Below are 144,179 nucleotides of genomic sequence, written 5' to 3'. Positions count from 1 at the left end.
CCAGTTGGCAAGGCCTCAGCGTGTAATACTTGGGTTTCGGTTGTAATTGCAAATCCTGTGTGAAACTTGCCTGCATCATCAGCATACCTTGATCCATCCGTCCACAACTCCAGATCTGCGCCTGGAATCTCTGTGATAGACATGTTTTGAAGTTCTGATGTGTCTTGTTGCAACGTGTGCAAGCAGTCATGGGGTGGTGCTTCCCATTCATCAGGGTCAGGTTCTCCTTCCCCCCTTGGGACCTGTGGCAGAAGAGTGGCAGGGTTGATGGTGGTACACTTTTTGAAAGAGACATAGGCGGGGAGTAACAGCGAACATTGAAGTCTGAGGTGTCTCTGGTGAGAAAGATGACAAGGCAAGGTGAGAGAGAGAACTGCAGCAAGGTCATGAGGGGCCTGTATGATCATGTCATGTCCCAATGTGATGTCTGCAACTTTGTCTAAGAGCTTCTGGGCTGCATGGGCCGCTCGCAGGCAGGTAGGTGATGTTCTGGCGACTGGATCCAGTCTGCAAGAGTAGTATCCAAGGGGACGTTGTTTACCACCATGGTCCTGAGCAAGGACACCAGACGCATGGCCATCTGAAATGGTTTGACATAGTCTGGAAGACCCAAGGCAGGGGCACTGGCAATGGCTTTTTTAAGGAGGTGGAAACACTGTTGATACTGTTCATACATGAAGGGGTTTGGCACATCTTCTTCATTAGGGCCAGTCTTCAAAGCATCGTAGAGGGGCTGCATGAGCCGGGAAGCATCTGGGATCCACTGTCTGCAGTAGGTGATTAACCCTAGAAAGGACTGCAATTGATTAACAGTAGATGGATAGGGGACAGCCAAGATGGCTCGTTTTCTTTCTTCAGTCAGGTGTCTCACCCCTTGAGATATACAATGACCAAGGAAAATCAATCAAGTTAGGGAAAATGGGGGCAGGCTTAGGGCCTTGCGTGTCACCATGCGTTCCACCTTGGGCTTGGGCGGAAACAGGGCCTTGGTAATAAGAACCGGAAGGGGTGAGTACCGGATATAGAGGGGCAACAGGCGAGGTCTGAGGTGTGACCTCATGGGGCGGGACTTTGGATACGCCCTCGTCAAGGTGCGGCTTGTGGGCGCCACAATTATAACATATGTCTCGCCAATCAGGATTCTGCACGCCACACTTAAAACAGGTCCACCCTCGGTGACCAGAACCAGCACCATTATAGGGCGGTGGCTCTGATTTCTTAACAATAGGGTCCATTGTGGGGGTAAGGTCAGTCTGGGGAGTTTCAGGAAGGGATTTATCAACATCTTTCACATAACCATATAATTCTTCACATCCTGCATCTCCTCCCATGCCCTTCGCTTCCTCAAAACCTTCCGACTGTAATGCCCGTGCCACCCGGAGGTGGGCTTGTGCCGTCTCCAGGAGGCCTTTGTCCTCCAACATGCCTCGCGACTCTTCGGTCATCTTTCTCCATATACTCGGCTGAAGCCTCCCAGTGGTCGGCAATTCAGCGAGTTTATACAGCTTCTGGGCATCCTTCACATATTTCTTGCCTTCCCTGACCCGAACTAAATCCACTGCCGTCTGTGCACTGTCTGGCAGTGTGTGCTTCCTTTTAAACAATCTCAGCATGTTAACAGCCTGGTGATATTACTTATCCGTGTAGCTACTCACCGGATATGTGACTCCACAATCACCACTCGGAACCACCAAGACCAGGTTACAGGCTCCGAGTGTTAGGTCCCCAACCACAGATTGTTGTCACTGGGTAATATCTACATATACATACACGTCTACCTCAGACAGCACCTGCTCTGTTTCCTTTCTCGGACTAGCAGCCTTGTGCCTAGGCTAGATGCTGCGTTTGTTTACTTTCTATAAAGAGTTAATTCGAGTCAGCTTCTAGCAAAACATATGTCTGCAAGTTTCACTTTCTCTTTCCTTTGAATCTGCAAAGAAATCTTCTGATTAAGTGAACCACAAGCGACTGAGCAACTGGTGATGAGCCGGTGAACAGTTAAAGTTCAGACCACGGCACACAGACCAATACCGTTGTATCACCTCAACGTGGAACACCGATCCAGATGGACCCCCAAGTCAGACAACAACTCACTGACGATCACTGGCAAATGACACATATAAATATGCATACACTCACCGTGACTCTGATGAGGGTGATCAAGCCTCGGGTCAGTGAATTGCAGTCCAACACCAAGGGTCTGGCACGGGTCGATGATCCTCAATGGTCCTCTGGCCATGGCCCCATGCTTGGGCGCCAATTGACGGGGTTGTGACTCCCGCCAAGGACAGGGGTGACTTTAATAGTGGTCAGTCACTTGCTCCAAATCATTCAGGCAGGTGCGCGCACACTAAGAAAGACTCTGACGCAAAATTCAGCTTCAATCTCAGTCCCTGCAGTGTTAGCCCTTGGGATCATCACACGGCACTGAGGTTTATTATAGAGAAAATAATAGTTTACACACAGTACAAAGAAAGGGCGTGTTTATAGCAGATAGTAAGCATATCTATCTTGTATCCGACTATGTTGTCCCTCGCTGTATTCTGAAATTTTCTCTTCGTGATCACAGCAGCTCCTTTGTTATGCCTCACATCTTGTTACTATTGTATCAGCTCTCAGGCATACTTGGCAGGATACAGGCACCATCTTAAATTGCATAAGCATTGCTCGTCCGTTTAAAGGAAAATATAATTTCTCAATATAAAAGTATAAAAACATAGAACTACCCTCACAATACTTCATGAGAAAATACAGTAAGTTAGAGCTGGGGAGCCAAAGGCTTGCGTCATCTTCAGCTCTCCGAACAACTCCTTTGGGGCCAGTTTATAGAGCAAAAGAGGCGGAATTTCAGCGCTGAATCCGCGCCGAAAATTCAGCCCATAAAATTGCCAATTTAGAGTTTAATGGAAATTCCGCTCTGCAGTTTACACAGCGGAATTTCCGTGCGGAAAGGTTCCTCGGCGGATCCGATTTCTGCCAAAACAATGGACATGTTCGTTCGGAATCCTATAGAAATCCATAGGGCTTTGATTTTCCTCTGTGGAAAAACAATGTCTGTGTCCCCCTCCCACATTTCCATGCGGAAATTTCACTTGCATTATGCGCGTAATGCAGACAGAATACACAAGAATTCTGCGAGAGCTGATTCCGGGCTGAACACTTTTCTTGCTGATTCTGCCGCTTTTGCTCCGTCTGAACTAGCCCTTAAGTAGTTTGCTTACATTTACACAGACATCCCCCTTCTTGTCTAAAGGCCCTATTCCACAGAACGATTATCGTTCATAAACTCGCTCCAACGACCGCTCGTTAACGATAATCGCTTCGTGGAATCGGTGTAAACGAGCGAACGACAAAAGCGAAATTGTTATACTGTCGTTCAAAATTGTTTTTCAGCATGTCGAAAAAAAGTAGTTGGTCTTTGAAAGATAATTCGCTAATCGGTTCGTAAAATTAGAAATCTTTCAGTCGTTCGTAAAAAGGCACAACTATCCGTAATTTACATATCCGTTTTAGAGAACATGTACATTCCATTAGATCAGGGTCCGGCTCCCCTAGAGTAATCTCGCATGTAAGAGAGCTACATAATGGTGACACTTCTTGCCTTAAATTTATAGGTCTCGAGATGGTACCGCCCAATAAGAATGGAGGTGATCGGCATATAGCATTGCTCAGGACCGAGACCTCCTGGATTATACGGACGGGAGCCATGGGACCTGCAGGTCTTAATGACAGATTGGAAATGAGCTCCTTTTTGTAGTTTGTCCTTTAGATTTTATTATTGTTTTGTGTATATATTATTGGTATACATTGTTTACACATTTTGTATTTTTGTACACTTGTTTTATATTGCAATTATGACGTCTCAGACGCACAGCTTGTAGTGAGCTACTTAAGCTGCGCCCGATGACGTAATCACTGTGAGCCAGTCGAAGCGCGGTAGCGCGAAACGATCGTCGCTCCTTCCCAGTGGAATGCACTTGTTTGTTGCTCTGTATATGCCCTGAAATAAAGCATCATTTTAAGGATCCGGTGAGTGCCACTGCATATTTTCTACGTGTGTTCATCTACTTCTCGGATCTCAGTAGAGCACCACCATAATAGTGACTGTTGCCCGGACCTGGCTAAGGGTCTAGCTAGCCGTGTGTTTGCATGTCTGAGTGCCCACTCTCCACTTCTTATATTTTACATTGGATTTGTTGTTTCTTCGAGCGAGAGCACCAGACTAGCGGCTTTTTACCCTTTACATACCTGTCATGGACACTAATATGTCGGGACCGGATGATACAGGATCACTAGATGCGGGCAGATCAGATGCTAGTGCATTCTTTATGTCTTGCAATATAAAGGACGAACTACAACTCCTAAGTACTAAGGCATTGGAGTTACGGGTTACATCTTTGGCAGATAAAGAAGTCCGCTTGTTTTGGACGATTAACTCATTACACTCGTACAATGAGTGCCAAAGGGTCCCAAGAGGATTGCGTCAATTTAAAGAACCTGCACAGTATGGAGATGACGCCGATTTCCTAAGACTATGGAAAACAGCCCATATGGAACATTCGCTAAATCTCATGCGGATTGTACTCCAACGGAGTCAAGTGGACTATGAGAATACTACCGTGGAATTATGTAGAGCTAAGAAAGAGCTCAAAAGTAGATTCTCCGAAGAACAAAATAAAAACTTTTGGTCTAAATTGGATAAAAAACTTATTGTGACCCAAGCCGAGATAAAGGAGAAAAAACGTGACAAATTTTTGAAGGATAAGATGGACTACGAGAACGACAAAGTTTTCAACTGGAGCAATAAATCCTTCAAAAATAAAAAACAACAATGGAACCGCAGGAAACAGAAAAAGAGGAGCCAAGACTTCTGGACCACGGATTCCGACTCCAGCCTTTCGGACGAAGCGTCAAGAGGTCCAATAGGAAACAGACCAGCTGTAACCCCTAGATCGGATGCGGCCCCTTTAGGAGGAGCACACGAAGGGGGAGAAGGAAGAAGAGCCCCAAGATGGAATCAGGGGCAGAAAAGGAAACAAGTATCGTGGCATTAGAGGACTCTTCCATTACCCAAGGTACATCATCTGTTATTAACCTCACTGATGTACCCCTGACTAATGACTGTGTGTCCCTACTCTCTAAGGGTCTGAATTTTTGTTTGGTTGAGAAATTTGATCCAGTTAAATTTGAGGTAGACCTATTTAAAGCTGTACGTAAAATGAGTCTAAAAAAATTCTTTGCTAAAAAACCTGTGAATATTGTGTCTAGATTACCGGGGGAAATACCAGCGCAAGTAGGTCCTCTTGGATTCAGTTCCTTGATGGACGTCCCGGTGGACATAGTAGAAGGTACTTTGTTATTGTCTAGCATTACAGATGGAGAGGTTGTTCCACCACTAGTGGAGCCGGACAGTGACTTTGTAGGGGGTCGGAAATCTACCTTCTGCCCCCCCATTCAACCAGGGGGTACGTTAGATTTATTTTCTACCATGGTAACTAAAGATGTTAAATCTCTTATTTATCCTACTGATAATCCTAACCTGACAGCAGGTGAATCTAGAGCACTGTCCTGGCTCCGCAACCGCACTGATTTGATCTGCAAGAGGGCAGACAAAGGAGGTAATATTGTTGTCATGCACATGGACTATTACCTCCATGAGGCTAATAGATTACTCCATGATTCCTCTGTCTACTTGCAGCTTAAAGAAGCCCCCACCACTAAATTTCTTGGCCAACTACAAACCTTGTTGAGAACCCAAGTAGAAAGGGGAGCTATCTCTAAACGTACGGCAGAAAAACTGTTACCTGAATTCCCCAAAGAGCCATCCTGGTACTTCCTCCCTAAAGTCCACAAATCACTTACCCACCCTCCCGGGCGTCCTATTGTGGCAGGGATAGGATCTGTTACCGAAAGTCTGTCGAAGTACCTGGATTGGCTCCTACGTCCCACCCTGCAGAGTATCCCCACGTACCTTAAAGATTCAGGTGATTTCTTGAGGGCTTTACGAGGTATTACATGGCAAGAAGGTTATGCCATGGCCTCCATTGATGTGGAGAGCCTGTATACCCGCATCCCTCAGGATGCGGGTGTGCAGGCAATCCAGGAGGTCCTGGCAGGATTAGGGAAACCGGAGTCCTGCATTAACTTTATTGGGGAATCCCTAGAATTTGTATTGAGCCATAATGCTTTTAAATTTAATAACACATGGTTTAAACAGATATCGGGGGTGGCAATGGGGACACCAGTGGCATGTTCAGTAGCCAATTTATTTCTGGCTATTTTTGAAAAACGTTACATATTTTCCATGACTAACCCTTTCATCCAATATGTTGTTACTTTTCTTAGATTCATGGACGATGTATTTATTATTTGGTCCGGTACTAGAGAACAGTTTTCCCTTTTTGTTGACTATCTCAACTCAGGTAACAAAATGAACATGGCCTTTACTTCTGTATATGGAGGAGATACCTTGGATTTTCTTGATGTGAGGGTAGAAATCAAAGATGGTAGTATCACCACATCAGGCTTTCGTAAAGCCACAGCTACTAACTCTCTTCTTCATTTTGATAGCTACCACCCCCCTCACATCAAGAGATCCATACCATATAGCCAGTTCTTGAGATTGAGACGTCTGAATAGTGGTGAGGATAGCTTTGATAGACAAGCAGCGGAGCTTTCTAAACGCTTCATAGCTAGAAAATACCCCCAGACTATAGTACAAGAAGGTTGGGATAGAGCTAAGACCAGAACACAACACAACCTCCTGGATACCTGCGATGGGAAAGTGAAGGAGGATTCCAATCGCTTTGTATTTACCTTTACACATACTCCGATGGATAGGATTATCCAGCAGGTTATTAGACGCCATTGGCATCTTATTGAAAATGATCTAGATTTAGCAGAGACAGCCAAACGGCAGCCCCTCTTCTCCTATAGACGCACGCACACAATAGGAGATAGACTCAGACACAATAGACAAAAGAAGGAAGGTACATGGCTCCATAATAATCACCTCTACGGTAATTATAAATGTGGTCATTGTTCACACTGCTCTTTCAATGCTTGTCTCAAATATGTATGTCTCGGAGGAGTAGAATGGGAAATCAAACAATTCTTGACATGTAAATCTAAATACGTGGTTTATGCCTTGCTATGTGTATGTGGAGCCTTCTACATAGGCAAAACTATCCGTAATTTACATATCCGTTTTAGAGAACATGTACATTCCATTAGATCAGGGTCCGGCTCCCCTAGAGTAATCTCGCATGTAAGAGAGCTACATAATGGTGACACTTCTTGCCTTAAATTTATAGGTCTCGAGATGGTACCGCCCAATAAGAATGGAGGTGATCGGCATATAGCATTGCTCAGGACCGAGACCTCCTGGATTATACGGACGGGAGCCATGGGACCTGCAGGTCTTAATGACAGATTGGAAATGAGCTCCTTTTTGTAGTTTGTCCTTTAGATTTTATTATTGTTTTGTGTATATATTATTGGTATACATTGTTTACACATTTTGTATTTTTGTACACTTGTTTTATATTGCAATTATGACGTCTCAGACGCACAGCTTGTAATGAGCTACTTAAGCTGCGCCCGATGACGTAATCACTGTGAGCCAGTCGAAGCGCGGTAGCGCGAAACGATCGTCGCTCCTTCCCAGTGGAATGCACTTGTTTGTTGCTCTGTATATGCCCTGAAATAAAGCATCATTTTAAGGATCCGGTGAGTGCCACTGCATATTTTCTACGTGTGTTCATCTACTTCTCGGATCTCAGTAGAGCACCACCATAATAGTGACTGTTGCCCGGACCTGGCTAAGGGTCTAGCTAGCCGTGTGTTTGCATGTCTGAGTGCCCACTCTCCACTTCTTATATTTTACATCGAAATTGTTATACTGTCGTTCAAAATTGTTTTTCAGCATGTCGAAAAAAAGTAGTTGGTCTTTGAAAGATAATTCGCTAATCGGTTCGTAAAATTAGAAATCTTTCAGTCGTTCGTAAAAAGGTTTAAAAAAAGTAGGTGTGTTGTATGGTCACCCCGGCGAACGTTTTAAACGACCATGTAGCGACCGCAAAATAATTGTTACACTACATATATCGTTCACGTTATGTGTTATCATTCGCTAAAAAAAATCGTTTAGTGATCGTTAACGAGCGGTCGTTGGAGCGAGTTTATGAACGATAATCGTTCCGTGGAATAGGGCTATAAGTAACACTAGTAAGGGTCCATTTACACAGAAAGATTATCTGACAGATTATCTGCCAAAGATTAGAAGCCAAAACCAGAAACAGACTATAAACAGAGATCAGGTCATAAAGGTCATTAACTGGTGTCAGAAAGTGCCAGAGATTTGTCATTTACTTCTATAAAAAAAAACTTGAGTCTTCCAGTACTTATCAGCTGCTGTATGTCCTGCAGGAAGCAGTGCGACACAGTGCTCTCTGCTGCCATCTCTGTCCATATGAGGAACTGTCCAAAACAATAGCAAATCCCCATAGAAAACCTCTCCTGCTCTCCAGACTGGAAAGAATACACCACTTCCTACAAGACATACAGCAGCTGATAAGTACTGGAAAACAAGATATTTTTTAAATAGAAGTAAATTACAAATCTCTGCCACTTTCTGGCACCAGTTGCTTTTAATGACAAAAAAATTTTGGTGAGCAACCCCTTTAACGAAGCCTATTGACATGTTGAACTGGTTGGTTTCTATGCCAGTGCCATAATGGTTGGAAGCCACATCTGGCCCATTCTACTGCTGGTGCTGTCATTGGAAATATCATGGCTGCATGCCCAAGCTTATACTTATTGGCTTATTAGCCGAAACGGTTGATAATACTAATTAAAAAGTAAGCCCATATACTTTCACCCATATAATGCCGTCTCTTATGGTGCGTTTACACAGAGAGATTTATCTGACAGATTTTGGAAGCCAAAGCCAGGAATGAATTTGAAAAGAGGATGGATCTCAGTCTTTCCGATATGACCTGTTCTCTGTTTATAGTCTGTTCTTGGCTTTGGCTTCAAAAATCTGCCAGATAACTCTCTCTGTGTAAACGCACCAAGCACCAAGTAAAAGGACCAGCACTAACCGATGCTATAATATACTATTATTCTTGAACAGTCAATGTATACAGCACAGATAAGCTGTATATGGCTCTGCTGGGTATGTATTGCAGTTTTTAGGCAATGCAGAAAAGGCTTATCCTGAAGGTGCTGTATGAGGTAGTATTTATGGGTTTCATGAATACTGCAATATTGTTATAGGTTGTACTCCCACTACTTAAAGGGATACTCCGGCAAAAATATTTTTCTTTCAAATCAACTGGTTTCAGAAAGTTATATAAATTTGTAATTTACTTCTGTTTAAAAATCTCAAGTCTTCCCTTATCAGCTGGCGTATGTCCTGCAGGAAGTGGTGTATTGTTTCCAGTCTGACACAGTGCTCTCTGCTGCCACCCCTGTCCGAGACAGGAACTGGCCAGAGCAGTAACAAATCCCCATAGAAAACCTCTCCTTCTCTGGACACTTCCTGACTCGGACAGGGGTGGCAGCAGAGAGCCCTGTGTCAGACTGGAAAGAATACACTCTTCCTGCAGAGCATACAGCAGCTGATACGTATAGGAAGACTTGAGATTTTTAATTAGAAGTGAATTACAAATCTATAAAGCAGTTGAAAGAAAAAGATTACGCATTCAAATTACAATACGTCTTTTTGAATGAAAACGCGAAAAAAATAAATAAAATCTGTGACTTTTATAGGCGACAGTCCATCCAAATATCATTTGTAGCAGTTCCTTCCCATAGTTATGTTACCTAACATATACTCCCTATATAGTGGGAGTAGTAATATTTTTGGCTCTTGCAGGCTTCCAGTATAAACTGGAGAATGTGCATATTACCGATCCCCCTTAATTGAACGCTTATAATTGTGATGACAATGAATAGCCGCACCACTTTTTTTGCCCTTTGGAGCATTCCCCCAATTACTGGTAAGGAAAGCTTGGTATATGATATCACTGGGCTCCGCAGCCTTTAATTGCTTTGGGAGGGGTGTTTATTCATAGTGGATTTAATGGCTTTGTGCTGGGGTTCTGCCGAGGGTATTGAGCCTGTCAGGCAGGGCAATGCCTGTAGACAATCTATATTCACAAGCCTGAGGACTGACAAGTGTTTAAAGAACACTCAGTAGGAGGCAGGTAGCTCCGAACACATGTGCTTTCCCATACAGGAACGCCTTAGGCTAATCAACCATATTTAAGCTTTAAGTATATTTGCATCTTTATTTAGCATACTAATTCTCCACATACTGGGCCCGTTACATGACTGCAGGGACAAATCACAGCTAGTTTACATGAATAAATTACACCGAAACTAAGGCTGCCTTATTATTCGGAAAACACATGAATTATAGATACAAGGTGCATTGTATATTAAATTAAGATGTACATCATCCCCAATAGACACCAGGGAGGTATCACCAGCAGGGCTTTATATATATATATATATATATATATATATATATATATATATATATATATATATATATATATACATGTTCATCTACTACAATGTAATTTGTAGCTCATCTTGGTGTAAATAGAAAAAGTACAAGACCTTTCCCTAATCCTTTATTGCTTATTCCTTATTTGGACCCTACCGCAACATACATATGTATTTTCTCACTATCTATCTATCTATCTATCTATCTATCTATCTATCTATCTATCTATCTCCTATCTATCTATCTATCTATCTATCTATCTATCTATCTCCTATCTATCTATCTATCTATCTTCTATCTATCTATCTCCTATCTATCTATCTATCTATCTATCTATCTATCTATCTATCTATCTATCTATCGTTCTATCTTCTATCTATCTATCTATCTATCTCCTATCTATCTATCTATCTATCTATCTCCTATCTATCTATCTATCTATCTATCTATCTATCTATCTATCTATCTATCTATCTATCTATCTATCTATTATCTATCTATCTATCTCCTATCTATCTTCTATCTATCTATCTATCTATCTATCTCCTATCTATCTATCTATCTATCTATCTCCCATCTATCTATCTATCTATCTATCTATCTATCTCCTATCTATCTATCTATCTATCTATCTATCTATCTATCTATCTATCTCCTATCTATCTATCTATCTATCTATCTATCTATCTATCTATCTATCTATCTATCTCCTATCTATCTAAAAATCTAATTATGAATTTATTCCATAATCAGGTTTGCGACGTTTCAACCGCCTCTAGCAGTCTTTTTCAAGACTTAAAAAAAAACAGCGGTAGGTTGTTGAAACGTTGCAAACCTGTTTAGGGTGCGTTCACACGTAGAGGGTCAAAGAGGATTCAAAGCAAATCTGCAGCTTCAAATCTGCGCCATCAAATTTGATGCAGATCCTGTACGTGTGAACACACCTTAAGGCCATGTTCACTCAACGTAAGCTAAGTATTAATCACGGCCGTTGGTGCCGATCTCCAGCAATGAGTTTGAGGCTTTCTGCACGTGCGCAGTACGTCGCAGACCGGACCCGCTGCACTGCGCATGAGCGGCACAGCAAGAACGTAGGCGTGCTAACGTTAGAGACAGCGCGCCTCCGATGACGCCGCCACAATTATGCAGGCTAATCACGCCCAGAGGGGCGTGATTAGCACTGCAGAACGCCCAGGGACCGTGACTACTTGCCCGCAGCTCCCCGCCCAGAGGACTACTTGGGGGTAATTTACATACAGAGTGCCGAGTTTATAAAGTACGTTTTTGGCTTGTACATTGCAGGGACGGGGGGTATAAAAGCATGTTTGGGAAGTGTGCTGGGTGCTGCTACAGCACATTCCCATAGCTTTACATGCGTTTTTTAAGTGGTTGGTTCCCTTTAAGATGCGGCACCTTGCATCAGAATGTAGGTGTATGATGCACTGTGATAAACCTGGCCCATTCTAAGGCTGGTATTACACGGGTCGATGGGGGCCCGATAATACCTGTAAACGAGCAGCGATCTGCTCGTTTACTGGATTTATTACACGGCCCGATAATCGTTTAACAAGGGCTGCAGGGACATCGTTACCGATATCCTTGCAGCCCTTACATACATTACCTATCCACGCTCCAGGGCTGCTCTTGTGGTCTGCTTCTCCCCGGGTCCCGTGTGCCCTAGCTTCAGAGCAGCCTGTCAGCTGACAGGCTGCTCAGCCAATCACAGGATGGGACCGCTGCGGCCTGTGATTGGCCCGGCGGCCTGTCAGCTGACAGGCCACTCTGAAGCTAGAGCGGGTGGGACCCGGGGAGAAGACCACAGAAGCAGCCCTGGAGCGTAGATAGGTATATGTATATCGTCAGTCGCCGGCCGCGCAGCGCTATTACACGTAGCGGTGCGCGGTCGGCGCCCAACGAAAATAGGTCAGAACCTATATTAACTATCAGCAGATGATCGTTGTCATCGGCTGATCGTTGTATTTATTACAATGGAGCGATAATCAGCCGATTATCGTTCCGTGTAATAGTACCCTTAGGCTATGTTCACACATAGTATTTGGTCAGCATTTCTGGCGATATTTGTAGCCAAAACCAGGTGTGGAATCAAGCTAGAAGATTATAATGCAGGGATGGGGAACCTTCGGCCCTCCAGTTGTGGCAAAACTACAATTCCCATCATGCCTGGACAGCCAAAGCTTTAGCTTTGGCTGTCCAGACATGATGGGAATTGTAGTTTTGCCACAGCTGAAGGGCTGAAGGTTCCCCATCCCTGTTATAATGGAAGGATATGCACAGTTTCTGTATTTTCAACCCAGTCCTGATTTGGTTGAAAAAAAATAAAATACTGAGCAAAATACTGTGTGTGAACATAGCTTTAAACTGCCCACACTTACACAGTTTCTTGCCCAAAAATTTGACAAATTTTCTAAATCTGGGCCAGGCTATGCTCCGACAACATCTTTTCTAGTTAAAAAAACAATCAAAAACAAAAAAAAACATCTTTTTTTGATCATGACAGCTGTTCTTAATAGTGCGTTTACACAGACAGATTTATCTGACAGATTTTTTAAGCCAAAACCAGGAACAAAGAACAGGTCCCAAAGGAAACACTGAGATTTATCCTCTCTTCTAATCCATTCCTGGTTTTGGCTTCAAAAATCTGTCAGATAAATCTGTCTGTGTAAACGCACCATTAGCTCAGGATTACAGCTGTTTCACCTAAAAAAAAAAGACGTTCTTGGAACATAGCCTCATTGTGATTAACTACTAAATCACTAACTAAAGTACAAGAACACTAAAAAGTCATAATCCGCCACTATAATTTTTTTTAAATATTATTATTTGTATTATTTATTTAATAATAATTATTTAGTTTTATTATTGGAAGTTGTTAGGTTTTTTTGTTTTTTTATTGGTTCTGACATAAACCACTACTAGTATTCTCCTATCCTTACAGAAGAAAAGCAATGTAGACAAAAAAGTTAAGAAAATTAGAGATTTTATTTAATAATTATAAAGACAAGCTCTTTGCGTCTTGCTGTAAATACATTCTAGAATAAACTCTTTCAAATATACAAAAAAAAAAAAAACCAACAAAAATAAAACAAAAAAGACATATACTCCGTGAAATTCTCATCTGTAATAAATAAAAGTGAACACATGTATCTGATCACAGTCCTCCTCCTAGTCTGCTGCTCTCTCTTTTTAATCTCCTGGAAGAATAGGGGGCTCCTCATCCTCTGAATGAACGGATAAATTATGGATGACGGGATCCTCCCTTTCCATTTTCCCCCTTTTTTTTCACATTTTCCTCTTTTTCTCGGTCGGTTCAGCCTAAATTTTCACGCTTCCATTCAAGGGGTACAAAAGCCTACAAATTATACAATGACTTCTAACCCGGTCCCCTAGCAAAGATTTTTTTTTTTAACAAATAAATCATATCGGACAGATGGAAAAGAGCAGATAGAACGAGGGAACAAAAGGTAATTGTGACAAAATCTGGCAAAGTGAACGAAGTGCAAGTCAGAGGGAAAGTTCGGCTTGACACTTGAAATTCCCACACCAATCACCGAGCAGAGGGAAGAACCAGATGCGGCAGATCGGCTCTCTCTATGATGGCCGCCTTCGACCAACAGCTCGAGACTGGCAGACCTTAAAGGGGTTATCCAGTGCTACAAAAACATGGCCACTTTCTTTCAGAGACAGCACCACTCTCCAGTTCAGGTGTGGTTTGTAATTAAGCTCCATTCACTTCAATGGAAATGAGCAGCAAAATCCCGCCCAACCTGGAGACAAGAGCGGTGCTGTCTCTGGAAGAAAGTGGCCATGTTTTTGTAGCGCTGGATAACCCCTTGAATGGATCGGGGTTGTTTTTAGGAATTTTCAAGCTAAGCGACAACTCTGACATAAGGGATTCCCTAGCCCGGATTCCTATCACTGTCATGTGGTTTGTGCTTCTCTCCTGAACCAGTAGGAACGTCTCTCCAGCGTGCGGCGAGCAGATGGCAGACTGTCCCTTACCAGCTTTTATACATAGGGCAGAACCCTTGTTTATTTGGTCTCTGCAGTCCCATATATTTAGTCCAGGACAAGTCAAATAAAAGCCTGGGTGCCGGTCGCACATAGGCTTTGCTGGGTCAGGGCTCCATGTAAGTGACGATCTGCAGGCTGCCAGTAGTCTAACATGTCCGAGGTGGAGCTGGCAGGGCTGGCAGGGGACAGCGAGCCACAGGAGGAGGAAGAAGAGGGAGATGTGCAGCTCCAGGAGGAGGCAGAGGGGCTCGGAGAAGAAGGGGAGTCCTGCATTAGGATGGGAGAAGTGGTGGTGCAGCCGTGGAGCTGGTCCGCCAGGCGTAAGGTCTCTGACAGCGCCCAGATGTAGTTGTGAGCAAAGCGTAGGGTCTCTATCTTGGTGAGCTTGGCATCCTCAGGAAAAGTGGGCAGCACTTCCCTCAGGGCATCCAGGGCAGAGTTTAGATGGTGCATCCGGTTCCTCTCCCGGTTATTCGCTTTCAGGCGGCGGGTCTTTTTGATCTTCATGACGATTTCGCCATTTTTAACATTGCGGTTGCGGTTACGTCTGGGCTTCTTGGCAGCGTCTCCGTCCTCCGAGCGCGGGCTGGGGGTGAAGTGCTGCTCATCATCGGAGGTGCAGGGGTGAGGGGACAGGCTGGAGGTAGACATGGCGCAGGGGGAGGGCATCTCCTCCTCTTGGTACTCGCTCTTTACCAACACCATTCTGGGGGAAGAAGAAGAGAAGATGTTATAGGACTGGAGAAGAACATGGCACCGCACCTGACGGATGGAGCAGAGTCAGTAAAGTTCAGGAAGATGAGCAGAGCTGAGGAAGATGGAGCAGAGCTGAGGAAGATGGAGCAGTGCTGAGGAAGATGGAGCAGAGCGGAGGAAGATAGAGCAGAGCTGAGGAAGATGGAGCAGTGCTGAGGAAGATGGAGAAGAGCTGAGTTATCAGTAAAGTTCAGGAAGATGGAGCAGAGCTAAGTTATTAGTAAAACTGAGGAAGATGGAGCAGAGCTGAAGAAGATGGAGCTGATGGAGTTGTCAGTAAATTTGAAGAAGATGGAGCAGAGCTGAGTTGTCAGTAAAGTTCAGGAAGATGGAGCAGAGTTGTCAGTAAAGTTCAGGAAGATGGAGCAGAGTTGTCAGTAAGCCTCTGCAGTAACTCTTTGCAGGTTCCTATAATGCAGAAATTCCCTATGAAATAACAGGCTCGGCTTCATCTCCTATGTAATCCTCGCACAGGTGTGCACACTGCTGCTGACTGACCTGCTGCGGGGTCTGGGATTCTGCTTCTCTATCTCTCTCTCTCCTGGCACGCGCCGGGCTCCTCTAGCTGCAGTGAAGTGACGCTGCCTGTGGCCGGGCGGCTGTGTGTCTGGCACACGACCTTCCCCATAGCCCTTATATACAGCCCGAAAACAATCAGAGCTACCCCGGGGCACAGCGCCCCCTCCCCGCCCGGCTTATTCTCCTCAGCATCCCTCATCCTCAGCCGCTTCTCCACTCCTAGCGCACAGTTCTGTTGTTCTCCCGGCTCCTCCCCCTCCTTACCCCCCTGTCTCAGCTTCTTGGTATCCTCCGCTCCCCGCCCGCTGATTGGTGGCTCCCGCTCGGCTGAAGCGTGCCGCTAATTTCATTAATGAATAGAGAGGGAGCAACCAATAGCGAAGCAGGGACGGGGGGCAGCGAGACACGCGTGTCCGGGATGCAGCTGAGGAGCAGGCGGGGGAGGGATGAGGCAGCTGCCGGCTCCTGCGCTATAATGGGATGACCGCCCGCCCGCCCGCATACGTTATACCGCGCCGTGACCTCTGCCCGCACTGCTGCACCGGGACAGGGAGCTGCAGGGACTGAGGACATTACTGTGCGGTTATCCCGGAGCTGCTGTCCCATGGCGGCTCCTACACAGAGACTAATGTGCTGTATAGCGGGGGGTCACCTGGCAGCAGCGATATATCCACTACTGTGCTATCTATATGCATCAGTATATGTCTATACATCTATTATCTGCCATCTATCTACTGGTATATATCTGTCAGTATACAGAGCTATCTCCTATCTATCTATCTATCTATCTATCTATTATCTATCTATCTCCTATCTATCTATCTATCTCCTATCTATCTATCTATCTATCTATCTATCTATCTATCTATCTATCTATCTCCTATCTATCTATCTCCTATCTCCTATCTATCTATCTATCTATCTATCTATCTATCTATCTATCTATCTATCTATTATTTATCTATCTATCTATCTATCTATTATCTATCTATTTATCTATCTATCTATCTATATCTCCTATCTATCTATCATCTATCTATCTATCTATCTATTATCTATCTATCTCCTATCTATCTATCTATTATTTATCTATCTATCTCCTATCTATCTATCTATCTATCTATCTATCTATCTATCTATCATCTATCTCCTATCTATCTTTCTATCTATCTCCTATCTATCTATCTCCTATCTATCTATCTATTATCTATCTATCTATCTCCTATCTATCTATCTATCTATCTATCTATCTATCTATCTCCTATCTATCTATCTATCTCCTATCTATCTATCTATCTATCTATCTATCTATCTATCTATCTATCTATCTATTATTTATCTATCTATCTATCTCCTATCTATCTATCTATCTCCTATCTATCTATCTATCTCCTATCTATCTCCTATCTATCTATCTATCTATCTATCTATCTATCTATCTATCTATCTATCTATCTATCTATCTATCTCCTATCTATCTATCTATCTATCCATCTATCTTCTATCTCCTATCTATCTCCTATCTATCTATCTATCCATCTATCTTCTATCTATCTATCTATCTCCTATCTATCTATCTCCTATCTATCTATCTATCTATCTATCTATCTATCTATCTTCTATCTATCATTCATCTATCTATCTATCTATTGGTGCATTTTTTTTCATAACGATCAGCGTTTATACGGTACGATATATCGTACGGAAAATTCGTTTTGCGATCGCTTAAGCCTATCTCCTACATTGGTTAAATTGGCAAACGACTGTTCACACGGAACGATCTGCGAATTTTTTGAGAACGACGACTTGATAACATGTTGAAAGATCAAAATGAACAATTTCTCGTTCATCGTTTGATCGTTCACTGTGTTTACACGTACGATTATCACCTATCTATCCATCTCCTATTTATTATCTATCTATCTATCTATCTCCCTATCTATCTATCTATCTATCTATCTATCTATCTATCTCCCTATCTATCTATCTATCTATCTCCTATCTATATATCTCCTATCTATCTATCTATCTATCTATCTATCTATATATCTCCTATCTATCTATCTATCTATCTATCTATCTATCTATCTATCTATCTATCTATCTCCTATCTATCTATCTATCTATCTATCTATCTATCTCCTATCTATCTATCTATCTATCTATCTATCTATCTATCTATCTATCATCTATCTATCTATCTATCTCCTCTATCTATCTATATCCTATCTATCTATTATCTATCTATCTATCTATTATCTATCTATCTATCTATCTATCTATCTATCTATCTATCTATCTCCTATCTATCTCCTATCTATCTATCTATCTATCTATCTATCTATCTCCTATCTATCTATCTATCTATCTATCTATCTATCTATCTATCTCCTATCTATCTATCTCCTATCTATCTATCTATCTATCTATTTATCTATCTATCTCCTATCTATCTATCTATCTATCTATCTATCTATCTATCTATCTATCTATCTATCTCCTATCTATCTGGCCACGTTGTACTAATCCTTCATGTCCCTGTGTAGATGAGATGCGGCCCTGTTGTTAGGATCTGACGCTCTCTGAATATACAGCTGGGGGGGGGGACATGAATCTGCCTCCTCTTCTCCTCTGTGCTGAGTATTACTGTAGATCTCGCAGTTACATTACTTAGTGTTGGTTACAAGTTATTTGTTAGTTGTGCTATTGCCGGTTATTCGCCTCTTTATTGTGCCACCATTTGCTTTGCCTTTCCTCCTCACCCTCCATAAACTTTAAAACAACGCGTCTAAACTACCAGTCAGTACACAGAACATCTGATATTTATTAACAGATTGATTCTTTGGGCGGACGGCAGAATCTGGAGCCTATGGGACCAGTGGAGATGTGCGCGGCTGCCAGCGTCCGTGAGCGGTGGTAACCTGCACAATCTGTGGCGGGTGATCGGCCGGGATTCCGTAGTATGCACATACCCTCAAATAGCATCATCACTAATAGCACTCGCTTCAAAAGTTGGATTTAGTGCCTTTAGCTCTGTGTTCAGCACCATGGACAACACATCGAACACGTCAAATAGCTGTGCATCACAGAGAACATTCCCTGTTGCAACTTTCTGTGTTGATAACTTTTGATCCACAAGAGAAAATGTAAATCTAATTGTGACCATCAATTTCCGAGACAATTCTGGTTTTCAACGATCGCTTTTACCATTAGGAAACTTGCCCTTGATCCAATATGGCGGCTTTCAAGATGGCGGAGATGTCTCAAACATTGCCTGAAAGATAGAACCCCTCACCTATTACATGCTGGGGTATTCAGATACGTTATTTCCCCATTTATTTCTGAAATAATAGCATGCTGTGACAGTTTTTGGGAGATTTTTGGAAGAATCCGATGTGTTTACAGCGTTCTTCAGAACAGGTGATAACGTTGGAATACCCCTTTAAGCTCCTAGCACAATTTTATTGGTGTTGGTTGGTACCAATGATGCTGTGACTACTGCTTCCCTCTAGTGGCAACATGGGTGATGGCGGTAGTCTGTGACCCACCCTTGTAAGTAATTAATAACATATATATATATATATATATATATATATATATATATATATATATATATATATATATTTATCCTATAAGGGACCGAAAAAGACCCTTCAAATTAGATCAAATTCCTAAAAAAAAGTAACACTTTTTTAAACTAAATTCTATGCAAAAATACACATTAAGGCTATGTTCACACAACATATTGTTTATGATAAGAAAGGCCATTGTTTCCAATTAACAAAACAGCCGTTCTTGGCACGTGTTGCATTGACGTCAATGCAGATAACGGCCCTTGTTCCAACAGCGTATTGAACAACGGCCGTGGGAATAACCAACATGTCAATTATTTCTGTCCGTTGTGCATTGAAATCGATACAATTTTTAATGCAACGACAGTTGTTTGTAAAAAATCAACTGCCGTTGTTTTTGAGTGCCAAACAATGGCCGTCGTACATACCGTGTGTGAACATAACCTAAAAATAAACAACAAGTGTTATTATTCAATACTGTATAGCAGCTTAATAATCAGATAACAGACCTGCCAAAAGTTCACATACACGCCAGTACACAGTACATGTATATAACACTGATGTAAGGCTATGTTCTCATCACATTTTCCACCTACTCTAGTAGTAGATTACTGACAGCAGATTTCAGAAAGTTATATAGATTTGTAATTTACTTCTATTTAAAATCTTCCCATACTTAGCTGCTGTATGCCCTGCAGGAAGTGGTGTATTCTTTTCATCCGGACACAGTGCTCTCTGCTGCCACCTCTGTCCATGTTAGGAACTGTCCAGAGCAGCAGCAAATCCCCATAGAAAACCTGTTGACAGTTCCTGTCTCGGACAGAGGTGGTAGCAGGGAGCACTATGTCAGACTGGAAAGAATACATCACTTCCTGCAGGACATACAGCAGCTGATAAGTATGGGAAGACTTGATATTTTTAAATACACGTAAATTACAAATCTACTATATATAACTCTCTGTAACCAGTTGATTTGAAAGAAAAAGATTTTCACTGGACATCCCCTTTAAGGCCCTATTACATACACAGATATCTGCCAAAGCCAGGAATGGATATGAAAAAAGGAGAAATCTCAGTCTTTCCTTGATGACCTATTCCCTGTTAATAGTCTGTTCCTGGCTTTGGCTTCAAAAATCTGTCAGATAATCTGTGTAAACGCGCCATTATTGTAGACATCCCAGAAACAAGAGGTGGTCACTATCCCAGACCAGTGTGGGGTTAGTAGTGTCCATAGGAACAATACACGTTCCCCACATCCACCCCACGGCCGGTCTTTTCGGACGTGCTCCTTGCTTTGTTATAAATGTCTCTTGTGTTGACAAACCCGGTAAGTGACATTAGCATCTCACTGTCCTGGAGTGGAATTGCAAATCACTTTCAATGCTCCTGTATCTCACAATGATCAGTGTGGAAGCCTATAAAACAGGAAAATATACAATAAAATATGCTAATATAGCCCTGCTCTAGTACAATTCAGTGATATGTGTGTGGTACATTGTACATGGAAGCAGCCTGAAGAAGAGGGATGCTCTGGGAATACTGGCCTGAAATGTGGACTCTTTGAATGACATATGACATCTACTGGCTGAATGTGGTAATGCAGCAGCACATAAGATATTACTGATTGGGGATGATTGTCCACATTTAGGCTATGTTCACACACAGTATTTCTGTCAGTTTTTTGTTCAGAATTTATTCAACCAAAGCCAGGAGTGGAACTGACAACACAACTATAATGGAAAGATTTACACAGTTTGTCTCTTCAACCCAATCCTGATTTTGGTTAAAGAAATATTGACCCATAAACTGACAGAAATACTACGTGTGAACAAAGCCTTGACCCCTTAACGACCAAGGGTATAAATGTACGCCCTCGTGTCATTAAGGATGTTCAAAGGGGGCCGCGCCGCAACCTCGTTCTGAACCGCCACCATCCTGGGTGCTATCTGCAGCACGGGACCGCGGCTATTAGCGGGCACGGTCAGATCGCTGTGCCCGCTTATTAGCCTATTAAATCCACTACATTTAAAAGGCTTAATTCCCCCCTTCCCCCCCCCCCCCCCCCCCCCCCCCCTCTGCGGCAATCCCCACATTTGGTCCAGCCCGGGGTCTGCGCCATAATGGCGCTGATCCTAGCTTGGTAATCTATTGCTCTCGACTGCTGCAGCCGAGAGCAATAGAACACTGATCTCATTTATCTATGCAGTATATCTTTACTGCATAAGTGTAGTTATACTAGAAGTCCCTCAGGGGGAATAACCCTAACCCCAGGGGGACTTCTAGTAAGTGTGTAAACAAATAAAAAAAATTGTTTTTTTTTTTAATTAATAAAAAAAATCCCCTCCCCTAATAAAAGTTTGAATCACCCTCCTTTCCCCATTTTATAAATAATACTAAAAAAACACGTTTGGTATCATCGCCGCGTGCGTAATCGCCTGAACTAATTAAATTATTTAATTACAGATCTCTTACGGTAAACGGTGTAAGTGCAAGAAAAATTCCAAAGTGCTAAATTGCGCATTTTTGGTCGCATCAAATCCAGAACATTGTAACAAAAAGTCTCATATGCGCAGTCAAAGTTCCTATAGAAAGAACACATCATGGCGCAAAAAAATGACACCTCAAACAGCCTCATAGACCAAAGGATAAAAGCGCTATAAGAATGGGAATAGAGAAGTTTTAAGGAACATTTATTTTTTAAAAAAGGTTTTAATTACATTTACATTGTAATTGTACTAACTAGAGGAACATGTATAACAAGTCAGTTTTACCCTAGGGTGAACGGCGTAAACATGAAACCTCCCCAAATAAAAAAATTGCATTTTTTTTTTTCAATTTCACCACACACTTTTTTTTTTTTCTGGTTTCACAGTGTACTTTTTGCAAAAATTAAGCCTGTCATTGCAAAGTACATTTAGTGGCGCAAAAAATAAGTGCGAAAGCGCGAAAATGGAAATTGGCCCCGTCCTTAAGGGGTTAAAGGGACACTGTAAACCCCCTTATGGTGGTTTTACAATGAACGATTATCGCCCGATAACGATCGAATTCGAGCGATAATTGTACGTGTAAACGCAGCAAACGATCAAGCGACGAGCGAGAAGTCGTTCATTTTGATCTTTGAACATGTTCTCCAAACGTCTTTGGTCGTTCGCAAAAAATTCGCAGATCGTTCCGTGTAAACGGTCGTTCACCGATTTAACCTATGTGCGAGATAGGCTTAAGCGATCGCAAATTGGTTTTTCGGTACGATATATCGTTCCGTCTAAACGCTGATCGTTATAAAAAAAAAATTGTTACTTCAAAATCGTTAATCGTACGATCGGGTGAATTATCGTTCCGTGTAAAAGGACCATTACACTTGCTTCATTTCATCAGTTAACAGTCTCACCTGAATGGGGCTTCATGGCAAAACAAAGAAGTGTTATACTGGTATATAACAAATGTGCAGCATCTAAGCTTGTGGATGGTGTGGAGAACCGCACATAGAGTAAGGGGGGGGGGGGGGGTGACATATCGTTTTTAGGTCTTATAGCGTGGACCGCTTTATTCCTAAGGGTCCATTTACACAGAAAGATTATCTGACATTATCTGCCAAAGATTTGAAGCCAAAGCCAGAAACAGACTATAAACAGAGATCAGGTCATAAAGGAAAGCCTGAGGTTTCTCTTTTCAAATCCATTCCTGGCTTTGGCTTCAAATCTTTGGCAGATAATATGTCAGATAATCTTTCTGTGTAAATGGACCCTAAATCTATCTTTTTAGATGCTGATGCTCTTTTTTTTTCTATTCCAGAATGTCAAATCCTCTCCACCTAGAGTAATCTGATATCATTTTGGTTGTGGGCAGCACATTCAGAGACTCATAACATCTTTATTTTTCTGTTGATGGAGCTTGTTTAATTCCACTTTATTTTTTTTTTATTTTTTAGTTTTGCTGATATATATATATATATATATATATATATATATTTTTTTTTTTTTTTTTAATGTAAGAAAGAGAAATGGGGATTTGTCAACTTTTTAAAATTTTTTCTTAATTGTTGATTTTATTACTTTTTCTCAGGGGACTTCACTATGCAATTGGTTGCAGGATACACTAAAACATTTTTTATTGCAGTGTTTTTGTGCCTCTACGCCGGAGCTTCTCAAATTGTGAGGTGGGCCACACCAATGAGGCGCCCCCTAGTTGTGGCTGAGGCGCAGCTGGGAGGCTGTAAATGTAAGTTGCACAGTCCTATCCCCAGCTGCAACACTCTTATTTGTATTTATTTTTATTATTCAACGCTTTGATTGAAACAGCGTAAACTCTTAGAGCGCGGCAGCGGGGGACTACAGGGACCAGAAGGTGGAGCAGACCCTTGCGATCTGATGCAGGAGTGGAGCGGAGGACCTCAAGGACTGATCCGGCCTGAGATGCAGCTGCAGGATCGCAGCCACCTCTCATTATCTCCTGTCCAGGACAATGATGTGTGCAGGACCGCTCTCACTGCAGTGGTCCCGCACACATCAGAAGCCCCTCAGTCAGGAACGTATATATACATTCCTATTGCACAGGGTATGTGCAGTAGGAATGTATATATACAGATTACTGACGGGAAGGGGTTAATAAATCAGTCCCAAAATATACAGCAATCCTCATTAGAAGAGTTCCACAAATTAGACTCCTTAGTAAATATCCCCCATTGTTTATAAACATTAGTTTTTTGAATAATTGTAAAACCCAGTGTGTGTGTAAGGAGGAATCATCAGGGAATTGTGACTTATTAGGTCAGTTGCCTGACACCTACACATGCTTGCACTGACACTGCTGGCTTTATGTTCTTCTCCCACCCTCTCTACCTCTAGGTGTCAGACTTTGTAAATGTCTTACTTCACACATGGGTGAGAATGGTGCATATTGAGCCCACTTTATCACCTTATAGATTGTAAGCCCTTGCGGGCAGAGTCCTCTCCCTATGTACCAATCTGTCATTTACATTATTCATGTTGTTATCTTGATATTATGTTACATTTTGTATGTGTACATCCTGTGTGTTAACCCCTTATCATCCGTACAGCGATCTGGAATGAAGGGTCATGCCAACATAAATAATAATAATGAAAACTAAAAATAAATGGTGCATGTCAATCATAGAGGACATAGCAGGAAACCTTTAATAACTATGCTGCATTTAAATACTTGTTTTTGGCAGATGTTAAAGGGGTTGTTCACCATTTTTTCTTCTTCTAAATCAACCCATGCCAGAGATTTGATATTTACTTCTATTAAAAAATCTCAAGTCTTCCAGTATTTATCAGCTGCTGTATGTCCTGCAGGAAGTGTTATATTCTCTCAAGTCAGACACAGTGCTCTCTGCTGCCACCTCTGTCCATGTCAGGAACTGTCCAGATCAGTAGCAAATCCCCATAGAAATTCTCGGGAAGTGTGGTCACCCTGGACACTAAGTTCAAACTTCTCACATTAAAACTTTTACTTAGTTATAAATGACTCAATTAAAGGGGTTATCCAGCGCTACAAAAACATGGCAACTTTTCCTCCCTCTCTTGTCTCCAGTTCAGGTGCGGTTTGCAATTAAGCTCCATTTACTTCAATGAGTTTGAAACCCCACCCAAACTGGAGACAAGAGAGGGGGAAAGTGGCCAAGTTTTTGTAGCGCTGGATAATCCCCTTTAAAGTATAAATTCCTGTTCTATTGACTTCTATGGTTGTTTGATGTATCAGTCATATTCTTGTTTATTAAGATTCTTTTACTTTTCCTTTGACTAGATCTGTACAATGTACTGTTTAATGTTGTACAATTGTTTCAAAATCAAACAAAATATATTGAAACAGAAATTTTCCTCTTCTCTCTAGAATGGGAAAAAATACCACTCCCTGCAGGACATACAGCAGCTGATAAGTACCGGAAGACTGGAGATTTTTTTTATTTTTTTAATAGAAGTAGATTACAAATCTCTGGCACAGGTTGGTTTAAAAAAAATAAAAAATTGGTGAACAACCCTTTAAGGGACAACTCCCACAATTTTTTTTATTAGCTTATTTAACACACATTACAAAGTTATATAACTTTGTAATGTGTGTAAATAAGCGGTCTGGCCCCCTTCCCCCACTTTCCGACCCCTGACTGCCCCCCCAGATCTTCTTCCTCCTCGGCATCTTCTGCTGAAGTGAATGGGAGAGGAAAAGGCTGCTGGTGCACTTGCGCACCAGTAGCGTTTTTATTGGCTGGAGCGCATCACATGGCTGAGCCCTGATTGGCTGAGCTTGCTGGAAGCCATGTGATGCGCTCCAGCCAATGAAAAGGCTGCCAGTGCACAAGCACACCGGCAGCCTTTTCTCTCCCATGGACCCAGAAGTGAGGGAGATTGCAGGACGGCGGCCGGAGGTGACGGAGACACGGACGGTGGGCGATTTCAGTGGCGATCGTCACCGGAGGGATAGTGAGTATGGTGTTTGTGTCTGTTTTTTTTTTTTTTTTTCTTTTTTTTGCAGGTCCCGCGGGAGTTGTCCTTTAAGTCCTTAAGTGTCATCACAAAAGTACATGTATTGTTGGCTCAGACTGTTATATGATGTCCACATACGCTGCTAGGCAACAATGAAGCTCCAGCTTTTAGATTCAGTAGTGTTCAAAAATAGCAGCAAGTTTAAAAACAAACAAATAAATAAAAGCACAAAAATCACAATAACTTTTATTTGCCTAAATGCACTGGGAATACTAAACATTCAATGAGAAACATCCCCGTAACATGATTTCTGCACCCCTGTGCTTTACTGTCTTCACAGAGTATGGCGATTCTAATTCGGCGTTTGGTGGGGGATGGTGGTGGTGTTTGTCTGACATACTGTCTGCAGTCATTAGACCCAAAGAGAACAATTCTGCTTTCATCAGACCACAAAATGCTGTTCCATTTCACAAATTAATAGAGTTTGTACTTACCTGTTCTCCCCCCGATGTCCTGCAGTCTTTCACCCAAGTACTCCCTCACTGCTGACATTGGCTGCAGTGCTGACCTGTCACGGCCAGTGATTGGCTGAGCAGCCTGCCACTGAGGTGACTGGGTCAGCATTGAGCGAGAACTTAGCTGAAAGGCTGCAGGACATCGGCGGGGGGGGGGCGGGGGGAAGAACAGGTAAGTATAAATTTATTATTTTTTAAAGTGTCACTGTCGTGAATTTTTTTTTTGCAGAAATCAATAGTCCAGGCGATTTTAAGAAACTTTGTAATTGGGTTTATTATCCGAAAAATGCATTTTTATCATGAAAAACCAGTTTGAAGCTCTCCCCCCTGTCTTCATTGTTTTCCTATGGAGAGAGCTAAAGAAAAGACCAAAACAGGACAACAAAGAGTTAATCTACAAATCCCTCACCCGTTATCTGTTCTGACCATCACCAGTGACCTGTCTGAGCTCGGATTACAGCTGTCACCCAGCTCCGTGCCTGTAATCCTCTGTTATCTGCTTTCTGCTGCCGGCTAACTCCCTCCTTCCTCCTCCCCCCTCCCCTCTCCCTAGAACAGACAGGGGACGTCTCCTGCAACAAGTCACAATTTTCAGATTTTTCAGAGTGGATGAAAAAGAGGAAGGAGGGGGGGACCTGGGAAAAGGCTTTTTACATGCAGATAATGGCAGATTTGGCTAATAAACCCAATTACAAAGTTTCTTAAAATCGCCTGGACTATTGATTTCTGGAAAAAAAAAAATACGACAGTGACTCTTTAAGTAAAAAGCAAGGGCTGCACTGACATCGCTAACAATATATGTGTACACCCCTTTCTGCATGATAATCGAGCAGTGTGTAGGCTCGGTACACTGTGGAGTCGGGCCATGTAATATGACCTAGTGGTGAGAATGAAAACCGCAAGATTTCAGAATTATTTTATAATATACATAATAAAATGGAAAAAAAAATCTGCAAAAATTATTTACAAAAATGTTTAACATAAAAACATGATTTAAACAATAAGTCATTTTCTAGTAACACATTCCCTTTAAATAAGGGCCAGTATGAATAATTTAACCAGTCACTCCCCACTGCTATTATTTTAAACAAGCAATAGTTGATTGCATAGGCTTTATCCATGTTTTCCCAGACTTCTTGGAGCTGCCGCCAACTTCTTCAGCATTCAAATGCCGATTGATCAGACCCAAGCATGCTCAAGTTGCACTCATCTCTAATTTTATCAAACTATGGCGAAAAAAGTACTTGAAGGCTAGGTTCACACTATGTAAAAACAACAGCCGTATTTCATAACAACAGCCGTTATTTCTCAAATATGAAATACAGCCGCTGTTTTTACATAGTGTGAACCTAGCCTAAAGGGGTATTCTGGTATAAGTAGATTTTTTTTTTTTTAATATGTTGCCACATATGGGTAAATAGGTATTCCAGTGTAACAACATATGTTGCTAGTGTAAAAATAAAAAATACTTACCTACCCTGGTCCCCAACGATGCTGTATTGGGAGTATCAGGGACCAGGGTAGGTAAGTATTACTTTTTTATTTTTACACTAGCAACATATGTTGTTACACTGGAATACCCATTACAGGCTCTGTACAGCCTAGCGTCAGTAAGATTTTACTTTTGTTGGTGTCAATCATGTGGTATATCCGGACCACAAATGGCCAAATTCTCTGCTAGACACAGAAGCAGGAATTTGGTTACACCACCACCTTGGTCAGCTTGCAGCTTTGCGACGAATCTTTATAAGCAGTGTAATATTTAGACCTAAACTGTACACTGTGGCAAAACAAAAAAACTTGAAGAAAAGCAGGGTCTTTACTCTCCAGCATATGAACTAGTCCTGAGGGTCAAATTGTTCAACTCCAACCCATTGTAGGAAAATCCTACTTTACATCAACAAAGGCACAAAACTAGGCAAGGATCAAGAAATCACACACAATGGCTTCGGCTTGTCCCACCAGCACTTCTGCAAGAAAAGGGGACTCTCCAAGTGTAGAAGAAAGCTCTTTGTCTGAACTTTGTAAGGTCTGAAAATAACCACAGAAGTTTAGGTGTGTTTATAGTCATTGGTGACTATGAAAGAGAGAGACCCCACAAGTAGCGTGCCCGGATAGCAACAAGGCTTTCTTTTTCAGTAGGTCAACTGGAAAGAAATATAGAGGGGTATTGTAAAAACACACACAACAAAGGCCAGTCGTGATTTATGCTCTCCCACATGAGTGGTAAGTACACTAAACACCCTTTAAAAGAATGAAGTAGAATATCCACTTTGGATAGAGATAAATCATTAGATATTGGGGTTTTAACTGGAAAGATGGTTAAAGATCCCAATAGCCGCATGCAGTTTATGGGATGAATGGACATGAATTGTTGTGCCAGTTTGCAGGTCTTTTGTGTCCTTCTTAATATATGACTTATAAAAGGCTTGATTCATAATGCTTACTATGTTCGTTGCACATCTTTTTTTTTTTTTTTTTTTTTTTTAATTTTAATCTTCTTATATTGCAACCTATGATAAGAGCTGGTGGAAAGTGTAGTGGTGGGAAATATACTTCGAAAATTTAAATTTAATTTAAAATTTTAAAGCTCCTATTAGAGTAGCAGATTTGTTCCACATGACATGGCTTTTAAAGGGGCAACTCAAACAACATTTTTTTTTATTTCAAATCAACTTGTGTCAGAATGTGCCAAAGATGTGTAATTTACTTCTATTAAAAAATCTCAAGTCTAACCGTACCTATCAGCTGATGATGAGTATTGTACTTATCAGCTGCTGTATGTCATAGACATAGATATGTAGGACATACAGCAGCTGATAAGTACTGGAAGACTCAGGATTTTTTTATAAAAGTAAATTCCAAATCTCTGGCACTTTCTGACACCAGTTGATTTGAAAGAAGAAGAAAAAAATTCACTGGAGTTGCCTTTTCAAAGCTTAGATCCATGAAAAACAGCTGGGTTGGGGAACGGGAAGCACTGGTGTTGTTTGGGGGTGGAGTGGGGGGCTGACAGCAGTGCGGGGGGGAGTTAGAAGCGGGGAGAGACAGGAGCGGGGGAAATGGGAGCAGGGAGAGACATGTGGGGGAGTTGGGAGTCGGGAAAGACACGAGCGGTAACAGGAGCGGGGGAGATAGGAGCGCGAAGAGACACGAGCGGTGATAGGAGCGGGGGAGATAGGAGCGCGAAGAGACACGAGCAGTGACAGGAGCGGGGGAGATAGAAACGCGGAGAGACACAAGCGGTGACAGGAGTGGGGGGAGGTGGGAGTGGGGAGAGACATGCGGGGAGATGGGAGAGACACGAGCGGTGATGGGAGAGACATGCGGGGGAGATGGGAGTGGGGAGAGACACATGCGGGGAGATGGGAGAGACACAAGCGGTGATGGGAGAGGGAGAGACATGCGGGGGAGATGGGAGTCGGGAAAGACATGAGCGGTGACAGGAGCGGGGGAGATAGGAGCATGGAGAGACACAAGCGGTGACAGGTGCGGGGGAGATAGGAATGCGGAGAGACACGAGCGGTGACAGGAGCGGGGGGGATGGGAGCGGGGAGAGACACATGCTGGGGAGATGGGAGTGGGGAGAGACACATGCGGGGGAGATTGGAGTCGGGAGAGACACAAGTGGTGATGGGAGTGGGGAGAGACACATGCGGGGGAGATGGGAGTCGGGAGAGACACGAGCAGAGACAGGAGCGGGAGGATGGGAGCGGGGAGAGACACATGCGGGAGAAATGGGAGTCGGGAGAGACACAAGCGGTGATGGGAGCGAGGAGAGACACAAGCGGTGATGGGAGCGAGGAGAGACACAAGCGGTGATGGGAGCGAGGAGAGACACAAGCGGTGATGGGAGCGGGGAGAGACACAAGCGGTGATGGGAGCGGGGAGAGACACAAGCGGTGATGGGAGCGAGGAGAGACACAAGCGGTGATGGGAGCGAGGAGAGACACATGCCATCCACACAATGACCTGTCCTATTTTTTCCTGGCACGGATGGTATGAATGCATAAATAGGATTTAATGGGCCCTAACATTTTACGGGACGTGCAAATAAGGCCTTAGTTGATTTTTCAGTGTGGTGAGATGTTTTTTTCATGCAAAATTGCTCTGATTTAAATGTGGAAATAGGAGTGGATTACACACCTCCGAACCAGCACAGATGTGTTACTTTCCAGTGTACTCTTCTGCGTTCCATGATCTATGGAGTACACTCTAATATTTGCATTCAAAATAAAAATGGGGACTAGCTAATAGACACAATACAAATATATTGGAAATAATTTACAATGTGACAATTTAGAATACATTTTTATCTCTTCTTTTGGCATGCACACACACTTGCATAAATTAAGCCATATAGTAATATGAAGAGATCTAGTCCATTTGGAGCCCACCGCCTACCCTCCAAGCACAACAATCCAAGGCTAACCCTCCAAGTGTTGTTGTTGAAGATTAAGAAGAGCGGTCAGACTGTGCTTTATTATATTCCTCTCCTACTACAAAGATGCATAGAAAAGAACAGCCTATTGTGCTGGGGCTCTTGCCTGCAAAAAGGGACATTGGCCATCCAGGCAAAAGTGGGAGAATGAGAGCACTAATCGCTGATACAGCAGACAAATACGATTACCAGCTCGGAGCCCTGAGTCAGAAAGTCTCATAGACTTTAAGATGTTAATCCTCGGCCTAATCCTTCCTTTGGCGTGTAGGAATAGTGCAGCCACAAGAGTTGTTTTGTTATTTATATTGGCATTTAATAAAACGTAGCCAGCGGTGAATGGACTGCCCACTCACCAATGGTAATTAATTCCCCATTTCAGTGACCCGATTGTGCGGAGATAGAGCAGTGGGCCAGTGGCAGTGCTCCAATCCCTCTTTGTGCTCTTACACTGCTCTCGTGCTCCAACAGCTATGGAAACTCAATCTTTTCATGTCTTTCAGGGAGTTTTCCTTGGGCATCTTCTAAACTTCAAGGATGCCTTTCTTTTCAAGGCCTCGCTGAAAAGCTGTGCGAGCTTGACCACCTCTGTTGAATTTAATGATTTGGCAGAGGGAGGGAGGGGATTGCAGGCAGCCATCCAAGTCGGGCTACTCCTTACACATAAATACACATTAGATGTCATTTAAAGACATATCTACTGGGTACAAAGCACTGGATGCTGCACACTAGGGCTTTATGTAACCATCCCCGGCTAGGGCAAAGCTCAGAACCTAGTAGGCTGAAAACATAACATTTAGGCTGGGTTCACACTATGTTTTTGCAATCCGTTTTCTGCAAAAAAAAAAACGAAACAAATGAAAAATGGACGCATGTGTGTGCAACAGTTTTGATCCGTTTTTCCATTGAATTCCATTATAAAAAAAACTGATCAAAATAGATCAGTTTTTTTTTTAACGGACACAAAAATGAGGTTGACTACTTTTTTGTGTATGTAAAAAAAACTGATCCATTTTAAGTGTTTTTTTTTATAATGGAATTCAATGGAAAAATGGATCAAAACGGATACACACACATGCGTCCATTTTTTTCATAAGTTTGCAAAAAACAGATTGAAAAAAACGGATTGCAAAAACGTAGTGTGAACCCAGCCTTACTGGAGGATGACCATTGTTTTCACAATTACATCTACATTTTGGAAGAAAATTTCCTTACACCTAAATTTCAGATGCTGTCCTAATGTAAAATGCACCAAATATTATTGAAGTGCCCATGTCCCCCCCCTGCTTTGTCTGGTGGATATTGAAATGTACTGTATGTCAGGTACAAGCTGGCGTAGATTTATGAAATAAATTATAAGGCTGGGTTCACACTATGGGGGAGATTTATTAAACATGGTGTAAAGTGAAACTGGCTCAGTTGCCCCTAGCAACCAATCAGATTCCACCTTTCATTTTCCAAAGAGTCTGTGAGGAATGAGAAGTGGAATCTGATTGGTTGCTAGGGGCAACTGAGCCAGTTTCACTTTACACCATGATTGATAAATCTCCCCGTTTTTACAATCTGTTTTAGCAAAAAAGCATTTATGTGCATCCGTTTTTTCATTGACTCGTATTTTTTAAAAGAAAAATCAAAATGCATCGTTTTTTTTTTTTAGTGTACACAAAAACAAAGCTGACCTTATTTTTGTGTATGTTAAAAAAACAGATGGGTTTTGAATATTTTTCTTTTTATAATGGAAGTCAATGGAAATGTGGTTTAAAACTGATCCATGTGGTTTAAAAATACATCCATTTTTCGCAAAAACTTATGAAAAAAAAAAAACGTAGTGTGGGCCCAGCCTTAGTGTAAACTATATGAAACGTATTGGGCTGTGAGAGGCCATGTCTTATTGGTCCTGTCTACTTCCTAAGAAAGTGGCCAATGGAATAGTGCAATGGTCAATGCAGACTGTGCAAAAATTTGCATCTTTTGTATGCCCCATACAGATATTAATAAATTCCATGTATATGTTAGCCGGTGCAGCTGCGTTTTATGGTGATTTTTACTTTTAAAGGGGTAGTGCGGCACAAAACATTTATTCACAAAATGACACACATTACAAAGTTATACAACTTTGTAATGTGTGTTATGTATGTGAATGGCCCCCTTCCCAGTGTTCCCCCCCCACCCCACCCCGGAAGTGTGGTGCATTACACTCACCGCATTCGGGTCGACCCAACGGGTAGACTGCTCCATCCCTCCCTCATGCCGGCCCCCCTCTGCCACGTCATCAGCTGCTCAGCCGCGATTGGCTGAGCATAACTGTGCTCAGTAAACTCATTCTTACCTAATGATGGTTGACCCCAGGCTGTTCTGTGGCAGCCATTTTGTGACAATGACATCATCAAGAGGGAGGCGGGTCTAAGACCTCCCTTTGTCAGATGACTCAGGTTGCTCAGCTCTGATTGGCTGAACAAGATGTAAGCCATCTAACAGTTTTACAGTTAGACATCACAGGAGACAAAGTGCATAATGGGAAAGCCCAAACCAGGAAGTGAAGAAAAAATGAAGACACCAACTGGAGGTTCAGGGACCTGCAAACAGCAGGAAATTCAAACGGAGACAGACTCAGGAGAGATGGTAAATGTAAAAACTATGTTTATGATTGATTGAGTTTTTTTTTTTTTTTTTAAATCAGCACCGGAGTTTCCCTTTAAAACTGTTAATATCCATACAGACATGAATGAAGGCATTCTTACATTCATATCCATTATTGAACAATGCAAAACACAAGTGCATCATTTATAGTTGAATCCTAAGAAAAAATACTATAAATTCTGCTTTACTTGGCATACCCTTATATTAGAAGAAATATAGCATATAAAAGAGTTATCAAAACTGGTGAAGGAATAAGTAATAGTTACTGTACTTATGGGAAGAATTCAGATCCAAAGAGGTCCTTCGGAAGATCAAAGCAAAATGTTATTTGGTTATGGTCAACTCTTGTAAGGCTGGGTTCACACTACGTTTTTCCTATCCATTTAAAAAAAAAATGCATTTGTGTGCATCCATTTTGATCTGTTTTTCATTGACTTCCTTTATTAAAAAAAAAAAAAAGATCAAAACGGATCCATTTTTTTAACAGACACACAAAGGTCGACTACGTTTTTGTGTCTGTTCAAAAAAAATGGATCCGTTTTTTTTTTTTAAAGTCGTCAATGGAAAATCAGATCAAAATAGATGCACACAAAGGCATCCGTTTTTCCATCCATTTTTTTGCAAAAACGTTGTGTGAACCAAGCCTAACTCTCCTGTTTTTTAGAGATAAATTATATAGAAATATAGAAAGAAAAATAGGGAAATATAAATATAGAGACATTTTAGTAGAAATGTGAGAATCTTGAATAGTTGTAAGTTTTTTTTTCTTCAATTACCAACTCTACCTGCCACCTTGGTATCTACTACTACTAAACTATGTAACTGTCTACAAATGCTTAAAACCATAAAAAGTAAAAAAGCACATGCACGTTTGAAAACAGACTTTGTTTAAGGACAAAAAAAAAGGAGAGGAGGATACTGTGAATCTCTCCACACTCCCTGGTCTCAGGACGCACACTGAATCAGACTAACAAAATACTGAGTGGACCATATGGCCATGGAAGCTCGTACTGCCTACATTTTCCCGCAGACAAAGAAGGGATTGAGAGTTAAAGGCAAAGAGAAAAAAAACAAAAAAAAAAAAACAACTTTCTGGCTGATGAAGCTGTTGTCTGGATGCAATGATCCCACATCTCAAGGCTTTATTCTAGGCCCCGACTGAGACGTGATATGTCATATGATTAGCATCTTTCATATTTACAAGGGTAATAGAAGCTGCTCGGCTTTAGAGAAAGGCGAGAGAAAGAAGGGGCATATGCTAAAATGGATTTAGCATTTGAAAGAGAGAAAAGAGATTGGATAAATACACTTAAACGAGGATTTAGTTTTACTCCTGTTGAGCTCTAATGGATTGTTGATTGAGATTTTAAAGGAACTATACAGAGATGTCAGCAGTAATTTAAATGAGATAATTCAATGGCCCTACATTTTTTTGCTTTTTATTTCTATTTTAAGCTTCAGGCTCATTGAACAATGTTAATATACTTAATGAACTTTTCATTAAACCCCCCCCCCCCCCTTCCCCAACAAAACACCCCAGGAAACAGTGTGCCTGCACAGTTATTATTCCGCTTTCACACAAGATTTCATAAAGTACTAGATTTAAATTCTATGGACTTTGCACATCTCAGCTGTATGTAGCATAATAAAAGATATCGGAACCCCCCCCCCCCATACAATTGTACAGACATGGATAGAGATACACTAATGGCCAGGCTATAAACAAGGAATACTCTAGTGCCACCTAGTGTTGATTCTAGAATAATTTATTGATTACATCTTTCTGAGAGTCTATATACATATAAACATACTTACAATTGAAGTCACGGATAAATATGATCATTTTAAGGCTAGATTTGTACATACCACGTTGCAGCAGATTTCATACTGAAATACTGATTTCTAATAAAGTTTATTGAAATCCATCACTGCAGTGGATTTTCATTCTGCTACAAAGTAGTTAATTTTTACAAGTCTATAGCCCAATACATTCTCACAGCAGAATGAAAATCCACTGCAGTGATGCTTACCTGTCTGTGCTCCTGCCTGCTTCTCTGGGTACCTGCACACTGACAGCCAGCTCAGCCAATCACTGCTCTGTCCCACGACAGCCAGTGATTGGCTGAGCGGGCCATCACGGAGCAGGGACACAGAGAAGCATGCAGGAGCGCGCTAGTTTAACGCAGACAGGTAAGCATGGTGTCGGGAGCTAAGTAGTTAAAGTGTACCTATCATTTGTAAAAAGTTTTGACACATCGAAAGTTCTGATCAGTACGGGTCTGAACACTCAGATTCAGGAGAACAAGCGGGGAGAGGACTGTGCCGCAGAGAATCCGCTCCCCACTTTGTGTGGAAAAGAGAGAGTCGGGATCCATAGACATTATAAGCCTCTCTTTCTCACACAACACGGTCCTGTACCCGCTTGTTCTCCCGATCGGTACAGGTCTGAACACATTTAGACCTGGACCAATCAAAACTTCTGATATGTCAAAATTTTTTACAAACGACAAGTACACTTAAATTTTTACAGGTCTATGTCACAATACATTCTGACAGCGGAATGAAAATCTATAGACTTAAATAGAAATCAGTATCACAGCGGATTTCTATATGAAACTAGCAGCAGTATGTGTGAATCTGGGCTAAGACAATTTTTAGACAGAGGTGAGATAGGGTACCTGCTCTGGTTTACATAAAATAATGCAAGTTCCTTCAATCTGCCAAGTGGTTGATATCATGCTATGCATATAAAAATCTTATAAACAATAATAAAAAAAAAAAAAAAAAAAAAAGCAGAACAAATAGTTCTACTAAAAATGTGCTCATCTCCAGTTTTCAAGACTTGCCGAGAAATGTTATATCACATTGGATTATCTTCATGTTGGAATAGATGTAGTAGTAGTAGAAGATTGAAGAGCCTGGGAGAGAGATGTAAAAGGAAGTCATGAATACTATCTCTGAAGAGTTACACAAAAACACTGAGATGTTACACATGTTATCTATGTTCCTCAAGTCAGTACGATTACAACTATAGGCAATGTATATAACATATTTTATTTGACTGCTTTTAAAAAATGAAAACCTTTCTATTTATTTTAAAGTGACCCTGTCCCCCCTTTTGTGCATTCTGACATCTCTACACAGGTGTAAAGGGTAAATTTAGCAGTTTTCACACCTTACTTTATATCATAAGTCATGCAGGCCTGTATTTAGAGTTCATGCTGCCCTAGGCACTTTGCACGCAGAGGCGCCCCCCCTCACCACCCCCCCCCCCCCCCCCGCCGCGCCGTTACTGTACATGCATGGTATATACCCTGGCACTTGGGTGCCGCTCTGCTTGATGCCCGCTGTTCTCATCAAACAGACGTGATGGAGGAAGGAAGGAGGCCGGGGGACTGGTTCTGTCCAGTGTTGGACTGGGGGACCTGGAGCCACCAATATACAACCAGTGAGACTTGACATGCTGACCCCGCTCCTTTCCTGAATTCATCTGTATCTGTGACAAATCTCAGAACACCCTCCATTTATACAGCTCTCAGGGTATGCTGGGAGTTGTAGTCTCTGAGAGGACAACCCTGTAATAAATCACTGTGTGCAGACTCTCCTGGTGGCTGCAATCTGTGGGTGACAACCATCAGCCCTGAAGGTCCAGTAATACATCTGTCTACAGCGGCAGTTATCATAGGATTGTACTACTGTACTACAACTCCCAGCATATCCTAAGGGCTGCAGACTGTCAGTACATGCTGGGAGTTGTAGTGCCTGCAGCTGTTGTAGTTGGGTCCTATACACTGAATGCTTTGTGGCATATAAGAATAAAGAGATCTGTGGGGGCTCAGTGCAGGGAAGTGAACCCAGAACATCACTAATAGGGGAAAGAACAAAAACATCTCCCCCTATCCCCTATTAGTGATGTTCTGGGGTCACTTCCCTGCACTGAGCCCCCACAGATCTATGTATTATTATATGCCACAAAGCATCCAGTGTATGATGCACCTAGGACCCAACTACAGCAGCTGCAGGCACTACAACTCCCAGCATATCCTGAGGGCTGCAGACTGTTCTGGGAGTTGTAGTGCCTACAGCTGTTGTAGTTGGGTCCTGGAGGCGTTGCGGGAGATCAGAATACATAGATCTGTGGGGGCTCAGTGTAGGGAAGTGACCCCAGAACAGCACTAATAGGGGATAGGGGGAGATATTTTTGTTCTATCCCTATTAGTGATGTTCTGGGGTCACCTCCCTGCACTGAGCCCCCACAGATCTATGTATACTTATATGCCACAAAGAATACAGTGTATAATGCACCTAGGACCCAACTACAACAGCTGTAGGCACTACAACTCCCAGCAAGTACTGACAGTCTGCAGCCCTCAGGATATGCTGGGAGTTGTAGTGCCTGCAGCTCTTGTAGTTGGGTCCTAGTTAAAAAGTTTGCACTAGTGTACTGTAGTGACCGCAGGGCTGTGTCAGTACACTACCGCAAACAATAAACTGACCCTTATAGACCCCAATGGTACACAGGCTCTGCACACTATAGAAGTAATTACAGTGCAGTTACTAATGACTCACAGGTGACGTCTTCTCCGATTGCCGTCGCTAACTTTTTGCTTTCTTCTCCATCTGGCGCAGCATCATGAAGACTTCTCCGACCACAACTTGTCTGTAGGGGCAGCTGGTGGTGACTGGGGAAGGGAGGCAGCTGGGGCGACAGGGGGACTGGGGAAGGGAGGCAGCTAGGGGTGACAGGGCAAGGGAAGCAGCTGGGGGGGGACTGAGGAAGGGAGGCAACTGGGGGTGACTGGGGAAGGGAGGCAGCTGGGGGAAAGGGAGAGCAGCTGGGGGAAAGGGAGAGCAGCTGGGGGAAAGGAAGAGCAGCTGGGGGGCAGGGGACCAGCAGGGAGGGGCAGCTAGGGTGGCAGGGGAGAAGCTGGGGTTCAGGGGGGGCTGGGGCTCAGGGGGAGAGGCTGGGGGTCAGGGGGAGCGGTAGGGGGGCAGGGAAGAAGCTGGAATTCAGGGGGAGAGGCTGGGGGTCAGAGGGAGAAGCTGTGGGTCAGGGGGAGGGGCTGGGAGGCTGGGGAGCAGCTGAGAATGCAGGGGAGAGAGGCTGGGGGCAGGGGAGAGGCTGAGAATGCAGGGGGGAGAGGTTGGGGACCAGGGGAGAGAGTCTGGGGTCAGGGAAGAGGCTGAGAATGCAGGGGGGAGAGGCTGGGGACCAGGGGAGAGGCTGAGGGTTAGGGGGAGAGTCTGGGGGGGGGGGGGGGGGAGGGGAAAGAATGGGGGGCAGGGGAGAGGCTGGGGGGGGGGCAGGGGAGAGGCTGGGGGGCAGGGGAGAGGCTGAGGGTTAGGTGGAGAGGCTAAGGGGTTAGGTGGAGAGGCTGGGGGGGGGGCAGGGGAGAGGCTGGGGGGCAGGGGAGAGGCTGAGGGTTAGGGGGAGAGGCTGGGGGGCAGTGGGAGAGGCTGAGGTTTGGGGGGAGAGGCTGATGGTTAGGTGGAGAGGCTGGGGGGAGCAGGGGAGAGGCTGGGGGGCAGGGGAGAGGCTGAGGGGCAGGTGAGAGGCTGAGGGGCAGGTGAGAGGCTGGGGGGCAGGTGAGAGGCTGAGGGGCAGGTGAGAGGCTGAGGGGCAGGTGAGAGGCTTGGGGGCAGGTGAGAGGCTGGGGGGCAGGTGAGAGGCTGAGGGGCAGGTAAGAGGCTGGGGGGCAGGTGATAGGCTGAGGGGCAGGTGAGAGGCTGGGGGGCAGGGGAGAGGCTGAGGGGCAGGGGAGAGGCTGGGGGGGCAGGGGAGAGGCTGAGAATGCAGGGGGGAGAGGTTGGGGACCAGGGGAGAGAGGCTGGGGTCAGGGAAGAGGCTGAGAATGCAGGGGGGAGAGGCTGGGGACCAGGGGAGAGGCTGAGGGTTAGGGGGAGAGTCTGGGGGGGGGGCAGGGGAAAGGCTGGGGGCAGGGGAGAGGCTGGGGGGGCAGGGGAGAGGCTGGGGGGCAGGGGAGAGGCTGAGGGTTAGGTGGAGAGGCTAAGGGGTTAGGTGGAGAGGCTGGGGGGGGCAGGGGAGAGGCTGGGGGGCAGGGGAGAGGCTGGGGGGCAGTGGGAGAGGCTGAGGTTTGGGGGGAGAGGCCGATGGTTAGGTGGAGAGGCTGGGGGGAGCAGGGGAGAGGCTGGGGGGCAGGGGAGAGGCTGAGGGGCAGGTGAGAGGCTGGGGGGCAGGTGAGAGGCTGAGGGGCAGGTGAGAGGCTGAGGGGCAGGTGAGAGGCTGGGGGGGCAGGGGAGAGGCTGAGAATGCAGGGGGGAGAGGTTGGGGACCAGGGGAGAGGCTGAGGGTTAGGGGGAGAGTCTGGGGGGGCAGGGGAAAGGCTGGGGGCAGGGGAGAGGCTGGGGGGGCAGGGGAGAGGCTGGGGGGCAGGGGAGAGGCTGAGGGTTAGGTGTAGAGGCTAAGGGGTTAGGTGGAGAGGCTGAGGGGCAGGGGAGAGGCTGAGGGTTAGGGGGAGAGGCTGGGGGGCAGTGGGAGAGGCTGAGGTTTGGGGGGAGAGGCCGATGGTTAGGTGAGAGGCTCGGGGGGGCAGGTGAGAGGCTGGGGGGGGCAGGTGAGAGGCTGGGGGGGCAGGGGAGAGGCTGGGGGGGCAGGGGAGAGGCTGGGGGGCAGGGGAGAGGCTGAGGGTTAGGTGGAGAGGCTAAGGGGTTAGGTGGAGAGGCTGGGGGGGGGGCAGGGGAGAGGCTGGGGGGCAGGGGAGAGGCTGAGGGTTAGGGGGAGAGGCTGGGGGGCAGTGGGAGAGGCTGAGGTTTGGGGGGAGAGGCCGATGGTTAGGTGGAGAGGCTGGGGGGAGCAGGGGAGAGGCTGGGGGGCAGGGGAGAGGCTGAGGGTTAGGGGGAGAGGCTGGGGGGCAGTGGGAGAGGCTGAGGTTTGGGGGGAGAGGCTGAGGGGCAGGTGAGAGGCTGGGGGGAGCAGGGGAGAGGCTGGGGGGCAGGGGAGAGGCTGAGGGGCAGGTGAGAGGCTGAGGGGCAGGTGAGAGGCTGAGGGGCAGGTGAGAGGCTGAGGGGCAGGTGAGAGGCTGGGGGGCAGGTGAGAGGCTGGGGGGGGGCAGGTGAGAGGCTGGGGGGGGCAGGTGAGAGGCTGGGGGGGGGCAGGTGAGAGGCTGGGGGGGGCAGGGGAGAGGCTGGGGGGGGCAGGTGAGAGGCTGGGGGGGGCAGGGGAGAGGCTGGGGGGGGGCAGGGGAGAGGCTGGGGGGGGCAGGTGAGAGGCTGGGGGGGGCAGGGGAGAGGCTGGGGGGGCAGGTGAGAGGCTGGGGGGGGCAGGGGAGAGGCTGCCCCCCAGCAGGGGGGCAGCTGAGGATGCAGGGGGGCCGGGGGGCGGGCAGACGCTGTGGGGCTGGGGGGAGACGGGGCGGCCGGGAGCAGGCTGGTGGGCAGGCTGGTTCCCTCCCCCCATGCAGCGCCGAGGTCTGGGGTGCGAGGCAGGGGGTGAGCTTCCGGCACACACAGTGTGACAGAGGCCGGAAGCTCACAGCTGCAGCCCCGCGTTCCTGGATCTACTCTCCTGCTAGGCGATGACGTCACATCACGTGAGCGCCGCCGAGCAGGAGAGAAGATCAGGGACCGCGGGGCTGCAGCTGTGAGCTTCCGGCCTCTGTCAGACTGTGTGTGCCGGAAGCTCAACACCTGCCTCGCACCCCGGACCTCGGCGCTGCATGGGGGGAGGGAACCAGCCTGCTCCCGGCCGCTCCGTCACACCTCCCCCCCCCCCCCCCCCCCCGGCGCGGACTAGGCACCCGTGGGCCGGTGCCTACGGACGTTTTTTTTTTTTTTTTTTTTTTTAAATAATAAAAAAAGTGTTCCCTGCGGGTGCCGCCCCCCCCCAGGGCGCCGCCCTAGGCACCGGACCACGGGTGCCTAGTGACAAATACGGCCCTGAAGTCATGGTGCTTGTTAAAGTAAAAAGTCATCTTTTATCAACTGCACATTATGTTAAGTGGGCGGGGCCTCGCAGCATTAGCACCGCTTAGCCCCGCCCACAATGCCACCATTGGAGGGCCGACCTAGAGGGGGTGGGGCCTAGACCTTTAGGCCAGCCTGTTCCAATGGCTGGTGAGGGGGCGGGGCAAATGGAGGTGTTGTGGGCGGGGCTAAGTGGCGCTAATGATACGAGGCCCCGCCCACTTAACATAATCTACAGTTGATAAAAGATGACTTTTTACTTGAACAAGCACCATGACGTATGATATAAAATAAGGTATGAAAACCGCTAAATTTACCCATTACACCTGTGTAAAGATGTCAGGATGCACAAAGGGGGTGACAGTGTCACTTTAAGTTCTATATACACAGGAAGAAAACACTGATGTTTGTCTGCGATCGTCTGTAAGATATATGTGTTTGGTTGTTTTTGTATAATTTAAGGAGAAAATTTTCAATAAAAGCGGACTAAATTAAAAATTGCTCTATTACGAAATTATAACACTTATTTTTTGGTCTATGGGGCTGTGTGAGGTGTCATTTTTTGCGCCATGATCTGTATTTTTTATCGGTATTTTTTTGTGTAAGGTATGATAAGATATGGATGTAACCAAAAATCATCAATTTTGCACTTTTTTTTTTTTTTATACACTGTTTACAATGCAAGACTCCTATGAGCAATATACTGATTGCAATGTAATGCATTGATCTATGTTATTTGGGCTCATCCCACTACTGGACCATCACTGACTGGTTTTTAACAGCATTTAAATGGTTAAATAGCCATTGCGAATGAACATGAGATAACATGCTTCACTTCCCCGACACCATTCAGAGGACATGCAAAGAATAAATATGTATGTTAAAGTGTCACTGTCATTTTTTTTTTTTTTTTTTTCAGAAATCAATAGTCCAGGCGATTCTAAGAAACTTTGTAATTGGGTTTATTAGGCAAATATGCCATTATCTACATTCAAAAAGACTTTCCCCAGTTCCCCCCATCTCTCTCATTCACTGCTCATTATCAGGACATCTTGACTCTTTTACATCAGTCGGGCCCTATGGAGAGGGGAGGAGGCGATTAGTCGCCAGCAGAGAGCAGAGAACAAAGGATTACACAGTGGGAGCTGTGTGAAAGCCGTATTCAGAGGTCAGAGAGGTCAGTGCTGACTTCAGAGGAGATAGCCTGGTGATGTAGCTGTAAATTAACTCTTTGTTGTCCTGTTTTGGTGCCTCATCTCTCTCCACCCCTCCCCTCCCCATAGAAAACCATAAAGACAGGGGGAAGAGCTTCAAACTGCTTTTTCATGATAAAAATGCTTTTTTCGGCTAATAAACCCAACTACACAGTTTCTTAAAATCACCTATACTATTGATTTCTGCAAAAATTATTTAAACGACAGTGACACTTTAAGGGTGCATTCACACATACAGGATCCGCAGCAGATTTTATAGTGCAGATATCAATGTAACTAAATAACTGAACACAGCATCAAATCTGCACGATCAAATTTTCTGCAGATCTTGTACGTGTGAATGCACCCTTAAAAAGCATACCGGTACATAGCTCAGCCTGCTGCTAGTGGTATTACATCCACTATAGACCTATACCTACCCTGTTTCTCCAAAAATAAGCTCTACCCAGAAAAAAAGCCCTAGCTTGATTTTACAGGGTTTTTGTAATAGGCCTAAATTCTAAGCAATGGTGGGACTTTTTTTTTTTACCTTCCCGGCCTTTGTTTTAATATTTTTTTTTCTGGGTACTTGATTCCGCCTCCTCTTCTTTCTTTTGTTGATAAAGTGCAAGTATGGCATTTAGCCTTTCATCCCACTGACCTAAATGATTTAATCCATCTTTATGCCCTGAAACAAAGAAAAAAAAATGTTATATTACCGTCTTTATAGATTAGTCACACTAGGTATTATAGAATATATAGCTTACAAATTAAAATAACTAGGAGCAGGTATTACTTTAAATATACAGGTATCTTAGCATATTAAAGTGTCACTGTTGTATTTTTTTTCCAGAAAAATATAGTCCAGGCGATTTTAAGAAACTTTGTAATTTGGTTTATTAGGCAAATATGCCATTATCTGCATTCAAAGAGACTTTCCCCAGGTCCCCCCCTCTCTCCTCTCTCTCATTCACTGCTAATTATCAGGAAATCATGTCTTGTTGCATCAGACATGCTCCTGTCTGTTCTATGGAGAGGGGAGGAGGGAGATTAGTTACCAGCAGAGAACAAAGGATTACACAGCGGGACCTGTGTGAAAGCGGTATTCAGAGGTCAGTGCTGACTTCAGAGGACATAGCCCAGTGATGTAGCTGTAAATTAACTCTTTGTTGTCCTGTTTTGGTGTATCATCTCCCTCCACCCCTCCCCTCTCCATAGAGAACAATGAAGACAGGAGGGAGAGCTTCAAACTTCTTTCTCACAATAAAAAATGCATTTTTTGGTTAATAAACCCAATTACAAAGTTTCTTAAAACCACCTGTAGTATTGATTTCTGCAAAAAAAACAAAAAATTAAATGACAGGTACACTTTAAATAAAACATAATAAATAAAGTGTTGTTTTCTTATATATAAAACATATTTTCATATTTTACTGAATAGCAGTAAAATACCTACTGTACACCTATAAGTAATCCACATAACAGCAGGTTAGTGTCTTCTAATCTGCTGTTAGTTTCCCTTTAAGTATTAATTCAGTGTTTTGTTTTTTTTTGCAGTGTGAAACATAAATAGTATGAAAATTAACTAAAAAATTATACAACAAAAATATATTACTTTTTATATCCATGCCACAATAAGGCACAAACATGAAAGAGTTCTAGGTGATGAGACACTACAGCATCCTTATAGTAGCAATTCAATGTCAGAGCTATATTTACACACTGGATTGTCCAAGTGGTGTTCCCTTACGTACTTTCACAGTGATGGATCACCTGCTCCCACAGCTTGTTCTTTCTCAAGCAGGCGAGACTACCGACAATTAATAAATGCCGCTTCCCTCGAGTCAGTGCAACGTTCATCCTCTTCTCTGAGTCTATGAACCCAACCTGCCTGGTCCGGACACAAGACAGGATGATGATTTCTTTTTCAGCTCCCTGGAAGGCGTCCACCGTTGATACCTGAATTGCTTTCATATTCGATGGGTCATTTACAGCAGCAGAGCTCAGCATACAACAAACCTATATATAGGGAATAGGAATACTTTATTAACTAACATGTAAAAATGTACAGACATACCAATTTAACCTAAACCTTAATTTAAGTTAAAATGCTATTTTTTATAGTAACTTTATACAAAGTTAAAAGTTATCAGCCCAATCACTTATGTAGGAAATGTAGAAAGTGCTACTATTTAGGATGATGATGATGATGATGATGAAACTAGTAAATGTTTTCTGTACGCATACATCACACTAGAGCACAGGTTTTAAACTTGCAAAGAGCTTTGGCTGTCCAGGCATGATGGGAATTGTAGTTTTGCAACAGCTGGAGGCCCATGAGTTTGACCCCTGTACTTGAGTCTCAGTGAATAATGAAATAATAGAATTTTTTTGGACTATTATAAAGCCTGGCAGAAATATATTGTTGGCTACATAGCTAGAATGTGACAAAAGATCCAGTATCAAATGCAATTTAAAGGGAAAATCTAATAAAAACAAAACTTACAAACATCCAAACAGGGCAAGGTTTTTAACTACACAGTACAGTAATCCTGCTCCTCTGATGCAGTTTTCTGCCTGCTCCGTACCTCTTGCTGTTTCTCTTCCCCTGCACTGCTATCCGATTACATTTCCCAGAAGTCTTTACAATGCATGCGTAGAACATTCCGTTTCTCCCACCCCCATATATGCCCCTCCCCCAAGGGGCGGATTAACTTTACCATAGGCCCCGGCCTGTTGACCAAGCTTGGGCCCCCACCCCCATCCCACTGTAACTTTGGCAGAACTAGCGTGGTGTCTGTAGTAGAGGATAGATAATGTCAAGATGCCCAGATTTGTGCAAAATTGCTGTAAAAAAAACGTCATTTTTTGAAAATCATGGCAGAACTGTAGCCAGGAGACAATACACCACTGAAAGTATAAGTCTTTTAGGGTTGCCATGGGCCCCCCAGGAGCTCAGGACCTATTTTAATCCGCTACTGCCTCCCCCTCTCCACTCATGTCCCACCCCCTCTCAAGTCTGCATCCTCAATCTGTGCTCAGTAAGCAAACTGAACGTGAGATGGAGGTCACATGGTCTTTGTCTCCTGCAGGGGGGAGAGCAGAGAGAGCAGGAGACAGAGTGGATCGCACAGAGGCCAGTTTTCTTCACTTCATGGATGTCAATGAACTACCAAAGCAACAGAACTTGGCACACACAGTAATACATTATATACAGACATCTATGTAAACTTAATTTTTTTTTTAATAGAAAATAATTTTCCCTATCTAGACTAACCCTTTAACATATTATATGGAAAGAATATATATTACATATTACCACTTCTCTGTAGTAATATGAAATAGGTAATTAGACATTCACAATGGGGTTGATGTATTAAGCAAAATGCACCAGAATTGTGCCCAAAAATGGCATATACTTTTCCTGTATAACTAGACAGCTTTGAAGTGTAAAGATACTGGGCGATGCTGTAAAATGTACCAAATGTACCAATAATGTGCACCGTGCTAAATCCTATGTAAAATGTATGCTAGTTACAGATATGCTGTTGTGTAATACATTGCAAAAGTGGAAATTCATAAAGAGTTTAAAAAAAACCTTATTCATCTGTGCTTTGTAGAGTGTAATAACTCCAATCATGGATCCTTCGATGCCACTCGCAATCAGTGACTGAATAAGCTTCACCGTAAAGTTGGCCTCCTCCACATTATAGAAGCTGTTATTCCCCTCTACCTACAAAAAACAGACAAAAAACAAATGCTTTGAAACAGCTTTGAAAAATGAGTAGTCCTAACAATGTGTAAATAAGACAAATAAAACAAATAAAAATAAAAAAAATGTATCTATATATATAATATGCTTTTCTTTATTACACCTTTATGTACTACAATGCAATAAAGTATGTGACAAAGTAAGAAAACAAGCAATAAATAATGGTAGCTAGATTCAGTTTTAGCAAACTGCTATATAAAGCTACGAAAGCAAATCTAAGCTAGTCACTACACATCGAGATTCAAGAGAACACCTCTAAGGAAGGGTTCACACCACGGTTCTGCCGTCCAAGGCAAGGATACATTGGCACCTGGTCAGAACTGGGTACTGACGTATCTGTGTATGGACTGGCACAGACCCCATTTACCCCTATGGTGAGAACATAGTCAGCTAGTGCGAAAAGTATGCTTTGTGCCATAACTGTTTTTGCGCTTACGCCATTTACCGTGCAAGATCAGGAATTAAATAAATTAATAGTTCAGGCGATTATGCGCGTGGCGATACCAAACATGTTTGTTTATTTATTTTTATTCTAAAATGGGGAAAGGTGGGTGATTCAGACTTTTATTAGGGGAGGGGATTTTTCATTAATAAAAAAAAAACTTACTAGAAGTTCCCTTGGGGTTATCTCCCCTGGGGCACTTCTACTATTACTGCTCTGATCTCTCATTGTGATCTGTGCAGTATTGATTAATGAGATCAGTGTTTTATTGCTTTCGGCTGCTGCAGCCGAGAGCAATAGAATGCCAAGCTGGGATCAGTGCCATTACGGAACCCGCAGAACCCGGCCGGAACCAAATGCGGGGATCGATCCTCTGCAGTCATGTTGCGGGGGGGGGGGGGGGGGGCAATCTTCCCACTATACCACCAACGATGGGGAAAAGGAGCCTTTTAAATGCAGCTGACAACTTTGACAGCTGCATTTAAAAGGCTAATTAGTGTGCACAGCGATCGGACTGTTCCTGCTAATTGCCACGGTCCCGGGCTGCAGATAGTACCCGGGATCGCGGCGCGTACTTTTACGACCTTGGTCGTTAAGTGGTTAAACATAATTTTTGTACCTATTATATTTGTGACATTCAATATATTTTAATGTCTTTATAGTTACTGTGGACAAAAATGAATGGACAGTTACATAACAAAAAATTATACTACAGTGTTTCCCCAAAAATAAGACAGCGTCTTATAATAATCATTGCTTCCAAAGATGCGCCAGGTCTTATTTTAAGGACAGGTCTTATTTTTCCATGAAGAAAAATTCACGTCACCTTCACAGAAGGGAGAGTGTACACTATGGCAGCTTCCAGCCACCAGGGGGAGCTCACCACAGCACACTTGTACAGCACAGCAAGGACAGCGTACAATACAAAAACTTTTCTAGGTTTTACTTTCAGGAGAGGCCTTATATTTATCAATTCAGTAAAACCTCTACTAGGTCTTATTTTCAGGGAAACAGGGTATGCAATGGTAAAAAAAAAAAAAAAACACATTACACTTTACACATACCAGCTCTGTGCCATTTGCATTGTAAAAACATAGTGTGGGTAACCAGGCCAATAGGGGCTTCCTGTCGTCCTCCGATACTCCATTTACCAGATTCCCTTCATAAAACAGTTCATTAGCCAGAGCACTAATGGAGGGATGACAGCGATACTGAGTCCTCAGCATAACGGCTTGATGGCCCTGAAGAAGAAGAACATCGAGTGGTCGTATAGTAAGGAGCTTTATTATTACAAATGATTCTAAGATACATAAGTCAAAATGCTGGACCTTCACAGAAGGGTTCAGATTACAACAGAAGGTAGGTATAAAATGCAAATTCTGATGGATCCATAGTAAATCTATTTTTACTACTCTGAAACAGACTAATGCTAATGTGACCAGTGAAGACACAATAAACATACCATAAGGCAAAGCCGATCGAAGAGAGTTTGTTCCAGTCCAAATTCATGGGCAGCCTCCGAGCCTTGGATGGTAGGTGAAAGCTGCTTCGGGTCTCCAACAAGTATCAGCTTTTCACACTGAAATCTGTAAGTCACAGAAAGTGCTAATTTAGTGTAATAATAAAATATGTATGATCTATGTTAAAAAGTCACCAGGGCCGTAAATTGTGGATGGATTTGCAAAGAGCTTAGGTGCTCTCTGCAAAATGCGGAGGCTCCTGTAGACTTCTATTTGAATGTCAGTACTGCTATTGTGGCCCGCATTACAACCAATCCTATTGTAAATTCACAAATTTACAGGATGTATGAATAGCCCCATAGAAATTAATGGGTTGTAAAGGATTCATTATTTGCTGATCAGCAAATAATAATGAAAAATACTGATGTGTGAATGAGACCTAAGGCTTAATGGCCTCACAGAATGTTAAAGCATATGGTAAGTGCCCTGACTGACACTAAGAGTTAAAGGGATGCTCAGGTGAAAATCTTTTTCTTTCAAATCATCTGGTTTCAGAAAATTATATAGATTCTGTAATCTATATAACTTTATGAAGCCAGTGGATTTGAAAGAAAAAGATTTTTGTAGGAGTACCCCTTTATTAGTTGAAAAGTTAGAAAACATACCCTAATACAAGGGTTGGGAACCTTGGCTCTCCAGCTGTTGCAAACTACAACTCCCATCATGCCTGGACAGCCAAAGCTAAAGCTTTGGCTGTCCAGGCATGATGGGAGTTGTAGTTTTGCAAAAGCTGGGAGAACCAGGGTTCCCAAAGCCTGGTCTAATATAAAGTTTCTTACCCAGGTGACAAATTCCTCTTTATAAGTTACATAAACATACATGTGACATGATACGACCGTGTTTACATCACCTGGCGATTGGAAGCAAGGATGCTGGCTCTGTTATCTGACTGCACTCATCGAGAATCACGACTGGGAACTTCAGATTACTCAGGCAAGGGAAGGGACAGGCTGCACAAGTGGCACCAACCACACGAACCTGGCAATATGCAAGATAATTAAAGGAGAAGTCTGGCAAATTTTTTTTTTTAAGTATTGTATTGCCCCCCAAAAGTTATACAAATCCCCAAAATACACTTATTACAGGAAATGCTTATAAAGTGCTTTTTTCCCTGCACTTACTACTGCATCAAGGCTTCACTTCCTGGATAACATGGTGATGTCACTTCCTGGATAAGTGTAATTAGTATATCTTTTGGGGGCAATACAATATTTTCATAAAATTTTTTACTGGACTTCTCCTTTAAAAGAGACGCCATATTAATTTGTTGTAATATAGTGAACAGGTCATGAGGACGTCCCGCAGGCTTTTCATAGATACTAAACACTCTATAAAGAACAACACATACCTGTCCCAGCAACGTCTTATTGGTGCCAACTTTATGAAGCTCAATACTTTTCCGAACATAAGCCTTTTCCCCAGGGGTTAAGTCTTGCTTCAGTAGGGCTAGAAGTTCTTTAAGTTGTTCACTTTCATTCTCAGATCCAGCGTGTAAGCTTCATATAAAACATATATTAAACAATGCATATAGTCAGTAACAAACCAATTATAGCCTCCAAATACATTAGAAAATTAGGCTGGATTCACACTACGTTTTTGCAATCCGTTTTTTCACCCGAATTTTGCAAAAAACGGATGAAAAATGTATAGAGAAAATGGATGCATATGTGTGCATCTGTTTTGATACGTTTTTCCATTGACTAGAAGTCAATATAAAAAAACGGATCAAAACGGATCAGTTTTTTTTTAGCGAACACAAAAATTAGGTCGACCACGTTTTTGTGTCCGCTAAAAAAACAGATTGGTTTTGATTTGTTTGTTTTTTTGTTTTTTATAATGGAAGTTAATGGAAAAACGGATCAAAACAGACACACACACACACTTGCCTCCGTTTTTTGCAAAAAACGGATTGCAAAAATGTAGTGTGAACCCAGCCATAGTTAGTAAACATGAGCTGCTTGACAGAATGTGTATTCCTAGCAATAAGATAGATATTCCACAGCTCCATATAGTAAAAATGTCCAAACTTTATTGTGGCATATTAAAGATTCTCACAAACATTAAAAACACGCCCCCCTCCCTTCTGAGTCAGCTCATGTGAATAAGTCCCTGGCTGTATCTGCTGGGAGGATTGGGGCCAGTTCACACAGAGCAAGGGCCCTATTACACGGAACGATAATCGGACGAATTGGCCCTATCCGGCCGATTATCGTTTCGCTCTGAAGCTGCAGCGAGCGGGACCCGGGGAGAAGCGGACCGCAAAAGGAGCCCTGGACAATGGATAGGTAATGTATGCCAGTTTAAGCAAGGGCTGCAAGGACATTGGTAACGATGTCCATGCAGCCCCTGTTAAACGATTATTGGGCCGTGTAATAGGCCCAGTAAACGAGCACCGATCTAGTAGATCAGCGCTTGTTTACAGGTATTATCGGGCCCCCATCGCCCGTGTAATAACACCCTAAAAGAGAGGGAATTCCACAACGGAACTCTCCACTGTGGAATCCCGCCAGCCTCCGTGTCATACAGGCAGTCTATGGAAGGGCTCGCATGTCTCCTCTTAAAAAATTGACTTGTCAATTCTTTGAGTGGAGAGGCGCGCGAGCTCTCCCATAGAGTGAAATGCGCTGCTTTCTGATACATGTGAAGGCACCCCGCAGGTGCATATTTAACATGTATCAGAGGTAGATCCCAATAAAAAGAAACACAGTTTTATTACAATTATGCTTATAAAATGTCAGACAACATTGTGATAATTTCTACAGTCAGCAAGGATTTCCGATTTCTCAAAATGCCATTTTGCTGTGACCACGGTACAGTGCAGAGGCTAGGGCTCACCTGTGGGGTAGGATGGGCTTGGCTATTTTTCTTATGCTTCCAACTCTAATAAACTGGTCAAAGCCGAGATCTAGTAATCTGTAACAATCAAAACAGGCCTAAGAACATAACATACTCGTCTCTGTAAAAAAAAAAAATCTTAGCTAAGGTAATAAAATAAAATTATCTTAACCAAAAAAGGGGTAAAACCTAAATGGAAAGTGTCATCAGAAAATAACTTATTTTTTTTAAATAATGATTTTAGGTTAAACATATTTTTTTATATTTTCTAATTTTCCATTTTTCTATCTATATTATAATAAAATCCTAAAATCCTGCCGTTTTCATTCTCACCACTGGGGATAAAACTTAGCTGAGACTACCTGGTCTGTCAGTGGTGAAAAGGGGAGACTGCTGTAAAGTGATCTGTGCAGCATTGCAGCAACATGTGACACCAGTGGATACAAGACAATAGCAGTTCCCTGTGGAATGACCTCTTCAGCGGTTACAGAGTATGCTCAGTGAATATTCACATTCATCTTAAGGTGACAGACTCTTTGTATTGTCATCTATGTCCATGAGTCTTGCTGTAAAGCACGTCACTAAATACTGTTAAAAACAGCCCAGGCAAGATGGCCCCCCCATAACAAAAAGTGAAAATACAAAAAGTCAGAAAATAGAAACAGATTATAATAAAAGAACATGTTTTAGTATACGACTCACACATAATATTTCCGTCAGTCTTTTTTCATCATAAATCAGAAGTGGAACAAACAGGGTAAAATTATTATGGAAAGATTTGAACATCTTCTGTGTTTTCAACCCACTCCTGGTTTTGACAGACTGAAATACTATGTGTAAACATAGGCTTAAAGTGAATCTGTCAGCCGCAATTCAGGTTCCAAATTGCTGATACTGTTAGATGGATGTATAGTTAAGTGTCAGGTCAAGGAGACACATGGTTCCTTTCATACATTGTTGTGTGCTACTATAATGTAGAAAATGCTTTTATTCTCTGATACAAAGTCTCATAAAAATCTCTCGAAGCCCCTGCAGGGCTCCAGACTAAAAAATTTACCTAGGAGCCATTGGCTAACCTTCCTAACCTGAAGAATTTAGGCGCCAAATAGAATATTTGGTCGCCAACATTTTAAACCATGTAAAATTAATGTTATGTTAAATGGGACTTACTGTGTGCAGAGGCCGCGGCAGCCTCCTCCTCCTTTAGATCCTTTCTTTTCTTAGTTTGAAAACTTTCAACATGGAAACTTGCAACTTGACAACCATATCCAGTCTGACTCAGTACTTCAGCTTCACTTGGCTAGCCTTTTAATGAGGCTTACTCTTCTGAACTTGAACTTAAAGGGAACCTGTCGACCCCCGTGCCGGGGTGACAGGCTCCCAACCCCCCGTTAGAACCCCCTATACTCACCTCATCTTCACCCCGCTTCTGAAGATGGTCGGGTAACGGAGATCTCAGCCGCTGCAGCCCGGCGTGCGCTGAGAGATGAGTCCAACGCTCATAGAGAATGACGGGAGAGTCCAGCGCTCCGTCATTCTCTATGAGCGTTGGACTCATCTCTCAGTGTGCGCGTCAGGCTGCAGCGGCTGAGATCTCCGTGACCCGACCATCTTCAGAAGCGGGGTGAAGATGAGGTGAGTATAGGGGGCTCTAACGGGGGGTTGGGAGCCTGTCACCCCGGCACCGGGGGTGACAGGTTCCCTTTAAAAGCTTGCAACAGTCTATACATACTGAGCTAGACTTCTGACTGCAGCCATAGTGACCCCCCACAAGATGTGTATATAGATAGATATATCTCTCACCTAGTGACTAATGCAAGTGACCCCCTACAATACAGACACCTGAGGGGCCCTGATAATAATAATTGTGCATATATCTATCTCCCAGTGTCTGCAGCCAGTTTGCCCTACACTTATAGATGGCCCCCTCCCCTTATAGATGACCCTCTCTACCCCCATTATAGATGCCCCCTCTCCCCCCCATTATAGATGCCCCTTCTTCTCCCCCCCTTATAGATACCCCCTCCCCTTATAGATGACCCTCTCTACCCCCATTATAGATGCCCCCTCCTCCCCCCCATTATAGATGCCCCCTCTTCTCCCCCCCTTATAGATACCCCCTCCCCTTATAGATGCCCCCTCTCCCCCCCCCATTATAGATGCCCCCTCTTCTCCCCCCCTTATAGATACCCCCTCCCCTTATAGATGCCCCCTCTCCCCCCCCATTATAGATGCCCCCTCTTCTCCCCCCCCTATAGATACCCCCTCCCCTTATAGATGGCCCCCTCTCCCCCCCTTGAAGATGGCCCCTCTTCTCCCCCCATTATAGATGCCCCCCCCCCTTTCCTCTATGCTAAGCAATATTTAAAAAAAACACACACACAAACTCACCTGACAACCCGCTCCCCCGGCGATCCTCTTCTTCTTCGGACGCTGTCCCCGGCTGATGCGCGGCTGCCGGGGGTGTCCCGTCCTATCCCCGGCAGCGCGGCGCATCAGTGAGCTCCCTGTACGCCGGGGCTGTGACTTCTGACACAGGAAGCGTCTCTGACGCGCGCTTCCTGTGCCGGAAGTCAGGGCCCCAGGCAGCTCACTGATGCGCCGCGCTGCCGGGGATAGGACGGGACACCCCCGGCAGCCGTGCATCTTAAAGAGACAGCGCGCTGCCGCCGGGGCCAGTCGCAAATGGCGCCCAGATTAATAAATCTGGGCGCCATTTGCAAAATGTCAGTCGCATTGGCGACCATTTTGGTCGCCATCTGGAGCCCTGCCCTGAAGTGCTGAGGGCTGGTACGCCTCCTCGCTCCCCCTTCCTTCTCTATCCCTGTTTAGGATCAGAGGGAAAGCAACAAGGTGTTACAGCCCTCAGCACTTGGGAAAGTCTCTATGCACTGGAGAATAAAAGCATTTTTCTACATTATGGAAGCACAGATCGATATATAAAAGCTACCATGTGTCTCCTTGACCTAACAGCTAAATAACTGCAGAACTTAAAGTGTCACTGTCGTTTAAATTTTTTATTTTTTTGCAGAAAACAATATTAGAGGCGATTTTAAGAAACTTTGTAATTCGGTTTATTAACTGAAAAATGTATTTTTATCATGAAAAAGCAGTTTGAAGCTCTCCCCCCTGTCTTCATGGTTTTCTATGGAGAAGGGAGGGGTGGAGGGAGATGAGGCACCAAAACAGGACAAGAAAGACTTAATTTACAGCTACATCACAGGGCTATCTCCTCTGAGGTCAGCACTGACCTCTCTGACCTCTGAATACCAGCTTTCATGCAGCTCCCGCTGTGTAATCCTTTGTTCTCTGCTGGCGACTAATCTCTCTCCTCCCCCCTCCCGTCTCCATAGAACAGACAGGGCCCGACTGTTGTAAACCTGATAATGAGCAGTAAATGAGAGAGAGGAGGGAGGGGGGGACCTGGGAAAAGTCTTTTTGAATGCAGATAATGGCAGATTTGCCTTATAAACCCAATGATAAAGTTTCTTAAAATCGTCTGTACTATAGATCTCTGCAAAAAAATGAAACAAGAGTGACACTTTAATCTTTGCAGGCCCTTTAGGGACTCGGCTCTCTTTTCCTGTAGCAACTTACCAGTGTGTTCTAGTCTGCCAAAAATTTTAGCACTTACCACCATATGTATACTAGATCTGTGCATATACAGTAGGTTATATGCTCAAAGAAAAAAAACACTATGCCTAAGCTGTAAGAAAAGCTGACATTTGCAGAGATAACACCTTAGAAAGTCCTCATTTCGGACAGATATCTGAATATGATGCCCAGTAACATGTTTGTTGCAGTTAGTGACAGTAGTATGAACTTTATAATTTATAGGACAATAGGTAACAAGTATTATATTTAGATAGTAATTGTATGGTATATAGTAATTGGAAGGGTATTCTCATTGTTTAAAGGGGAACACTGTCGAAAATCCTTTTCTTTCAAGTCAAATGGTTTCAGAAAGTTATATAGTTTTGTCATTTACTTCTAAGTAAAAATCTCCTGTGTTCCTATACTTATCAGCTGCTGTATGTCCTGCAGGAAGTGGTGCTTTCTTTTCAGTCTGACACAGTGCTCTCTGCTGCCACCTCTGTCCAAAACAGGAACCATTCAGAGCAGTAGCAAATCCTGATAGGAAAACTCTTCTGCTCTGGACAGTTCCTGTCTTGGACAGAGGTGGCAGCAGAGAGCACTGTGTCAGACTGAAAAGAAGAAACCATTTCCTGCAGGACGTACAGCAGCTAATAAGTATGGGAAGACTTGATATTTTTAAATAGAAGTAAATTACAAATCTATATAACTTTCCGAAACCAGCTGATTTGAAAGAAAAAGACTTTGCCAGAGTACCCCTTTAAGAAAACAATGTGCAACATGTTCAACTGCCCAAACTACTTGTGTTAATGTTTATGCTAACATGCAAGACACACTTCTGCCCCCGAGCCATCCTCTTGGTGGTAGTGACCAGTTATGGCATATTGTGGTAATTTCCTTAAATTGGCCCCTATTTATGGTGGCTTGGAGCAATCTCCTCAGGAAGGTGCGTGCAGAGTGAGGTAACAGATGTGTAAGATCCTGAGTGAGGCCTGCGGGCAATGACCATGTATAAAATACACACAAAAGGACATTAGCCGTGACAAGAACTTCTCTAACAAGGTAATAAATTACAGTTTTAACAAAAAACATGGTAGCATATGCTTCCACCATTAGGGCTTGTCGGAGAGTGTCAAATGCTTAGTGGTACCATTTCTGTATTGTTTTTTTGGTTACCCCTCAGCAATCTCAATTACCCTCCAGCCTTAAAGGGATAATCTTCATGTTTTGGTATCAGGGGCTCAATATACAGTCATAGGGGCTTAGTTACAAGGATGGTAATTGGTTTATCTAATCCACTTAACTAAACTGTTTCCAAAACATATCCATCTTTTTAATGTAAATCCCCCAAAAATCTTTTGTGTGCTGTAAAGTAATCCCAACCTCCACAATTACAACAGCAAATCCAACACACGGTGGGGAGTCCTGGCGTATTGGTCAGATAGAAGCACCGCTCTGAGGAAGACCAACATGAAACAAGTTTTTAGACCCACAGGTCACATTTTCTACCCCCCTTACAGGCCAATTATAGGATAGGGGTAAGAGCCTCTCCCATTATGCCTGGTATAAACATCACATGTTTGTACACAAACGCCATTGACTTTAACAAGATTTCTAATAACGTGATGGTATGATTAGGCAATTAAACTATAAAGGTCCTCTTACACGGAGCGATAATTCGGCCAATCGATCGTTTAAAGATTTTAGGGTCACGATTTTATTTTTATAACGATCAGACGAAAAGATAAATCGTTTGACAGAATCGTTATTACGATCGTTTTAAGATCGCTTAAGCCCATCTCACACATAGGGTGAATCGGTGAAAGACCGTTTACACAAAGCGATTTGAGAAATTTCAGCGAATGACCAACGATGATTTGAGAACATGTTGAAAGACCGAGATGAACGATTTCTCGCTCGTCGCTCGATTGTTTGCTGTGTTTACACGAGCCGATTACCGTTCAAATGCGATCGTTATCGTGAAAATTTAAACGATAATCGCTCCGTGTAAAAGGATCATATGGGCCGAATCGGGCCGATTATCGCTCTGTGTAATAGAGACAATGATCAGCTGATGAAATCATCATCGGCTGATCGTTAATTTAGGTTTGGACCTTAAATCGTCAGGCGGCGAGCACAGGAGAGAAGACCAGGAGCGGGGAGAGGTAGGGTATAAGCTGATTGCTAGCGATGTCCATGCAGCCCTTGCCCAATGTGCATGCAACCCTTACTGCCTGATAATCGGGCGGTCTAATAGGTTTAGTAAAGGAGCACCAATCTAGCAGATCGGCGCTCGTTCACTAAAATGATCGGACTATAGTCGGCCTATGTAATAGGGCCCTAATAGGACCAGCGATCAGCTGATGACTAAGAAAATGCTTGTTTGCCAGCTGATCACATCTTTTAACCCCCTTAATCCAAATTCATGTGCATGTATGTTCGGGGTTGCTGCACATTAGCACAACCCCATGTATAGTTAACTCTGTCAGCGAGTGGTGACAAGTCCTGGCAAACAGCCAGGAACCTATAATCATTCGCCTCAGCCAGGGATTGCTGCAATTGGTCATTACAGGCAGACCAATCGCAGTGAGAATAAAAGGAGGGGCTGGATTCTGACAGCTCTCCTAGCTCTGATCTCCTCCCTTGTGGGTGGGAAGAGATCAGAGTTGGGAGTAAAGAACAGTCATGCAGTACAGTAAGCACAAACACACACACACAAAACAAAAACAATAAAATACCAGCTTCCAAAATCATCCCTGTTGCTGTATGCAATAGTTGCCTCTGACCCCTGCTTCTGTACCTAATAGTTACCCCTGTTGCTGTACGTAACAGTCATCCTTGGCCCCTGTTGCTGTACCTTATAGTCATCCCTGTCCCCCAATGCCATACCCTATAGTCTCCCCTATTACTGTACCTACAGTCAGGGCTGTATTTACTATTAGGCACTTGTAGCCCTGTGCCTAGGGCAGCAGTGTTGAGGGGGTAGCACTTCAGTGATCTTATACAGTATTAAAAAAAATTAAATAAAAAAAATAATAATAATAATATAAATAATTTTGATGTAGCTGCTGCCGCCATGCTGCTGTGGCCTGGGGAAAAAAAAAATAATATTTCCCTGCAGGTTTGCAGCCGCTTTGGTAGGATTATGCCTGATTTCACCACTTTCTGTGTATAGTGATGAGATCCACAGTAATTCTACAACAAAATCTACATGTTACTGATGGAGTTTTTGCTGCGTATTTGTGGCAGTCCTGCATTAAAAAAATTCTGACATTTGTGGAATCACCCTATTGTATTATGTCTGAGAGCCTAGGACAGCACAAGCTGTAAATACAGCACTGCCTACTGTCACCTTTTACTGTACCTGATAGTCATCCCTGTCCTATGTTAGTGTATGTGATCATTGCTTTCGCTAACCATCTATCCTGTTACTGTACTCAATTATTGCTGCTGTTCCTGTATCTGAAGTTTGCTGCTAAAATGCTAAGCCCTATAACATCCTAAAAAGTAAAAGGACCTTTACCAAATAAGGCCTAGTTTACATATATTAGTTGCATCCGTTTCCATTTTTTTCAAAGATATTGACCACAACTGATGTCACAACTGATGTCAAAAAGGTTTTCTATGCTTTTTTTCCAGAAAAAACTGTCAGTTGCTATAAGTTAATATCAGTTTCCATACGTTTATTTCATCAGTTTTTTTTTTCTCTTCGGCATTACAGTGGGCGATCTATATAGGTGAGCAGCAGCACAGGGAGCCCTCTACCTTGGGCAGCAGGACATGGGGACATCTCCCAGTACAGGGATGGGGAACCTTGGCTGTCCAGCTGTTGCAAAACTACAACTCCCATCATGCCTGGATATCCCAGGGCCAAGGTTCCCTAACCCTGTCCTAAAGGGTGCTGCACTGTATAGAGGAGCTGGGGGGGCACGGACAGGGCATGCCGTGCACAGACGCATGCATTATGCATCCTCCGGCGGTCCATTCACTTCAGTGGATGCGGTGCCGGATAGCTAAGCTGACCGTACGTCAGAACACTGCATGTAGCGGTCTGTCCGTCGGCATCAGTTGTGGAACGGATCATCTGAACTGTCCATTGAATTCTATGGGATCAGTTCAGCGAAGCGTTTCCCTCCGGTGCTTCTCTACTGCGCCGGTGGGAAACGCCGACGGATCGACGCAAGTATGTAAACTAGGCCTTACTTTTTTTTTTTTTCACAAAGACAGGGGGAGATTAATCAAATATGGCGTAAAGTGAAACTGGCTCAATTGTCCCTAGCAACCAATCATATTTTATTTTCTTTCCCCTACATGTATGGGTGATCTAGGGTGAGAAAAAGCACAGCTACTTTCTTCCAAAAACAGTGCCACCTCTGCTCTCAGGTTGTGTTAGATACTGAAATACTGAAATTCAGCTCCTTTCAGTTCAGTGCAAATGAGTCGCAAAAAAAAAAACAAAACTACACCCAAACTGTATTAAATTTATATATATATATATATATATATATATATATATATATATATATATATGTGTATATTTCTTTTTTCATGTCTTTTGACATGTTTTATTCTTGCTAAAAATAAACAGAATATTACTCTTGCCACCTTAGTGTTTCTTAGCATCTTAGTATCTCAGGTCATAAAGGAAAGCCTGAGATTTCTCCTCTTTTCAAATCCATTCCTGGCTTTGGCTTCAAATCTTTGGCAGATAATATGTCAGATAATCTTTCTGTGTAAATGGTCCCTTACATTTGCTTTGTGTACAATATTTGATGGGTTGTGGTTTTGCTGATAACAGAACCTACAATGCATGCTTGCATGATATTACTCCATATTCAACGTCAGGTCAGACAGGGAGATTAGCCTTCATAAATTCAACAAAAATTACTTATAATTAGAGATGAGCGAACCTCGAGCATCCATCCGAACCCGAACTTTCAGCATTTGATTAGCGGTGGCTGCTGAAGTTGGATAAAGCCCTAAGGCTATGTGGAAAACATGGATATAGTCATTGGCTGTATCCATGTTTTCCAGACAACCTTAGAGCTTTATCCAAGTTCAGCAGCCCCAGCTAATCAAATGCCGAACGTTCGGGTTCGGATGAACTCGAACCCCAACCCGGTTCGCTCATCTCTACTTATAGTCACATACAAGTATGAAATAGTATTACTGATGAAAAAGGAGGATCCGTCTAAAGAATAAGTGTGTCTGTATGGAACAATGGATCCAAATATATACATACCCCAGAAGAACACGATCAACTGCTACATTTGTGGATGATGAAATAAGCAATTTCCAATGGAATGAACAATGCTCTTCAGGAGGATTATAGGCTTCAAAAAGCTGGACCAAGAACAAAACCACCACAGCCAGTAGATAACTTTTTCCAGCACCAAAGACTCCTGAAATATAACAAATGTATTGTATTGCATTACGATAGATAGATAGATTTCCTACCAATGATTAACCTTATCATACACCTCAAAAACATTGTATGAAAAATCCCTTATAGCTTATTAGTTTTTCTATTACCATGAATGACAGTGATGGGTGCAGCCTGGGGCCCCTGGATTCCATCAGAGTCAGCCATCATACGTGCAATCTGCAGCAAAGCCGTGGCTTGGTCTCCATTCAGGCAAAACTGTGTAATCATCTCTTTTGCTAAAGTTAACACAAATGTATGATCAGCGATAGTACATTTGCTGGAGACTTTGGCCGTAATGGCCGGTGGTTTGAATTTTCCTCTAGGAATTTTTATTGGTTCCTCAGACTGAGAAGACCTGAAATAGGTAAAAGACAGAGACAGGTGGTTAATCATTTCTTTTTTCCCTTCTATTTAACATTAGATTTGCAAAAAGAAAACACCACTTCATGCAGGACATACAGCAGCTGATAAGTACTGGGAGACTAGAAGTAAATTACAGATCTATATAACTTTCTGAAACCAGTAGATTTGAAAGAAAAAGATTTTCACTGGAGCACCCCTTTCCATAACTACTATTATATCTCTAAGTGGTCCCTGGTATATACATTTGGGCTCTGCACAGCTATGTTTATGTGTGAAATGTAAAATGTTTTTGCAGAAATCAATAGTACAGGCAATTTTGAGAAACATTGTAATTAGGTTTATTAGCTGAAAAATGCATTTTTATCATGAAAAAGCACTTTGAAACTCTCCCCCGTCTTTATGGTTTTCTATATAGAGAGGAGGGGTGGAGGGAGATGAGGCACCAAAACAGGACAACAAAGAGTTATTTACAGCTACATCACCTATCTCCTTTGAAGTCAGCACTGAACTCTGAAAATCGGCTTTCACAAAGTTCCTGCTGTGCAATCCTTTGGTCTCTGCTGCCGACTAATCTCCCTCCTCCCCTCTCTATAGAACAGACAGGGCCCGACTGATGTAACAAGACGTGATTTCCTGATAATGAGCAGTGAATAAAAGAGAAGAGGGAGGGGGGGACCTGGGGGAAAGTCTTTTTGAATGCACATAATGGCATATTTGCCTAATAAATAGAGATGAGCGAACCGGGTTCGGGTTCGGGTTCGAGTCGATCCAAACCCGAACGTTCGGTATTTGATTAGCGGGGGCTGCAGAACTTGGATAAAGCTCTAAGGTTGTCTGGAAAACATGGATACAGCCAATGACTATATCCATGATTTCCACATAGCCTTAGGGCTTTATCCAAGTTCAGCAGCCACCGCTAATCAAATGCCGAAAGATCGGGTTCGGATCGACTCGAGCATGCTCCAGGTTCGCTCATCTCTACTAATAAACCCAATTACAAAGTTTCTTAAAATCGCTTGTACTATTGATTTCAAACGACAGTGACACTTTAAAGTAAATTTGGGCTTTTAGAAGGTGAAGAGAAAAAAAACAAAAATAGGAAAAAGGGGATATATTATTACAGAACATAACTGAAAATGTATTCTACTAGTATAGGGAAGTGACAATCGACACAACACAGTGAATTCTTCTTACGCAGTGGACAAGCAGTGCTAGAATTAGAGTTGCTAATGTCTCCAAATGATGGGTTTACTTACATTGTGAGAAGATGAGGCATAATAGGCAGTAAAGATGGGTTAAAGTGCTCGTGCATATTTCTCAAAGACGTCAGTTCTGTACTTGCATTACAGACCAGTAGTGCATGGACAACCACTGCAAAGGAAATTGTAGTTTATGTGGCTTTATCTAATGACTACATACATAAATGAAAACCTCTGAATATTCAGGTATAGCCAGTTCTGTTGACAAATAGTTATAAAACCATGTTACACATGCTATTTTTTATTTTATTTTATGTTTTATTGCAACACCTACAAAACTTCTACTAAAATAACAAATTCCAGGGTCAGGTACAGTACATGAGCAGGGACAAAGGAAGGTCTCAGAAAGGGGTTACGAAAACTTATAAAATTAAAGGCGAACCTTCCAGCTGGGTGCCGGTCCCTTGTTATTAGTTAGGGTAACCTCCGCTCTGGAGCACTGCAGCGTCATCCGGCTCGCCCCTTCTACTGATAATCAATGGATGGGGTGGGCTGGATGACGTGGCAATGCTCCTAACAGAGCAGATCTTTGCATCACTGTACTATTACAATGGACAGTGCATGGTTCTGCAGCATTGTCCTATTGAAGTGAACAAGGATAATGGTTCAGTACCTTGTACCGCTTATACTAATAGTAGAGCAATGCAGAGACGAGTAGAAATAAAAAACAGAGAGTACAACAGCACTCTAGAGGTAGGGAACCTTGGCACCCCAGCTGTTGCAAAACTACAACTTCCATCATGCCTGGACAGCCAAAGCTTTAGCTTTCGCTGTCCAGGCATGATGGGAGTTGTAGTTTTGCAACAGCTGGAGAGCCTAGGTTCCCTACCCCTGATCTACTCATTCACTGGATCCCATCCACTTCTGAAAATGTGAAAAAAATGTACATATTGTCATGCAAGAGCTTAGTAGAATTTTATTTTCTCTATACGGTTTCGTACCATTTGATGGCCAGTTCGATGGACTGTATCCCTTTAAAGGTGAAATCTCTATATCATTGTTAGCAGAGGGCCCGAAGAAAACACTGCAAGCAATGAACGTATCCAGTGGATCAAAGTTCAGGGTCTTTGAAACAACCCAGAGATCATCTGAAAAAGTGATAAAGTGGGTGATTATATATAGTCCAGTTATATACAACCGTTCAGTCTGAAGATGACAAGGATTTACACATAATTCATGGGCAGGCCGCTGTCTAGGTCAGATCCCTGATCTTTTAGGTTACCTTTAAGGTGATAACAGGCCTTCTAGAAAGAACATTTCCATCTACTCAGCAAAAAATACAAAAATAAAAAAAATTTCAAAGATGCGCAAAGCCCCCCCCCCCCAATGCTGGAGAAAGCCATGCTGCCCTTTATTCTCTTTAGGTTCTAAACACCACCATGTATAAATAAAGGCAAAAAACGATAATAATTCCAACCATAAGAGGGCAGGTACACATTCACACTGTTACCTTTGCTGTAAGCAGATGAACTATTCTTCCGGCTCAGCTTAAGATACAGTTTTGTTTTTGATTCACCCCCAAATTCGGAATCAACATTGGCAAATTTTGGAAATTTTCCATACTGTCTTACTGGAAAGGTCGTCATTTTTCTGTAAAACATAAAAAGCAAGAAAATATTTTGAGATGTATTTTGTACAGAACCAGGTAACTTCCTTTTTTTAAACATTTTCCACTGTTTATTCCTACTATCATTTCTATCTTTTTATTTTATCTTGGACAACAGTATCTTCAGTGCATATTACAGTTAGGAAATAGGTACTGGAAATGTTTAATATGTTAGATGTTGTGTGTGTGCTGCATAGCTTTGGCAAGTACTGTCCCACTAAGCTGCCCCCTAGTGGATAAGCTAGATATTAGACTGATCACTGTAACTCTTACATATGATACAAGTTTAATAATACAAGTCCAGATTTCATAATATATTTTCCAGTGATCTATATGGGTTGATAATTAAAATGTTTGAATTAAAAAAATAATAAATTATAATAATAAAAAAAATACATTATTTCAGTTTAGTTCAGCAGCTTACGCATTAAAGCGTAACTGTCATGTTTTTTTTTATTGCAGAAATCAGTAGTATAAGTGATTTTAAGAAACTCTGTAATAGGTTTTATCAGCCAAAAAAGCCTCCTTCTGTACTCAAGAAGCAATCTCCCAGCCTCCCTCCCTGACTTCTTATCTGTGCATTATCAGGCAAACACGTCTTTATTACAGAGAAGCCAGTGAAGACGGGTTCTGCTCTCTCCATTGTAAGCCTATGAAGGGGGGAGGGGCCGAGGGAGATGAGGGAGCAGGAAGAGGTGACATGAAGGTCAGCTGTTTGTAGACTCTCTGGGCACCTAAAACGCTAAATTCAGGTGTCAGAAAGGTCAGTGCTTATCTATGAACTTACTGAGAGAAGATTGCAGGGTGTTGTGCTCTGCAGGACTGCTCCGTGCTCAGTCACTCCTAACAGCCCCTCCCCTCTCCATAGCCACATAATGGAGACAGAAATCCTGCTTCATCTGATGTGAGGGGGGAGGCTGGGAGATTGCTTTTTCAGTACAGAAGGAAAATCTTTTAGTACATAAAACCTATTACAGAGTTTCTTAAAATCGCTTGTACTGTTGATATTTAATGTTTTCAGAAAAATGGCCCTGAAATGACAGTTACGCTTTAAAGGAGAAGTCCGGCGAAAATTTTTAATCAAGTATTGTATTGCCCCCCAAAAGTTATACAAATTACCAATATACATTTATTACAAATGGAATGCTTATAAAGTGCTTTTTTCCCTGCACTTACTACTGCATCAAGGCTTCACTTCCTGGATAACATGGTGATGTCACTTCCTGGATAAAATGGTGATGTCACTTCCTGGATAACATGGTGATGTCACTTCCTGGATAACATGGTGATGTCACTTCCTGGATAACATGGTGATGTCACTTCCTGGATAACATGGTGGTGTCACTTCCTGGATAACATGATGATGTCACTTCCTGGATAAAATAGTGATGTCACTTCCTGGATAACATGGTGATGTCACTTCCTGGATAACATGGTGATGTCACTTCCTGGATAACATGGTGATGTCACTTCCTGGATAACATGGTGATGTCACGCCCCGACTCCCAGAGCTGTGCGGGCTGTGGCTGCTGGAGAGGATGATGGCAGAGAGATGCTCAGTATCCCTTCATTGCCCAATGTCCCTCCGCCATCATCCTCTCCACAGCCACAGCCCGCACAGCTCTGGGAGTCGGGGCGTGACATCACCATTTTATCCAGGAAGTAACGTCACCATTTTATCCAGGAAGTGACATCACCATGTTATCCAGGAAGTGACATCACCATGTTATTCAGGAAGTGAAGCCTTGATGCAGCAGTAAGTGCAGGGAAAAAAGCACTTTATAAGCATTTCCCGTAATAAGTGTATATTGGTGATTTGTATAACTTTTGGGGAACAATACAATGCTTTAAAAAAAAATTTCACTGGACTTTTCCCTCAACAAAGAAAATGAGCAATGAGCACATACCTAATAATGAGCTGGCTCTCCTCATACAGGTTTATATTCTGACATCGGACATAGCTGGACAGACTTTTCATATCCGACATAACCACTCGGGTTTCCTGCGTGTCTCTTTCTGTATGTGTCCCCTTTACTTCATTCAGCCATTTAAAGAAGTTACATTGACTTGCCTTGGGTGCATCACAAGCATAAAAGAAGCGGCCCTAATACAGACAAAAACACAAAGAAGTACAGTCAACTCCATTTTAATGATTGTGGTGGAAGCCAGGTTACATATCCACAGTGGAATGAAAATTCCGCTGCGGATATGTGACCCCATGGACCTTCACACTACATGGATCTGCAGCGGATTTCGCTGCAAACTCGCAACGTGAAATCCGCTGCGGATCCGGTACGCGTGAAGCTACCCTAAAAGCGGTTACTCACCTCACCTTGCTCCAGCGTTGCCCTTCTGCTCATGGACAACAGCAGATTGAATCTAGCCACAGTACATCTCTATGGTGACTTTTCTGCTCTACTGACAATGAAGAGTGACAAACATAATCTGGAAGCTGGAGCTTTACTCTGGTACAGATGGTACCAAGGGAGTTCTGAGGGCTGTAGTTCTAACCTGGGTCAAAGTCTAGGTCACATTGGGCAAAGAGCTCACTAAGGTTCAGCAAAAATCATTGAAGATAAAAGCCCACTTCTTGTACATCCAAAAAGATCAGGGTTGTCTGTGGCTGAATAGAGGTGCTGTCAATTTTTTTCTTTTCTGTCTGTGGCTAAAGCAGGGCTACCAAGGGTGCAAGTGTCTTTTTAGGTTTCCAGGTTCTTCTTTACTCTAACCATTGTCACTAGTCATATAACATTCTCCCAGAGACAGGCTGTAGTAGCAACAATGCCAGAGGTGGGAAAACAAATCCCCTTGTCTCACTAGTACTGTAATTTCCAATGGCAGGGTGCAGATCCAGAATTTATGTGGCATGAAAAACTTACTACACTAGGCCTGGCTGGAGACTTACTTGAGTTCTAGTGTAGAGTGCTCTTTAGAGTTTACTCCTTTCCTTCCTTACAATGCATTGCAGGAGCTGGTGTAGCCCTGAGCTTTCTTTGACTACCCTCTTCTGCTTCCCCTCTGCAGAGAGGTTGCTCCAAACTTCCTCTCCTCAGAAAGGCTGGTCGAAAACTGGACTCCCCCCCCCCCCCCCTCACAGCAGAAAGTGGATTTTCTGCAGCAAATCTGATACATGTGAATGTATCCAAAATCAGAAAAACACGACAAAACAGTCAGAACGGAAGTGGAGGTGCACAAGCCATTTCATAGAGAGACTGTGTGACACTAAGGCAGTGTGAACGGGCCCTTATAGCTCCAACTTTATGGCATCCGTCAGAGGCATCCATTTAATGTATATGTTGCAGTGAAATGATAGAATTAAAGAGTCACTGTCGTATTTTTTTTTTTTGCAGAAATCAATAGTCCAGGCGATTTTAAGAAACTTTGTAATTGGGTTTATTAGCCAAATCTGCCATTATCTGCATGTAAAAAGCCTTTTCCCAGGTCCCCCCCTCCTTCCTCTTTTTCATCCACTCTGAAAAATCTGAAAATTGTGACTTGTTGCAGGAGACGTCCCCTGTCTGTTCTATGGAGAGGGGAGGGGGGAGGAGGAAGGAGGGAGTTAGCCGGCAGCAGAAAGCAGATAACAGAGGATTACAGGCACGGAGCTGGGTGACAGCTGTAATCTGAGCTCAGACAGGTCACTGGTGATGGTCAGAACAGATAACGGGTGAGGGATTTGTAGATTAACTCTTTGTTGTCCTGTTTTGGTCTTTTCTTTAGCTCTCTCCATAGGAGAACAATGAAGACAGGGGGGAGAGCTTCAAACTGCTTTTTCATGATAAAAATGCATTTTTCGGATAATAAACCCAATTACAAAGTTTCTTAAAATCGCCTGGACTATTGATTTCTGCAAAAAAAAAATTCACGACAGTGACACTTTAAAGATTTGATCAAATCACTAAGGGATTTGATCAAATCCCGGGCAATGATGGATTGATCGCACCGTTCCATCATTTCCCTAGGGAATTGATCAAATCACTGACCCCTTTCAGGAAATGATGGAACGAACTCTATAATTTCCCCTGCTACGTGCCTCCCGCTCCCCCAGCCTGTCCGCTCCGCGTACACCCCAGCTGCTGTACGCCTACTGGGAGGTGTGCCACTCTGCTCCCCATCTGCCCCGCCCTGCGACACGCCTCCTGCTCCCCGGGCCCGTCCACTCTACTCCCCGCCCGCCTCAATGCTGTATGCCTGCTGGGAGGTGTGCCGCTCTGCTCCCCCGTCGCCATATGCCTGTTGGGGAGGCGTGCCGCTATGCTCCCCCATCGCCAAATGCCTGCCGGGGAGGTATGCCGCTTCTGCTCCCCCCGTCCGCCTCCACTGCCAAATGCCTGCGGGGAGTTCTCGTTCGCACCCCGCTGCCATACACCTGCCGGGGAGGTCTGCCACTCTGCTCCCCCATCCGCCTCTGCTGCCGAACATAGAGCCGGGCGACTTCTCGATTGTTCATTTAGTCATTTCCCTGAGAGGGGTCAGGCATTTGATCAAATCCCTAGGGAAATGATGGAACGGGGCCCTCATTCCATCATTTCCCAGAATTTCCCTGGATTCTATCATTTCACTGCACATATATGCCTCGAAGTATGGGTTAAAATGAACCAAAAATTAATGTTGTAATTCAATCCACTCAGCACTCAGTAGACATAAACACTTTACCTGGTTGGGGCCTTCTTTTCGGACCATTACAAGCTTAGCACGCTGCTGGTGTAGACAAAGGGGAGCAGCACTGTCTTTCCTGTTTGTCTCATCTCCACTTGAAGTATAGAAAGACATGTCAACTTTGGAAAAAGCTTTGTGCAGTCGCTGTGACAGCTCATACATTATTATATTTAGGTGTTCTGTACACAAAAAAAAACATACATTATAGATTAATAAAAAGTGCTACATTGGGAAATTTTAAATACAAACTTGACTTTTATCCTTTTTTTGGTAGGCTATGAGATATTTTAGAAACATAAAAGATAGGCGGCACAAAAAGACTACCTGGTCCATCTAGTCGTCTCTAAGATTTGTTCTATCTTAGGCTAAATATATGGTTATCCCAGTCAAATTTATATTCAATTAGTGAGGATTCTACAACCACATCTGCTGGAAATTTGTTCCAAGCAACTACTACTCTTTCAGTAAAATAATTTCCCCCCCCCCTTGTTGCTCCTGATCTTTCCCCCAACTAACCTCAGATTGTGCTTTCATGTTCTTGTGTTCAGTTTCTTACTGAAAACTTCCCTTCTAAACCTTATTTAGTCCTGTACCACATTTAAACATTTTCTCCTCTTTCCTCCAGACTATACAGATAGATCGATTTTTTTCCCCTAAATAGTTATGGTATATTTATGTTGCAAATATTATTTGCAACAATGTTTTAAATGTAACAGTGGCACCTGGAGGTCATAATAGGGTACTACAAACAGTACCCAATATCAACCAAAAATATGTAAGGACTTGACACAGAAAAAAAAAAAACACACAAGGATGCAAAATTGGATTCAATGAAAGTCTATGCATAAAGAAGGTTAACTTATAATTTCTTTGTATGATATGGAAAATAAAAAACAACAAAACCTTCTCCCACCTGCAAGACATGCACCGAAGACTTGCTTATAATGTGCTGCTGACTTGAACAAAGTTGGAATCTTTACTTTTCTCTTAGGAACTGATGAAGATAGAACAGTCTGCCGACATGGAAATCCAAGTTCACAGGACAGTAAAATCTAGGGCAGTAATAGGGGAAATAAAAAAAATATGGAAAAAACTTTAGTATCCCTCTAAACATTTCATATATTGTTATGTAGTAATCTTACAGTAAAGAGTCATCACATAAAACGAGCTGGTGTAGATTTAGGCTAAAACTTATTCCTGTATGTCGATGAAAGTTTTAGAAAATCTGGCATGAAGGGGATGGAAGGACATGTCTACTTTCCAGCGAGCCTCGCCCACTTCATGAGTGCAGCGTATAGTAGAAAAAGGTGCAGATTTTTGCACAAAATGGTGCTTTTCAAAAAATTTGCATTTTTCATATGTCAAAACACTTCTAAGGCTGGGTTCACACTATGTTTTTGCAAAAAACGGATGAAAAAAAAGGATGCAACTGTGTGCATCCGTTTTAATCCATTTTTCCATTATTAAAGAACGGATCAAATCCGTTTTCTTTTAACGGACACAAAACTAAGGTCAGCTACGTTTTTGTGTGCGTTAAAAAAAAAGTTCTATTTTGATTTGTTTTTTTCGATTGACTTCCAAACAAAAAACCCGAATCAAAACAGATCCGTTTTTCTTAAAGTACACAAAAACGTAGCTGACCTTACTTTTGTGTCCGTTAAAAAAATGGATCCGTTTCGATCCGTTTTCTTTTTAATAATGAAAGTCAATGGAAAAAGAGATCAAAACTGATGCACACAAATGCATCCGTTTTTTTTTTTTTTTAAAACGGATTGCAAAAATGTAGTGTAAACCCAGCCTTATGCTACACTGCCGAGAGTGCATCACAGCTTGCTGTATAAGGGGCTGTGTAGTCACAGACTGCTGACACCTGCACATTGAGTGCAATGACCATGTAGGCATACCTGTGGCACATTCGCTTTAAAGTGACTCTGTACCCGCAATCTGCCCACCCCAAACCACTTGTACCATCGGATAGTGGATTTTAATCGAAGATCTGTCCTGGGGTCTGTTCGGCAGGTGATGCAGTTATTGTCCTAAAAAACTATTTTTAAATTTGCAGCTCTGTGTCAAACTGGCGTGGCCTAGAGTGTCTGTGAATTAGGCTGGCACAACCTCTCTCTCCCCTTCTCCCCGCCCTCCTCATCATTAGGAATGCCCCAGGCAGGTATTCTCCTATTCATCACCTGTGTCAGCATGGTACATGGACTGGATCATTAAGGCATCTGTGCAGTGTTCAGACAAGTGAGGAATGGGAGAATACCTGTCTGGAGCATTCCTAATGATGAAGAGGGCGGGGAGGAGGGACAGAGAGGCGGTGCAGGCCTAATGCACAGACACTTTAGGCCACGCCAGTTTGACACAGTGCTGCAAGTTTAAAAGTTGTCTTTTTAGGACAATAACTGCATCACCTGCCGAGCGGACCCAAGGACAGATCTTGGATTAAAAACCACTATCCGAAGGTACAAGTGGTTTGGGGGGACAGATTGTGGGTAAAGAGTCGCTTTAAACACATCTTAGGCAAGATGGCAGCCCCCATAACAATGTACAAAAAAATTTATAAAAAAACTGTCAGAAAATAGAAACAGATTAAAAAAAAAAAAGGAAACAAGTTTTAGAAACTGTCTGTAATCAGTAAAAGAAAATCTAGGCTGTGTAATCTAAATACTGTAGTCCAGCAGGGTGTTCAGAGATGACAAAACCTCTTTAAATGTCCCTGACAAACAATGAAGTGGTCATTGTGTTACCGGAGGGATACCAACCTGCTTATCTCCTGTGTCTTTTGAAGGACGTGAATTTTTCCCTACAAAAGGCAGAAAATGAGTGGATGGAGTGCGGATTTTAGCGAGGATCTGATCCCTTGATCCACTACTGACGAATTTATCATGAGATGATGTAGTTGGTTCCATGTCACTATTCAGTATTTCATCTGTTTTATTCTGACTTCTAAATACACTTTGTGGACAGAACTCACTGTTTTCTTTGTTTACATCCTGTGACCCCTCAGAAGGGCTCTGATACACGGCCCATTTGCTTGACCGTACTTCTGGAGACACGGCACTTCTGCCGTTCCTTAATAAGAAAGCACTGGGCTTTAGAGCTTTAGGGGTATCGCATGGGGCATCATCCATGTCATTCTCGGCTACAGAGGTTACTGTCAACTCCTTCATAAGCCTGGACTGGACTTTGCTTATTTTAGCGGAGTCCAAAAGATCTATGGGTTGAAAGAAATAGAAACAAATTTATGCATGATGTCCTTTTTTACATGGATTTCAGTTTTAAGCAAAGTTATGACATATGTGAACGAATTGTCTTTCTGTGAACAGGCACTACACCTTCAACAAACTTCTTAAAAGTCAATAGTACAGGTGAATCTTTTTAGAGAACAATACTTCTTACTCGCTTATCAGACCCCTTCCTTGTTTCCTGTACTTCCTGTTGTTTAAATTGTTTTTGCAGAAATCAATAGTACAGGCGATTTTAAAAAACTTTGTAATTGGGTTTATTAGCCAAAAAATGCATTTTTATCAAGAAAAAGCAGTTTGAAGCTCTCTCCCCGTCTTTATGGTTTTCTATGGAGAGGGGAGGGGTAGAGGGAGATGAGGCACCAAAACAGGACAACAAAGAGTTAATAGGAAACCATTTTCAAAGCTTCTTCACTTTTTCAAATTTTTATTTAATCAACAATGATGAATTATATTGCTGAAACAAATGTGATCAGGGTCTTACTGTTTTGCTCCAGTGAAGCTAATGAATCACATAACTGGATTGCAGAGTCCTCAGCCACATTGCCCTGTCTCGGCCTCAGAAAAAAAGGACGTATATTTGAAGATGAATTCTGTGTTGGTGTCTTTACCTGAACAAACAAATAAGAAAACACGAGGCCGTCATCTGACATAAGATGTAATCTTCATATCACGTTTATGGAAAAGATACAAAGTCAGAATTGAAGCCATGTCATCAAAGTTGCATGAAATGTTGGTGCAAAACAAAAATTAATACAATGGGTTCATGTGACAAGCAATAATAAAAATCAGAGAGTATGTATGTTATCACGCCAAGCATACAGACCTTACTAGATTTGCTGGATGACAGTTGTGTCAACTCCCAATCACAGTCTGAACCTGGAGTTCCTACAATCCACCGAGCAGGGGAATTTTGCATGGACTGAACTGTAAATAAATAAATGTAACAAAGACATAGAAGTGGTCTGCCAGTATTTGGCCACTATCAACAGTAAAAGTGTTGTGTTCTAATATATTCCCTTTGTAAAATGGGTATTTTGTCTTGACCTTAAGGGTACAAACAAATGGCACAGAGTTTGACATACTCACAGCGGGATGACAATAAATGTCAGCCCATTAAAGTGAATAGGCAAGTATCCGCAGCGGACTTTGCTGCAAATTTGCGACAACAAATCCACTGCGGATACGTCACGCGTGAAGCTACCCTAAGGGTAGCTTCACACATACCGAATCCGCAGCGGATTTCACACTGCGATTTGCAGCGAAATCCGCTGTGGATCCTGGTATAGTGAAGTTCTATGGGGTCACACACCCGCAGTGAATTTTCATTACGCTGCAGATATATGACCCGGCCCCTTTAACCCCTGGCCACCCTCCGCCCCCGGCCCGCAGCATTACCTGCTCGGCACTGCGGCTGTGTGTGAGGCTTCACACACAGCCGTGGCGCCCAGCAGGTAATGTATGCTGCGGGCCGGGGGCGGAGGGAAGCTAGGGGTTAAAGGGGCCGGGTCATATGTGACCCCATAGTACATCACTATACCAGGATCCGCTATACCAGAATGGAGCTTAATTGCAAACCACAAGTAAACTGAAGACAAGAGTCGTGTTGTCTCTGGAAGAAAGTGGCCATGTTTTTGTAGCACTGGCCATGTTCACACACAGTAAAAAAGCAAAATATAACAGTAAAATAGGTATAAAACATGGCTTAGTTTGAATCTAATAATGTGCTACAGTGAAGGCTATGGACTAAAAATGTCTGTCTGTGCACACAGTGTAAAAATTATACATATATATATATATATATATATATATATATATATATATATATATATATATTTTTATTTTATTTTTTATAACGTGTACATAGAGGACTGTTTATCCATAGACTCTAATGTAGCACATTATTAGATTCAACATACGGCTGCGTTGTACAATCATTTTACTGGGGCATTTTGCTTTCAGTGTGCTGTGTGAGAACAATGTAAAAGGGGCTAAAAAAGTTATAATTACAGCAAACATGAGACAACTATCACATCCACAATAATGTAACCACCACATTACCATTAAAACGAGGTGGGCTGTGCCTGGATCCAGACTGGGAAGAGTTGGGGGAAACCTAAGAAAAAATGATTGTTACAATTATTATTATTAATAATTATATTTTGATAGAATGTTCTACATACACAGTATACTCATACATGTAAACATAGGGGCTCAGGGCAGGTTCAGTGTAAGAGAGAAGCTGGTTTTTCACTGTTGGCAGGGGAGAGAATAACAATGAAGCATTGCTTACCTCTTCCAGTGCCCGCAATGCGCCATCTGACCGACCCAGGGATCCCCACCAGAAGGCATTTTCCCCTGAGTTGCGATGACGCCACGAATCGGGGGGAAAATACCTGTCCCAGTTGACGGACTGGCCACTCAGCCAATCAGTGACTGCAGTGGTGTCCCGCCCCCGTCACTGACTGGCTGAGCGGCCATTGCATCAGCCAGACGTCATGACACCTACAGCACTGGGGGAGTCCCGGAGCGGCGATCTGGCGCTAAAGAGGAACAAGAATAGGGAAGTTGATACCCTTTGCTATTTTACCCCATGCCCCTGCCTTTTTAAACAAAAACCCGTAGGCCGGACTTCTCTTTTAAGAGATCATGTTGCCAACGCTAACTATTGAAAAAAAAATACTAAATACAAATTAATATGTCAAAGAAAGGGCCTCTTGCACGTGATAATCTGCATTGTATTTCACAATCCAGAACCACTCTCTAGTTCATACGGTTCAGTATTTCAAGCCATATACTATGCTGTATTTCCCACCAGAAACACTTAGAGGAATATTGGTCTGATATAAAACATCCACTGGAGCATGAGGATAACTAATTCCTTACATAGAAGCGGATGATATTTGAAATGTCATATATAATATAATTTACCGGTATGAAGTCACTTGCAGGGCATGTGGTTGGTGAAATAATGCTACATCTGACTGGAGACATGAAACGGTCTAGTCTGAATCAGGCCGATTTGGCCACTTATTGCTCTGTGTAATAGAGACAACCAGACCCAAAATTATTGGGCTTCGGGCGCGCATCATTACGTGTAATAGTGATGCACGGCTGACGGTTGGTTGGTTTAGTGTCACGGTCGTTTAATTTTTTTTTTTTTGCAGTTTTAAGAAAATTTGTAATTGGGTCTATAATGCAAATATGCCATTATCTGCATTCAAAAAGATTTTTCCCAGGTCCCCCCCTCTTCTCTCTCATTCACTGCTCATTATCAGGAAATCTCGACTCTTTTACATCAGTCGAGCCCTGTGTAATCTATGGAGAGGGAGAGAGAGAGAGAGAGAGGAGAGAACAAAGGATTACACAGTGAGAGGTGTATGAAAGCCGGTATTCAGAGGTTAGAGAGGTCACTGCTGACTTCAGAGGAGATAGCCCGGTGATGTAGCTGTAAATTAACTTTTTGCTGTCATGTTTTGGTGCCCCATCTCCCTCCACCCCTCCTCTCTCCATAGAGAACAATGAAGACAGGGGGGAGATTACAAAGTTTCTTAAAGGGAACCTGTCACCCCCTGTGCCAGGGTGACAGGCTGCCGACCCCCCGTTAGAGCCCCCTATACTCACGTGATCCCGCCGGGTTCCGCTTCTGGAGATGGTCGGGTCACGGAGATATCAGCTGCTGCGGCCCGGCGCGCGCGTTCCTCAGATGAGTCCAACGCTCATAGAGAATGACGGAGCGCTGGACTCTCCTGTCATTCTCTATGAGTGTTGGACTCATCTGAGGAGCGCGCGCGCCGGGCTTCGGGCACCGATATCTCTGTGACCCGACCATCTCCAGAAGCGGGACCAGGTGAGTATAGGGGGCTCTAACGGGGGGCCAGGAGCCTGTCACCCCGTCACCATGGATGATAGGTTCTCTTTAAAACCGCCTGTACTGTTGATTTCTGCAAAAAAAATTTAAACGACAGTGACACACACACAAAAAAAAAAATACTCCTACATACTGTCCTGGTGATTGGCTGAGCGGCCTGTGACTTCACACAGTTGGCTTAGAAAAAGTTACAGAAAGATTTCTCATATTTAATAAGAGCTACAAGAGTAAGGCCCCATTTATGGTGGGTTTGGCCAACTTTTAGCCTAAGTGTATGGGCACCTTAACGCAAGGGCCCTTTTACATGGCCCGATATGGGGCAGTGTATGGAGGCAAACGAGTGCTGATCAGCAAGATCAGTGGTCATTCAGAGTGCCTTAATGGGTTTGCTCGCTCGTTGGCTGATGTCTGATATTTGGATAAATGAGGTATCCTAGGAACACTTATTAGCAATAATCGGCCCATGTATAAGTAAGTAAAATCAGAATCTTAGGATCCTATTACATGGCTCGATATGGGGCAGTGTACGGACACAAACGAGCGCCAATCAGCAAGATCGGTGGTCATTTGCATTGCCTTAATGCAGGAATGGGAAACCTTCGGCCCTGCAGTTGTTGCGAAACTACAATTCCCATCATGCCTGGACAGCCAAAGCGAAGCTTTGGCTGTCCAGGTATGATGGGAATTGTAGTTTTGCAACAGCTGGAGGGCCAAAGGTTCCCCCATCCCTGCCCTAATGGGTTTGCTTGCTCGTCAGCTGATCTCTAGCACTCTCACACAGTCTGATAATCAGATAAATGAGAGATCCTAGGAACGCCCGTGTAATAAGGGTAGAATTGAGTAGAATCAGAATCATAGGATCCTATTACACAGCCTCATAATGGGCAGTATATGGACGCAACCGAGCTCCAGTCACCAAGATTGGCGCCTGCTTGCAGTGCCTTTACGATAAATCGTGTGACAGGGGTCGACCGGTTTGATCTATTATGTGGCCAGTAAAATTTATAATTCGTTCGTGGGGCTATTGACATTCATTATCGGTTGCACATTCCCTGCTTACACAGAGAGATGTGCGGCCAATAATAATAGACTTTACAATCAGTCAACGAGCGGGCGTTCGTTCACTTGTCGGCTCATCCCTGGCACTTTAACAAGGGCCGATTTGACACTCAAGAAAATAATTGGAACTTTACCTCCAGCTATTTTCTTTTCTATCATGAACCATGTGCCATAAAGAATATAATATAAACTTATATCATATTGTACTTTGGTATCATTCTAGAACTACAAGTAACACAATGATATTTACCAAACGCTGTGGGGCAGGACTGCATGGGGCAGTATATTCTGTTGAAACAGGGGGATGTGCAACAAATAAAGGTGCTGTCCTGTAATCTTCACTACCTGCCAGGGGCTTCTCCCTCTGACTTAACCTGTGGAAAGCTAAGGGATGCAATACACTCTAATGAATCTTTGGACATTGGTATTATATATATTTTAGCACAGCACATAAAATTTCCGGGATTTCCAATCTTTCTAAGCAAGTTACTATTCCGTTAGCTAAAAGACTGAATGTAAGATGCAATCTACAATTCCTACACATTCAAAGTTGTCCATAAATATAAGATAGCTGATAGATAAATGATCATTGAGCCAACATCTCACTTCCAAAAGCCGCACATAGAGTTCACACTCCGCTCAGCCGAGCAGGCAAATGTTTTCAATTCCAAAAGGTGGAGTCTGGCAGTGAACTGTTTAAATTATTTTTGCAGAAATCAATAGTACAGGCGATTTTAGGAAACTTTGTAATCGGGTTTATTAGCCGAAAAATGCATTTTTATCATGAAAAAGCAGTATGATGCTCTCCCCCCTGTCTTCATGGTTCTCTATGGAGAGGGGAGGAGTGAAAGGAGATGAGGCACCAAAACAGGACAACAAAGAGTTAATTTACAGCTATAAACAGGCTATCTCCTCTGAAGTCAGCACTGACCTCTCTGACCTCTGAATAGCGGCTTTCACACAGGTCCCGCTGTGTCATCCTTTGTTCTCTGCTCTCTGCTGGCAACTAATGTTCTCTGCTCTCTGCTGGCAACTAATCTCCCTCCTCGCCTCTCCATATATTAGACAGGGCACGACTGATGTAAAAGAGTTGAGAATTCCTTATAATGAGCAGTGAATGAGAGAGAGGAGGGGGGAGGGGGACCTGGGGAAAGTGTTTTTGAATGCAGATAATGGCATATTTGCCTAATAAACCCAATTACAAAGTTTCTTAAAATCGCCTGTACTATTGATTTTAAAAAAGAAAAACAACAGTGACACTTTAAGGAACTGCAATGTACTTAAAATAGTATTATTCCTAATGAATAGGAGGGATAATTTTTATAGAACCCCTTTAATGTTATTAGATAGTTAGGTATGCTCTTGCATGTATTTTTGCAAAAATTTAAAGACTGTATGACTATAGTTATATTTATTACTACCAAAAAGGGGTTATTCCATGAAAGACATTTATCACTTATTCACATGAGAAGTGATAAATGTATAATCACAAGGGGTCCCATCAGTGGGAACCTACTGATCACAAGAACAACAGCCCATTGCAGAGACGTTCAATGATTTTGAGGTCATGCATGCTCTTTGCTGCTCCATTCAAAGAACTGTGGGAGTTCCAGCAGTGGGACCTCTAACTATCACTGTTCGCTGTGGGCAGTTTACACCAGCCACTATTTTACAACCTTTAACCCTTTAAGGACATGGCCCATTTTCGTTTTTACGTTTTCGGTTTTTCCTCCTTGTGTTTAAAAGGTCATAGCACTTGCATTTTTCCACCTAGAAACCCACATGACCCCTTATTTCTTGCGTCACTAATTGTACTTTGCAATTACAGGCTGAATTTTTGCATAAAGTACACTGCGAAACCAGAAAAAAATTCAAAGTGTGGTGAAATTGAAAAAAAAAAACGCATTTCTTTTATTTGGGGGAAATGTGTTTTTACGCCATTCGCCCTGGGGTAAAACTGACTTGTTATGCATGTTCCTCAAGTCGTTACGATTAAAACGATATGTAACATGTATAACTTATATTGTATCTGATGGCCTGTAAAAAATTCAAACCGTTGTTAACCAATATACATTCCTTAAAATCGCTCCATTCCCAGGCTTATAGCGCTTTTATACTTTGGTCTATGGGGCTGTGCGAGGTGTCATTTTTTGCGCCATGATGTGATCTTTCTATCGGTACCTTGATTGCGCATATACGACTTTTTGATCGCTTTTTATTACATTTTTTCTGGATTTGATGCGACCAAAAATGCGCAATTTTGCACTTTGGGATTTTTTTGCGCTGACGCCGTTTACCGTACGAGATCAGGAATGTGATTAATTAATAGTTCGGGCGATTACGCACGCGGCGATACCAAACATGTTTATTTATTTATTTATTTGTTTACTTTTATTTAAAACCTGGGGAAAGGGGGGTGATTCAGACTTTTATTAGGGGAGGGGGATTTTTACTATTAACAACACGTTTTTTTTTTTTTTTACACATATACTAGAAGCCCCCCTAGGGGACTTCTAGTATATACACTTTGATCTCTCATAGAGATCTCTGCAGCATAGATATGCTGCAGAGATCCATGAGATCGGCACTCGTTTGCTTTCGGCTGCTGCAGCCGGAAACAAACGAGTGCCGAGCCGAGGACGGCGCCATCTTGGACGCGTCCCCGGCCGGCATCAGTAACGGAGATCGCTCCTCCGGGACAAGGTCCCGGAGGAGCGATCTCCCCCACTAGACACCAGGGAAACGTTGCCTCCGGTAATCGGAGGCAGCTGTCAACTTTGACAGCTGCCTCCGATTAGCTAATTAGCGGGCACGGCGATCGGACCGTGCCCGCTAATAGCGGCGGTCCCGGGCTACACGCGGCACCCGGGATCGCGGCACTTCAAAGCGGGGCCGCCGCGCGGCCCCGCTTTGAAGTGCTAATGAGGACATAGGACGTACCGGTACGTCCTATGTCCTTAAGAGGTTAAAGGAGAAGTCTGGTTAAAATTTTTATTAAAGTATTGTGTTGCCCCCCAAAAGTTATACAAATCACCAATATACACTTATTATGGGAAATGCTTATAAAGTGCTTTTTTTCCCCTGCACTTACTACTGCATCAAGGCTTCACTTCCTGGATAACATGGTGATGTCACTTCCTGGATAACATGTTGATGTCACTTCCTGGATAACATGGTGATGTCACTTCCTGGATAAAATGGTGATGTCATGACCCAACTCCCAGAGCTGTGCGGGCTGTGGCTGCTGGAGAGGATGATGGCAGGGGGATGTTCAGTGTCCCTCCAGTGCCCTGTGTCCCTCAGTGTCCCCCTGCCATCATCCTCTCCAGCAGCCACAGCCCGCACAGCTCTGGGAGTCAGGTCGTGACATCACCATGTTATCCAGGAAGTGACATCACCATGTTATCCAGGAAGTGACATCACCATGTTATCCAGGAAGTGACATCACCATGTTATCCAGGAAGTGACATCACCATGTTATCCAGGAAGTGAAGCCTTGATGCAGTAGTAAGTGCAGGGATAAAATAAGTGTATATTGGTAATTTGTATAACTTTTGGGGGGCAATACAATACTTTAATAAAAATTTTAACCAGACTTCTCTAATAAATCAGCCGAGGCAAAGGTATTACTTGAGCATTGCCAAAATATTGAAGATCAACTGAAAGTAGACCTTAAAATATCACAATAAATCAATACTAAACATTAAAGCGAATGTACCAATAGGTACATCGCTATGGGCTTTTTACATTAACAGACTGGCACCAGCGCAGGGATGTCGGTGGTGCGGTCGTCCATTTTTTTTTTTACCACACACTGACCGGGCATGAAGTACTGGGGATGGGCCCGCCTGCCCCAGTGTGATGATCTCCTCTACCCTCTGTGACGCAGCTCCATTGATTTTAATGGAGCCGTGTCACAGAGGGAAGGGGGTTTTGTCACACTGGGACCAGGCAGCCCCCCCCCCCCCACAAACGTTTCATGCCTGACCGGTGAACGGGAATAGGCTGGCGCCGTGCGCGGGAACCGGGCATCAGTTAAAAAAAAAAAAACAGGTCTATTAATGTAAAAAGCCCATAGCAATGTACCTAGCATGACTAGTAAATATGAAACTGTCAATAAGAAAAATTGCAGAGAGTGATACAGGGTAGTAAACTCCTGCTAGAAGTTGATTCTGCCAAGACAAGTACTAGAACCAGAGAAGTAAACCGCACAGCTGATTTTTTTTTTTATTTAATAAATGATTGTAAAGTCCATTTGTGTTATGAAAAAAAATTGTCAATTTTTAAATGACTTCCCTTCTGTCTCTTCTCCTTACAACTAGATACCTATTTACATTGTCTTTTAGAAGAAAAAAAAATACAATATGCTACACATGCAACTTTTTTTTAGAAGTAAGATCTATAAATGTTGTTTTTTTTTTTTGAATTACCAATCTGCCATCCTGACCTTGCTCTTTTACCCTCTCCACGTAAGTCTGTGCATCTGTGCCTATATTCCTGGTCGAGGTTTGGGGCCTTGAACACAACATATTCAGACACTCTAGAGCATTGCTCGGCTGAGTTAAAGATTTCAAGAGTGAAATGCTGCTTTCTGGCCATAGTTCGGGCGAATCACATTCATTATTAGACTCTTGAACAGTATTAAGCATGTTGGCATTTTGCAATAGAGATGGTAATTTGCCATAGGAGTCATCCAGATATTTAGGGAAAGCTTTCTGCTTGGATAAATCATCTGATGAACACATAATCTGCCCAGTTGGATTATGATCCACTTTAGCCTTGTTTAAATATAACAATGTATTTGTTTCTATTGTTTGTATACCATTGGCGTCAGTCATTACCTCTGCTTTGTTATCGCGGTCACATTGCCCCTGTGCAGTCATTTCGCTTTTAGCGTTGATGCATGAGGTATCAGATATTGCGGCGATATCCCAATCTGTGATATTTTCCTGAAGTGAAGAGTTATTTGTATGCTCATTTTTTTCTTGACCATTCTTTAGTTGACAGTCTTGCTGTTCGTTTTTTGTTGAGTCCGATATACCTTCTTGTAGACTCTCAGCATCATCTAATTCTGTAAAATCAAAACTGTCCATTAGATTAAATGTTATCTCTGAGAAAGTGCCATCGTGATCTTCATAATCTCTTATACAATCATCAGCGATAACAGCCGAGGAGTCTGGTGGAAGTGACTGACTGTTAGATAAGTCGGGTTCAGAAATGTAAGAATCAGACAGCTGCTTGTTTCCTTCTATGTCTAGTTCTCTGTTTAACGTCCTAACTTTTTCTTGTCTTGCATCATTATCCATTAGAGAAGTTGTATGACTGATATCAAGCTTTATGCCTGGGCTAAGAGGCACCACATCTTCAGCATGGTCATTCGGAGCAGTACTAGAAGCTGGAGTGTTTTCTATGTAGACGTCCCATCGACTCTTGAGAGGCTTACATCCTTTGGTTGGTAGCACATACGGCTGTGATTCTAGGGTCCTGTTTGTAGATGTAGTTCTCTGGACCTCAGGACTGTACGCAGTAGCAGCACCTGATGCCTTCTGACTCGGTAGAGTGTTCAGCAGAGCTAAAATTTGCGCTGTGCTTCGTGGGTTTTGTTTGGTTCGTTCTTCTTCTACTTTGTGAACACTGTCTGCTAAAAAGTTAGTGTCAAAAATAGTTTCCCTGACATCAGGATTTGTGAAAGTCTCTGTTGTCTGCTTGGAGAAAACATTTGTTCGCTTGTCTTTATCTGCTATTTTCCCGTAAGAGGCAGCAAAGAGTGGAGACGCAGCATACAGCAGCGGAGAGTGTGAAGAGGATCCATGTGGCAGCTGGGGAGATGGAAGAGCTGTGGTCTCCTCAACCTCTAGAGACGGCTTCTTTGTAACTTCGCGAGGACCTTGGAAGCCCTGGAAAAGATATATATGCTATGCCTTAAGACATGGAAAGGTCTCTCCAGTTCTTAAACTTCCATTCTTTTCAAAACCAATGACACGAGAAATATGTGCTCTTCTCATCAAACTAAAAATCTGTAGCAAGATCCACATGTGAATTTGAAGCTTTCACCAATTGCATAGCAAAACATAAAAAAGACATCAGATGTCTGCAGCAAACCCACTTGTGGACTTAGGGCCCTATTACACAGAAAGATAATCGGCCGATTTGGCCCTATCTGGCCGATTATCGCTTGGTGTAATAAACACAATGATCAGCCAACGACAGCGATCAACGGCTGATCGTTGATATAGGTTTGGACTTATAATTGTCGGGCGCCGACCGCACATCGCTACGTGCAACAGCGGTGCACGGCCGGCGGCTGACGATTTCCAAACTCTATACATTACCTATCCATGTTGCAAGGCTCCTCTTGCGCTCTGCTTCTCCCCAGGTCCCATGCACTGCAACTTTAGAGCGGCCTGTCTGAGCTGACAGGCCGCTCAGCCAATCATTGGCCAGAACCGCTGCTGCCAGTGATTGGCTGAGTGGCCTATCAGCTAAGACAGGAGCGCAAGAGGAGCCTTGCAGCATGGAAAGGTAATGCATAGAGTTTAAGCAAGGGCTGTAAGGACATCGGCAACGATGTCCATGCAGTCCATGTTTAACGATTATCAGACCGTGTAATAGGCCCATTAAACAAGAGCCGATCTAGCAGATCGGCACTCATCTACAGTTATTATCGGGCCCCCATGGGCCCGTGTAATAGGGCCCTTAAAGTGCAGCTTACCCTAAGATCTGATGTTTATTGCTATGTACTGTACTAAGAATCTGAAACATATACACAATATGTGACCACGGTAAAAAAAATAAAAAAAATAAAAAAAAAGATGGTAAATACTCCAAAATGTAGACTCTTTGGGTTTAAATGGGTAGTTCACAAAAAAATTATTTCAAATTAACTGATGGCAAAAAGTGTCAGAGATTTGTAATTTACTTTTATTAAAAAAAAAATTCAAGTCTTCCAGTACTTCTCAGCTGCTGTATGTCCTGCAGGAAATGGTTTATTCTCTCCAGTCTGACACAGTGCTCTCTGCTGCCACCTCTGTCCATGTAAAGAACTGTTCAGAGCAGTAGCAAATCCCCATAGAAAACCTCTAATGCTCTTCAGACTGAAAGAAATACTACTTCCTGTGGGACATACAGAAGCTGATAAGTAATGGAAGACTCGAGATTTTTTTTAACAGAAGTAAATTACAAATCTGTCACTTTCTGGCACCAGTTGATTTGAAAGATTTTTTTTTGGGGTGGACCTACCCTTTAGAGCAATCACAAGGGACAGAGCAGCATAGTTCTCCCAACCCAGCAGACACATGCCCATCAATAAGGTCATTAAATAATGTAACAGTTCTTACAGTAAACTTTCTTTTTAATCCAGCTGGAGGCCGCAGACCCATAGGTTTTGGAGCAATCCTGCTAAAGTTCTGCACATCCCCATGTTCCGTATTGCTCTTTGTGAAGCTGGTGCCATCGCCCGCTGCTTCTACTGTGATCAGATAGCGATCACTTTCCAGCTCATCTCCAGGGTTTGTCTGTAATAGAAGATTGGATATAAATCTTTCTGTTACCATCAGAGTAGTGTCTTTATTAGATTAAAATCTGAAGATATGATTGTCATATTTACAACACTAAAAAAAACAAACATACAGTTGGGTAAATTTTTTTGGCCATTTTATTATGGCACCCTGTGTACAATGTGACCCTCGATGTGGAGATGCGGCCGGTCACTTGCCAGATGGTTAAGCTTGACGCCAGTCCTGTAGTGATTGGCCGAGATAAAGCCTTGCCCGGTGGTAATTTGTCGTGACGCCAGTGCCGGTTGGGCAGACAGGTATGGTTGCACACCTGCTTTTATTTTAATGGGCTGGCTATACCTTCTTCCCCTGTGGACAGTGACCTGCCGTGTTGTTGCGGAGTCCCTTGGGTACTTATCACGGTGGTCCGGAGTGGAGTAGTGACCCACACGGACTATTGGTACTGCCACCCACAGAAAGGGGAGATGACCCAAGGAAGGTGTGTGTGTGTAGTGTTGGTGCTTGATGAGGAATCACAGAGTCTCTTTAGCATAAATATAATCTTGTTGACTCTTGTAGGCAGCAGATAACACAGCTTTGCCTTGGTACAATACTTTACACTTGATAATTTACTTAATACTTTGAAGAGTCTAGATCTGTACTGAGAGTAGAAGGAGTGATACAGTCGTGCTGACTGAATTGCGTGATAAGTAGTAGAGAAGAAGATCAGAAGAGTAGAGAGGAGGATGTCGAGAGAGAGTTCCAACCCAAGTAGTACTGTGTTCTGCTGGAACTTCGGAGGTAGATATAGAAGAATACTTGTGCCCGTGTTTTGACTCTTTAGTCTTTGCACCACCTATTGCCCACCAGTGTCAGGTGACTCAAGCCCCAGACGAGAAACTGTGTCTAGATGCATGTACTGTCCGTCTAGAGTTAGAAACATTTGATTGGTTTCAAATTGAATTTGATTTTTATGAATTGATCAGACACATTAGGCTCAAAGTGTGGTTTTCTCAACAACAAACTAGGAGGAGGGAAGCGTTCATGCCTAGTGAACTCACTTTACAGAAAGGAGGTCTACGCAATAAGAGTGGATTCAATCCACCTCTCAATGACCCGGTGATAGACACATTTTTGTTGACCACCAAACACCAATAGTCAATCTTAAAAGAGCAGAAAATAAGTTCTTTAACCCCCAATATGTCTCACAAAGAGTAAATAGCACTAGAGAACCTTACACGTGACAAATCTGTGACCATCAAACAAGCGGACAAGGGCGGGGCTGTGGTGGTCATGGATAATTCTGACTATGTAGATGAGATGACTAGACAACTCACTGAACCCCTACCACATGACCCTCAACTGACCATTAAACACGCCATCGACACCCTAGTGGGCGAAGCATACATGCTAAATATCATTGACAAAGGACTTCCTGACTGTTAGGTTTCCTGTGACCCCAGTTCTCTACGGTCTCCCTAAAATTCATAAATCTATGAACACACCACCTGCTCGTCCAATCGTTTCTGGGATGGATTCGGTTTTCAATCCCCCAGCACAATTTCTAGACAAAGTATTGCGCCCATATGCGGTTGAAACTAGATCATATATACAGAACACTGCATATTTCTTAAATAGATTATCGGAATTACAAGATATCCCACAGTGCATACTTGTGTCCTTTGATGTAAAGGACCTATACACGTCCATTAACCACACTAGGGGCCTGGAAGTCATTAGACAGGTCCTAAGCAGAAGCGACTTTTCACGACATGCCATTGACTTCATGCTAGCACTGTTGAAAATAATACTCACTGAAAATTACTTCCTCTTTCAGAATGGTTTTTTTGTCCAGCGGAGGGGTACTGCAATGGGCTCAAACGTGGCGCCCACATATGCCAATATCTTCATGGCACTGGGCACAAAGAAGAAGAAGAGGATCTGGCAGATGCTTCCTTCCTCCAGGCTCCAGAGCAGGTGCAGCAGCTCCTTCCTGTGGGTAGTGACAGCTCCAGATTACAGAACCATCATCTACAGGTTCTCTCCCTTGTGCTTCCACTGCTTCAGCGTGTCCCATCGCAACTCGCGCCGCACATAGCGTCCGGAAGTGCCAGGGCTGGGGGGATGCTCTGATGGGACGAACCCGGGCCGGGTGTGGGGGGCATGGCACACTCTGACGGGCCGGGTGCTGGCGGGGAGTGACAGCGCTGATGGATGCGTGGGAGAGGGCATGGCACAATCTGGTGGGACGGTAAACTGTAAACGCAAAAACCCTCCAAAGTGCAAAATTGCTCATATTTTGTCACATCAAATCCAGAAAAATTGTAATAAAAAGTGATCAAAAGGTGGCATATATGCAATCAAGGTGCCGATAGAAAGAACCGAGGCACAAAAAAAGAGACACCGCACCCGGCCTCATAGACCAAAGGATAAAACCGCTATAAGGCTGGGAGTAGAGACATTTTAAACACATTGGGGGACATTTATGAAGTCCGGCGTATTTTACACTGGGCTTACAATTGTCCCCGCAGCTCCGAAGCTCTAAGGATTTATGTAGAGACGCATTGCCTCTACATAAATCCTGAGCGCACGGAGCCTGTCCGTGCGAAAATTTTTAAAACTACGCCAACTCAGAGCTGGCAAATATTTTACTGTCAGAGGGGTGTGCAGCGTTCCTTGCACTGTCAGAGGGGTGTGTAGCGTTCCTTGCACTGTTAAAAGCAAAGTGCGTTCCCCAAAGTGATACCATAAATTGCTATGACGTGACAAGTATAGGACAAGAGGACAGGGCAGGGTGAAGGAAAGATTAGGTAGGGGGGGGGAAGCATCCACGTCACTGCTGCACGTATCGCCCATGACACACATATCGCCATCCTATGGGGATGGCTGGGCTGCAGCAGTAGTTAATTGCCCCAATAGGGCCCCACAAATGGTTAATTGCTCCAATTATGCCTAAATAGTGCCCCACAAATTTACTTCCCCCATAAGTGCCTCTAATAATATGTAATATGAAGTACGCAGGGAAATGTATTCTATGTCAGTGTCTATGTATTCTTATGTTATACTTATTATTCATTTTATTCTTTACATCTGGAATTCCATTAGGTGACGGCTATTTGTGATGAATATTTGCCATATAAATTGGTAAAATATAGAGAGACGGCCCTGGGATCTATTCAGTGATCAGTTCCCCGTCCCACTGGCTGCTGCATTGGTGACAATAGCCGCCATTACATCAGAGGTGGAGCTGTCCGTCTCATCTGCTCCTCCTGTCAGCGCAGTCACCCGGCCATCTATTGGTGGGTCAGGAGTCTGATGGCTCCATCCATCACTGTGGAAACTCACAGAATAACGTCCGGGGTACAAACCATTAGAGGGGATTTATCAAACATGGTGTAAAGTGAAACTGGCTCAGTTGCCCCTAGCAACCAATCAGATTCCACCTTTCATTTTCCAAAGCGTCTGTGAGGAATGAAAGGTGGAATCTGATTGGTTGCTAGGGGCAACTAGGCCGGTTTCAATTTACACCATGTTTGATAAATCTCCCCCATTGTATTTACATATTGGGAACAACTGATATTGTTACCATAGCAACATAGACAATCCTTATATGTGTCACATGTCAATAACAAGCAGTACAGTATAGATGCTGCTTGTGGTGATGATGATGTCATAATGTCTTAGTGATGTCACATGGGTTTCGGAATGGTTCCATGTCACCACCGGCGGGTATATAAGGGGCCTCCGGCCACCTATAGCTTGTCTCTGTTTTGCCATTCTTGGTGATAGGAGACACCCCTCATTGGCAACAATGAGGTTCATTTTGCTTATCGTTGTTCTGGATCTGATCGACCCGACAAAGTGCAGCTTAATGCTTTTTAAGGACTTCTCATCCTGGATCCTGTCCTACGAGAGTCCTATAGAAACACCACCACCACCACCTACTACTATGTTTGAGGTAAGTGTCCAAGTACAATCCATGAAATACAGGATGATGGATATTATTGTTATTGCTGATGTTATTGTTATTCTTATTATCCTCTATGATAAAATGCGGCCATAATTATTCCTTGTATTTATTATTAGTTTGTTGTCTTGGATATCAGACTATTATTATTTCTTGTCTTTTAGGACGTCTCGTCATGGATTAATAACATCTTGTCCTATGGCCGTCCTGTAGAGGAACCCCCACCACCCCCTCCCACTATGGTTGAGGTAAGTGTCCAAGTACTATGCTTGAAAAACATCATCATCATCCACCATAAATGATAAAATGAAGCCATAACTATTCCCTGTATGTATCAGATGTTATTATATTATTATTTTTTTGTCTTTCAGGAATTCTTATCCTGGATACATAACATCCTGTACCATCCTGTCCCACCTGCCCATAGACGGACCCAGGAGCACTGTATTGGAGTAAGTGGAGCTCATACTGTATATACAATGTGTACGTGTTATGTTAGATGCCTCTGCTTCCCTTTATAAGACTTTCTATGTAAATTATTATATTATCTTTGGACCCTTGTACTAATTTTCATTTTTGCATCTTACAGAATAATCCATCAGAATCCACTGGCCCCCAAGAGAAGCCGACGATTATAAAGATGATCTATAAATGGTGTGGACATGTCACGGGAGAAGTGCTCCACGTATCGTGAGGTGGTAAGTCCAGGAGGGATCTGTGCTCAGCAGTGTTATGCTGCTGAGCTATTATTTATTATTGCCGGGCCTGGACTTACATGGAATGGCAGGTAGGTTTTGGTAGTGGGACTTGCCATTCCCTCCCCCCGATCCAGGTCAGGTTTTGGGGTCAGGTGTCTCTGACCCTAATCAGCCTGACAAGGTAAAAGCCCTGCAGAGGATCCAGTGTTGGCTCTCAGCCAGGAGTGATCAGCCTGGGTGCTGTGTTTGCTGGGAGCTGGGAATACAGCCGCTGTTGGGGCTTATTCATACCGTGCGATACCGCTGATCGAAGTGTCAGATAGGTGACCTGTTGGTTAGTAAGTGCCCAGACGGGCAAGACCTTTTTGTTTGTTTTGTTCTTAAAACCACGGTGTTGCTGTATTTCTGTTATGGACTGTTTATGCTGCAAATAAACGCCAAGCTGTTATTTTATAAGTCCAAGTCTGCTGTGAACGGTGTCCAAACACACCATCCCCCGGGAAGATCCCTACAATTGGTGCTGCGGAGCGGGCAAATCGGTTGCTAGGGGCAACGGTGTGCATCAACTTGGCTACAGCTGCTTATGTCCTGGGTGAAGGCTGCTGCTTCACTCCAAAAACAGACAAGCAACATGGAGGAGATGATGAAGCAGTTAATGCAAGTGAGTCTGCAACAGCAGCAGGCTCTGGCAGACGCTAACCTGCGCCATGAACAGGCTAATCGGCAGCAACAACAGGCTCTAATAGACGCTAACCTGCGCCACGAGCAAGCAATGGCTCAACAACAGAGACTTATTGAACACCTGATAGCGAAGCAAGAGGCGCCTGCAGGTGCTAATCCACAGCCGGTGGCCGCAGCCGCCCTAGAGACTTTGTCTGTGAGAAGAGCTGTGCAGCGTGCGCTGCAAAAGATGACTGCTGATGACGATGTTGAGGCCTACTTAACTGTCTTTGAGCGTGTGGCTGAGCGAGAGAAGTTACCAGCCACTGAGTGGGCAGAAGTCATTGCTCCCTATTTAACAGGCGAACCTCAAAAGGCCTACTCTGACCTCAGTGAGCAAGAGGTCAAGGACTATCCTCGGCTAAGAGCAGAGATACTTGCCCGACTAGGAGTTACTGCTGCTGTCCGTGCCCGGAGGGTCCGCAACTGGAGCTACAGTCTGGACAAGTCAGCGAGGTCCCAGATGTATGACCTGATCCATTTGGCAAGAAAGTGGTTGGAGCCAGACACCTCTACTCCTGCACAGATCCTAGAGAGGGTCGTGATGGATCGCTACCTCCGAGCACTTCCTGCTGATCTACAACGCTGGGTGGGACAAGGTGACCCTAGGAGTGCCGACGAACTTGTCAACCTTGTCGAGAGGTTCCAGGCGACCGAGGACTACCTCCGTGATGTTCCTGCAGCACCGTCACCTCCCCGGAGTGCCAGACCTGTGCCTTCAGCTGGTAAGAGACTTCCATCTATTGGGGGAGTGTGGAGGGGTGCTGATAGGGGGAAGAGCGCTCAGGCGGTGTCTCAAGGGCAAAAGACTGGTGGTGGTCCCCGGTGGCTAAGTGGCCCTAAAAAGGACTCCCTGCCAAGGAGACCAGGCCCTATCAAGTGCTGGAGATGCCATGAGACGGGACATGTGTCTGCCCATTGCCCTCTTACCCATGAGCCCATGGAGTGTGACGCTAGCCGGCGTCAGTCGCTATTTGCGGAACCGTCTTTTGTTGCAGTCACTGGACTAGAGACTGATTGGCAAGTCTGCAACATTACTGTCAATGACTTTCCTGTTAAGGCGTTGCTGGACTCAGGAAGCCTTGTCACCTTGGTGCATGCCAGCCTGGTGACTGGGGACTTTGTGCCAGCAAGACATATGAGTGTGGTATGCATACATGGCGATACAAAGGTTTACCCTATAGTACTGGCTAATGTCGGGACTGAACTAGGCGCTGTACAATATGAAGTGGGTGTGGTTAAAAACCTTATGCATAATGTGATATTGGGGCGTGATTTTCCATTGTTGGGCTCTATGGGGAAAACAACAATCCCCTGAAAGGAGTGAGGAGACCCCTAAGTCTATTGCATTACCCACGGTAAATGATAAAAATGTACAGGATGAAAATGATGCTTTTCCTTTGCAGGTCCTGGCTGGCGAGGAAGAGGCTCCTCCCACTGCGCAGAATGTTCCAGACTTAGAGGTGTCTAGGGATAATTTTGGTACTGCACAATTACAGGACCCCACTCTCAAGAATGCGAGAGAGCAAGTTGCTGTTATGAATGGGGTACCTCAGGAACCAGAAGCTGAGAAAAAGTTTCCACATTTTTCTATGACTAATGATCTCTTCTATAGAGTCACTAAGATTAATGACGAGGTTGTGGAACAGCTTCTGGTGCCTAAGTCGTACCGGCGTCAGGTACTCGACATGGCCCATAATCATGTCCTTGGGGGCCACTTGGGGACAGATAAAACGCAGGAGAGAGTCCTCCAGAGGTTTTATTGGCCTGCGATTTATGCTGACATAAAAAAATACTGTGAGTCGTGTCCCACATGTCAGCTTAGCGCCCCAGTGTCGCATTTCCGCAGTCCTTTGGTTTCGCTCCCCATCATAGAGGTACCTTTTGACCGGATCGCGATGGACTTGGTGGGTCCCATTGTAAAGTCGGCTAGGGGTCACCAGTACATTCTAGTTGTATTAGACTACGCGACCCGCTATCCTGAGGCTGTACCCCTAAGAAACACTGCATCTAAAACAATTGCACGGGAATTGTTTTATATGTTTTCCAGGGTGGGGATCCCCAAGGAGATCTTGACTGACCAAGGTACACCATTTATGTCGAAAGTGATGAAAGAGCTATGCAAACTGTTTAAAATCTCACACATACGTACCTTTTGTGTATCACCCACAGACAGACGGGTTAGTCGAGAGGTTTAACAAAACACTGAAACATATGTTAAAGAAAGTAGTGGGAAAAGATGGTCGTGATTGGGATCACTTACTACCTTACCTGATGTTTGCTATTAGGGAAGTGCCCCAAGGGTCCACAGGGTTCTCTCCCTTCGAATTGGTCTATGGTCGTCACCCTAGGGGTTTATTGGATATAGCGAAAGAGACATGGGAAAGTGAGTCCACCCCGTACAAGAGTGTTATAGAGCATGTAGCACAAATGCAGGACCGTATAGCCACTGTAATGCCCCTAGTAAGGGAACACCTCCAGAGGGCGCAATAGGGCCAAAGTAGAATTTACAATCGTTCTGCAAGAATCAGGACATTTAGCCCAGGTGACCGGGTACTCATACTTGTTCCCACGGTAGAAAGCAAATTCTTAGCAAAATGGCAGGGTCCCTATGAAATTGTAGAGAAGGTCAGTGAGGTCAACTACAAGGTACACCAACCAGGTAGAAGGAAGCCTTTCCAAGTTTATCACATAAACTTGATCAAGCCCTGGAAAGACAGGGAATCCTTGGTGGCGACAAATCCTGTTGGTCATCGGTCACCACCAATCCCTCCGGTCAAGACTGGTGACACCCTATCAGTGTCACAGAAGCAGGAAGCTAAGGAGTTCCTGCAGAAAAGTAAAGACAAGTTTTCTGACCTCCCAGGGCGTACGCATCTCATTAGTCATCATATTGAAACTGAGCCTAGAAGCAGAGTAAACCTCAAGCCCTATAGTATACCAGAAGCACGGAGGGAGGCGGTATCATCCGAGGTAAAACGTATGCTTGACCTAGGAGTCATTGAAGTGTCCCAGAGCGAGTGGTCCAGCCCGATTGTGCTAATCCCAAAGCCCAATGGAACTTGGAGGTTCTGTAATGACTTTTGAAAGTTAAATGAGATCTTCAAGTTCGATGCCTACCCCATGCCCAGGGTTGATGAGTTAATAGAAAGGATGGGTAATGCCAGGTACATAACCACCCTCGATCTCACTAAGGGCTACTGGCAGATCCCACTCACTCCTGAGGCTAAAGAGAAGACTGCATTCTCCACCCCTGATGGGCTCTTCCAATACGTAGTGATGCCATTCGGGTTACATGGAGCCCCTGCCACTTTTCAGAGGTTGATGGACTTGATTCTGCGACCACATCGTGATTACTCCGCTGCCTACCTCGATGATGTGGTCATTTTTAGCCCGGATTGGGAAAGTCACCTCTGTAAGGTCCAGGCGGTGTTAGATGCCATAAGTGATGCGGGGTTAACCATCAATACAGAGAAGTGTGCACTAGCCTTAGAGGAGGCCAAATACTTGGGCTACATTATTGGGAGGGGGTTAGTGAAACCACAACTAAATAAAATTGAGGCAATACAGAATTGGCCTCAACCCCTCACAAAGACACAGGTCAGAGCTTTCCTGGGTATTACAGGCTATTACCGAAGGTTTGTGCCGAATTTTGCTTCAGTTGCAGCCCCGCTAACTGACCTGACAAAGGGTGCGAAGTCCGCAATGGTGACATGGACTCCAGAGGCCGAGAAGGCTTTTCAAAGCCTTAAGTCTGCCTTGTGTCAACAACCTGTGCTAGTTACCCCTGACTTTAGGCGAGTTTCTAGTACAGACAGATGCCTCTAACACAGGGTTAGGGGCCGTTCTCTCACAGGTCGTGAATGGCGAGGAGCACCCGGTGATGTACTTGAGTAGGAAGCTATCCCCGGCTGAGAAAAACTACGCCATTGTTGAGCGAGAATGTCTGTCAGTGAAGTGGGCCCTAGAATCCCTGAGGTATTACTTGCTAGTAGGGCTGGGCGGTATACCGCAAAAATACCGATACCGTCACTGGCGTCGGTTAACCGACCTCAACTTAGCCAGGACGGTATCTGCGGTATTTTTGTACTTCCATCTTCCTTTCAGAGCGCCCTCTCCCCTCTCCTGTCCCGTCAGAGTGCTCCCGCACACACACGCGCTGCCCTGCATTAGCGCTGCACGTTATGTGCAGGGACGCCGGCATCAGAGCGGGAGGTGGGGGAGGAGGAGAAGGAGGAGGAGCAGGAGCAGGAGCAGCAGAAGCAGGGTCCAGGTGAGAATGCCCGCCCCCGCCACAAGTCCCGTCCGAGCGCCCGATCTCCCCACCCGTCTGGTCCCACCTCACCCGTCCGAGGCCCTCACCCCACTGGACCGGTCCCATCCGAGGCCTCCCCACCTTACCTCACCCGTCCGAGGCCCCCCACATCCGAGGCCCCCCGTCCGGTCTCATCTGAGCGCCCCCCACATCCGGCCGGCAAGTGCTGCACATGTGTGTGTGCAGGGACGCTGGCATTTCAGAGCTGGAGCAGCAGCTGACCTGTAGTCCTCTCAGTAAACAGTACAAGACTGTAAATTAGGAGGAATGGATGGGCTGCAGCAGGCAGGATGTCACACACAGCAATGTCTTCTACAGCTTATCCTGCCTGCTGCAGCCCATCCATTCCTCCTAATTTACAGTCTTGTACTGTTACTGAGGGGAACTACAGTCATACATACACGCCTATCCACCCCCTGTATAGTAGCACATCCCTGTCCCCCCGTACAGTCATAGACCCCTGTCCACCCTCCCCCTGTATAGTCATACACCCCTGTACAGTCATACACCCTGTCAGCCCTCCCTGTACAGTCATACACCCCTGCCACCCCCCCCCCCCCCTGTATAGTCATACACCCCTGTCCGCCCCCCCTGTATAGTCATACACCCCTGTGGCCCCCCCCCCCCCCCTGTATAGTCATACACCCCTGTCGGCCCCCCCCTGTACAGTCATACACCCCTGTCCGCCCCCCTTGTACAGTCATACACCCCTGTCGGCCCCACCCCTGTACAGTCATACACCCCTGTCCGCCCCCCCTGTACAGTCATACACCCCTGTCGGCCCCCCCCCTCTATAGTCATACACCCCTGTCCGCCCCCCCTGTATAGTCATACACCCCTGTCGGCCCCCCTGTATAGTCATACACCCCTGTCGGCCCCCCTGTATAGTCATACACCCCTGTTGGCCCCCTTGTATAGTCATACACCCCTTTCCGCCCCCCCCCCTGTAAGTCATACACCCCTGTCCGCCCCCCCTGTATAGTCATACACCCTGTCAGCCCTCCCTGTACAGTCATACACCCCTGCCGCCCCCCCCCCCCCCCGTATAGTCATACACCCCTGTACAGTCATACACCCTGTCAGCCCTCCCCGTACAGTCATACACCCCTGTCGGCCCCCCCTGTGTAGTCATACACCCCCTAATAATGACAAATGATAATAATAATGATGATAATGATAGACTAACCACGGCTTGCTGCTCAGTGAGCTTTTTTACTTTTTTGATATCAAGTATGGCAAGTGGGTGTGGTTTGCATAGCAAGTGGGTGTGGTTTGCAAAAGGGGAGTGTCATAATTATCGTTCAGTTATCGTTACCGCCGCTACATGTGCGATAAACCGCGATATTGATTTAGGCCCATATCGCCCAGCCCTACTTGCTAGGCAGAATATTCAAGTTAGTGACAGACCATGCCCCCCTAACATGGATGAAATTAAACAAGGAGAAAAATGCAAGGGTGACTAGATGGTTTCTGTCCCTACAAAATTTAAATTTCATGGTGGAACACAGGCCAGGAAAGCTACAGGCAAATGCTGACGCCCTATCAAGGGTACACTGTCTGTGGGGACAAAACGCTCAGCCCTCCGGCCTGAAAAAGAGGGGGGGGATATGTGGACATGTCACTGGACATGTCACTGGTAAAGTGCTCGAGGGGATGTACATCTCACCCAGGTTAATACGTAGCGTGAGGTGGTAAGTCCAGGAGGGATCTGTGCTCAGCAGTGTTATGCTGCTGAGCTATTATTTATTATTGCCGGGCCTGGACTTACATGGAATGGCAGGTAGGTTTTGGTAGTGGGACTTGCCATTCCCTCCCCCCGATCCAGGTCAGGTTTTGGGGTCAGGTGTCTCTGACCCTAATCAGCCTGACAAGGTAAAAGCCCTGCAGAGGATCCAGTGTTGGCTCTCAGCCAGGAGTGATCAGCCTGGGTGCTGTGTTTGCTGGGAGCTGGGAATACAGCCGCTGTTGGGGCTTATTCATACTGTGCGATACCGCTGATCGAAGTCAGATAGGTGACCTGTTGGTTAGTAAGTGCCCAGACGGGCAAGACCTTTTTGTTTGTTTTGTTCTTAAAAGCACGGTGTTGCTGTATTTCTGTTTGCTGGACTGTTTATGCTGCAAATAAACGCCAAGCTGTTATTTTTCAAGTCCAAGTCTGCTGTGAACTGTGTCCAAACACACCATCCCACGGGAAGATCCCTACAATGGATATCATCTATAGTGTTTGGGGTAAGTGATGCCATCTTGTATTATAGGAAGCGATCTCCAGTCACACATGACCCCCTCCTGTTCTCACAATGAAAGCTGGGACTGCTCTCATGGCTTCATACTGACTGTTCCTTTCTATTACAGGAGCCCCCACCACCCACGGTCCCACCAGGCTGTATAGTCACCCTACGTGACCGGGTTCTCAGCGGCGCAATATTTGGACTGGTGATATCTCCAATCTGTGCACTAGTGGTCCTGGCTGCATGGCTTGCACATGAGGAACAACTTTTATCAGAACCTGCAAATTCCTCTGATGAGACTAACCTGCAACCCAACTTGGAAACTGTGCCAGACCCAGTAAGAGCAGCCAATGTGCCAGAACCATTGCCGCTGCCTGAAACAGCGGAAGATGTAAATGTGCCTGAAGCATCAACATCAGGAGAACCTGAACCATCACGGCCAAGGAAGTCTGCGCTCAAGGCACCATCTCGCAGGGGCACCACAATATCACTGAAACACGCTAGCTTCAATAAGGAGGTGCATATCCGCTTCATACCTCCGAACCACCAAAATGAAAAGGCGCAAATCTCTACAAAACATAGAGAAAGAGAGTTTGTCCTAGACCCCCCATCTGTGCATGACCTAGAACTCCTAGAGGACTGTGTGACAGAATTACGCCAACAGAGACATCCAGCCAACCTGTCACCCACTTTCCGCATCTCCAGACACTTTGTGCAGTTTCTGCGCTTTTTCTTGCGTTGTGCAGAACACAGAGAAATCTAATATGACAGACGAGCGTCATCACATTTAACATAATAAAAAAAAAAAAAAAATCCTAAGATGTGTCAGTGTGTGATTGAAAGGGCTGTAAAGGGGGAAAGAAAAGCCCCTATTACACGGGGTGATATTGAAGAGCAAACGAGCACTGTCAGTGCTCGTTTGCTTCACGTTCCCCGCCCGCTGACGGCGCTATTACACGCATTGGCAGCAAGCGGGTAAGAGCCGGGGGGGGGGGGGGGGGGGGGGGGGGGCTGCCCGTGTGATCACAAGATTGTTCGGGTAGCCCATAGAGGATAACAGCAGAGTCTGCTGCAACCGCTCCTATTTCTGTTCATGTCAACTGATCATTGTCTTCTATTACACCAGATAATTATCGGCCGTAACAGCCGTTATCGGCCAAATACGGATGATAACTGTTTAGTGTAATAGGGCCTTATGAAGCTATAGAATCTGTCTAGGACATGGACCGGGAACCTGCAGCTCTTGGGCATGAAACACTGGAGGCAGGTTGGCCCCCGGTGTGGCGATCTGTCCTCCCCTCTGTGACCCAGCTCCATTGATTGGGGAATGGAAGGAGCACAGCTGACAGGGAGCGCCGGTACCAACATCTCCCCCTTTCACCTCCGCTATGCGTCTCCCCCTTCACCTCCTCTCCCCCATTTACCTCTTCTCTCTCACCCCCTCTCTCCCCCTCGGCCCCACTCTGCAGCTCAGGGCCTGGATGTGATCTCCCCGTGGCTCAGAGGCTGGAAAGGAGAGGAAGACCTGCTCCATGTCCGGATTAGGTGAGTATAACTTTTTTTTGTTTGTGTTGGGGCATATGGGGGGGGGGATTTACAATTGGGGATATAGCATGGAAGGGGTCATTATTACTATATGGGGGAACAGGGCAGGGGGCATATTAACTATGAGGTATCTGGCTACATGGGGGGAGGTATCTGGCTACATGGGGGGAGGTATGATGGGAGGAGGTATCTGGCTATGATGGGGAGAGGTATCTGACTACATGGGGGAGGTATTTGTCTGCAGGACATATCCAGCTACACGGGACAGATCTGGCAGTAAGAGGTATATCCAGCTTCTGAGGACAAATCTGGCTGAAAGAGACATATCTGGCTACAGGGGACATGCCTGGCATCAAGAAACATATCTGACTGCAGGGGGCATAACTGGCTAAAGGGGACATATCTGGCTAGGAGCATATCTAGCTTCAGGGGGCATACCTGGCCATATCTAGCCGAAAGGGGTATATGTGGCTGCAGGGGATGTATTTGGCTGCAGGGAACATATCTGGCTCCAGGAGCGTAAAGGCTGAAAGGGACATATCATTACCTGTCTGTGCTCCAGCCTACAACCTCTTTCACACGTCCGGTGAAATTGTCTGTGGTTGCGGATCCGCAACCACGGACAATTTTAGGGCCCATTGTTGGGAATGTGGCCATTCACATGGTCCGTGACGTGACCCGCACCGCAACCCGCACCGCGTAAAATAAGACATGTTGTAGTGCGGATCGCGGCACGGCACGTGTGAGAGAGGCCTACTTCTGTGGCTCCTTGATGGTCGCTCAGCCAGTCAGTGCATTGTCCTGTCGCAGCCACTGATTGGCTGAGCAGCCATTAGGGACCTGCAAGACTGAGAAACAGTTTGGAGCACGGGAAGGTAAGCAGGATCTGTTCAAGGCCCGGCGGCTAATAAGTGTAATAGGCAGTGGCTACATTCTCACAGCACAGAGCCATAGGCCATAACAGTACAGAGTCGCCAATTTTTATAAATAGTTAATAAAGTTTATTGGGACAATTATTTTGAAGAACATGATTATAAGCAATAATTTCATAAAATATTCTTCATACAAAGAGGAGGACAACACAGGACTGACAACACAACAAAAGGAAAGGGAAGCCACACGGTTCATGCATGAGTTATTTGAAAAACAGAAAACATGCTTTGACCAGCGAATCATATATATCACAAAGTGCTGTATGCATCATGCAATAGACAAAAATAGCGAAGGCAAAGCATGCATAGAAAGGTAGGACAATTGTTGTATAGTTTGGTTTCCTGAGGTGAAAAAATAGAGAGGTAAAGTGCGGAGTGCTTAAATATCAGCTGATCACCTCAGAAAGATGTTTCTTCTGTAGGAAGATTATTTGGTGTAATATGCGTATTTTCACATCTTTGAGCATTTAGAGTGCATTTTGTACTTTTTTGTGTTTTTTTCACCAAAAGGTTTTTTGGTCTTCATAACATTTCAGAGTACACAAACAAAACAATAACCTTTTGGGTACTGCAGCTGTGCAATATCTGGATATACATACTTATAACAGCAAACTCTGGTACTACTTATGCAAGGTACAGGGTCTTGGTAGCCACAACAAGTAATATACTAAAGTCCATCAGCCGACTGTAATCTCCATTGCTACAGACCATCTAGGCAGCCAATGTGGACTGCAACAGTTACTGACATGGATTGCTGCTACACTGACTATTACTAGAACAGTCAACACAGGAGATGGCTTGTATATTAAAGGGGTAGTGCGGCGCTAAACAATTATTCACTAAATAGCACACATTACAAAGTTATACAACTTTGTAATGTATGTTATGTTAGTGAATGGCCCCCTTCCCCGTGTCCCCCCCACGCTAGACCCGGAAGTGTAGTGCTCTATACTCACCCGATTCGTGTCGACTCCGGGCGCCATCTTGGGGACAATGACGTCATCTTCGGGAGGCCGGCCGGACCGCACCAGCGCTTCTTCATGCCAGCCCCCCCTCTGCGGCGTCATCAGCTGCTCAGCCATGATTGGCTGAGCACAGTTATGCTCAGCCAATCGTGGCTGAGCAGCTGATGACACGGCAGAGGGGGGGCGGCATGAGGGATGGCTGCAGCGGTTCGGCCGGCCTCCCGAAGATTACATCATTGTCACAAGATGGCGGACGGGGGTCGACACGAATCGGGTGAGTATAGAGCACTACACTTCCGGGTCTAGTGTGGGTGGGGGGAAACACGGGGAAGGGGGCCATTCACTAACATAACATACATTACAAAGTTGTATAACTTTGTAATGTGTGTTATTTAGTGAATAATTGTTTAGCGCCGCACTACCCCTTTAAACAGTACCCAGCCCCAGGATCTACTACAATGACTACTGTCTGCCTTGACGCTACAGAAGGGGCAGGGAGACTGTATGGGCAACATGCACTGCACAATGACTATACCATGGTATATGTTACAGCAAACTATTGAAGGCATATGATACAGACTGTATAACATGATCTGAACAGGGACTAAGACCACTTTCACCTGGTTATTTTGGTCAGTATTATTCACCTGTATTTATAGGCCAAAACTGTAAGTGGGTCTAGGTTCCAGAACTATTATTTTTGTTGTGTAGATCCCACTCCTGGCTTTGGTTTAAAATATTGATACAAAATACTGCTAGGTAAAAGGTTGTGCTTTGCTTTAGCTATGATAGAGTTCCTGAGTGGTTGACCCTAATTAAACATTTATCTATATATTACATTATACACATTATATTACAATATACCTAAAAAAATAAATAAAACAGTCAGCCAGCTGAGAAGGTAACAAGAACCATTGGATTGTCTGTCTATTCAGTATCTACTCACCTTTCCAGTTTTTAGATACACATTTTCCAAGCGCTGTCCTTTGTCACTATATAAGACTGCCTATTTAAAGAAAAGGCTTATGAATATAGACATCTATACTTCACTTAAGCATCATTCTACAGTGTAATATATAATGGTCTCTTACAATCCATTCTATAGTGGAACATCATGGGTCCCAATGACTTACAATTAGTGGTGAGTGGACCTGTCAAACTGTTTGGATTCGGCAATGTTCTCTGAACCCAAATCCCTGACATTTGATTCCCTGCAGCTGCAGAAGTTGGATGCCACCCTGGGGCTGCCAGGAAAACATGGACACAGCCTATGGCTATGTTGCATGCAAAAAACAAAGAGTGGTGAGCACTCACAACATAAAAGTCCCTTTAGATGGAATGTGGTGTTCTTATTATGGCTGTATGCCTCTCCACGAGCACGCGAGAAAAAACCCCCGGACCCAAGGGCATCCAACAAGGTATAAGCACGAAAGTACTCTCCAGCTCGCTTGATTACTTTTAAACCTTTATTGTATAATGTTTAAAAGGCCGACGCGTTTCGGGCTCTCTTGCCCTTATTCATGGCTCTCTGTCAGGAGGTCCCGAGACGACCCATGAATTAAGAAGTCGTCACCCAAAATATAAGGGGGGACTATTCCCTGTCCATGCCCTACAATGATAAAGGAGAAAGGTGAGCAGAGTGGCGTCAGTAGCCCCGCCACAAGGACTAGTTCTTGTGGCGGGGCTACTGACGCCACTCTGCTCACCTTTCTCCTTTATCATTGTAGGGCATGGACAGGGAATAGTCCCCCCTTATATTTTGGGTGACGACTTCTTAATTCATGGGTCGTCTCCGGACCTCCTGACAGAGAGCCATGAATAAGGGCAAGAGAGCCCGAAACGCGTCGGCCTTTTAAACATTATACAATAAAGGTTTAAAAGTAATCAAGCGAGCTGGAGAGTACTTTCGTGCTTATACCTTATGGCTATGTTGTACAAAGAATGGCCATTGTTTGGCACCCAAAAACAACGTCCTTTGTAGCACTGAAAACAGCATTAAAACCGACGGCTCGAAATAAGTGACATGTCAATTATTTCTACGACTGTAGCAAACAACAGTCGCTGTTCAATACACTGTTATTTGCATTGACTTCAATGCAACACATTTCACAGTGAAAACAATGGCTGTTTTAATTGCAAACAACAGCTGTTCTTGTCATAAAAATATGTTGTGTGAACATAGCCTATGGTTGTATGCATGTTTTCCAGGACATCCAACTTCTGGAGCTGCGGTGAATCAAACGTCAAGCATTAGGGTTCAGAGAACGTTGCCGAATCCAAACAGTATGACAGGTCTACTCATCAATACTTACAATAGCTCCCTCCATTTGCATATTTAATTTGTGTTACTAAAGAGTGCAGCACTCTCACTATTCTTTAAAGTGTCACTGTCGTGTGTTATGTTGTTTTATTTTTTTTTTGCAGAAATCAATAGTCCAGGCGATCTTAAGAAACTTTGTAATTGGGTTATTAGGCAAATATGCCATTATCTGCATTCAAAAAGACTTTCCCCATGACCCACCCCTCCCTCCTCTTTCTCATTCACTGCTCATTATAAGGAAATCTCGACTCTTTTACATCAGTCGAGCCCTGTGTAACCTATGGAGAGGGGAGGGGGGAGGAGAGAGGAGGGAGATTAGTCAGCAGCAGAGAGCAGAGAACAAAAGATTACACAGCGGGACCTGTGTGAAAGTAGGTATTCAGAGGTCAGAGAGGTCAGTGCTGACTTCAGAGGAGATAGCCCGGTGATGTAGCTGTAAATTAAATCTTTGTTGTCCTGTTTTGGTGCCTCAAAATCCCTCCACCCCTCCCCTCTCCATAGAGAACAATGAAGACAGAGGGGAGAGCTTCAAACTGCTTTTTCATGATAAAAATGCATTTTTCGGCTAATAAACCAAATTACAAAGTTTCTTGAAATCGCCTGTACTATTGATTTCTGCAAAAAAAAAAAATTTAAATGAGAGTGACACTTTAAAAACAAACAAAGGATAAAGCTTACAGTAAGTAGTAAATTACCACTTAAATAATTTTTTCCTATATTATTGTTATAATATTTTTGGACAACCATTATTTTGAGGCAGAAAAAACAAACAAACAGCCGTATTTTGAAATTTATGGCCATATTTTCACCTTAAAATGACGGCCATCCAACATTACCTGTTGTCCTCCTGATGTCTTTAACACTCCATCTTGCCAAACCTTCACCTTTTTAGTCTTCTGGTGTGTATACAGAACCTGATGATACAGGAATTATTGGTATCAGCCAAGTAAATTAGATTGCATCTATGCTAAACAAATAACGTAGATAAAAACTTATACTTACAGTGTAGACCTCAGCAGCCATGGCTTATGAAGGAACCATTAATGCACATTCAGTTTCACCTAGTAAATTAAATCAGAATGGAGTGTGTTATTAAACCAGTTAGCAAAGCCGTGATCTCTTCTTAGGCCCCATGTGCAGCACACTGTGTGCCTCGTGTCAGGGTATAGGCCACAATTATTTTTTCATAGTCATACGAGGTTTTGCTTTTGCATGATGACTTTTTTTTTTTATGCCATCATCTTGGGGTACATATTGGGCAATACATTGTATATACACATCAGCAACTGGTAAAAATTGTCAATGTATATGAGAATGTACAGGTCCAGGACCTTCTGACTTTAAAGGGCTTATCCATTTTTAGAAAAACATAGCTGCTTTCTGCCACAGCTGTTCTCAGGTTGTTTATGGTATTACAATTCAGCTCCATTCGCTTCAATGGAACGGAGCTGCAAAACCACATCCAGACTGAGGGCAAGAGAGGTGCTGTTTTTGGAAGAAAACATGTTTTTGTAACCCTAATTGTAGTCAACTAGTGACTACACTGCTGAGTCCCAAAAACTTAGAGGAGAACTACAGTCAAAACGTAAAAATTCCAGGAAGGTGGGGGAACATAATAAATGAGAACTTAGAATTATACTTACCCGTCCTTGTGCCCCCACACAAAGTCCTGCAGCTCCTGTAATGTCACGACTAGGCTGAGAAATGCCTGGTCAGCCAGTCAGTGACTGGGGTAGGACTGACTGAGCGGGTACTTCCCGCCTGCAGGTAGCCGGTCATGACAGCAAAGGAACTGGAGGCTGTCAGGATGCTAGTGGTGCTACACAGGCATTGGGACAGGTAAGTATAGTTTATGTTCCCCATTAATGTATATGTTCAGGATATTACCCATATATTATCACTAATAGACTACATGTGCTGCTCATTCTGGGCTTAGTGGTTGAGGTGGAAGATCCCAAATCAGTGATTGTCAGCTATGTAATTTGCACTTCTCACATCACTACTTGGCCTAGAATAAGCAGGTGCACATGGTCGACAAAGGGGGTGTCCCTCCAAATTGGCCGTCCCAGGACGCACCTGCACCTACTACCTCCCCGCTCTCGTGGACATAAATAAAGACGCCAGCTGATTACTACGGATGAGTGCTACTACGTGTTTCTTCTCCACACATATTCTATGGAGATTTACTACTGCTCTGGAAATCTCAAATCTTCCAGTACTTATCAGCTGCTGTATGTCCGGCAGGAAGTGGTGTGTTCTTTCCAGTCTGACACAGTGCTCTCTGCTGCCACCTCTGTCCATGCCAGGAACTGTCCACAGCAGGAGAGGTTTTCTATGGGGATTTGCTGCTGCTCTGGACAGTTCCTGACATGGACAGAGGTGGCAGCAGAGAGCGCTGTGTCAGACTGGAGAGAATACACCACTTTCTGCAGGACATACAACAGCTGATAAATACTGGAAGACTGGATATATTTTTTTAATAGAAGTAAATTACACATCTATATAACTTTCTGACACAGTTGATTTGAAACAAATACATTTTTGTTGGAGTACCCCTTTAAGTACCAGCAAATGTGCCCTGTCTGGTTTATACTGGGCTCCACACACTAAGGTATAACACTTATTCCTAGTCAGGCAATGATTCTTGGCCAGGTGCCCATTCTCACAAGCCATACACTACTGACACCCCTGCCCCCACACCCCACACAGAGCACTCACTCCTATCTGCGATACAGAACACAGTAGGGACCAGCACTCACAACTCTTTCGAACACTTCGCGCTCGTGTGACGTCATAACCTCGCGACCCCCCCCCCCCCACACACACACACACAGAGTGAGATGCCAGTTATAGACCCCCTTCCAGATAATCACGGGCAAACATTCTATATCATGTGGTAAACACTTCCAGGCAATAGTTCTTGCCTACGTTTAAACGCGCGCGTCTGTGAGGGCGGCGTTGCTATGGTAACACAGGCACTACTGAGGCCACCCTCGGCGCTGGAGGGACGGCGGGGGCCTCCTGTGCGTCGCGCAGTAGTGACGTCAGGCGCTGTTTCGCTGCAAGTTTGTGAGTGACATGTGAGAGCTGCAGGTAAGGAGGTAATAGAGAGGACTCTGGGTCCTGGTAGTCTGTACTACGGGAAGCAGGTGCTGTGTGGGGGTTTTCTCCGCAGGGTCATGTTTGAAAGCAGTTTACCCCCCCCCCCCCCCACACCAATCCCCAAACATACTTCCCTGGCACGGTGTGTTCTCTTCATCCCGTTTGTTGGGTAAGGGTGGGGTGTTACTAGGTGTTCTGTAGCAAGTAACATGGGGGCACACCACACTTTGCATGGGCCCTATAGCAGTTGCATGGTCTGCCTCCAAGGAAGCTACACCACTAACTCCACTCGTGTGAACATTGCAGCCATAGTCACCCTGTCTGTGTGCTGCTACTGTACTTACCTTGTGACTAGTCACCTTGTCTTGTGAACACTGGTAGTAACAGGTCTGGTGCTGTATGAATACACTGCCAGATGGTGACATGGCCTGGTGAACACTATATGGCAGGGGTAGTGAACCCTGGCTCTCCAGTTGTTGCAAACTACAACTCCCATCATGCCTGGACAGCCTTTGCTGTCCAGGCATGATGGGAGTTGTAGTTTTGCAACAGCTGGAGAGCCAGGATTCCCTACCCCTGCTATATGGTATTTAGAAGCAGCACTACCATGCTGTCAGTGTTTACATACCCTTCATCTTGAGGATCTCTACGGGTGTCCCAGTAGATAGACTAGGGCTGGGCGATATAGCAAAAAAATATTTTCTTTTTTTTTGGACAATCCTCAATTTAAATTAAATTTTTTTTTTTTTTTTTTTTTTGCTAAATAAACTTAAAGTTTTTATCGCAGCCTCAGATATTTTAATGACGTTTGAGACAATAACTGTATTACTTCCCAGTGTAACAGTGCTCCCCCTGTGACTAGGGCAGACCGGGGGTGACAGGGGGACTGGGGCAGGAGAGCACATAGCCCTCCTCCTGTCACCCCTCTTATATGTTCCCCTCCCGGCCACACAGGCAGATCCCTGGTCTCTGGAGGAGGCAGCAGGGACTGCAGGATAGGGTGATTACTGGATCCGATCCCGCTATACAGCTCCAGGACCCGCAGCGATCACCCTGCAGTCCCTGCTGTCTCCTCCAGAGACTGAGGAGCGGGACGGTGTGTTTAAAGTGACTGTACCACCAGGCCCAGGCTGAAGCACTGGAGGCGGGCCGACCCACCCTTAGTGGGAGGAAACCCTAGCCCCTCTATGATAGGGTTCCATTGATTCTAATGGAGTCACGTCATGGAGGGGCTGGGGTTTCTTCCCACAGGGGGTGGGTCGGCCCGCCTCCAGTGCTTCAGCCTGGGCCAGGTGGTACAGTCACTTTAAGGGGCGGGGGTAGGTAAGCCACTCTTAGAGGCCGCCTGCGCCGAATCTCTTGGGACCGCCGACCGCACACCGCCACTCTCTGGACTGTTTGGCCAGCTGTACCGTGCCGCCCGTCTGCAATGATTTTTTTGTGAAAATCGAATTTCGCGATTTTCACAAAAATCTAATCGATTCTAAAGTTCTGGGTGAATTAATCGAATTAATTCGATTAATCGACCAGCCCTAAGTCAGACCCCTTTCCCCCCCCAAACGCCTAAGGCCTCCTATGTCCATTGAGCTGTCTGCACATAACTCTGTAATGTGCTTCAATCACCTATCTACCTCCCTTCCCTGTCTTTTCCCCCCTCCACCCCCCACCAGGAAGTGTCCTGACTCACACAGACCTGATTACTGTCGTCACCATCACCAGGCAGCTCCTTCTTGTGAGGATGAGTCATCAGCAGGAGGGCTGCTCTAGCTCCTGTTACACCAGCCTCCCCCTCCCCTCCTTGTCAGGTGACTCTGCTTGCTCAGCTTATCTTCTCTAGTGACATGACTCCTTCACTGAGTCCACGGCAGCAGGAGAGAGGGTATGAGGGGAGGGGGGAGCTGCCTATGTGCCGGAGTCAGTCAGAGGGAAGATAAGCAAGTGAGATGTGACAAGTGATGGCTTGCAGTTGTTCAGCCAATGGGAGCTGAGCAAGCCTGTCACCTGACAAGGCAGGGGAGGGGGGAGGCTAGTGTAACAGGAGAAGGAGCTGAGAGAAGAGCTTGGTGACGACAGTAATCAGGTCTGTGTGAGTCAGGACACTTCCTGGTTGGGGGTGGAGGGGGAAAAGACAGGGAAGGGAGGCAGATAGGTGATTGAAGCATATTACAGAGTTATATAACTTTGTAATGTGCTTCAATTACTGGGAAAAAGTTTTTCATGGCACTTGTCCTTTAATTATCTGAACTTTTGGTTCATTTACCCCTACAGATTTATCTGACAGATCTTTGAAGCCAAAGCCAGGAACAGACTATAAAAACAGGGAACAGGTCGTAAAGGAAAGACTGAGATTTCTCCTCTTTTCAAATCCATTCCTGGCTGTGGCTTCAATAATCTGGCTGATAAATCTCACTGTGTAAACACACCGTAAGTCATGTGATTAGTATTACCAGGCTTCATCAGATCGTTTATGACAAGAAAAATATTATCTATAAAACCTGGTAATGCTGATCACATGGCAAAGCCCAGACGGTCAATGTAGACGGAATCAATTAGGGTGTGATTATGTAAACCAAGAAATGCAACAAACCCGCAAAGATGGCAACACTGCCTTAAAGGGGCTGTTCACCAACAATTATTTTCTTTCAAATCAACTGGTGCCAGAGATTTGTAATTTACTTCTATTAAAAAAAGAACAGGAGGTGTTCTATGGAGATTTGTTACTGCTCTGGATAGTTCCTGACATGGACACAGGTGGCAGCAGAGAGCACTGTGTCAGACTGGAGAGAATACACCACTTCCTGCAGGACATACAGCAGCTGATAAGTACTGGAATACTTGAGAGATTTTTTTTTAATAGAAGTAAATTACAAATATCTGGCACCAGTTAAATTGAAAGACATTTTTTTGTTGGTGAACAATCCCTTTAAGGGCCTTTTACAAGGACTGATTATCGGCCAGGAGGGTTGCAAGAAACGCTTCTCGGGCCAGTAATCGGCCTATGTAAAAGTGACATCAATCAACTTAGGACCGGAAAAATGCCTGATCCTAAGCTGATCGTGTGTTTAGCAGGTTTTAAAATTTATCATTGGCTGCACATCTTCCTGTGTAAACAAGGGATGTGAAGACGATGATAATAAAGGGAAATTGAGAGCACGAATATATATACCCTGTTTCTCCGGCTCTCCCATCTGGAATGATGACAGGAGAGCCAGAAAAAAGGAAGCCGGATTGCAGCAGCAGCGTTAAGTAGCAGCGTTAAGTATGTAGTGCTGTGTCATATGGAAACTGGCAGCACAGATAAATATGTATATACATGCTGTCAGTTTCCATACATAGATCGTTCATGCAGCCCAGCCGCTAGATTTCTCATGTCGCGTAAGACACCACAAACTAGCGCTGATCTGGTTGATCGGCACTCATTTGCAGCCACTCCGGCCTAGGATTCTGTACCCTTAGAGAAGATTTGTGGGGATCAGCTGACCAACATGGCAGAGTAAAGGGAATATGTCAGCTCCCAAACAGGTACAGAGCTGCAGATAGGTGCGGCACAGCAGCTTCCAAGGAAAAAAGCAATTTTATAACTCTGCAAATGGCCACCAGGAATGACAAAGGCATCATTTGTTTTATCCCCCTTTTTTAACCCCTTAAGGACCGGGCCTGAAATGGCCTTAAGGACCGGAGCAAATTTTATGAATTTGACCAGTGTCACTTTATTCATTAATTACTTCGGGATGCTTTTACCTATCCGGCTGATTCTGAGATTGTTTTCTCGTGACATATTGTACTTCACATTTCTTGTAAATTGGAGTCGATACTTATAACGAATCTTTATGAAAAAACCCAAAATAGCGTGAAAAATTGTGAAAAAATGCATTTTTCCAACTTTAAAACTTTTCTGCTTATACAGAAAATGGTTATACCACATAGATTATATATTAAATAGCATTAGCAACATGTCTACTTTATGTTGGCGGCATTTATTAAACTATATTTCATTTTTTTTAGACGATAGGAAGCTTAAAACATTAGCAGCAAATTTCCAAATTTTCAGTAAAATTTCAAAATCAGATATTTTTAGGGAACTGTTCAGGTTTAAAGTGTATTTGAGGGGACTGTGTGTTAGAAAGCCTCACGAAGCACCCCATTTCAGAAACTGCACCCCCAAAACTCTGCAAAAGCACATCCAGAAAGTTTTTTAACCCTTTAGGGGAGTCACAGAAATAAAAGCTAAGTGTGTAAGAAATTTGAAAATTTTAATTTTCTGTGCAGAGATTTTATTGTAATCCAATATTTTTCATAATTATAAACCTATTACCAGAGAAATGCACCCCAATATTGATTGCCCCATTTCTGCAGTTTATAGAAATACCCCATATGTGGCCCTATTGCGCTATTTGACGCAACCACAAGCCTCAGATATAAGGGAGCGCCTAGTGAATTTCAATGGCTCCGTTATTTTTGGTCATTTCTGACTGTACCACTTCAGGTTGGCAGAGGCTCTGGGGTGCCAAAACCTAAAAAACACCCCTAAAGGGACACCATTTAGAAAACTACACCCCTCAAGGAATGTAACAAGGGGTGCGGTGAGCATCTGGACCCCACAGGTGCTTCACAGATTTTCCAAACAATATGGCTTGAAAAAAGACTAAAGTATTTTTTACACTAAAATGTTGTTCTAGCCTTCAATTTTTCATTTTCACAAAGGGATAAAAGGAAAAAAAAAACACAAAACATGTAGCACAGTTTCTCCCGAGTACGGAAATACCCCACATGTGGACATAAAGTGCCAAGCGGGCGCAGGACGAGCCTCCAAAGGGAAGGAGCGCCAATTGGCTTTTGGAAGCTGAATTTCACTGGAATGGATTTCAAGGGCCATGTCGCATTTACAGAGCCCTCGTGCTGCCAAGACACTGGAAACCCCCCACAAGTGACCCCATTCTGGAAACTACACCCCTCAAGGAATCTAACAAGGGGTGCAGTGAGCATATGGACCCCACTGGTGACGGGCACAAATGTGGAAAAATGTGACGTGAAAGTGAAAATTTTCATTTTTTCACTTTCATGGCACAAATGTGCCCGTCATCCAGGGGTCCATATCCTCACTGCACCCCTTGTTAGATTCCTTGAGGGGTGTAGTTTCCAGAATGGGGTCACTTGTGGGGGGTTTCCAGTGTTTTGGCAGCACGAGGGCTCTGTAAATGCGACATGGCGTTCATCATCCATTCTAGCCAAATCCAACCTCTAAAATCCAAATGGCGCTCCTTCCCTTCGGAGGCTTGCCCTGCGCCCACATGGCGCTTTATGTCCACATGTGGGGTATTTACGGACTCGGGGGAAATTGCTCTACACATTTTGTTTTTTTTTTTCTCTTTTAACCCCTTGTGAAAATGATAAATTCAAGGCTAGACCAACATTATAGTGTAAAAAATTTAATATTTCATTTTCACGCCACATTGTTCCACATTTGTGCCCGTCACCAGTGGGGTCCATATGCTGACTACACCCCTTGTTACATTCCTTGAGGGGTGTAGTTTCCATAATAGGGTCACTTGTGGGGGGTTTAACTGTCTTGGCAACACAGGGGCCTTTTGAATGCAACATGGCCCCTCGAAATCCATTCCATCCAAATCCAGCCTTCAAATGGCGCACCTTCCCTTTGGAGGCTTACCCTGCACCCGCATGGCGCTTTATGTCCACATGTGGGGTATTTCCGTACTCAGGGGAAATTGCTCTACACATTGTGTTTTTTTTTATCTTTTAACCCCTTGTGAAAATGAAAAAATCAAGACAAGATCAATGATTTAGAGTAAAAATTAAAAAAAAATTACACTAAATGTTGGTCTAGCCTTGATTTTTTTCCATTTCCACAAGGGGTTAAAAAAGAAAATGAACACAAAACGTGTAGGGTAGTTTCCCCTGAGTACGAAAATACCCCACATGTGGGCATAATTTGCCATATGGGCACAGGGCAAGTCACCAAAAGGACAGAGCGCCATTTAGAGGCTGGAATGGGGGATGGAGGCCATGTCGCAATTACAAAGCTCCTGTGCTGCCAGAACAGTAGAAACCCCCGACAAGTGACCCAATTCTGGAAACTACACCCCATAAGGAATCTAACAAGGGGTGCAGTGAGCATATGGACCCCACTAGTGATGGGCACATGTGTAGAACATGTGCCGTGAAAATAAAAAATACCATTTTTTTCATTTTCACGTCCCAAATGTGGCCGTCACCAGGGGGCCATATACCCGCTGCCCCACTTGTTAGATTCCATATGGGGTGTAGTTTCCAGAATGGGGTCACTTGTGGGGGGTTTCTACTGTCCTGGCCGCACAGAGGCTTTGTAATTGCATTATGGCATTTTCTAATGGGAATGGCGGCCATACCTATTTAGCTGGGGAAAAGGGACAATTCTAATTTATTTGGGGGTATTAGGCCAATTATTAGTTTATAAGGTTGAAAATGACAGGTGTCCATCAAATTCAACCTGTGTTGATCCAGAGGAAGGCAAAAAAAACCCTCATAAGGCAGACGACAATAGCTTCATCACTGGGAAAAATTCTTTCCTGACTCCATAATGGCGATCAGAATAATCCCTGGATCAACGTGACCCCTGAAATAGGAATAAGGGACAGAATTTAGATAATGTAGAACCCCAATGACGTGTGGTGCGCCTTGGAGCGATCCAGTATGCAGAGGCCGGGGTGATCAGGACAGGTGTCACACTGGTAAATGGCGTCCTTCCTGATCCCCCTGTTACCCCACACTCTGCACTTCTTCTGGGGTCTTCTGTTCTCCAGTGTGGGGGACATCACCTGGAAAATGTTGTCCTGGTGCGATACGGGGTCCTTCATATCCAGAAGTGCTGGGTCCGCTCCATGGCTGCTAAATATTAGGGCTCTGTTACTGCTTCTGATATTTACGGATCGTGCCGCAAGCTACAGTAGCTCGGGCAGCGAGGGACCGGAAGAGGGGGTGCTGGTATAAAAGTTATCCCCGTACAGGTGGTGGTAACCTTTATCCAGCAGTGGGAAGATCAGTTCCCGGACGATGTCCCCACTAACTCCGAGGATGGGGGGGGAGGGGGCATCTGGGGGCTGGATTCGAGTGTCCCTTCCTTCATACACTCTAAGGGTACGTGCACACTGCGGAATCGCGAAGGATAACCCTTTGTGCATTCCTCAGTTGGCACCCGCCGGCGGAGTGATGCAGGCGCACGTCTCCGTCCGTGTCATAGACTCCATTCTATGCAGGGGCGGATTCCGCTCTGCGTCCAACGTGTTGATGGAATGACGGATGATGGAATCCGCCCATGCATAGGATAGAGTCTATGACACGGGCGGAGACGCGCCCCTGCATCAGTCCGCCGGCGGGTGCCAGCTGCGGAATGCACGAAGGGTTATCCTTCGCCATTCCGCAGTGTGCACGTACCCTAAATCTGTAAGTGTACCCTGAGGTACTCTCACAGAGTTTGTAGAATTTCACGCCATACCGTCATCTCTTATTGGGACGGTACTGGCGGAAAAGACGTGTCTGGGGGGCAGCGTACGCTACGCTACTCCCAGACACGTCACTGGATGATGAGGAGGATGAGGATGAATGGAGGAACGAAGGACCCCCCATTCATCCTCACTGGCTGTTTCGGTGTCGGAGGCAATAATAATGTATGCGTCCAATACCGAAAACACCCTGGGGGCCATCTTTATATGGGGATTGGTATATGGGGTATGTAGTGGTGTAGTGTAAAACTTTATTCAATGTAGTGTAGTGTGGTGTAATGTAGTGTTTTTTTACGTGTTTTTTACAGTAAGTATACAAAAAAAACCTACGCCAAAAATGGTGTTGCTGATGAATGCCGCACTTATGTTCGGCACTTATCAGCAGACCGTGGCAGTAGGATATAAAAAAAACACCCTACGCCAAAAAGGAGGAGTTGCTGATCAGCAGCGCACTTTCGTGCGATGCTGATCAACACTCAGCGGCGATAGGGTGCGGAAAATAGAAAAAAAAAAAAATTGGGAAAAAAAAAATTTTTTTTTACTACATTCTGAACATCCCTGTAGTGGCTGATACGTGTATTACACTTATCAGCCGCTAGGGGGCAGCAGAGAGCAAGATCCGAAAATAGACGACGCTGGAGCCGGAAAAATACGAAAAAAGACGACGCTGGAGCCGGAAACAGACGATCGGGACTCACGGAAGAAGCCGAAGTCCCGACAAGATGAAGAGGACGCCGGGAACCCGGAAGACGCCGATCAGGACCCCGGGACAGGTGAGTAATGTACAAATACCTGCTCCGGACCCCTCAGCTACCTAGCTGAGGGGTCCGGAGCAGGTATTTATTACTTGTGGGGACTTTGATCGCCGTGAACGGCCGGCCGGCCGGCCGTTCACGGCGATCGGGACGGTGGTACCGTGACCACCATTACTTTTTACAGTAATGGCGGTCGGTGCCGTCCTCGGACAGCACCGACCGCCATTTTTTTCCGGGTCATCGGGCCACCGATGGCCCGGAAAGGTTCCGATCGCCGCTATGGGCTTATCAGCCAATAGCGGCGATCGTCGGCATGGGGGGGGTTAACAACCCTCCATGCCGACAGGGAGAGATGGCCTGCTATGTATTATAGCAGGCTATCTCCCCCGATTGGGACCCGGCCGGCCGCGGCGCCCGTTTAAAGGGATGACGTACCGGTACGTCATGGGTCCTTAAGTGACAGTGATCCATGACGTGCCGGTACGTCATGGGTCCTTAAGAGGTTAAATGGCTTAAAGAGGACATGTCACCCCCGTGCCGGGGTGACAGGCTCCCGACCCCCCATTACAGCCCCCTATACTCACCGGGTCCCGCTTCCTGATCCGGTCGGGTCACGGAGATATGAGCGCCCGGAGCGTGCGCTGACAGGAGAGTCCGATGCCCATAGAGAATGACGGAGCATCGGACTCCCCATTCATTCTCTATGAGCGTCGGACTCTCCAGTGAGCGCACGCGCCGGGCTTCGGGCACTCATATCTCCGTGACCCGACCGGCTCAGGAAGCGGGATCAGGTGAGTATAGGGGGCTGTAACGGGGGGTCGGCAGCCTGTCACCCTGGCACGGGGGGTGACGGGTCTCCTTTAAAGGAGAAGTCTGGCGAAAATGTTTATTAAAGTATTGTATTTCCCCCCAAAAGTTATACAAATCACCAATATACACTTATTACGGGAAATGCTTATAAAGTGCTTTTTTCCCTGCACTTACTACTGCATCAAGGCTTCACTTCCTGGATAACATGGCGATGTCCCTTCCTAGATAACATGGCAATGTCCCTTCCTGGATAACATGGCGATGTCCCTTCCTGGATAAACAAGGCGATGTCACGACCTGTCTCCCAGAGCTGTGCAGCTGTGGCTGCTGGAGAGGATGATGGCAGAGGGATGCTCAGTGTCCCTCCAGTGCCCTGTGTCCCTCAGTGCCCCCCTGCCATCATCCTCGCCACAGCCTGCACAGGTCTGGGAGTCGGGTCGTGACATCACCATGTTATCCAGGAAGTGACGTCACCATGTTATCCAGGAAGGGACGTCACCATGTTATCCAGGAAGGGACGTCACCATGTTATCCAGGAAGTGACGTCACCATGTCAGGGCTCCAGACTAAAAAATTTACCTGGGAGCCATTGGCTCCTAACCTGAAAAATTTAGGCGCCAAATAGAATATTTGGTCGCCAACATTTTAAACCATGTAAAATTAATGTTATGTTACATGGGACTTACTGTGTGCAGAGGCCACGGCAGCATCCTCCTCCTTTAGATCCTTTCTTTTCTTAGTTTGAAAATGTTCAACATGGAAACTTGCAACTTGACAACCATATACAGTCTGACTCAGTACTGCAGCTTCACTTGGCTAGCCTTTTAATGAGGCTTACTCTTCTGAACTTGAACTTAAAGGGAACCTGTCGACCCCCGTGCCGGGGTGACAGGCTCCCAACCCCCCGTTAGAACCCCCTATACTCACCTCATCTTCACCCCGCTTCTGAAGATGGTCGGGTCATGGAGATCTCAGCCGCTGCAGCCCGGCGTGCGCTGAGAGATGAGTCCAACGCTCATAGAGAATGACGGGAGAGTCCAGCGCTCCCTCATTCTCTATGAGCATTAGACTCATCTCTCAGTGTGCGCGCCGGGCTGCAGCAGCTTAGATCTCCGTGACCCGACCATCTTCAGAAGCGGGACCCGGCGCGATGAGGTGAGTATAGGGGGTTCTAACGGGGGGGTTGGGAGCCTGTCACCCCGTCACTAGTGACTAGTGCAAGTGACCCCCTACAATACAGACACCTGAGGGGCCCTGATAATAATAATTGTGCATATATCTATCTCCCAGTGTCTGCAGCCAGTCTGCCCTACACTTATAGATGGCCCCCTCCCCTTATAGATGACCCCCTCCTTTTATAGATGACCCCCTCTACCCCCATTATAGATGCCCCCTCCTCCCCCCATTATAGATGACCCCTCCCCCCCCATTATAGATGCCCCCTCCTCCCCCCTATTATAGATGCCCCCTCTCCCCCCCCCATTATAGATGCCCCCTCTTCTCCCCCCCTTATAGATACCCCCTCCCCTTATAGATGACCCCCTCTACCCCCATTATAGATGCCCCCTCCTCCCCCCCATTATAGATGCCCCCTCCTCCCCCCCATTATAGATGCCCCCTCCTCCTCCCCATTATAGATGCCCCCTCTTCTCCCCCCCTTATAGATACCCCCTCCCCTTATAGCTAGCCCCCTCTCCCCCCCTTGAAGATGGCCCCTCTTCTCCCCCCATTATAGATGCCCCCCCTTCTCTTCCCCCCATTATAAATGGCACTCTCTTCTCCCCCCATTATAGATGCCCCCCCCCCCTTTCCTCTATGCTAAGCAGTATTTAAAAAAAACAAACACACAAACTCACCTGACAACCCGCTCCCCCGGCGATCCTCTTCTTCTTCGGGCGCTGTCCCCGGCTGATGCGCGGCTGCCGGGGGTGTCCCGTCCTATCCCCGGCAGCGCGGCGCATCAGTGAGCTCCCTGTACGCCGGGGCTGTGACTTCTGACACAGGAAGCGTCTCTGACGCGCGCTTCCTGTGCCGGAAGTCAGGGCCCCAGGCAGCTCACTGATGCGCCGCGCTGCCGGGGATAGGATGGGACACCCCCGGCAGCCGCGCATCAGCCGGGGACCCGGACTTAAAGAAACAGCACGCCGCCGCCGGGGCCAGTCGCAAATGGCGCCCAGATTAATAAATCTGGGCGCCATTTGCAAAATATCAGTCGCATTGGCGACCATTTTGGTCGCCATCTGGAGCCCTGCATGTTATCCAGGAAGGGACGTCTCCATGTTATCCAGGAAGGGACGTCTCCATGTTATCCAGGAAGGGACGTCTCCATGTTATCCAGGAAGGGACGTCTCCATGTTATCCAGGAAGGGACGTCTCCATGTTATCCAGGAAGGGACGTCTCCATGTTATCCAGGAAGGGACGTCTCCATGTTATCCAGGAAGGGACGTCTCCATGTTATCCAGGAAGGGACGTCTCCATGTTATCCAGGAAGGGACGTCTCCATGTTATCCAGGAAGTGACGCCTTGATGCAGTAGCATTTCCCGTAATAAGTGTATATTGGTGATTTTGTATTTTTTTGGGCCAATACAATACTTAAAATAAAAATTTTCTCCGGACTTCTCCTCTAAGTCCTTCCTTCCTTATATATCGATTTCCTTTGAAAAACAGCCCTGGATTAGAGTGAAAAACTGCCAGAAAACATTCTGGGTTAATGAAATTTTTACAAGTGCCCCATAGGGGGAAACCCCCCCTTTAAAAAATTTCTCCCTACATTCTCTGGTGCTATTTGAGAATATCCTCAGCTCAGCATCAGTTTTCATGCTGACCAGTTCCCTTTAAGTCAGATATCCCCTACAAGGATGCCCATTGTAAATAAATGGCAAGTGGTTGACTGTGGCCCTATAAGATATATGTCTCTGCAGGGGTTACATTGTCTCCATGCAATTGGTTTAGTGTCCCATTGAGAAGTCAGGAAAGTGTCACCTTTTCCCATTAGGGGCTGCAGATCAGCGGTGCACATCACTTGCACTATTATGCAATCTGCTCTCGCTGGGTTTTGCACTGTGTGGACCCTTTTGTGCCTGCAGATGCCTAGAATACAGTCTGAAAGGGAGTTAGACACAAGCTGTATCTGCTAAAATAACTGTATATACTTATATTTTGAGATAAAGAATTATCATGTTAAGCTGAGACATGGTGTTGCATGCAGATCCATTGCCAAATTTTTCCCTCTGCATTGCAGGTTCAAGTCACACAGCAAATAGTTTGCCCAGAAAGTTAGAATCGATTAGATTTTTTGTGAAAATCATAAATTCATTTTTTTTACAAAAAATCATTGTGGGCAGAGCGGTGTCGGGCAGGCGGTCCGGAGAGAGGTGCAGGCCGGGCGGCGTGGTCTGGAGAGGGGTGCAGGGCAGCGTGGTGAAGTGCCCTGTACAGCTCCAGGACCCGCAGCGACTCTATCTCCTTATTCTGCAGTCCCTGCGGCCTCCTCCACAGACAGGGGACCTGCATCTGTGGCCGGAAGGGGAACATGTGTACCAGGGTGATAGGAGGAGAGCTATGTGCACTCCTGCCTTACTCACCCCCAGTCCCCCTCAGCTGCCTCAGCCCCCAGCTGCTCCATTCACCCCTCAGTCTCCCTCAGCTGCCCCAGTCCCACTCAGTCACCCCCAGCCTGCCCCAGTCACCCCTCATCTATTCCTGTATTACTACTACACCCCTCATCTTTACCTGTGCTACTACACCCCTTATCCACTATACCCCCACTTCTTCACCCTACCTAGATGGAGGCAAAAAGATCATCTCCTATAATGGGGGCATAGAGTAGCACATATTTGGAAAAACTCAAACATCATTAAAATATGATCTGACACTGCAAGGAGAAAAATGTTCTGTTTATTAAGCAAAAAGAAAAAAATCGAATTTTATCAAGATTTTATGATTTTATTTTTGGCCGTATCGCCCAGCCCTAGTTGAATCCATTCTTTTTGCAGAATGCTAATTTCAGCATTTGTGTGGCCTTCTCTAAAAGAGGGTTGTGTATTTACTAGGAACCCCATTTTCACCTACACTATTTGGGAATTCTAGATTTAGGGGGGGGGGGGTGTACCTCTTATTTGTACCAGCTTTTGTGAAACTCCTATTTGTGTATTAGTTATGTATAAAGTAATCTTATTTCCTATTTACTTATAGATGACTATGGCAGAGACAGAGATGGATACACCAAGGAATGAACTGAAGGAAGATGAAAGTACCGAGACCAGAAAGGATCGTGAGAAAAAGAAACGTTATCGGGTGAAACAGCTGCTGGCCGACATCGCCAAACAGGTGGACTTCTGGTTTGGTGACGTTAACCTGCACAAAGATCGTTTTTTGAGGGAGCAAATAGAAAAATCTAGAGATGGCTGTAAGTTCCGACATCACAAATATTATTGATTACGTTTTTGTCTGGTAGTATTGTGTCCTGCTGTGTAAAGTTATAGAACTCTTTATTTGGCATTGGTAAAAGGTTAACTTCTCAGTTTTGGCTCAGGGGTTGGCTTGCATGTTATTCTGTAGTACAGTGTTTTCCAAGCTGTGATTTTGGTTGTCTGGTCATGATGGGAGCTGTTGTTATGCAACAACTTGAGAGGCAAGGGTTTGGGAACAGTATATTAGGGTATGTTCACACTGGATAAAAGCGACGAAATTCCGTGGTGGAGCTGCCACCGAATCCCGTCTGCCTCAGTGTCCCACAATGTTTGTTTTCGAGGGCTTGTGCGCCTCCACTCCTGACATGTCAGTTCTTTGAGCAGAGGCGCACAAGCCCTCCATAACAGACACTATGGGACACTGTGGCAGGCGGGATTCTGCGGCGGAGATCTCCGCCACAGAATTCCGGCGCTTTTACCCTGTGTGAACATACCCTTACACTCTAGTAACCGCAGGTGTGCTGTACAACATTCCTGCTTACCAGATATTTTAGCATAGGTACTATGACATTTAATTATTATTTTTAAGTAATAGTTGGGGAGTATAGTGAACTGTACCCCTCCCAGCATGACGCACTCCTGTCTAATGGGAGTTCTGTTATGTCTTTTATGCACAAGCCTAAAGGACAGAAATGGCTGCACATCACACCCATGGTTCACACGAAAGCTTGTTCAGCTACATTAAAAACCAACCATCAGAAGTTAGTATATAATTTGATCAAACCATATTGCCTCATGTACCACGTGCAGGTCTCTACACATGAGTCCCTAACCAATCAACACTGTGGCGGTCAGCAAACGCAAACCCTGCAAAGCGTGCGCAAGCAGGGAAGGAGGGCCACGGAATTGCCCTGCAACCCCACTGTCACAGGACCAAACCCCAAGGGCCCCTCAAACCCCGCAGGCACCGCCGGCGGAGAGAGCGGCCACCAAGCAACACAAGTGTGAACAAGCTGTCACCTCTTACCATTGCTCTTGTAGGTAGAATGGGAGAAAAAAAAGGGAAGATCCTTCCCATATGTAAACAGGTGCTTCCTGCTAATTCGGATCACATGGGTCTTATAAAGGAAGAGTGCTAGCCACTATGAAAAAAGGGACAGAATACATAAAATATGCACAAGCCTTAAGGACAGAAATGGCTGCACATCCCACCCATGGTTGACATGAAAGCTTGTTCAGCTACATTAAAAACCGGGTTGCAGGTCCATTCCATGGCCTCCCTTCCCTGCTTGTGCTCTCTTTGCGGGCTTGGCGGTCGCTGACCGACACAGTGTGGAGTTAGTGTAGGGACTCATGTGAACCAGGGGACCTGCACGTGGTACATGAGGCAATATGGTTTGATCAATTATATAATCAACATTCTGGCGTTGGTTTTTAAGTGTAGCCGAGAGGCATTATTGTCAGCCATAGGTGTGAGTTGCAGCAGCTCCTTCTCTCCATGTCCGTCTGTTATGTCTTTTAGTTCATTGTCCCTGAACTCGTACCCATGTAATTCCCCTCTGACCTTTTGAAACACACAGCTGATACTGACAGCAACACAAATTCTTTGTAAACCCAAATAACTAACTTGATGGGAAATCCACATATGGAGTACAGCTGGATTTGGGGTCTCTTTTATGTGGTGTCCCAGTAGGGGAGATTGCTAGCCTTTGTGTTAGGACAATAAGAGAGTGAAGCTTATTCACAAGTGTGCGCTGGACAAATATAAGTCACCCGGATCAGTATGTATGGAGAGCCATGGCATTCCTCACCTGGTGTATAGTTCTTAGAATCCGCTCTTAATTCAGAATATTTCATTGGTTGAAAGCCTGTGAAAATTGTTGTTTTAGCCATTATTTGGGAAATGTTATCTGAATAAGTGTGTACAGAAACGTAAAGACTATAACTTTTTTCTATATCATGTGATGGACAGTACAAATATGTTTTCTTCCAGATATTGACATATCCCTTTTGGCTTCTTTTAATAAAATGAAAAAACTGACCACTGATCCCAAGCTTATCGCCAGAGCCCTAAAGAATTCTTCTGTAGTAGAAGTGAGTATTCATTTGTCACTTCCTTACACGCCAACTTTCAATACAAAGATTCTCATACTTTTTTTTTTCTTTTATTGTAAGATAAATTTGGAAAGTACAAAAATCAGAAGGCGGCTTCCCCTTGGTGAGAAACCACAAGATGTTGATGCACGTACTGTATATGCGGTAAGTGAGTTTTTGTGTAGCTGTGTGTATACCATTACAGCCAGTGTGTGTATATCTATCTATAATGAAAAAGAAGACTGCACTCTGGTGTAAGTGAATAAAAAAAGTTTTTTTTTATTTACCCATGGTGTGATAAAGGAGAAGTCTGACCATTTGAATTTGATCAGAAGTACAAACTTACATGTGCCAGCAGTGGGACCAGCCTCGGGATCTCTGGTGCTGACACGTCGTGATCTGGCTGATAGACTGGCCGCTCAACCAGTCAGCACTGCATCCCCCGATCCTGCTGAACAGCCCCAGGACTTGCAGCGATGCGATCACGTTGCAGTCCCCGCGGCCTCCTCCTTCAGAGACCGGGGAGCTGCATGTGCGGCAAGGACGCTAGGGGGCGGCGGCTCTGCTAGGCGGCTGTAGGCCCCTGCACCGCTCACCTGCCCCGCACCGACGCCGCACACCTCCCCTCCCACCACCACCGCCGCCGCCCACCTCTTCGTTGTCTTCGGGAGGCTGGCCGAACAGCTGCAGCCGTCCCTGATGCCGGCCCCCTCTGCCGCGTCATCAGCTGCTCAGCCGCGATTGGCTGAGCATAAAGTTAAGCTCAGGCAATCGCGGCTGAGCAGCTGATGAGGGCCGCACTTACAGGAAAGCTACCATTGAGGTGGGGGCCGCAAACTAGTGTCCCTAGGGCCGCAGTTGGCCCGCGGGCTGCGAGTTTGAGACCCCTGACTTATACCAAAGGTTGGAGCTGGGATCTGGCTAACTTGAGGTTGTAAAATATACATATGTATAGTCCAACCTCTTAGAACAGAGAGGTGATCGGTAACCTGGACAGTGAGCTGTTAGCATTGCGAGGAAAAGAGTGGGCATATCGGGGGAAGGAGGGAAGTTTTTGTTTAAAGAGCCTATTAGAATACTTGTCTATTGTTTGGTCACTGCTGCATGAACATAGTCTGTTTGATCAACAATCACATGTAATAGGGCCCAGAGTTCCTGCACAAAGTAACAAACATACACTATAACAGATAAAAATGCCCAAAGCTATCTAGCATGTTCAGCTCAGCAGACATGTCCATTGTCAGATGGTCACAGTATACACATCCATGCAACCATTAGCTGAACCAATCCCCATCAGCTATTTTGGCCAGTGTCCTTCTAATGAGTATAGGCTCGCTTATTTTCATTCCCTTTCATTGTGGTTTTGTGTTTTTCAGGAGCTGCTTCCTAAAAACGTTACACACAGCTGGATAGAACGGGTGTTTGGTAAATGTGGTACCGTGGTGTATATAAGCATCCCTCGCTATAAATCCACAGGAGACACAAAAGGCTTCGCATTTATTGAGTTCGAGACACAGGAACAAGCTGCCAAAGCAATTGTGGTGATCTTTTATTTTAGTTTGGATCTTTCAATAGGGATTTAACTTTTTTAATAGTTTTACTTTTTAGTGATAACGACCATATTCACACTGTATACGTCACATATACTGGTCAGAAAGTCAGCAAGATGAGACAAAAGTGGATCAGTACTGAGGAGATGTTTATTTTTATTTATAAATCTTAAAAGGTACACTTTAATTTTTCTTTTAAACAGTAAATGGTCCAGTTTAATAGAAAAAAAAGCAAGTGCAATATCACTCCAAGCCATGGACATTTTCTTATATGGGAATTCAGGAGACAGCCTGTAGACAAGCGTTACGCTGAGGGCCCTATTCCACGGGACGATTATCGTTTAGATTATCGTTAAGTCGTTTAAATTTAAACTATAATCGTTCGGTTGAATAGCAGTTAACAATTAACGGCCGAACGAGAAATCGTTGATCATTTAATAAGACCTAGACCTATTTTTATCGTTGCTCGTTCGCAAATCGTTGGCATTGAATAAGACGTCATTCGGTCGTTCGCAGTAGTGACGAACGCAATAGCGACAACAAGACGACAGCAAGAACGATTATAAGTAACGATTATCTTTCCATGTAAATGGGTGAAAGATTTCTGGTCTTTCGCAATAGCGGTCGTTTGGATCGTTTATCGTTAACGATTATGCAAACGATAAACGTCCCATGGAATAGGGCCCTGATTCTCAAAATAGGGCACTGCGTTACTTCTTCAATATACTTACTGCATATTAGTTGTTACAGGTGCTGTAATAAATCTGTGTTTTAACTTTTTTTCCCCTTATTCATATTATCTAGCTTTTAAACAACCCTCCTGAGGAAGCACCAAGGAAAGCTGGCATTTTCCCAAAAACTGTGAAAAGCAAACCAATTCCGGAACTTCAAGCTGAAGAGACACATGAAATAGGTATGACTTAAAGAAAGATAGCTTGTATTACTGTAGTGCTTACCCATATCTGCCTTATTATTTTATTCGATGCGTGTCAGGCATAGGAAAAACTATGGAGAAGTGTCAATGGTACAAAGTGTCAGTGCTTCCTGGACCTCCATAGTTTTTCCTGACACATTGTACCATTGACACTTCTAAAATTGTCTGCCTTATGGACTTTGCCTGAAATCCGTGATTACCAGTATGGATGTAATAGATTGTTTTGTCATACTTGGCCTGAAACCAAAAGAAACAACATGCTGTTACCTCCCCTGCTCCAGCGCTGGTGGCCACGTACTGCTGTTTGAGGTCCCCCCAGCCTGTCAGTGGCCGAGGTGGGACCCCACTACGACCGCTGACTGGCTGAGCAGACCTCACGCGTCACCAGGAACAGACCAGGAAGCGTCTGAGGACCCGGGGTTTAGAGCGGCAGGATGCGGCCACCAGTGCTGGAGCGGGGGAGGTAAGAGCATGTTATTTCTTTTATCCTCCCCCCTCCCCCCCCCCTTGCAGGGTAATGCTGCTGCCAGTAGTACAGCAGCGTAACACTAAAGAGGCTGCGGCACACACCCTTTTAAACAGCTGATAACATAGATGACCCGAGAATCCTTTCAAACAGCATTAATAAATAAAAGAGCAAGGTCATAACAATTATAACAATATCATTATTCCTTTCTTACGTTATGCGTTCCTTTCCTGACACATACAGGCATAGAATGGAAAGATGCTTTATTATACTCTTGCATTGTTTATGCTGGTAAGGTATATTTTAAAATTATTATAAATCTTATAAGATATTGCTCTTTTATGTTTGGCACATTTCACTCCAGGAATAGAGTTACTGAACCTACAACTCTGATCCCCATCTAGCCATTGGGGTCATTTCGGAGCTTAAAGGGAACCTGTCACCCCCCCCGTGCCGGGGTGACAGGCTCCCGACCCCCCGCTACAGCCCCCTATACTCACCTGATCCCGCCGGGTCCCGCTTCTGGATCCGGTCGGGTCACGGAGATCTCAGCCGATGCAGCCCGGCGCGCGCGCTGAGAGATGAATCCACCGCTCATAGAGAATGACGGAGCGCTGGACTCTCCTGTCATTCTCTATGAGCGTTGGACTCATCTCTCAGCCCGCGCGCCGGGCGGCAGCGGCTGATATCTCCCTGACCCAACCGGATCCAGAAGCGGGACCCGGCGGGATCAGGTGAGTATAGGGGGCTGTAGTGGGGGGTCGGGAGCCTGTCACCCCGGCACGGGGGGTGACAGGTTCCCTTTAAAGCAGATGTAGGGCAGGGTCTAATACAATTTACAATTTGTTTTAATTTAGAAGAAAAGAAAAAGAAGAAGAAGAAAAAGTCAAAGAGCAAAAAGGAAAGTGACGAAACGGCAGAAGATGAAAGTAATGACCAGAATGTCATGGAATTGTCAGCGAAAGAAACAACCAAGTCTAAGAGGCACCGCAGTGTATCCGAAAGCTCCGTGACTGATGCCTCTGAATCTAACAAGCAGACCTCCAAGAAGGAGACAAGGAAACGGGACAGAGCAGAGAGCTCCGACCAGTCAGAAGAAGGCAGACCTTCCAAGAGGAAACACAGTAGTTTGGAGGAACAGGACTCTTCTAAGTACAGGACGATGCAAGTAAAAGATGATGTACAGTCAAAATCAAAAGTGGCATCTTCAGAGCTGACAGAATGTAGAGGTGAGATTTCTGTTTTGTGCTTTTATCAGTATAGAACACTATGGGGGAGATTTATGAAAGAATGTAAATATACACCTGGTGTAAACTGCTCACAGCAACCAATCACAGCTCAGCTTTCAGCTCTGGTAAAATATAAGAGGAGCTGTGATTGGTTGCTGTGGGCTGTGTACACCAGGTGTATATTTACACCCTTTCATAAATCTCCCCCATTGTGTATTATCTAAAGCCATCCACTGGTGGATACAATCCATATGCAATACAGTGTGCAGTCAGCAGACTCATTGTAGATTCTAGTAGGGGATGTTACAAAGAGACATGGCTTAAAGGAGAAGTCCTTCCAGTTTTAAAATCTGGCAGGGGGAATTTGATCAAGAGTACGAACTTCGGACCTCGGAATTTCGGCTTCGGGACCCCTGCCGGAAGGTATTTTCCCCCAAGTTGTAATAATGTCACGACTTGGGGGGGGGGGGGGGCGGAGTCGGGGTCAATGCCTGTCTCGGCTGATGGACTGGCCGCTCAGCTAATCAGTGACTGTAGTGGCATTCCGCCCTAGTCACTGACTGTCTGAGCAGCCAGTCTATCAGTCGGGTCGTGACATGTCAGTGCTGGGAATCCCGGAGCATGGTAGGGGTCCCGAGGCTGGTCCCGCCACTCACCACAGGCACGAGAAGAGGTAAGTTTGTGCTCCTGATTAAATTTCCCCCCCCCCCCCCCCCCCCCCCCCCCCCCCTTGCTGGCAGCCAGATTTTAAAACTGTACGGACTTCTCCTTTAACTCTACTATGCTGTTCTGGTGCACCAATTCTATGTACGTTTTATCAGCCAACACTTATCTAATATGTTCGGCCAGCTCAAAGGGCATTTATCAGCAGGTTAGAGCATCCCATCCTGCTGATTCATTCTAAGCGGGATATTACAGTGAATCACAGGGTACTTCTACTGTGATGTTCTGGTGCTCCGCTTTGTGTTACAGCCTTTTTATCCCTATGGTAATAAGCCCATTTGGTGCACAAGGGGGAGAACCTTTAACCCTGATTTACTGAAGATCTGCAGTAGAAATGTTCTTCTATAAACATTAAATGAAAGCAGAGATTCCTGACTGACTGGAGAATGTATATTTCTATGAGAGAGCTGGAAGAAATGCAATTGCTGTTGGCAGAATAAGAGTCTTTCATTACATCACCCAGAATCTAACAGATAAAAGATCAATTTTAGGGCTTAAGGCCAGGTTCACACAACGTAGGACACAGAGCCGCCAGTGTCAGTGAAGTTTACTGCAGTACCATCAGGGATAAACTTAATCTCTATTGAATTGGGATGCAGGTAAATCTGTGTGCGCCCACATCCTAATTCACCATTGCACACAATGGAAAGTGCAGCAGGAGCCGCACTTTCCATTGTGTGAACTGACAGTTCTGTGCGGCCGCTATTCAATGACAGTTTTAGTTGCGGTCTCTAGGGATCCCGGCCGGAGCGTATACTATGTGTATACACTCCTGCCTGGATTCCATAGACTGCAGCACAATGTAAATGCAAATCGGCAACAACGGTGGTTCACACAACAAAATTTATGTTGTGTGAACATAGCCTAAATGTGTGTTAAACCTCTGACAATCTGCTTTACGGCTCTGACAAGGTAAGCAATACTTTAATTTCTCGTGCGTCTTATTGGGGGACACAGATACCATGGGTATAGGCTGCTGCCACTAGGAGGCGCTGACACTAAGAGAAACAAAGGAAGTGACTCCTCCTGAGCAGGATATACCCGCCCACAGGCACTGAGCTAAACCAGTTTAGCTTAGTGTCAGTAGGAGGCAGACACAGGTCTGGGTTCTCCAGACCAGTTTCTTCCTTTATGTTTAGTTAGTTAGATTTTCTTTTTCCTTCTAGGTCTTATGGATTCTTGGGCACGGTGGGTAATCTAGACCCACCCTGATCCCCCCACTATGCGACCAGGGAACAGACCATAAATATAGATGGACTGTCTACCCTCGGTCGCCACCGGCCGGCAACGTGACACCAGGGCCCCAGATCAGTCTGACTATCTGGTCGCCTTTCTGCGGACTCTGTATCCGCACAGCCCCTTCCCGCCTCGCCCCCCAGAGCTTGGCGCGTAAGGTGAGGCACCCACCGGCTGAAGACGACAATGGTGAGTATGTGCTCCTATATAGGTGAGTATATTCCCCCTGCCCTCCCTCCCAGGCCGCCATTTTACTCCACATAGGCAGCTCTCCCTCTCCAGTCACTTGCAGCCCTCCCCAGGCAGATGCTCCTCTCCCCTCAGTCGGTAGCAGGCCAGCCCTCTCCACCATTTTATTTTTATTAGTGTGTCTCTCTCTCTGGGTGCCACTGTGAGGGATGTTCCTCCCCTGACTGGGTGCTGCGCAGGCCGCAGCTTCCCGCACTTTTCCTTTTCATGTGGCTCTAGAGACCATACTAAAGGATGCTCCGCCCCTTTTCCCTAAGCCCCGCCCCTTACCGGGTGCCGCGGCATCCTGTCCCTTTTTTTCCCTATATTGTGGCTCTCCAGAGTACACACAGGGCTACCTCCGCCCCCTCCTGATATGCCCCGCCCCTTTTCGGGCGCTGCGCGGCCCTCTTCATTACTTCTCATTATGTTTGGCTCTCACTGGAGCCTGCTCTGGGGATGCCCCGCCTTCTCAGGTAAGCCCCGCCCCTTCCGGGCTGCCGCGCGGCCCGGAGAATTGCGCCTTTTTTCTTATCTGTGGAGCCTGCACTGGAATGCTCCGCCCCCTCCCGGCAGGCCCCGCCCCCTTCGGGAGTCGGGTGGGCCTCAGCATCCCACCTTAATCTTACCTGTGGCTCTCGGTGGAGCCTTCACAGTAAGATGCTCCGCCCCCTCCCGGTAGGCCCCGCCCCTTTTCGGGTGCAGCGCGGACCGTGGCATTCCCCCTTTTGGCTCTCTCCAGAGCCTGCACTGAGGGATGCTGCTTCCCCCTCCCCCTGCCATGTGTGTGTGTGCGGTCTCCTGATGGAGCTACCACACACACTGCCCTTCTATTCCAGCAGCTTGGGACACTTGATGCATCTCTCCTGCCACCTACTGGTGGAAGTGGTTATTACACCATTACATATATGAGAATGGCTTGCATCATGTTTTATTATGGCCAATGTTCCATATAATGTTCCAGCAACCCTTGGTCTGCAGATCCAGCATTTTTGGTGCTGGTTGACACCTCTGTGTCAGATTTTATATATATAAGATTACATTAATACTTATATACAGACACTCTGGTTCCCCTCCAACCACATACGCACAGACATATTCCCCATCACCATACAGTGTTTCTGTGCCCTCAGTGAGATCCTCTGCTACATGGTGTCACGAGAAGTTCATGGAACCAGACACGTTACCCGCTATCCAGGTGGTGTATCTGTGCTCTGAGCAGAACCCTCTGCTACATGGTGTCACAAGATGTTCATGGAACCAGACACATTACCCGCTATCAGGTGGCGTATCTGTGCTCTGAGAGCCCTCTGCTACATGGTGTCACGAGAAGTACATGGAATCAGACACGTTACCCGCTATCCAGGTGGTGTATCTGTGCTCTGAGCAGAACCCTCTGCTACACGGTGTCACGAGCAGGACACGGAACCAGACATGTTACCTGTTTCCAAACAGTGTATCTGTGTTCTGAGCAGAACCCTCTGCTACACAGTGTCACGGTAAGTACACGGAACCAGACACGTTACCTGTTTCCAGACAGTGTATCTGTGCTCTGAGCAGAACCCTCTGCTACACAGTGTCATGGTAAGTACACAGAACCAGACACGTTACCTGTTTCCAGACAGTGTATCTGTGCTCTGAGCAGAACCCTCTGCTACACAGTGTCATGGTAAGTACACAGAACCAGACACGTTACCTGTTTCCAGACAGTGTATCTGTGCTCTGAGCAGAACCCTCTGCTACACAGTGTCATGGTAAGTACACAGAACCAGACACGTTACCTGTTTCCAGACAGTGTATCTGTGCTCTGAGCAGAACCCTCTGCTACACAGTATTATGGTAAGTACACGGAACCAGACACGTTACCTGTTTCCAGACAGTGTATCTGTGCCCTGAGCAGAACCCTCTGCTACACAGTGTCACGGTATGTACATGGAACCAGACACGTTACTCGTTGACAAACTATCTCTGAGCAGAACCCTCTGCTACATGGTTTCACAAGCAGGACATGAGACCAGACACATTACCGTTCCTAAGGGGACTACTGTGTTCTTGAGGCAGAATCCTTTGCTAAATGATGTCGCAAGCAGGACATGGAACCAGACACATTACCTATTACTATGCTGTGTTCCTGTGCTCTCACAACAGAACCGTCTGCTACATGGTTTGTTAGACAGGTTATGGGACCAGACTCATCACCCATTGCCAGTCGTTGTTCCGGTGTTACTCAGAGCTTCCAGTCCTGTCACTCACATCACCCATTAGCGGGCGGTGCTTCAGACCTGCCTCTCATCTTCATGACATAGATTCCTTTACTACATGATGTCACAGACATAGAACTGGACATGTTACCCCCTCCCAGGTGGTGGTACAAGGTTATTCAGACCTCTCCCCTCTGCTGCATGATATGGCTCCAACTACATTACCTGTAGTTCGGTGTGCACAGATTGTGGTATTCTGTAATACACCACCTTCAGGTTTGCTCACTATCCTGGTGATGCTGGGCAGTTCTCGTATCCAGTCCTCATTTACATAGGGACACAGTCCTGATCTCTTCCCTGCTCCCAGGGCACACACTGTAGGCTTCTGTTTACAGGTCTGACCAGGCACGTTACCTGTTTCCAGTCCAGGTATTTGTATCTCTTGAATGCTGGTCTTCTGTTACTTACTGCTTGCAGCTACTCTGCTCGTGTTACCCTGTATATTACCTTTCATCCTCGTAGGACTTCCATGATCTGTGCCTGTCACTTCAGGGGATCATCATGGGGTAACTTGTTACTACACCATGTTGTCTTCTATATGTTTCCACTAACAAGTCTCATTACCTGCTCTCAGGCAGCGTAACCTTGTTGTATTCCTCTTGGGCTGTATCCTTTCTAAAGCCCAAGCATCCTGCTACGTGTCCCACTACACGAGGTACAGAACCCCTCGCTTTACCTGCCCCTGGACTGTTGGACTCTCAGATTCTGGTCCTCTGAGTGGCCGGCAGCATACAGATCCGGTCACTATTTCATCCTGGTACTGTCAGGGTAGTTCTTCTGTCCTTTGTCTGGGCATAACTACCATGTTCTGGCATTTGTCTCGCTGGCTGTTCCCCAGTAGTATGGCTTGAATTGCTTAGGCCGTCCCCTCTTTGATCTGGATGAAGTGAGGCCTCTCTGCTCCTCAGGTAAAACAGTAAAGGGTTTCTTCTACCCCTGGTGTATGTAGGACATCAATTGCCTACATGTCTATCACAGTGCTACTTTAGGACTTCTCCTTCTGCATCTGCCTATGGCCAACATGGCAAGTATTTAGTCTTCTCTCTTAGGCAGCTGCAGTCTCACAGGGTGAGGATTTCCTGTTTACTGCCTGCACTGTTTCTCTACCGTCCTAAGCATAGGTGTATGGTCTCTTCGTGGTCTAGCTTCTCCAGGTGTCCTTGCTTGGCCATATGGACTATGAAGCATTGCTCTCAGTTCAGGGTTTTGCAGTGCTCCCGCTTACACCATTACTCCTTCTCCCTGGCTTAATGCACTGTTGTGCATGACCCCCCCATCCTGGGTTTGGTTTTTTACCACTCAGTCAGAAAATCTTCAAGCAGCCCTTCCCTCCTCCAGGAGGATGGAATATTTAGTATAAGTATCCTCCTGAGGACTGCTATTCCGTAATAGCTTCTTCCGACAGGCAGGTGTGGGTTTCTGACCCTCACTGGCCTCTATGAGCACTCCTGCTTGAATTCCTTGTCCTTGGTCTTGTTGTTGACTGGCCATCCCCCTCCCTTATGTTGTCTCCCATGTGGATTCCTTGAGAACTTAATCCCTTAACGGTTTCCTCTCCTTGGAAACAGGGTTGTTCACTGGCCCATTCTGGCAGGACTTACATTTGCTGTTCTGCTCTTACCAAGCAACGTCTCCGCTCACCCCTTTGAGGCGTTGGTTTCTGGATCTAGTTTACATATGGACTCTAGTCTATGTATTACCTGTTGTGCCCATTGTCCTGTGACAATTCCCATGCCCATCAGCCTTACCTTGACCTCCCTTGACAGTTTTCTTCTGGGACTCCAGGCTCTCGAGTACCTCTAGGCTTCCTTGGAGCGGAGTGTTTTATATGATCAACCTCCTTTCTAAGGCTCTAACAGCCCATGGAGTTGTTTTTTCCCCGGCTTACCGGCTTTCCTCTGCTCCTCTTTTCTGCCGGGCACTGCGGGGTACCAGGTACTACTGTACTCCTTCCAGGACAACTTACTCAAGATTCTGATCTTGTTTTTCCTTCCTCCAGCTCCTTCCTTCCCTGGACTGCATTATGCTTGGACAGCTTTATTCTTCTTATTAACATGTGTTTCTCAGATGGGATAACTCATGTCATAGGCCATGGCTTCTCTTGTGCTCAAGTTTTGTCTTCTCAGTGAAGGCTGTACTCCTGGGCCCATGGAGCTTCCAGCCTGGCCATTCTTCCCAGCTCCATAGTCAAGGACGCAGCTTCTCCTGCATCTCATGTGGCACCTTCTATGAGAGACGCTCAGTCCTCTCTCTCCTTTATTTGACGCCTTAGACCTCTATGTGCCATGAAACATTTTCCAGTCTCTCCCGTCATGGTTGTATTTGCTTTTTATTCTGTTCTACCTCAGAGTAAGTCCCTGCCGCCTGTGGTCACCCACTTGGCTGGGCGTCTGCTTTTTTTTTTTTCCCCACATCTAGCCTACTAGTTCTGTTGGACTCGATGTTACATCATGTTGCTGGCTTCCAGGACGGACACAACCCACTCTGTCTGCCGTGCAGCACGTTGCTCCAGGGACTAGACATTTTTTCCTTTGCTGCGGACCTGTAGGGGTTTTCTCTGATGCATTCAGCATCATCCCTTGCTCTATTCCTAGTTGATGGTTGTGTTGGTGCTATTCTGTGCCTTCTCACCAAGCGCTCTTGTCTAGCGGTTGTCTTTCCCACCCCATGGACTGCTTTTGGACGTCCCATGGTATCTGTGTCCCCCAATAAGACGCACGAGAAAAGAGGATTTTTTACTCACCGTAAAATCTCTTTCTCGTAGTCTTCATTGGGGGACACAGCACCCACCCATTTTCTTTTGGGGTTTTTCCTCGGTATGGTAGTTTTCTCCGTTTTTGGTGTTATTCCTACTTTACCTGTTCTTGACTTCTCCTACTGCTCTTGTACAAACTGGTTTAGCTCAGTGCCTGTGGGCGGGTATATCCTGCTCAGGAGGAGTCACTTCCTTTGTTTCTCTTAGTGTCAGCGCCTCCTAGTGGCAGCAGCCTATACCCATGGTATCTGTGTCCCCCAATGAAGACTACGAGAAAGAGATTTTACGGTGAGTAAAAAATCCTCTTTTTTAATTCTGTTTCCCTTTTTTTGCCTTAGAGATTTCGACTGAAGAAGAAAAGGACACGGGTGACAAAAAAGATTCCTCTGCTAGCAAAGTGAAAAGAAAACGAAAGAAGAAGCATAGGGAACGACATAGAGTAGGAGAAGAGGTCATCCCCTTAAGAGTGTTATCCAAGTATGTACTGTGTGTGTGTTGTTGTTTTTTTGTTTGTTTTTTTTCCTTTCCTCAGTAAAAACAATATGATTTTTGGGCACCTAACATCCAAGAAAAACAGTAGTTGTCTTGGGACAGATATACACAGAAATAAGCTGGGCTGACCCCAACCTGGAAAGAGTATTGTGTTACAATGAGGCCAGACTGTGGCCACTGCTAGAAATTATTTGGGATAAGTGCAGACTTTGCTAATTTCTGTGACCGCATTCTCCATTAGTAACACCAGGCCTTTACACCCCGATCATAAAACAAAAACTTTTAGCAGATTTAAAAAAAAACACAAAAAAAACTTGGTTGATCTATAACAGAGTACAGTACATGTGAACCATGTATATTCACGGAATGGTCACTTTATTAGATATCCATTTAGGCTGCGTTCACACTACGTATATTTCAGTCAGTATATGTATATTTCAGTCAGTATATTTCAGTCAGTATTGTGGTCCTCATATTGCAACCAAAACCAGGAGTGGATTAAAAACACAGAAAGGATCTGTTCACACAATGTTGAAATTGAGTGGATGGCCGTTATTTAATGGCAAATATTTGCTGGTATTTTAAAACAACGGCTGTTGTATTGAAATAATGGCCGTTATTTACTGTTATATGGCGGCCATCCACTCAATTTCAACATTGTGTGAAGAGATCCTTTCTGTGTTTTCAATCCACTCCTGGTTTTGGTTGCAATATGAGGACCACAATACTGACTGAAATATACGTAGTGTGAACCCAGCCTCAGAGTGTATGACCCCTGCAGCATGATACATTGTCCTGCTACAGGTTGAACAGCTGCCCCAAAGGTAAATGTTGTTGGCCGCAATGCTTAGATAAGTCCTATCTTCATAATCATCCACAGGTATCCTCCGTGATCCCTCTCAACGATGAGTTGATTACGTCCATGGGGTCCCCTTTCATTGTTGATGTTGTTTTCTTATTTTTCCTGTTACACCATTTTCAGTATAACCTCCACACTGGTGCATGAGAAAATCCCACAGGTTTGGCAGTGTGTAAAGTCCTGGCTCCAGCTAGTCTAGCAATGATGACCAGGCTTTATTTAAGGTCACTCAGATCAATAGGTTTTTCTCATTCTAATATGGATTCACACTGAAACCGATCCTAATTTTAGTGTGTATAGGCTAAATATAACTTTTAGTGGAGCTGTGGGGACATTTGGAGAGTTTCCAATCACCAAAAGTCCGTAGGTTTTTCTCTTAACCTCTTAAGGACATAGGACGTACCGGTACGTCCTATGTCCTCATTAGCACTTCAAAGCGGGGCCGCGCGGCGGCCCCGCTTTGAAGTGCCGCGATCCCGGGTGCCGCGTGTAGCCCGGGACCGCCGCTATTAGCGGGCACGGTCCGATCGCCGTGCCCGCTAATTAGCTAATCGGAGGCAGCTGTCAAAGTTGACAGCTGCCTCCGATTACCGGAGGCAACGTTTCCCTGGTGTCTAGTGGGGGAGATCGCTCCTCCGGGACCTTGTCCCGGAGGAGCGATCTCCGTTACTGATGCCGGCCGGGGACGCGTCCAAGATGGCGCCGTCCTCGGCTCGGCACTCGTTTGTTTCCGGCTGCAGCAGCCGAAAGCAAACGAGTGCCGATCTCATGGATCTCTGCAGCATATCTATGCTGCAGAGATCTATATGAGAGATCAAAGTGTATATACTAGAAGTCCCCCAGGGGGGCTTCTAGTATATGTGTAAAAAAAAAAAAAAAAGTGTTGTTAATAGTAAAAAGCCCCCTCCCCTAATAAAAGTCTGAATCACCCCCCTATTCCCAGGTTTTAAATAAAAGTAAACAAATAAATAAATAAATAAACATGTTTGGTATCGCCGCGTGCGTAATCGCCCGAACTATTAATTAATCACATTCCTGATCTCGTACGGTAAACGGCATCAGCGCAAAAAAATCCCAAAGTGCAAAATTGCGCATTTTTGGTCGCATCAAATCCAGAAAAAATGTAATAAAAAGCGATCAAAAAGTCGTATATGCGCAATCAAGGTACCGATAGAAAGATCACATCATGGCGCAAAAAATGACACCTCGCACAGCCCCATAGACCAAAGGATAAAAGCGCTATAAGCCTGGGAATGGAGCGATTTTAAGGAATGTATATTGGTTAACAACGGTTTGAATTTTTTACAGGCCATCAGATACAATATAAGTTATACATGTTACATATCGTTTTAATCGTAACGACTTGAGGAACATGCATAACAAGTCAGTTTTACCCCAGGGCGAATGGCGTAAAAACACATTTCCCCCAAATAAAAGAAATGCGTTTTTTTTTTCAATTTCACCACACTTTGAATTTTTTTTTGGTTTTGCAGTGTACTTTATGCAAAAATTCAGCCTGTAATTGCAAAGTACAATTAGTGACGCAAGAAATAAGGGGTCATGTGGGTTTCTAGGTGGAAAAATGCAAGTGCTATGACCTTTTAAACACAAGGAGGAAAAACCGAAAACGTAAAAACGAAAATGGGCCATGTCCTTAAAGGGTTAAAGGGGTAGTTCACAAAAAAAAATTCTTTGATATCAACTGGTCCCAGCAAGTGCCAGAAAGTTGTAATTTACTTCTATTAAAAATCTCAAGTCTTCCAGTACTTATCAGCTGCTGTATGTCCTGCAGGAAGTGGTGGTATGCTTTCCAGTCTGGAGAGCAGGAGAGGTTTTCTAAGAAAATATGCTATTGCTTTGGACAGTTCCTGACATGGACTGAGGTGGCAGCAGAGACCACCACTTCCTGCAGGATGTATAGCAGCTGATAAGTACTGGAAGACTTAAAGGACAAGTGCCATGAAAAACTTTTTCCCAGTAATTGAAGCACATTACAAAGTTATATAACTCTGTAATATGCTTCAATCACCTATCTGCCTCCCTTCCCTGTCCTTTCCCCCCTCCACCCCCCACCAGGAAGTGTCCTGACTCACACAGACCTGATTACTGTCGTCACCGTCACCAAGCTCTTCTCTCAGCTCCTTCTCCTGTTACACTAGCCTCCCCCCTCCCCTGCCTTGTCAGGTGACAGGCTTGCTCAGCTCCCATTGGCTGAACAACTGCAAGCCATCACTTGTCACATCTCACTTGCTTATCTTCCCTCTGACTGACTTCGGCACATAGACAGCTCCCCCCTCCCCTCATACCCTCTCTCCTGCTGCCGTGGACTCAGTGAAGGAGTCATGTCACTAGAGAAGATAAGCTGAGCAAGCAGAGTCACCTGACAAGGAGGGGAGGGGGAGGCTGGTGTAACAGGAGCTAGAGCAGCCCTCCTGCTGATGACTCATCCTCACAAGAAGGAGCTGCCTGGTGACGGTGACTACAGTAATCAGGTCTGTGTGAGTCAGGACACTTCCTGGTGGGGGGTGGAGGGGGGAAAAGACAGGGAAGGGAGGCAGATAGGTAATTGAAGCACATTACAGAGTTATATAACTTTGTAATGTGCTTCAATTACTGGGAAAAAGTTTTTCATGGCACTTGTCCTTTAAGATTCTTTAATAGAAGTAAATTACAAATCTCTGGGAATCATATGCTGGGACCAGTTGATTTGAAAGAAAAACATATTATGCATTAAAGTGTCACTGTTTAAATTTTCTTTGCAGAAATCAATAGTACAGGCAATTTTAAGAAACTTTGTAATTGGATTTATTAGCCGAAAAATGCACTTTTATCATGAAAAAGCAGTTTGAAGCTCTCCCCCTGTCTTCATGTTTCTCTTATGGAGAGGGGAGGGGTTGAGGGAGATGAGGCACCAAAACAGGACAACAAGGAGTTAATTTACAGCTACATCACCGGGCTATCTCCTCTGAAGTCAGCACTGACCTCTCTGTCCTCTGAATAACTGCTTTCACACAGGTCCTGCTGTGTAATCCTCTGTTCTCTGCTGCCAACTAATCTTCCTCCTCTCCCCTCCCCTCTCCATAGGTTACACAGGACTCGACTGATGTAAAAGAGATTTCCTGATAATGAGCAGTGAATGATAGAGAAGAGGGAGGGGGGGCTGGGAAAAGTCTTTTTGAATGCAGATAATGGCATATTTGCCTAATAAACCCATTTACAAAGTTTCTTAAATTCGCCTGGACTATTGATTTCTGCAAAAAAAAAACAACAAAAAAAAACTATAACAAACAAACAAAAAAAAAACACGACAATGATGCTTTAAGTATTATGATGCTAGTATTTGCTGTTGGATGTATTTGCATGAACAGGTGCCTGCCTGTCTTTGTCAGAAAGATTGCTAACAAAATGTCAATTGCTTGGTACCGTTCTGTAACCTTCTCCTCTCACTACAGGCAGGAATGGTTGGATCTCAAAACTGAATACTTGTCACTGCAGAGAGCCAGTATGTCTTCCCTAAAAAAGTCCATAAGTGAGAAAAAAGAAGACTCCACGGGAGAAATGGAAGTTGAGCAAGTGAAACAGAACTCCAATGTGAAAGAGGGTAAAATATTGGTGTTTTTATTTTATTTATTTATATTTTGCACACTGTAGAGAATGTGCTTTGTTTTTACAAACTAAATGAAATTGTAAAACAATGTCCTCTGGTCTTTGTCTTTTCACAATTCAGAATAAATTAAATTCCCCCATCAGTCTGCACTTGATACCCCATACTGACAAAGTGAAAAGAGAATATTAAAAATCTTTGCTAATTTATTATAAAGTTAAACTAAATTCTTGCATTGACCTATAAATATTCAGACCCTTTACGAAGTATTTAGCTGAAGCGCCCAATGATTACAGACCCCAGCCGCCTTGGTTATGATCCCACAATGACTGTACACCTGGATTTAGGGATTTTCTGCCATTCTTCTCTGCAGATCCTGAAAAGATTTGTCAGTTGTGTTTGTGTTTTTTTTAAATCAAATCCTTTTTATTGAAAAGTTTTTGTTTGTTTTTTTCCCAGTGCAAACAAAACACCCTGCTTTGTCAGGTTACATCGGACTGTTGGTCGGCAGCCATATTAAAGTCTCCAGGGACATTCGAATATCTCTGTACTTTGCCCAATTCAGTATTCCCTCAATCCTGACCTTAACTGTTCGCTACCTCAACCGCTGAAAATCACCCCCACGGCATGATGCTGCCACCACTGTGCTTTACTGTATGAAACGAATTGGGCAAGTGATGAGCAGTACTTGGTTTCTTCTTGACGTGACACTTAGGGCCCTATTCCACAGGAAGGATAATCGGTCGAATTATCACTCGGTGGAATAGAGAAAACAATCAGAAAATAATCGCGTCATCTGCTAATCGTTCATTTAGGGCCAGACCTAAAATCATCGTTCCCCCACCGCACATCGCTACAGTTTGAGAAGCAGCATACATTACTTGCAGGGCTTCTCATCCGCTCTGTCTTCCTCCCCGGGTCCCAGGCGCTCTAGCTCCAGAATGGCCTGTCAGCTGACGGAGCGCTCAGCCAATCACAGGCCAGGACCGCCGCGGCCTGTGATTGGCTGAGTGGCCTGTCAGCCTACAGGCCATTCTGAAGCTAGAGCGCCCGGGACCCGGGGAGGAAGACAGAGCGGAGGAGAAGACCTGAAAGGTAATGTATGCTGCAAGGACATCGGTAACAATGTCCCTGCAGCCCTCGCTCAACGATCATCAGGCCGTGGAATAGGATCTAGCAGATCGGCGCTCGTTTACATCGTTGATCGGGCCCTGCTCAGCCCGTGGAGTTGGACCCTTAGAATTGAGGCCAAAAAATTCAATCTTTGTTTTGTGAGACGTGAGCATCTTGTTTCTCACAGTCAGTCCTTTCAGTGCTTAGTGCATAGGATCTTTGGAGCTCAGACAGAGTAACATAGTTTGGTGGGGTGGCCAGTTCTATGAGTAGTTCTGGTTAATCCACACATCTTACATAAGCTTTACATTCTTGCAGCGGAATGAAAAATCCACTGCGATTTATGTAAAACCATAGAAAATGACTGAGTATTGCAGAGGATTTTGCTGCAGAACTTGCAGTGTGAAGCTACCCTAAAATTAGGTTTCTAAATCAGACTAGAAGCTTTCTGTGCAAAGGTCACTTTGCCTCCACTCATTGTTATCTCCTCTGCCCATGATGATGCCGTCCCTACAGTTACATATGTTTTGTATGTTTTTGCTCTTCATCGTGTCACTCTTTGTTTTATTTTCTTGTGGTCTGTATAGTCCAGGCAGTTAAAAACGAAACCCTCGGACCCCAGTTTGTCAGTGGAGTTATTGTGAAGATCACCAGCTTGGAACCTTTTCCAAATCGCCAGCATGTTAAGGTAATTTTTTCTGACTTCATACTTCAGGCATGCTCTGGCTGATGTGAATACGTACTAACATCAAGCTTCTTCCCCTGTAGGATGCTTTGTCTGGGGTGTCTGAAGTGGCATATGTAGATATGTTGGAAGGAGATACAGAGTGCCATGTCCGTTTTAAAACCCCTGAATCTGCCCAGGCAGCCCTTAATGCCTGCCCAGAGGTCATGAGAAGGCACAACTGGAAAATGCAGATCCTGTCTGGTAAGTACTTGGATGGCCGGCGTTGGCTGTCTGGTGACCATACTGTATGTGTTATGTGCAATAATCGGTCTATGATATAGCTCAGGGATGGGGAACCTTCGACCCTCCAGCTGTTGCAAAACTACAATTCCCATCATACCTGGACAGCCAAAGCAAAGCTGATCAATAATATGTGAAGGTTCAGCTTGCAATATCTCGTGTACAACATGAGTGTGACAGTGGAGACCAATGATTTTCCAAAACAACTTTGAGACAAGGTTCACACATAGTTAAAAACAACAGCTGTGGTCTGACATTGTTGCAGTATCAAACAACGGCCGCTGTTTTGCATGTTCCTGTGTCCGATACTGCCATATTGGCCAGATGAACATATTATTTTATTTGGTTTGCGGGCATATTGGGGTGTGCCTGCAGTCAAATTAACCTTAGAAAGTGCAATGTACGGCCAGTACCTCCAGCAACGACTATTTTTGTGCGAACATAGCCTGATGGTGATATGACTCTAGCTTCCCTACGGGTTGCTTTTAAAAAGTAAAGTGTGGCAAAAAAGCCCCTGTGCACCTTCAGTGACCATCAGTTATCTCTCCCACCTACTGCCCGTCCTCCCTACACACAGCACTGCCAAGCGTTCCTGTGTTCTCTGTAGGGAGGGGTAAGTCAGGGCAAGGGCTCCTTCTTATTATTTCCTTCTTCTGATGGAAAATCATGTCCGACCCCCATCACCACCAGCGTCAACTGTCGTTGCTTGTTCTAGATGGCCCCACACACCTTATACCAGCATCTGAATCTGTCACCCTAAATCTTAGGTCTAGGGGGGACCTTTACCAGAATGCTTAATTGAAACCTCATCATAGGTGCTGATAGGGCTGGGCAATTAATTAGATTAATTTGCCCAAAACGTTAGAATCAATTAGATTTTTTGTGAAAATGGTAAATTCAATTTTCACAAAAAATCATTTCGGGCAGAGCGGTGCAGGGGTGGGCGGCGGGGTAATGTGACTGGTCCGGAGAGAGAGTTGCAGGGTGGCGCGATGAGGTGCAGGGCTGGCGGTCAGGAGAGATGCGGCACAGAGACTCTTGACAGAGCCGCGGCTGACCTGTCCCCGCCCCTTACACAGCAGCGCCGCGCTGACCTGCGTCTCTCCTGACCGCCGGCCCTGCACCACGCCGACACTTTACCACACCTGCCCCAGTCACCCTCACTCTGCCCCAGTCACCCTCACTCTGCCCCAGTCACCCTCACTCTGCCCCAGTCACCCTCACTCTGCCCCAGTCACCCTCACTCTGCCCCAGTCACCCTCACTCTGCCCCAGTCACCCTCACTCTGCCCCAGTCACCCCTTGTCTATTCCTGTACTACTAATACACAACTTATCTTTACCTGTACTAGTACTACTACTACTACTACACCCCTTATCCACTATACCTCCACTACTACACCCTACCTAGATGGAGGCACAAAGAAGATCTCTTACACTATACGGGGGCACAGAGTGGCACATATTTGGGAAAACTACTTGTATGGGGCACAGAGGGGGCTTTATACTATATGGGGGCACAGGGGGAGCACTGTTACACTGGGAAGCAATACAGTTGTTGTCTCAAACGTCAATAAAATAGTATCTGATGCTGCAGGGAGAAAAATGTTCTGTTTATTCAGCAAAAAGAAAAAAATCGATTTTATTTTTCGGCCAGCCCTAGGCTCTGAATGCTATGAATGCACATACTCTAATTTAAAAAGCACCTTGATGAACATGTGTCTTTTTTTCAACAGTGCTAACTATGTAACCTTTGTTTGATATATTTTTATTTATTTAGTCAAATTATTCAGTGCAAAATTTGTATTTTTCTAATTTCTCCTGTTTTCCCCCATAGGAGATAGTGAGCAGAGATATTGGCAGAAGATCTTGGTGGACAGACAAGCAAAACTGAACAGACCGCGTGAAAAAATACGTGGTACTAAAAAGGTATAATTTGTCTTTCATAATTTCTCGAAAATAACTCTTTAAAGGGGTATTCCCCTCAAGTAAAATTAACAATTCCTTCCATACTTGTTATTATCTACTGTCTCCTTCAGTTCTGAGCTGCTGCTTTCTGCTGAATACACAAAAAACTGTGTGAGCTTTTCCCTCCTTCTCCCCCTCCCCTTCAAGACAGCTGAAGTAAACAAGTCCCTCATAGGCTGTTTTTGCACGCTGTGATGCTGGGAGGGTTACTGTGAGGTTAAGTTACCTCACTGGGATTAATTCTTTTAGAGTTAGAGTACAGAAACAGCCGGTCAAGGAACTGTCTACATCGGCCATTTTGAAAGCAAAGGGAAGGAGGAGAGAGCGGAGAGAAAAACTCACACACATTTTTGTGTCTTCAGCAGAAAGCAGCAGCTCATACCTGGGGGAAGGAGACTGAATAGATAACAACAAGTATGGAAGGAATTGTTAGTCTCCAGGAGGGGGGGGGGGGTGACTTAACCTATATTTTACCTGAGGGGAATATCCCTGTAAATATGTTCAATATGGAATTACAAAGGGAGGTTGGGGGAAATAAAAAAAAGAATGTGTTGCTCAGGATCCCCCTCTATCAGCCAAAGTGGAGGATTACGGCAGAAAGTCTGCGCCTGTTACAACAGCTGATTCCTGCAGTCTTGGTTGTAGAATGCATTAAAGTCAGCTGCTTATTTTGAAGACCTGTCTACTTCAATAGAGGTTGTCCTATATGGAGAAAGTGAAAGGGGTTATTCCATAAAATAGGAAAAAATAAAACTCTAGAATAAAACACACCACTATTCTAACACTATACATTTAAAACAAAAAAAAAAAACGCTCTCTAGTGTCTTTTTCACCTCTTTCTTTGCCTCTCTTTAGCTCTAATTCGAAGTGCATAAAATAACTAGTCCAACGAGGGAGACAAAGAAGCTTGCACTCACCAAAAACCGCTGCGGTATAAGTCCGTTTATTTCGTCTAGATAGACCGAAGTGGGGAGGGGAAGTGGAAGCAGGGGCGTCCGGTGGCTACAGCCGTTTCACGTGACTGATCACGCCTCTTCTGGCCTGGCTGGTCCCCAGGCCAGAAGAGGCGTGATCAGTCACGTGAAACGGCTGTAGCCACCGGACGCCCCTGCTTCCACTTCCCCTCCCCACTTCGGTCTATCTAGACGAAATAAACGGACTTATACCGCAGCGGTTTTTGGTGAGTGCAAGCTTCTTTGTCTCCCTCGTTGGATTATCTATATTCTTGTTACAGCTTAGCACCCCTATGCTGCACACCGTAAGCCTATTATCCTTACCATACATGTCCTAGCTCACGGGTGTACATGACATAACATTGGACTCTGGTGCTAACTCAGACCTTTTTCCCTTGTTGGCATAAAATAACTAGACCACCAACCACAGCTGGTAATATTTTTTATGGTGCATGCACACGTACAGGATCCGCAGCAGATTTGACATCAATGTAACTAAATAACTGAACACAGCATCAAATCTGCTGCAGATCCTGTATGTGTGAACGCTCCCTAAAAATGTATGCTTTAGCCATAATTATTATTATAGTCATTGTTATTTATTATTATTATCATTATTATTATCATTTATATAGCGCCAACAGATTCTGCAGCACTTTACAATTCTGAGGGTACATGCATAGACACAAATCGGACATTACATTATCCATACAGGAGGAGTGAGGGCCCTACTCGCATACATGAGATTTCAGACTATAAGGAGGGGGTTTGAGACAAAAAGGCAGAGGGGCAAATTGCTCCATTGTTACAATGGTCCAGACATCTTTATAAATAAGGCAGTGCAGGTAAGGGTGGGTGAACCGGTCACCAACCAATGCCTGCATGTGCTAGTATAAATGCTTGGCATATGTATGTGTGTGTGTATATATATGATACAGCAGAAATATCCTGGGGAATAGACTAATAAAAATCACGAATCTACTCCAACCTTGTTAGTAAAAATGCTTAAGGGTCCATTTACACAGAAAGATTATCTGACAGATTATCTGCCAAAGATTTGAGGCCAAAGCCAGGAACAGACTATAAACAGAGATCAGGACATAAAGGAAAGACTGAGATTTTTCCTCTTTTCAAATCCATTCCTGGCTTTGGCTTCAAATCTTAGGCAGATAATCTGTCAGATAATCTTTGTGTAAATGGACCCTTACACAATAGGTCTGGCAACTGGTCATTTCCTAGTTTATATTCTCACAAGTTTTTTTTTGTTTTTGTTTTTTTTTTTGCAGCTGGTTGCCAAAGGTGAAAACGTGAGACTTATCAAAACACAAGAAGCCAGCAAGCACATCAGATTTATTGAAGAATCATGATTTGCAGGGATTTGTACATTTTTCGTTGTTTTAACTCTACGCTTGTAAATTGGACTTTGTTTCATTTCCAGATATTCTGATGTTTCATGTTGGATTTACCCATACAGTAATACACTTGCAAGATTCTTGTTGCCACAACCTTGAACATTGTAATTAGAAAGCCTATCGTTTGAGCTGATTTGAACATTTATTTTTATTGTTTTTATAATAAAAAATATACTTGAACTCTATATTTGAAGTGAATTGAAATGGCTGACCATTAAGCAATAGATGTGACCCAATGATCCGAGCATAATCATACTTAAAGGCTAAAACGCCTGATACTGTGAGCAGTTCTTCCAGCATCTGGGTTGGGGCAGGTTCAGACTACAGAATTTTTTGCGGATAAATTCTGCGGAATTCCGTCGCCTGTACGCGTTCACGGCCGCGCGCCTTTCCACTGGCTCCATAGACACCATTCTATGGGCCGGCTGATTCCGCATTCCACCGAAAGAATTGTCACGTCAAGTCTTTCGGCGGAATGCAGAATCAGCCGGCCCATAGAATGGTGTCTATGGAGCCGGCAGAAAGGCATGTGGCTGTGAGCGCGTGCAGGCGGCGGAATTTATCCGCGAGAATTCTGTAGTCTGAACCCACCCTTGGGGTGGGTTCACACTGTGGAATTCTCGAGGAATTGTAGAGGAAAGTTTTCTGCTTGAAATTCCTCGCCGATTCAGCTCTGGCAGAATAAGAGCGGAATTCAAGCAGAATTTCAAGCAGAATTAAAGCCCCATTGACTCCTATAGGATTCCTCTAGCGGAATCCGCCCAAAGAATTGACATGTCAATTCTTCAGGCGGAAAGCGGATCCGCGGCAGAATTTTCATCATGGAAATTCTGCTGTGTGAACAAATAAGCGGAAAGCCCATTAAAGCCAATTTACATTCACAATTTTTATTCTTTACGGGCGAAATTCCGTGCGGATTCCGTGTGCATTTTGACGCAGAATCCCCCTGAAAATCCGTGAGAATTCCTCAGTGTGAACCCACCCTTGGTGTGTAATCTCTTCCTTACTGCTTTCTCTAACACTGAGAGAGCAGAATGTCTGTCTGACTTATTTATCTTTCTCTAAGTAAGACTGGGTTAACATTGCGTTTTTTTGCGATCCGTTTTATGCAAAAAAAAAAACCTGTTTGATTTCTGTGCATCGAAATCCAAACGCAAAAAAAAATACGGATCCTTTTTTTTTACGTACACAAAAATAAGTTTTTGTGTACGTTAAACAAAAAAAGGATGCGTTTTGATCAATTTTTTTTTCTTATGGAAATCAATGGAAAATAACAGATTAATCCATAGCTGCACCAGGATGTTACTGAACGTCCTGGTGCCGCTAGGGGAGTTCAGAGGGGGGTCACACAGCGACCCCGCTCTGAACTGCCACGATCCC

The 144,179-nt window shown here is 44.7% G+C and overlaps 5 protein-coding genes across 11 annotated transcripts in view; 2 read left to right on the top strand and 3 right to left on the bottom strand.

Moving 5' to 3' along the window:
* LOC138796602 (uncharacterized) overlaps window positions 1–2,129 on the bottom strand; it is a 5,155-nt gene extending 3,026 nt beyond the window's left edge. Inside the window, exon 1 of the mRNA XM_069976211.1 lies at window positions 1,656–2,129. The gene's annotated coding sequence lies outside the window, so the exon portion shown is untranslated. The remainder of the gene's footprint in view (window positions 1–1,655) is intronic.
* An 11,447-nt stretch (window positions 2,130–13,576) lies between these two features.
* On the bottom strand, window positions 13,577–16,134 carry NEUROG2 (neurogenin 2). 2 transcript variants are annotated; one of them, XM_069976811.1, is made up of 2 exons: window positions 16,082–16,134; window positions 13,577–15,248 (listed from the first exon to the last, which is right to left on the bottom strand). In XM_069976811.1, exon 2 carries the CDS (start codon window positions 15,245–15,247, stop codon window positions 14,603–14,605), a length of 645 nt encoding a protein of 214 aa, XP_069832912.1. In that variant the 5' UTR covers window position 15,248; window positions 16,082–16,134; the 3' UTR covers window positions 13,577–14,602. The 2 variants fall into 2 exon arrangements, with proteins under 2 accessions (XP_069832912.1, XP_069832910.1); XM_069976809.1 differs by lacking the exon at window positions 16,082–16,134 and adding an exon at window positions 15,797–16,031.
* Window positions 16,135–35,208: 19,074 nt separating this feature from the next.
* Window positions 35,209–102,439, bottom strand: ZGRF1 (zinc finger GRF-type containing 1). 5 transcript variants are annotated; one of them, XM_069978492.1, is made up of 27 exons: window positions 102,380–102,439; window positions 102,214–102,291; window positions 100,004–100,063; window positions 83,529–83,705; window positions 80,639–82,088; window positions 76,442–76,575; window positions 73,323–73,377; window positions 72,088–72,188; window positions 71,746–71,872; window positions 70,779–71,230; window positions 68,930–69,068; window positions 68,014–68,195; window positions 65,265–65,461; window positions 63,202–63,341; window positions 62,693–62,839; window positions 61,749–61,863; window positions 60,237–60,484; window positions 59,947–60,106; window positions 51,111–51,188; window positions 49,624–49,771; window positions 49,126–49,253; window positions 48,218–48,341; window positions 47,820–47,996; window positions 46,140–46,274; window positions 44,296–44,560; window positions 43,092–43,229; window positions 35,209–36,343 (listed from the first exon to the last, which is right to left on the bottom strand). In XM_069978492.1, exons 1-26 carry the CDS (start codon window positions 102,398–102,400, stop codon window positions 43,108–43,110), a joined length of 5,160 nt encoding a protein of 1,719 aa, XP_069834593.1. In that variant the 5' UTR covers window positions 102,401–102,439; the 3' UTR covers window positions 35,209–36,343; window positions 43,092–43,107. The 5 variants fall into 5 exon arrangements, with proteins under 5 accessions (XP_069834593.1, XP_069834595.1, XP_069834598.1 ...); XM_069978494.1 differs by lacking the exon at window positions 76,442–76,575 and having other exon boundaries at window positions 80,622–82,088; XM_069978497.1 differs by lacking the exon at window positions 76,442–76,575 and having other exon boundaries at window positions 81,033–82,088.
* LOC138797114 (uncharacterized) lies at window positions 95,398–96,378 on the top strand. The gene is made up of 2 exons (XM_069976915.1): window positions 95,398–95,616; window positions 95,740–96,378. Exons 1-2 carry the CDS (start codon window positions 95,500–95,502, stop codon window positions 96,376–96,378), a joined length of 756 nt encoding a protein of 251 aa, XP_069833016.1. The 5' UTR covers window positions 95,398–95,499.
* Window positions 102,440–104,362: 1,923 nt separating the features above from the next.
* Window positions 104,363–143,211, top strand: LARP7 (La ribonucleoprotein 7, transcriptional regulator). 2 transcript variants are annotated; one of them, XM_069978490.1, is made up of 13 exons: window positions 104,363–104,470; window positions 117,740–117,953; window positions 119,951–120,051; window positions 120,133–120,216; window positions 121,428–121,592; window positions 122,406–122,514; window positions 123,859–124,230; window positions 131,772–131,910; window positions 136,237–136,385; window positions 138,089–138,189; window positions 138,270–138,429; window positions 140,304–140,395; window positions 142,674–143,211. In XM_069978490.1, the coding sequence occupies exons 2-13, from the start codon at window positions 117,740–117,742 to the stop codon at window positions 142,752–142,754; spliced, it is 1,767 nt and encodes a 588-aa protein (XP_069834591.1). In that variant the 5' UTR covers window positions 104,363–104,470; the 3' UTR covers window positions 142,755–143,211. The 2 variants fall into 2 exon arrangements, with proteins under 2 accessions (XP_069834591.1, XP_069834592.1); XM_069978491.1 differs by having other exon boundaries at window positions 104,382–104,478.
* Window positions 143,212–144,179: the final 968 nt, after the last annotated feature.

This window comes from Dendropsophus ebraccatus, chromosome 7 (assembly GCF_027789765.1).
Source record: "Dendropsophus ebraccatus isolate aDenEbr1 chromosome 7, aDenEbr1.pat, whole genome shotgun sequence".
NCBI lineage: Eukaryota > Metazoa > Chordata > Amphibia > Anura > Hylidae > Dendropsophus > Dendropsophus ebraccatus.
The sequence above is the reverse complement of the archived record's forward strand: the minus strand, read 5'-3'. Positions and strand labels throughout refer to the sequence as shown.

Excerpts from the sequence above, each read along its gene's own strand:
- NEUROG2 (XM_069976811.1), bottom strand. The coding sequence starts at position 15,247 with ATGGTGTTGGTAAAGAGCGAGTACCAAGAGGAGGAGATGCCCTCCCCC.
- ZGRF1 (XM_069978492.1), bottom strand. The coding sequence starts at position 102,400 with ATGGCTGCTGAGGTCTACACT. Across the intron at positions 71,873-72,087 it reads CATCCAGCAAATCTAGTAAG|GTAAAGACACCAACACAGAA; the intron begins GTCTGTATGCTT and ends TTGTTTGTTCAG. Across the intron at positions 60,107-60,236 it reads ACCCATCACTGTCATTCATG|GAGTCTTTGGTGCTGGAAAA; the intron begins GTAATAGAAAAA and ends GTTATATTTCAG.
- LOC138797114 (XM_069976915.1), top strand. The coding sequence starts at position 95,500 with ATGCTGCAAATAAACGCCAAGCTGTTATTTTTCAAGTCCAAGTCTGCT. Across the intron at positions 95,617-95,739 it reads TATCATCTATAGTGTTTGGG|GAGCCCCCACCACCCACGGT; the intron begins GTAAGTGATGCC and ends TTTCTATTACAG.
- LARP7 (XM_069978490.1), top strand. The coding sequence starts at position 117,740 with ATGACTATGGCAGAGACAGAGATGGATACACCAAGGAATGAACTGAAG. Across the intron at positions 122,515-123,858 it reads TGAAGAGACACATGAAATAG|AAGAAAAGAAAAAGAAGAAG; the intron begins GTATGACTTAAA and ends GTTTTAATTTAG. Across the intron at positions 140,396-142,673 it reads AAATACGTGGTACTAAAAAG|CTGGTTGCCAAAGGTGAAAA; the intron begins GTATAATTTGTC and ends TTTTTTTTGCAG.